General features: G+C 46.7%; 5 protein-coding genes, 1 long non-coding RNA gene and 1 other non-coding gene across 8 annotated transcripts; 5 read left to right on the forward strand and 2 right to left on the reverse strand.

Moving 5' to 3' along the window:
- Positions 1-25,151: 25,151 nt before the first annotated feature.
- Positions 25,152-27,202, forward strand: LOC104033108 (growth-regulated alpha protein). The gene is made up of 4 exons (XM_075709659.1): positions 25,152-25,239; positions 25,600-25,729; positions 26,472-26,555; positions 27,093-27,202. The coding sequence occupies exons 1-4, from the start codon at positions 25,152-25,154 to the stop codon at positions 27,103-27,105; spliced, it is 315 nt and encodes a 104-aa protein (XP_075565774.1). The 3' UTR covers positions 27,106-27,202.
- A 1,366-nt stretch (positions 27,203-28,568) lies between these two features.
- On the forward strand, positions 28,569-29,380 carry LOC142593468 (C-X-C motif chemokine 13-like). The gene is made up of 4 exons (XM_075709727.1): positions 28,569-28,632; positions 28,857-28,986; positions 29,170-29,253; positions 29,356-29,380. The coding sequence occupies exons 1-4, from the start codon at positions 28,569-28,571 to the stop codon at positions 29,378-29,380; spliced, it is 303 nt and encodes a 100-aa protein (XP_075565842.1).
- Positions 29,381-29,946: 566 nt separating this feature from the next.
- LOC142593424 (C-X-C motif chemokine 2-like) lies at positions 29,947-35,613 on the forward strand. Its single transcript, XM_075709388.1, has 5 exons — positions 29,947-30,010; positions 30,640-30,775; positions 31,127-31,210; positions 31,325-31,375; positions 35,499-35,613. Exons 1-5 carry the CDS (start codon positions 29,947-29,949, stop codon positions 35,611-35,613), a joined length of 450 nt encoding a protein of 149 aa, XP_075565503.1.
- A 1,370-nt stretch (positions 35,614-36,983) lies between these two features.
- CNOT6L (CCR4-NOT transcription complex subunit 6 like) lies at positions 36,984-67,899 on the reverse strand. 2 transcript variants are annotated; one of them, XM_009490969.2, is made up of 12 exons: positions 67,865-67,899; positions 49,957-50,078; positions 49,302-49,488; positions 48,739-48,824; positions 48,193-48,282; positions 47,309-47,377; positions 45,132-45,289; positions 43,937-44,091; positions 42,320-42,471; positions 40,933-41,157; positions 40,028-40,230; positions 36,984-39,670 (listed from the first exon to the last, which is right to left on the reverse strand). In XM_009490969.2, the coding sequence occupies exons 2-12, from the start codon at positions 50,066-50,068 to the stop codon at positions 39,458-39,460; spliced, it is 1,650 nt and encodes a 549-aa protein (XP_009489244.1). In that variant the 5' UTR covers positions 50,069-50,078; positions 67,865-67,899; the 3' UTR covers positions 36,984-39,457. The 2 variants fall into 2 exon arrangements, with proteins under 2 accessions (XP_009489244.1, XP_075565603.1); XM_075709488.1 differs by lacking the exon at positions 67,865-67,899 and adding an exon at positions 51,917-52,053.
- LOC142593505 (small Cajal body-specific RNA ncR26) lies at positions 63,754-63,817 on the reverse strand. Its single transcript, XR_012831034.1, has one exon.
- Positions 66,435-67,238, forward strand: LOC142593437 (uncharacterized). The gene is made up of 2 exons (XR_012831017.1): positions 66,435-66,774; positions 67,166-67,238. It is a non-coding gene; the product is annotated as an uncharacterized LOC142593437 (long non-coding RNA).
- A 5,649-nt stretch (positions 67,900-73,548) lies between the features above and the next one.
- On the forward strand, positions 73,549-89,176 carry MRPL1 (mitochondrial ribosomal protein L1). Its single transcript, XM_075709159.1, has 9 exons — positions 73,549-73,582; positions 73,801-73,912; positions 75,033-75,276; positions 76,375-76,458; positions 78,044-78,115; positions 78,337-78,448; positions 79,891-79,991; positions 87,424-87,505; positions 88,875-89,176. The coding sequence occupies exons 1-9, from the start codon at positions 73,549-73,551 to the stop codon at positions 89,024-89,026; spliced, it is 993 nt and encodes a 330-aa protein (XP_075565274.1). The 3' UTR covers positions 89,027-89,176.
- The last annotated feature ends 50,365 nt before the right edge of the window (positions 89,177-139,541 follow it).

Below are 139,541 nucleotides of genomic sequence, written 5' to 3' on the forward strand. Positions count from 1 at the left end.
TTCCACGTTTACATCCACAACCCACCCAAACCTCTCTTGGGCTTTTATAGCTGGCTTGACTCCTTCACTTGTACCTCCTCCCTTGCCAGTTGTGTTGTGGGCTGGCCTGTCTTCGCAGGAGCGGGTGCCAATGCAACCACCAAACGCTCCTTAGGGGATGTCGTATTGGCTTTGCACGTCTGTTGCTCAGCGCCATCGACACCAGCAAAATCGCATCAGCTCATAAACCTGAGCGAAGAGCGCGGGGTCCGTCCCTCTCAGAGGACAGGCGTTCCGGTGTCATCTCACGCGGATACTCAGCCAAATCACTCCTGATTTTGAAATGGCATAGATAGGCCGGTTTTCTGCAAGCTAAGAGCTGGCCAAAGGATGCCCACGACGTTCTCTTCGTGTTCACAAGGTGCTCAAGCCAAGACGCAAACGTTCTCCATTTGCTTATGCTTCTTGCTAGACTGACAAGTGTAATAAAGCCACTTCTGCAGGGAGATGGAGAGACAAACCTGCAAGGCCGATGGTTATACAGGGAAGAAGTGCTGAGTGACAGTCTATCAAACAGCCTGTTTGGGGAGGAAGGGGCAAGGAGAAGTCGCTCAGTCATCCCATTTGTTTAAATTTAGAAGAGGGAGCTGCAGATTGCTCTATAAAAAGGGGGCTGGGGCCGTCTGTAGTTTTTAAATGGCAGGGCTGATTTGAGGGAAGGCTGGGTGGAAATGCAGAGAGGCACGATGGATTGGGGAAATGGTAGTCTTTTCTTCCATGTGCAGTTGGTGGGAAATGGCAGGGAAATGCTTTCATGTAGAGAAGCATGTTAGAGAAGAAGTTGTAGGAAGATAATATATGTTGAGGGAAATGATTTTTTAGCTGACTTCACATGGGTCTCTAGGGAGTTGGAAATCAGGCTCTTCTCCTAGGGTTCAGCTTCGTTAGCATCAGCAGAAATGAAACTTCCACAGACAAAAACAACCTGCAAATAGTGAGAGCCGGGGAGCGGGGGGGAAAGGACCTACCTGACAGATAAATCATCTGGGACAGAGGTTTTGAAAGTACAGCCTGCAGGGCACTTGAGGCTTGACAAGCCTCTACATGGAGCCTAGAAGGGGATTTTTTTTTTTTTTCAAACCGAGACATTGCATTTATCTGGGGTATTGCACTGAGAACGAATGTTACGTGATCCAAGCCTAGCAGCCCACTGATGGAGCGGGTGACTATGAACATGACTAATCCTATGGTAGGGCTTTCCTATCAAGAACTTCCTAAAGTTTTCTTTAGGCGTGAGTGGTATCTGTACTAAGAAAAACAAAGCCTTTTGAGGCTAGGAAAGAAAAAAAATCTCCTGGAAGTTATATGTTTTATCCTGCAGTTTCATTAGCTTTCTCAGGGAATTAGGCTTTAAGAAAAAAAAAAAGGAAGTAACAAGGGCAGTTTGAATTTTTTTCAGTACTTAATGTCAGTCTTAATCAGTTATCTGAACTCTATCTCTGTTTCTTACTGCATTATTGCAGCGCTGTTCTGGGGAGCCTGCCACAAAGGGGCTGGAATAGTGAGAAACTACCTCTTTTGCAATCCGCATCCTCTTTACCATGGCCAGGGAAAAACAAGCTCGGGGCTGCGTATGTGTTGAAATGCCAACAACTGGGAGGAATCTGGCTGCAGAGTCCCTTCAGCCCTCAAGGCTGTGTAAATGGGTCACTGGAAACATGTAAGCAGAATGAAAGGAGAGAAGAGAACCTGTTAATCTCGGATTTTTTGGTTCCTTGAGCACGTATTTAATGCTTAACTACTTTCTGACTTGAGGGATTGACACGGGCTAAAAAGCTTTGCTACAAAGAGGGGAGAGGGCAGCAGAACGTAAATGAAAGGAAAATCCCGTCCCTCAGAAAGCAGCAGTGATTTACTAAGACATTTGGGGATTTCTGGAAATGTGTTCCCACTTCAGTACCGCTTTATGGAAGCGACTTTCCACATGATGAAAAAAACTCATCGTGCACTTGTAGAATTCCCCTAGCATCCTCTCCTTGCGATTCCAAGGAAACGCCCAGCATTACCCTGCTCTTGGCAGGGAGGCTGCGGTACAACTCCCCTGTCCCAGCGTTCGGGATGATGTGGTGGATTCTCCAGTAGAGAAAAACCACATGCTCCCCTCACGGGTCGTGCACGTTTGCAATCTAACACACCTCTCGGAGCTTGTAAAATTTAAGCTTGGAAATTACTGCAGAGAGGGGATGACAGAAGCCTGTAGGGAAGTAGTTGGGGGGGAAAATGTCATTAACTTCCTTGTGTCTTCCTCTAATTAGCTCGACTCATCCTCTTCTCTTGCTGCCAGTCACCAGAGAGCTGAGGAATGCAGGGAAGCAAGCACCCCTCTCCCTCACCTTCCCTGGCTCCCAGGTGGGAATGCTTTACACGGAATTGGGCAGCACACCAATTCCTAGCTGAGCCCAGGTGCAGAGACTGCCCTCGCAAGCGAGCTTCCTGCTGCTTGTAGGAGAGCTCTGGCCACGTTTCTTAGCAGAGAGGCCTTTGGGAGCAGAGCTGTGAAGCACAGCTTGGCTGCAGAGTTGACAGAACTCTACCTTCGTTGCACCTCTTACAGCTACTGACAGCGCTGGACTTCGATATGTGAGTACGCGCAGTTTTGCCAATTGTTTTACTAGTAGTTTGTGCTGGTGGCTGCTATTTAACTCGAATAGGAGCTTGTTTATTCATGGAAACACACCTTGACCTGAACTTTCAGAGGCGAGTAGAAGTCTCTATTTGACTGCACAGTGGGGAGCCTTTCTTTCAGCTCGCTGTTATCGGCGTGAGGGTAAGGCAGCACATAAGGTCCTTTGAAGAACACGGGCTTGTTGGTGTCAATACAACTTGTTTTGGAAGAAGCTGAGTAGAAATTTGCCCTCTGTTGGAAAGTTCTGTGCCAACGTAGCAGTTCTCTAAATGGTTGAAAAGCTGGTCTTGGGGGAACAAGGAAAGAGTCTGTTTTCTCTAATTAAGTATAAGCAAACAAAGCGTGCGCTGGGGAGAGCTGCTGTTACCCTGTCGTGAACCCACAGCCGTAGCCTTTTGGGTTGCTTCTGGCTTGTTTCTTCTTTCTGGGGAGGGATGTGTTATTTTGCCTGCCAAACCAGGATTGTCTTGTAGATGGAAGTAGAGGAACAAGAAGAGAATGAATGCAGGAAGGAGCAGAGCCAGTATACACCCGAGGAAGTGGATGGACAGACAGCACTGAGGTTCGTGTAGAAGTGTAGTCCTCGGGTCTCACTACATGTGATCCCGAAAGACTTGCTGAAGTTCTGGCTCCAAGGTCCTAATGAGTTGTAGGGGACATCTTTACCCTCACATTTTAAAAGCTTCCTAGAGGAAACGTGACCGTTTCAAGGGCTAGAAACTTTGTCTCAATAAAATAACAACCCAGGAACTCAACATGGTACTTTGAGAAGTCCTAAACTTTCTAGAGTTGGGTAGTTGCTCTCCATTCACTGAGAGCCGGTGAGTAACGTGCTATCGGCGGAGGTGTGGACCATCTGCAGGTAGGAGCTGGGAAATAGTAGGGGTAGAGTCAGGCTTTTAAGACTGAGCAACAGATGAACCAATGGACTCGTGCTAGTTTTTGTTCACCCGGAGTGTAGAAACCCAACCAAACCAGTCATGGGAGCGTGGGCTCCTCTGTTCGGCTCTCAAGTTAGATTGCGGGCAAATTACATCCCCATCTTGCAGGACAGAATGGTCCAGGTAGCAGCAGCGCGGTGCGCTGCCACGCCGCTGCCATCAGGTCACAAACAACCCCCTTCTGCCCCAGGGAGCACAAAATCGGCTGGGAGCGCTGCCGGAGAAACTGGTTTCATCCTCGTGTCAGCTGTGGGGAAGAGAAATGAGTCTGAAACGCTCTGTAGCTTTCCCAACCGAATATTGGGAGCTGAGGAGCTCGGGGACAGGAAGGGAGGGGGGAAAGCAGCGTTCCTCCCTCCGAGTCATTTCAAGGGCTTGCGGTGTCGGCTTCAGAGGACCGTGACTATTTAAATAGAGCAGCAAGCGAGAAAAAGACTTAGTGCCCTACAGCAGGGTCTTCTGGCTTTTGGGGACAGGCCAGGGCTGTTTGGATTTTGGAGGAGGAAAGAAGTTTTGTGCTTGGGAAACCCATGTTCTGTTGTTACTGCCCCAGGATCCTACTTTTTGCACATAAAACTTTCCTGCCGCGTCTTTGAACCAACCTGTCTTTCTCGGGGAAAATGATGTTTACAGAACCGAGGTTTTGGGTTAGGACAGTGACTGTTTTTACTTCCATTTTCAGTACTTGTACTTTGAAGGAACTTTGCAAATGTGCTAATGTTGCTGGTGAATGCATACAGTCTGGAAACGGAGCGATGCGTACAAAGCTGCTGACAGGTCCCAGGCTCCTTCCAGAGGGAAAAGGCGGAAGGAGATTTGGCTCCTCTTTGCTACTAATTCTAGAAGGAACCGCAACTTCCTCTGTGCGCTTCTAAGCGCAAACGAACCGCAAGGATCCCGTTTCCTTTAGAGTACGGCGAGGTAGCCAGCCTCTCGGGGAAAAGCTGCCATACCTCAGGAGTGGAAATAATCTGAGGCTCTGCTGAGGATTTTGCTGATGGCAAATGAACTCGCTCAGGCTCAAATAAAGACTTAAAAGGGTCCGTCGCTTCCCGTGAACTGCCGCAAGTTATTGCGGAGAAGGTGGAAATTTCCGTAGCGTGTTTGCAACGCGAGGTAGGGAAGAGGCTTTTGGCAGCTTTGCGATACGTTTGGGGTAAAAACGGTACATGGCTGACGCTTTGCTTAAACCAGCGCAAGCTGGAGGCGAATTGCTGCGTAGATCTTTGTGAACTGAGCATCCCAAGTCTGGTGTTGCTGCCCAAATGGGGTGGGAGATGGGGCAAAGCTTGAATCTAAACCAGGGAAGGGGTCGCATCCCGAAGCGGCGTGCTGAGCCAGGTAGCTGTGCCTCCACCACTGACCAGTGACTCTGCTCAGCATCCGTACGGGTGGGGTTCAGGCAGCACCAGCCGGTGACCGAAACGTCTCCTTTGCCTGTTAAAATAACGCTGTCTGGCCCGATGCTGATGGCCGTGCGACTCGTGTCTCTCTAAACACAGCTTTGAAGGGTCTGTGTTGTCGCATCCCCGGTTATGGAGGTGCGGGGCACTCGCTGTGTGTCCTGTGACTGCCTACCGCTGCTCGGGATGTATTGCACAGGAAAGAATAACGAGCTGGAATCGTGTTCTCCATCTTTCAGACCTTGTGTGTTGGCAAAGGGTCCCCTGATGTCTCCCCGGCTTGATTCAACAGCAGCGGGCGTGCGGTGGGCTTCTGTCGTGACCCTGCAATGCAAGCGCTTACTCTGGTTACGAGTCGCCCAGAGTAACTGCGCCTCAAAAGAAGGGTTTTTCCATAGGCGTGGTAGAAATGTGGGCTCTCTGCTCGTAGGTTAGCGTGAGGTTAGGCAGAATGGTGACTAACCTTAGGAGAGGCTGGGGGCGGAAGGTGTGAGCGTGCTGCTATTTATGCAAACACCCCGATAGCTCAAGCAATTCAGAAAATACCTCAGGACCTCAGAAACTTGAGGAAATATCACAGGAGAATATCAGCTGGGTAGGGCAGATAGCTGTGGCGTTACTTGTGAGGAGGTGGAACTGGTGACAGCTTGGGAGCGTGACACAGATGTGTAATCGGGCTCACCCCTTTGCCTCGATTTGCTCCGGTCCAAAGGAGAGGAAGAAGGAAGGGAGGCGGGCAGGGTTTGTAGCTGAGAGGACGTCTCGGGGGAGGCTGACAAGAAAGCAATGCAGAGCCATGATGGGGACAAAACACGGCTAGCTCACCTTGGAGCTGTGCAAGAGCCGGGGTAGGGACCCTGACCTTGTGCACGCCATAAAATACCCAGCGGCAGTGTAGGCAGGATCATTGAATTGTTTAGGGTGGAAAAGACCTTTAAGATCATCCAGTCCAACCATCAACCTAACACTACCAAGTCCACCACTAAACCAGTTAAGGGGAGAGGAATAAGTTCATGTTTCCTGGCTTGGTGTCTGGATTGTTTTTTAATGAAAGTAAAAACTGGGAATTATTAAGGTTGGAAAGGATCTCTAAGATCATAGGATGCAGCAGCCTTTCTCTCCTTACCTGGAGCAGTGGAAGCACAATCCTGGGGCTGATACAGGAAGGAGTCCTTTGAGTGGCAAAAATATTCCAATGGCATTTAGCACCGTGACCTTTAAACATTTCCACAGGCTGATGCAACTCAAGTATAGAAAACACTTTGGGTGAGGCAGGGCTCAGTGTAAATCTGCTGTGAATCACACTGTTGTGATGCTGTCCACTGCATTACGTGGTCTCCCGGTCCCATGCGTTTGAGCTGCAGGCAGATAAACATCATTTGCTTTAGCATGACAAATTAAACAGTTGGGAGGGTCCGCTGCAGTTGCCTACAAACGCTGGATGAGCTTTGAAGCAGATAAGGCTTGCAGTGCGGTAGACTTAAAGCCTCGTTTAACTATTAGTTTGTGTTGGCTGTTATTTCCAAAGTATTAAAAATCCCAGCTTTTGAAGCCGTTCCGTGCGGAAATGCGTTTCGCCCGCCCTCCCTGCCGAGTTGTGTCGCTCTCCAGGAAGCAGCTGAATGCCCTACAGCCCCGTGGCTTTCCCGGTATCACTCCCCTCCAGCTGGAATGATAACCAGTTGTACGGTCAAACGGGAAAAACCAGGCTCAAGGGAGGCTCAGGCAAATAACTGTAAGACAGGCTGCTTATAGCAACCGGTACCTGGGATGGAAAGCTTCCTGGGTGGCAGTTTGCAGAAACCCTGGGGAAAACGCTACCCCGGCTCCTGTGTTGCCCTCCCGTGGCTGTCCGGAAAGAACCGGCTATTACGTCTACATATACTTCATTATTCTAGGGGGATTTTGCGTTTCTACTGAACTGTGTCGTTTACTCAGTCAAGTGACACCTATATCACTTACTTGGAAGTACTGGCTGTCACAAAACCAAGAAATACTGTAGAAAAGTGAATAGATCGTGATGCGTCATGTTCACTGGCTGTGTCTTGCACTTGATGAGCAAATCTCGCTAACTCTTGAAATGGAGGACTTTGGAGTAACTTAGTAGTTTCTTCTAAGGTTCACAGGCTTAGCAAGGTGTTATGGTAACAGTAGCATTCAGCAGTCTCTCCTTCCTTTATCTTTCATCTCTGGAAGTCCTACACCGTGGGCTTGCCCCTGTGCTACTTTTTTAGCAAATTTTTATTTTTAGCAAATAAGCATCCAATATCGTCTTGGGGGAAGCGTGTCTATGGGATGCAAGACTCCCTTGCAAGCAAAAATGCAGGAGAAATGAGGAAAGTTGTTCACCTTGAGCTCCCCTAAACTTCAGTCCCACCATTGCTCCTCTTTGGGATTCAAGGAAACGGAGATTCCAGATGTGTGCTCTCCCGGCACTTAAACACAAACGCGGTGAGATCACGTACCGAAGCGATCAAAGCGGGCAGCCTGAGCTCTGCTCCCGATGGGAAGCCTCAGCCGTTGGAGTATTTCTTGACTTTTATATGCGGCACACTGGCTTCCTGTGACACTAACACATTCCAGCTGTTTCCAGGTGTGCAGCTGAGCAGTAACGCTCATGTCTCAACTCAAGACGACTTAACCTACAAGCTTTCTAGCTAGGAATATAGCCAGTATACACATACTAAAAAGGCATTGCACGTAGACTTGCCACCTTCATGCTTCTAGCAAAACTCTGCGTATATTAATAATAAGTCTCTCTGCACTTGGAAAAACAGGAGTGATACTTTCCTAGCTGGCTGTGCTTTTAATGCTGGCATGCTTTTAGTGTCAAATATTGCAGCGTAGTTCAGCAGTGGGAGTCCTTCACAGTATCTATTCCTCAGCTGTGCTGGCTTTGGTTAGGACGTGTAGCTACGTTAATATTCTTTCAGGCCATAAGCACAAGAAACGTGTGTTTTGGTTACCTCGGAAATAACTCTGGTATTGTAGGCTGCTTGTAAAGTCAGGCAGATGTGCTGTAGCAGCTCTACCCGCTAAGCTTTCCAGGTGTATTTGCAAAGAAGGGTCCTGTAGTCTCTCTGAAGGAAAGTCCGGTGTCGTGGTTGAGCCCCAGGCAGCAGCTCAGCACCACGCAGCTGCTCGCTCACTGCCCCTGCCCCGGTGGGATGGGGGAGAGAATCGGAGCAGTGAGAGCGAGAAACACTCCTGGGCTGAGATAAGAACAGTTTAATAATGGAAATAAAATAAGGTAAAATAATAACAATATAATAATAACAGTAATAATAATATCCAAAGCAAGTGATGCCCAATGCAATTGCTCACCACCCGCCGACCGATGCCCAGCCAGTCCCCGAGCAGCGATCGCTGCTCCCCGGCCAACCCCCCCAGTTTCTATACTGCCCATGACGCCGTATGGTATGGAATGGCCCTTGGGGCAGTTGGGATCAACTCTCCTGGCTGTGCCCCCTCCCAGCTTCTTGTGCCCCTGGCAGAGCATGGGAAGCTGAAAAGTCCTTGCCTGGCATAAGCAGTGCTGAGCAACAACTAAACCATCAGCGTGTTATCAGCATTCTTCTCCTACTAAATCCAAAACACAGCACTGTGCCTGCTGCTAGGAAGAAAATTAACTCTATCCCAGCCGAAACCAGGATACCCGGGCTTTAGAGCCCAAAGCAGGGCAGCGTAAAAACATGGGCAGCTTGTCAGACGAACAAATGGCAGCTTCTGCCTGGTTCTGCTCGGAGGGATGCCTTTTGTAAGACAGGATCAGACAGCGTGTGATGCGCGAGCCTGCTGTGCTCCATACGCAGAGCAACGGTTTGTCAGGGGGATGATGTGAGCTTTTGAAGAGCAGCGCAAAAGCTTCTGGCCTGCGCGTTGCCCCCGTGCCCTCCTGCCTCCGTGTTTTCAGTCACGGAAGGGCTTTGCCTGTGCGGCAACGTGCATCTTGAGTCTGCTCATCAGAGCTTGCTTCCGTTCTCTGGAACTGGGGGGCACCTCTAAATGCCTTGGGGATGCGATGGTGATGGTGGAGCTGTGTAGGAGAGTCCCTTTCCTTCTGCCGTCCCCAGGACAGCGCAAGCTCTCCCTGACCGGGCATGGGAGGCATTTTCTGGCTGCCTGCGGTGGCTCTGCAGCAGGCACAACGCTGGGTGATTACTCCGTGTCTGGCGGCTTGCTCTCCAGCCTCCTCTTTCCATCCTCGCACGGTCCGATGCGCTTTGCTCCATCTCTCCGGGGCGATCTGTGGGCTGCAGGCTGTTTTCTTTTCCCACGCTGTAGACTTCTGCCAGTCCCCCAGCAGTGCAGGAGAAAGGAGGCTTTTTGTCTACATCTCCTCCTCCTCACCTTTCAGGGTGATGGCTGTCCCGCGCAGCAGTCTTCCTCCATCCTCCCTTAAGGTCCCTTAACATTGCTGCAGGGTCTGTAGGGTCTAACCTGCATTTCTAGATTTCCAGGATGCCTCCGTGCCTCTCCCCACCCAAAAACCTACCTTAAACTCTGCTTTGCTGCAGAACATCAAGACAAGCCAGTTCCACAGGTTGCTACTGCTCTCGCCTGGGAATTGAGCAAAGAGCCCTAACCTGTGTGTTTATGTGAGAGGAGGAAGCCCTCCTTTTATCTCATCTCTTTCCTTCTCTTTTTCCTTCCCCAGGCCCGCGTTTCCTCTGTTCATTCCCACCCTGACACCAGGTCACTTGGTCCTTCTCAGCGGCATCCCATCTCCATGCCGGTTCCTTGGGGCACCCGGGTCTTTGTGCAGCATCCACCTGTGCTCGGGTCTGACGACACCGGGCAACGCCGTGGCACCGGCCAGCTCCAGTTGTATTGCACCGAAATGACAAACTATTGCTAACAGAAATGACAAACTAGGGGAAAAAAACCAAATTAAAGCTGGTGGTTCAGAAATACTTCTGAAAATTGTCTTAAGGGGGGCAGTGGAAAAAAGCCTCCACGATGAGAGCAGGCACTTGTGAGATGTTATAACTTTTCCTGTACAGTTGGTCAGCTTTGATTGTGATCTTCCGCCTACGACCCGGACGCTTGGGTGGATGCCGGGCTGTATGAAAGTCTCCTCACCCTCTCCATTTTTCCTTGCTCGGCTGCTATCCGCGGCGCTGGTGTCTGCCGCTCTCTAGTGGTGCTGAGCCCGGAGCCTCCCTGCTGTGCACCAGCTTTTCACGTAACTGCGGAGCACGGACACGCGTGCAGGCGCTGCAAAGGGCTCGGCGGATGTTTCGGGGTGTGTTTGTCTGTACATCCATTCCTCGCCGCGCATCTGCCACTGGACCCTGCCCACAATGAGTTACTGGGCTCCCTACCTCGCCCGGGACAGCCATTCTCCGGTTCTTTCCTCATACCAGATTAAATGTCATCTTATAAGAAAGGGGGAGAAAAAAAAAAAAAAGAAAAAACATCTGGATATCGGTATGCGTGTTGCACAAACCACTTGGCTACAACAGCTGTGCCTTAAGATGGGTGACGTGAAATAAAACAGCAAATATGGCTCTGAAACGAAAGGAGAAGGCTTTTTTTCCCTGACGTGCTGTACAGGAATTCTGTGGTGTCACTGCAAAGTGAGAACCTAGCTGGTGCTTTTTTTTTTTTTAATTTTTTTTTTTTTTAGAACTTGCTTCTTCCGTGGTAAGTCTAAATTCTGTGTCTGCACGATGCGGGCATTTAAGCTGCCCATGTTCCCCAGTCCCATGCTCAGAGGTAGAAGGAAAGTCCCTGGTTTTTTTATGCTAAGGTGATCTGTCCTGCGGACGTGTTATGTTGAGGAAACATCTTTCCAAGCACCTCCCTTCTACACCACCTCACCTTCCACACAGCCAGAGCTGCCAGGTGAAATATCCACTGCTACTGCCACTGAGACTATTGATATCCAGCCAAATGTCCTCAGCAGATACTGCAGGAAAGGAAAAAAAAAACTTGCCCAGGAGAGGAAAAACCCTTTCTAGCCTTCGTGTCCTTCTGCTCCGGCTCACCGTTTCCAGTTACTGCAGCTTGGATGCTTGTTCTGCTGCGCTGCGGTCCCCGCCAGTGAAGGGGAAGGCTTTGGGGACACCTAGTTGCCCAGGGCGAGCAGAAGAAGGGGTTTCGCTCTGTCCGGTAGCCTGTTCATCAAAGAGGAGATTAGATTTTGTCACCTGAAATTCAGAGCCTTAAATCCCCAAGCCATCTTAGTGGCCCCTGGCTGTCTCCCAGAGGAGGGAGATATATGTACATCAAGGAGAAAGGGCGTAACGCCGAGATCTGAGTTACCGTTTCGTGATTTATTTTGCCATTTAACGGTAAAGTCGCGACTTCGGAGGTGAAAACAGAGTACAAGCAGCCGCTCATCGGAATAAAGTGTATAAAGACAACCAAGCAGTCCTCGGAGAGGGGAAATAAAAACCAGATTCAAACCAACCTGCCCACAAACAGTAATTCTAAGTACAAATCTAACATACAGATCTGGAACGCAATGCTAAAGTCCATCCAAGTACCCATCCCATTGGTCTGATGCCAGAACAACGTGCAACAGGTGACCTCGTTTTATGGGAAAACGCACTTTAATACAGGACCCTCATCAGATGAAGTTGGGGAGGGTCAGCTTGGATCTGGGCACGGTCCTCCTCATGTGCGGTATTTCTGTAATGTGAAGCACAAATGTTACAGCCCTTTGGCTGTTTTCCTTCTTATGTTGTTGTTCGAGCAAGGAAAAAAAGATCCTAGAAATTTAAAAAAAAAAAAAAAATTTCTGTGTTTGTCGAAGTAGTTGATGTGTTAAAAGAATCGAGGTTTTCTGCAGGATATTGTTTGTAGTTTTCTTCTAAGCCATCTGTGCATCTCCAGTAGGGACCAGCAAACTAAGGAAGGGAAAAGGCTGGTTTTTGACAAATCCCGGTGCAGGGGAAGGTGGGCATTTATCTCGTGTATGATCTACAGAGCATATTTGGCAGGAAAGAAAAAGATAAAATATTTATTGAAACAGATGAAAGCAAGTTTCCCTCGGATATCAATTATGTCAGGCTTTCACTGATGTCCCCTCAATTAGGATGCCCATGCGATTTAATAATTTCCATTTTTTGCTTCAAGAAAGGGTTTTCCCCCGGTTGGGAACCTCTCTGCAAAGCCCGTGCCAGCGTCTCCGTTATGCCCCGAGGCACCAGGAGGTGTCGGGGTGCGCACGCTCGCCCGCTGCCTGCGGCTCAGCACCCTCTGGCCCTGGGTGCTCCCACCCTGCACCCAGCTCAGCCCATCACGTCTCCAATAAATTTTTTTTTTTTTTTTTTGGGTCCAATCCAGCCTGCAGTAGGAGGTTTGCCAACATCCTGGCTTGCTGTTTGCTTTGGACAAAAAATGAACAGGTTAAAGTGACTGAATAGCAGGGTCGCTTGTTTAATAAAGGGATTTCAAGATGTCTTTTTTTTTTTTCCTTTTTTTTCCTTTTTTGTTCCTTTCCCCCCCCCCCCCCCTCTCTTTTTTTTTTTTTTTTTTTTCCCCCCTCCTTTTCTGGGCCCTGGAAAATAACCTGAGCAAGTATGCACTTAGTCGGAAGAAGTATTTCAGACTGCGTCATGTTCGGTGTTGGCCTTTGCCTTTAGACCTTTACGAGTGTGCCTTTTGACTGTTTTGTATGGGTGGTTTTATGAGATGGGAGACGCACAACGTGTCTAAATGCCTTGTTAATCCTCCAAGTAGGCAGCAGGGCTATAATTGTGTAAAGGACATAACAAAACTAAAGGGTTCCATCTGCGGTGCTCAGCAGACACTGCGCTTCTTTCTGCTTTCTCTCCCTGAACCTCAAGATAAACCTTTAACTTTGCATTGACCCTATTAGCATCTCCGTTTTGCAACGCCACGCGTGTTCAGCCGTAAATGCATGCCTCGTCAGAAAACACGTAGTATCGTGTCCGCACCAGCCACGCGTGTGTTTCGGGCTGCAAAGTGCTGGCGTGGCTGCTGAGAAGCACGCGCTTGCGAAGGGCGCGTCTTTTACTCCGACTGCAATCCGGTGCAGCCTGGTGCCCCTTTGGTTTTGAAGGTCTGACTGGTTTCTCCGGCTCTTTCCGATATTTTGACTTCTCAGCGCAGCTGCCTTCTTTCTTTTTCTTGGCTAGGGGTTGGAAGTAGGAGATATTCCTGTTGGGCGTTGGTTTTAGGTCAAATATAGTGATTGTATGCCCCAAAATGCAAAGACATTGCGTTTCCATGTAGGTTTTGGAAATCACTCTCGGATAGTTTTGGAGCTGTTACGAAGGTCCCTTCCAACCCTATGAAAATGGAAATCTATGGATGCAAATTCTATGATTCTATGATCGCGGACCCTTCGTAGCCTTAGGGTCTCCGGTGCTGCGCAAGACACAATCGTCTCATACACGCAGACAGCTGTGCTGACTCAAAGTAAACCTCTCAATTCACGATGGATTGCGTCTTGCAGAAGTTTAGGGCAAAGGCGCATGATGAGACATCGGGTTCTCCTTTATTTGCATGCATTTCTAAGCTGGGAACGAACCTCAAAAACCCCAGAACCTGCCGTACGTAATGCTCTTCGTTGAGCAGCCTGTAAAGCTGCTCTGCTGTAGGGACAAAATTGGTGGTGTGGGTCTATTGCCGCAAGCTGCGGGATCTTCCTCCACGCGGCCAGGGCGTGCGTGGACTTGCTGCCAGGTAGTTCACCACGGGTCGCTTTGCCTTTCCCCAGCAGCTAATCCGGTCCTTTGTACGTTGGGGGTTTTTCGTACTCTGAAGAGTAATGCCTCTTTTTTTTTTTTTTTTTTTTTTTCCTGCTGTAAAAATATAGTCATGTTCAAACGTGGGATGAAAGTGGCAATTGTAAAGAGGGATAGCTGGATTCGCCTGCAAGGTTGTGGCAAATAGCTGTATTGCTTCTTGTAGTACTTGAGCTATTATTTAGCTTTATAGCCCGTCCCCCTCAACTCTTCCACCATATCCACAGGACAGAGAAAATGTGCTCCCCCTCCCCACGGCTGCCCCTCTGTCCCTTTTTGCTGGTGCAATACGCTCCTGAATGAAGAAACAGTCTGGGGCTTGCTATGATGAGGCAATTTGGGCTGAGCCAATCTTACGGTGCATTTACATGAGTGTTTCAGTTTGGATCACTAGGGTTGGGTGGGTGGGTTTTTTTTTTTGTGTGTGGGTGTTGAAGTTTTGAACCAAACATCCCCAGCATCCCCGCTTACAGTGCTGTGCTCCATCCTACGGGGTGGTCCTCAAAAGCATGGACTTGGTTCCCTTCCGGTGAATCTGAAGAGGACGACGAAGGACAGAAGGTGTGGGTGGACAGCCTCCAGTGGGTGTGCGGTCCACGGGACCGGACTACGCTGAGTCAGGGATGAAAATGAAAAAGCCCCTGATGTGTGCATAGAGTCTGGATGCCTGGTCTTGGGACCGGTCAGTGCTTTGCAGGTGTTGTGCTGGTCTAGGCTCCCTGCCAATGCAGACGGGACTGTAATGGTCCTTTCTGACCTTAAGGGAATAAATCACCGTGCTGAGAGGAGCGTGGAAGGAGGAGGAGAGCAGTAATGAGTCCTTTCTGGAGCCCTAGGAAATGATCCGGGGGAGAAAAAGTTAAGTGCCTCTGTTCCACAGGCTGAGATCAAGCGGGGAGCTTTCCCCCCCCCTCCGAGATCAGCTTCCTCGGCGCGTACCCCTGCAAAATCATTCTGGTTGGGTAAAAACTGCTTTTCCCCTGTTTCCCATTTGCGCGTCGCTGGCAGGGGCGGGAAGCTTCAGGTTTGGGATGGAAAATTGTTCTCGCACAGCAAGAACTTCAAGCCAGGAGATGCTCTAGTGTGTGCTTGCGAGAGGGTCACCCGAGCTGCGGGAAGGTGGGGTATGAAGGGGAGGGGAGATGCACGAACGGCTTTGGAGACATCCTGGGTCCGATCCCAGGGCTACGCCCCGCGACGGATGCGACTTTTTAGGCCTTACTAGTTTTCAGGGTGCGTTTCGTAAGCGACAACCTAGATAAACGCTGAGGAAAGATCAAAGCAAATTTCATGGTTTTTATGGGTTTATGCTTCTTGGTTTCACTTTCCCTAAGCCTTTCTTCTCTCCCTGCGCGCTGCCCTTTCATCCGCCTCCCTGTTTGCACCCAGTGGGCGAGAGCTTGCTGACCTTCCAGCCTCGAGCATGACTTGTGAGCATGACCAGCCTTTGTTTCATCCCCCCAAACCTGAAGCAATGTTGGATAATTTTAGCTGTGAGACAACGCCTTTCAGTATCGGTTCTCTTGGCTGCTAGATTTATCTCCTTTGGAGAAGCTGGGCTCAAGTTTCTCCTCCTCCGTTGAGAGCAGCTCCGGGTAGCTGCGTTGGCTCAGCAGCGTGCGCAAGGCTCCGATGCCCGAAATGCTGAATCAGGGGTGCTGGGTCCAAGGGAAACGGTTGAGAAGGGGCTTTCCAGGGGGTGGGAGGGCTGCTCATCTCCCCTTTTAAAAGACATTCATAGCGACTTGGTTCCTTCTCGGTGGAGACCTGGATTTCCCCTCCTTACCGTGTGCACTTCTACTTGCTGCTAGAGAACCATCACCCTTAGCTTGCTTTTTTTTTTTTTAATATAACTATTCCTATGGTGGCTTGCGGGTGAAATGCGGGGAAAGCGTTTTCCCCGAGGAGAAGAGGTGGGGAGACTCCTGGCAAAAAGAGGGTAAGGAAAGGCCTGGGAATATTAGGTGGACGTTAATGAAAAGAATGATTCTGGGTGTAAGCCCAAGCCTGATGGTCGAGTTTGGTTCCTGGTATGTTAGGGTACGAAGTGCCTCATTGAATCACAGAATGCTTTGGGTTGGAAGGGACCTTTAGAGGTCATCGAACCCAACCCCCTGCAGTGAGCAGGGACAACTCCAACCAGACCAGGGTGCTCAGAGCCCCGTCCAACCTGGCCTGGGATGTCTCCAGGAATGGGGCCTCCACCGCCTCTCTGGGCAACCCCTTCCAGTGCTTGACCACCCTCAGTGTGAAAAATTTCTTTCTTATATCTAGTCTAAATCTATTCTTCTTCAGTTTAAATCCATTATTCCTTGTCCTGTCACAACAGGCCTTGCTGAAAAGATCATCCCCATCCTTCCTGTAGGCCCCCTTTCAGCACTGCAAGGCCGCACTCAGGTCTCCTCGCAGCCTTCTCCTCTCCAGGCTGAACACCCCCAGCTCCCCCAGCCTGGCCTCGTAGCAGAGGGGCTCCAGCCCTCGCATCATTTTGGTGGCCTCCTCTGGACCTGCTCCAACAGGTCCATGTCCTTCTTGTGCTGAGGGCCCCGGAGCTGGGCGCAGGGCTCCAGGTGAGGTCTCAAAAATGGCAGAAGCAATACGCCCGAGTGTGTTGTGCTGCGCTGGGGTTGGGACCCCATGTTCCTACATGGTCCCCCAGGAGCTGGGTGTGATGTGTTGCTGCCCGCCAGGGAGGGGAGGGTGGATGGGGCTGGCACAGGGCGGTCCCTCCAGCAGCCATGGCTGGATGTGACCGAAATTTCTCCAGAGGTGGGATGTCCCCACTGCACCATCCCATCCATTTCCCATGCATCTCATCCTTCTCCTTCCCAATGAACTTTGAATAGCTGGGTAGCCTCCCACCCCACGCAGACCCCCGTGACCCTCAGCAGCGAGTAACCCTGACAGGATGGCAAGCATTCGTCCATGCCTGTCTGCAGCTGGGACCATTGCTCCATCTCCTGCCCCACCACGTGGTTCTTCCAAAAGTAGCACGTTTTGGTGCTCCAGACTGTGCTTACAGGTACTTTGCCATGCTGCCAGCAGACCTAGGACTTGGAGTGGCATCGGTAGGTGCGGCAGACAGAAATGCCCGCCGCACGGGTCTAGCGAGGCTCTCAAAGGTAGCTGGGCACGTCCTTCTCCCTTGACCACATCACTTAGTGCCAGCTCTGGAGAGCAGATCTTGGTGTGGGCAGCTGTGCATCGCAAGGACTAGTGCCCTGATGGCTTCTCTGCATCTCTTCACTCCAGAGTGGGACTGTGGCTCATCTCATGGTCCATTTAGCTGGTCATCCTGCCTTGCTGGCTTCCCATCCTCTAGGGAGCTCATCCCAGGCTGTGAATGTGCCAGGCTGTGGTCTCTGTGCATGATTCCCACTTGGAGAAGTGGGTCCTGTGGCAACGGGGATTTGCAAACCCTTCAACTAGCTTCTGTCACCTTCGGGTTACTTAATCAGACTGGACCTCATCAGGCGAGACCCTGCCTTGAGGTGGGGAGCTGGACCTCATGCATGGTTGGCGAGTTTTGCAAGTAGAGTGGATAAACTTAACGTTACTCGATCAGACGGGAAATGTCAAGTTACTGCAAGCACAAGATCTGTAAATACTGCTTTGAACAGGTGAAAAACAGCAGAAGCAAGTGTCATGTATGCTGTGGTAACCAAGCCCAGATAGTCTGGGAAGAGATCACATTTGTTGGGAAATGAGTCACTAACATACGTGTGAAGCAGAGATGTGCCACTAGACATTGGGGAGGTTGGTTGTGGTTGAGGAAGCTTGTGTCAAGCTAGAAAGCAAGCAGCACTACTTTTCTAAAGACGAGCTGCTGCCTTCTGGCTTAACCAATAGGAAATGGGTCGAGACGATGTTTAGCTCTACCAGAAATAATAGTCATGGGTTATTCTGCAAGCCAAATAATGTGGAGACAGAGAATTACTGACTCAACTAAAATGGAAACCGCTAACATTTGGAAAAATAAAAAAGTACCGCTTTAACCAAGCCTGCCAGCTTCTAGCTGCATTTATCGAGATGTCAAACTCTGAGAAGAAGGGAAGGAGACCTTGCTATAAGGATCCTTGGCAGGTTGGTGGTAGGACTGTTGCTAAGCAATTAAAACGTGCCTTCAGGAGGCTGCTCCCTCAGGTACGGAGGGGAAATGTGCTTGCATACCAGCATCTTTGTTGTATTTCTGGCCTTCGTGGCATTTTTGGCACCTCTTTCCTCCTTGTCATGTGCAGAAAGGTCCAACTGTGAAAGCTGGTGCGACTCCTTCCGTATCTTGGCAGTCCCCTGGGTCTGATTCCGTTGTCCAGTCACCCAGCTAGCGGTGCAATTGCTGACATAGATGCAGAGGACAGCTAAAACCTTGAGCTGGCACACTGACGTGCTCGATACCCAGCCTCCCACTGGGGGCTCGGCTGGATCATTGGCGCTGAGGGACAAGCTGGCGATGTAATCCTGCCGCTCTGATTTAGCTTCTTGTCTTTAGCACCCATTGCATAATTCTCCTGAAGCGCTGGAGTATCCTCACTGGCGTTGCAGCATCGTCTTTCTATTCCAGGGAAAGGCGCGGCGGGTTGTGAGGGCCACCTTCGAGTTTGGTGGAAACTTCCCGTCTTGTGAAGCGCAGGCTAGATCTAGCTGGGGGAGTTTCCAGGAGCATGTTTTGGTCTAGCCGTTGTAATTAGACCTGGACCGCTTCTTCGCTAGCCCAGGAATGAAGTGCTAAAAGCAAAAGACCTTCCTCCCAGACAGCGGAGATGCGGAGGACACGGGGTTGAGGTTGCACCAACTGCGCAACGAGAGCAGCAAGGCCATGTCAACAGTGTCTCGCTTATAATGCGCCGGCTTGCAATTTATTGGCTCCCTCCCTGTCGCAGCCCGACTTCGTTTCAACTCATCATCGATTTGCTCCTATGCCGGGGGGTCGAGCCATCGCCATCGCATGAAGCCCCTATGCAAATCGCTAACGGCGCTCGCTCGGCGGCACCTGCAGCGTCTAGACCGGTTCCTGCACCCACATGCAAATGTGCGGAGAGGGAGCCGGGGCCCACGGCCGAGCCACCGATGCCACTTTCTGGTAAAGCCCTTGGGTTTCATTCCCTCTTCGTGTCTTTCATGCCAGCCGGCATTGCCAGCATGCCTTTGAGGAATAACGCTGCTTCTCTGCTTCACGTTAGGTTCATTTTGGATCAACTCATATTCAAAACAAATTGAGAGCTTCAAAAGTGCGGTGGTGCCAGGGTATTTCTCCAGCGTACTTTTCTAGCAGCAAGTGCAAATTAGCACAGCGGTCCGGGGATTTTCTCCTGCGCTTGCTTGGTGCCATTTGCATCTCTGGGGTGGACGGGATGTCCCAGAAACTGTCCCTGCTCTGGGGTCGGGTGGTGTGGTCTGACATGCTGCTGAACGTGTACTATTGCTTTCCCTTCAGTAGCCATCACCCGGTCGCTGCTCCGTAGAGGTCCTATGGCTTGGGGTTGACTGAGGAGGCAGAAATATCGAATTGACATTTCTTGAAAGTTTCCCTTAATTTCTCTCACCCTGCTCGAGTTTTGTTCTTGCTCTGAGCCTTTCTCCTTCCTCCTCATCCGTTCTCTTTCAAAGCTCCCTCTTACTGTATTCCCTTTCTTTAGCCCTCAAGCAGACCAAATACTCGAGCCCTACTTTTAAAGATGCCCATAGTAGATCTTTCACTTGCTCGCAGATATGCGGAGCAGAGGTGTCATCGCACCACTCTGGTATTTCCAAAAAAGAGATCTCATCCCACGTCACCAGCAAGTGAAGTCTGTGCACCTTCGCCCAAAGACAGTAAGCGACAGTGAGCTCGATGGGTGGTTTTAACAACCTAATTTTGGACTGATTTCGTTAAGCTTTGGCTAATTCCGGTGCTCTCGTGTTGAAATGTCACTTCTATACCTGGTGTCTGCCACGGTAAGCACCGTCTGTTTTGCATCCGAGTCCAAATAAAACTCTGCCGGGTTGCGTCTGAGGTGGTGACCACCAGCACATGGCCTTGGAGACCCAGGTGTCCTGGTCAGTCGTTCCCTTCCCCTGGGCTGTATCCTTGCGTCGGTGTTATTTTTTGCATATTTGGGCTAGTAATTTTTTGGAAGAAAGGAAGACCGGTTGTATAAAGGGAACGATTCTTCTTAAAATGCAACCAGGAGAAGGGACATCGGGGGGAAAAAGGGGCTAAAGAAGCTATTTACGTACGTGGATAAATGAACACAGGCTGTTTGGGAACGTGTTTTTGAGGTGTAGGAGGCACAAGGGGATGGAGAACATCCCGTTTGGGCTGGAAGAAGCCCTCGGCTGGAAACCGGGCACTGCATGAAGCAACTGAGATGCACTTTTGTGGGATAAGGGAGAAACCAATGCTGCGCTCGGGTCCTGGGTGCCTCTGCTCGAGTTTTCATGCAGTGCTGAACTGGTTGGCTCTGAAATAGGTGTGGGTGCTGCTCTCCCTCAGGTTTCGGCAGGAGGCACCTTTATCTTTGAAGCGGGTGATGGACCACAAACCACAGTGGTGACAGTTCACTGCAGTTGGGGGTTTTGGGGGGTAATTTACACCAAACAGTCTTTATGTCTCCCGCAAGGAGTGCTGGGTGAATTGTGGAGAAAGGAGGGGTGTGCTGAAAGTTCACTTTCTCTCAAAACAAATCTAGTGGTTTCAGCGTGGCTGGGAGGTTTGCTTGCTGCAGATTCTCCGCCGCAGCCTCTTGCGAATCCTTACGTGCTTGCTTGTGGAGCATGAAGGTCCTCGCTGAAGGGCAGGAGAGCCGGCACCTCCGCTGCATTTACATCACGGTTGGGTTTCTGCCCACCCTGGTCAAACACGGACCAGGTTTTTTTGGTTTTGTTTTTTGTTTTTTTTCCTCCTGCTCCACTTAGGTCATTTTCTATTCATCTCTGAAGCCGCCTTGTTGTTACAGACCAAGTTCTCGCTCCATCCCTGGCTCATGTCTTTTGGAGAAGCTGTGACAGGTTTTCCCTCCTTGTCTTTTAGAGGGGACTCAGGCATGTAAAACCTCCATTTTCCCTCTGCCAAAAAGCCTGAGCTCTCTTCTTCTTTCCACGCGTGGCTCACCTACCTCCCCTCTCATTTCTCATCACCCGTTTTTCAGCGTCTTTAAGGACATCTTTGACCTTGCTGAACTAGCCTGAGGCTTTCTATGGCTCGATGCCACTAAATTACATGGTTTTAAGCGGTTTAATGGCTGCAGAAGCGCAGCAAAGCTGCACAGCAGAGTGATTCTTTCCTGCCCCAGTCGTGGCCTTTGGGAGGTATTTGCACTGCGTTTTTGGAGACCTCTGATTTAGGTACCGTGGGAAGGATGTCTGGAGGATCCAGTGGGTATACAAAATTTTTAAAGATCTAATAAAAATAACAGAAATAAAAACCAAATCAAACTCTTGCCTGCAAAGGTACAGCTGCTGCAGAAAATACAGAAGCTGTTAGGTTATTTCTAACATGTTTGAGTTGATGCTGGCCTGGATAAGTCCAGAGATCAATGTGAGGGCTGCTCTTCCGAATTACTGGCATTCAGGAAGCGGTTAGCTTAAATATAGTCACAGGCTAGATCCTCACCCTCCTTCTCCCTTTTCAGAATTACCACTCAGCACGCACAAATATTAGCCGCCTGCGGTGTGACTGCAAGCTTTTCCTTCCTGAGAAAACACCACAATGTTTATCAATATACACATTAGTCATACATCAAAACCACTGTGACTACTATCAAGACGATTCAGAAACCCTGGGATTACAGTATCTCTGTCAAGTTCTCCTTTCTCGCCATGCCCACATTTATTTCGCCTTTCCTACCCAAAGCAGAAACTTGTAGCAGCTTGAGGACCAGCTAGGCAAATGCACGTCTTCTGGGGCGGTGCGGCGGGGATTCACCAAACTACCCCGGTGTCCTGGGGGAAACCCAAGTGCATCGCTTCAGAGATGGAGCCAGAGCTGGGCTTCACTATGAAAATCTGCGTCTAGGTATGAATCAAGAGGGCGCGTCTGAAAGGGAACCGCTGGTTATGCTCCGTTCCTCTTTGTAGCCGGGTAGGCCATGACTGCCGTGCCCCCCCAACCCCCTGAAATCGCAGAGCTGTGCCTGCGCTTTGGGCTGTCTTTCCAGAAGCATCCCCGGGCCAGGCCAGGGACACTGTTGGGCAGCACTGCCTGCCCAAAGGATGCCATGACGGCTGTTGCTTCCCCACAGCTCCAGGGTGAGCGCATTATTTTGTCCCGGCAGCGTTGACTTCTCCTACTTGGAGGGGAACTGCTGCCAAGGCCACCTCTGCAGAGGGGACAACTTCCTCGGTGCTTGTGATGAAGAGGAGGCCCTCCTGCCCTTCCCTTGAGGAACGTGTGGGTTTCGTCCTGGGTACAAAGTGAGCTAATGAGAACCATGACTGCCATGGAAGAAGTGTTGTGATGATGGGCATAGAGCAGCACGTCAACACGAAGCAGCACATCCCTAGAGGAGACAACTTCAGTGAAAGCATCTGGGGTCTCATGTAGGTCTGGGGGCAAACACGTGCCCCAGGCTAAAACTGAGGTTGCTGAGGATGAACTGGTTGCCCAGGACCCCTCTAAAGCCAACTCTCTAAATCCATCCAGCCAAAACATGGTTCTGTAGCTCTAGCTTCTCTGCAGGGTAGACAGGAGATGGACACCTGCCCTGTAGCCACAAATCTGGGACAGGATCTCGCTCATGACTTACCTCGGTCTGTCCATTGCAGGTATCCCAGGGGTAGCTTCTTCCTGTACCAGTTTCCTCAAGCACTTCCAGCACAGGTGTTGGTTTCTTCTTGGTTTCCTTGGAGCGCTGGCTGCGTGCCCTGACTCTGTCCTCTCTGCTGAGCAGCTCTGGGGAAAGTTGCTTTCATTTCTCTTGGTTTTCCCCAGCTATCAAAGCAGGATCATTTTGAAGTCATGAAATTCAGAAAAAAATTAGAAACTTCTTTGGTGCCTCCGTAGCACTTTGAGTAGGTGACCGGTCATCTCTCCCGGTAAGTCACTGCTTTCCCCACTGTTTTGCAGACTTTTCTTTGAAGAGACCCCTGCCATGACCCAGCAAAACCACTTAAATCAGTCCTAGGTTGGGGACCTTCTAATAACTCTCTGCAAGGAAATGGAAAACTCTGAAAGTATTGAACAAAACCCAGTTTTAAAGCCATCTCCTTTTCCACTGCCATAGCAGCAAGGCTCTTGTTCCCTCCACAGGACTTGGGGAATAGCTCATGGAAATTGTCCTTGGCCTCTCTGCAACCCTGATGTACAGGGACTTAAACTCCTCGCTCGTCTGTTGTTGACCTTGATCTCTTGAACAAGGTCCTTAGAAGACTTTTGGACCCATCTGAGAGGAAAAGCAAGTTTTTAAGGGAAAGATGAGTAGCTTACAGCTTGAGTGGAAGACTTTTTTTTTTTTAATTTACCATTTTGTTACCCTACAAAACGCTGACGTGATTTGAAAGCTCCAAATTAGAACATTATCACACAACCACATCATTTTTCTTCTGCCCTCTTCCTTCCTCCTCACCTCGCTATCATGGCCTCATGTCCCCTTCCCCTTCTGCTTCCCGGCTGGTGACTTTGCCTATTCAGGACAGCCCCCGTCCCGCCAAAATCCGAGAGCGCGGGGTGCTGCTGTGGCCATCGCTTTGCAGCGGTGGCCCTTGAATATCCCGTGTGAGAGCCGAAGGTGTTGGCATTGCAGGACCGACCCCTCGCGTGCCAGAGGGCGTTGCTTTAGTCCTTCAATGGCTTATTTTGGGAGAAACCCGTAAGGTGCTGTGAAATGTGCGGAGGAGCAAGCGCCAGCTGACCGTCCCCCAAAACGGGCAGGCGTATTTCCTCGTGCCTTAGGCCTGGAGGACTCCGTGTTGCCAAAATTAAGCCTTGTGGACACGTGGCTTTGCAGCACTGTCAGGATGTGCATGGTCTGACCTGGTCTGCGCCAGGGGAGGTTTAGGTTGGATATTAGGAAAAATTTCTTTACGGAAAGGGTGGTCAAGCATTGGAACAGGCTGCCCCGAGAGGTGGTGGAGTCACCATCCCTGGCAGTGTTCAAAAAACGGGCAGAGGTGGCACTTTGGGACATGGTTTAGTCTGGTCTACCCTTGATTGGTTTAGTGTGGACGTGGTAATGTAGGTTAATGGTTGGACTGGATGATCTTAAAGGGCTTTTCCAACCTAAACGATTCTATGATTCTATGACCTCCCTTTCTGTACGCTCTTCCGGTTTCTCACTGCCACATCTATGCCTACTTTGGTGCCAACAGTTTTCCCACTACCATTTGATTATCCCTGCCATGAATGATGGAGAACTGGCTCGCTGACTGCATAGCGCACGGCATCTCTGAGCTGATAACGTAATAAAAGCTGCTTTTCCCAAAATGGTAGGCAGGCAGGGCGCCTCTAACTAAGCCGGGGCTATTTCAGGTCCTAAGTTCTGTAATGGGCTGTTAAATGCAGCCAAATAGGAAGACCCCGAAGCCCCGTGGCTCCTTGCGCGTCCAAACGGGGATCCGATCCCGATGTTATCCAAGGGCGCTCTGGATGTAACACAGAGAGATGTTCCCAAGGGAGAGAGCGGGGCTGCAGCCCCTCTGCCTCCAGTCCCAGCACCGCAAGGGCAGAGCTCAGCTCTCCCCCTCACAAATCCCTGAGCCCACCCCAGCCCCGTTGCTTTTCCTCCTGCCGCTCCCTGGCACCCAGCTGTGTTTCGCTCCCAGGCCCGTCGGTGCCGAGAAAGTCGCTGCTGCCAAATGTGCAGGTCAGCACTCGGCCACGAACGCGCAGAGCTGTGGGAATGGTTTGCTTTTTGCTGGTGCTGCTGTACTGGTCATCTCTTGCATTTCCTGGGTGTTTTACTCGCACAGCAAAGTGCCAGATTTGAAGATTTCTGAGTGGAAACGTATAGCAGAGAGCTTTATTATTTTTCCACGCTACAGTGCTAGGCATTTTTGCTGATGTAAGAGCAAAAATAGCAGTGGGGGAGTTATAGCCCTAAGAAAGAAATATGTAAATATGCGAGTGCATTAAAAAAACCCTGCTTACGCGGGGTTTGTGCTTCGATTTTATTCTGGGCTCTTTTTGCGGTTGAGGGGTAAATGCTAAAGGGAACGAAGGGTGATGTTCGTACAGAGCCAGCTAATCGCAAACAGGGTGCGGGGAATCCAAGTAAGCACTTTGTCCCAATGGCTGATTTTAATCAATAATATTGTAAATTCAGCTTCTGACCTGGCTGCGGGGAACATCCGAGAAATTACGTCACCTGCCTTCACGGTCCGCTGGCTAGACGTGACAGCTGAAGTTTGAATCTGGCTGCTTGTGTCGGAGCGTGACCTTCCTAAATAAATAGGGGTGTTTCTTCGCCCGGTGCCACAGACGGTCTCTGGGGCTGAGCCTGCTGCGAGGATGCGAGTGCCGGCTGGGGTGGGGACGGGAGCCCCCGTGCTCCTGTGGCTGCTGCTGCTGCTGCTGCTGTCCCACTCGGCCCGCGCAGGTGAGCTTCTGCTGTCTCCGCACAGCCTGCCGCGGTCCTCGCCCTGGGCGGGCATCGCCTGCATCCTGCGCCGAAAGGGACCGGAGCAGAAAGGGGACTTTGGGCTGTTTAGCCCAGGGTTTTTCTTGTAGCCGAGGAAAGAGCGCGACCGTCCGCCTTTGCTGGGAGCCGGGGCAGCTTTCAGGAGCTGTAGAGCAGGGTAGCGAGGTAGAGGCACAGATAACAGTTTCTTACCGCGGTCCCTAAATGTTGTCAGCGAAAGCATGGAAAGGGACAATTTCGTTGGCTCTCTAAGAGGTTTGGAGTTGCTACATCTCTAAATAACGCTGTTTGTACGTTGCTGCCTTCTCTCTTTCTCAGCCATTCTGGAGGTGAACGGAAACCTGAACTGTAGGTGCGTAAAAACAACTTCGGGCTACCTCAGTCCAAAGAGATACGAAAGCATTGAGATAAGACCTGTGGGAAGCACCTGCAGACGTACAGAGATCATGTAAGTGCCGCGGGTGGCTCGTGGGGCAGAAAGCTGCTTTCTCCTCCGGCTCGCCGCCGAGCAGCGGGGCCAGCGCTCCACCTTTTCCTCTGCAACCACCTTGCTTCTCCGCTCCCTTTCTGAAAACTAAAGCCTTTCCAAAATGCCGCCAAGCTCACTCACGCTTCGGGGTTGAGAACCGTCGGAGCCGAGCTGACGTGCCAGAGCTCCCCAGGACCTAACCGAGCCGTTTTAGCAGGGGAAAGCATGATTTCCTCACGCTGGTGCTTAGTGGGGAGCGTGCGGGGGGGGGATGCTTGCAGTTTGGAGGAAGCACATCCTCGGACGCCGCGGCAGGATGAGCCGTACCCGGTTTTTCTACTACCAATGTGCAACGCTCCTGAGAGCAAACAGCATCTTGCGTCCAGCCCTTATCTCTTTACTCCTGTCCTGACTAAAGCGGTGCGTTAAGCAGGAGCGTAGGATTTCTCTAATTGCTCAGCACTGATACATTTGTAAATCTACAGAGAAAACTCTCTTGGAACGGTCACCTCTGGGCGTCAAGCACGGTCTCCGTTCCGCACGGGAACGTGTCGCGTCTTGCTTTTTCCCGACCGTCCCGTGGCTTCCCTCTGTCGCGAGCAGCTTTCTGCAATCTGCTGGCGCTGTAAATGAAAGCTGAGTCTTGCAGGTCGGCTCCGGCTGCTCGACTCCCTGCCTTTGCAGCGGAGGGTAATGCTCAGAAACTCTCCTTGTGTTTCAGAATTAAATTAAAAGTCTCAGGGAAGGTGTGCGTGAATCCCGACGCCCCTTGGGTAAAGAAACTGCTGAAGCGTATTGCTAGCACGTAAGTTGCTTTGATGAAAACCCTTTTGGCTCAGCTGGCCCTGGATAGCGTCCCATGGCGTTTTGGGGAGCGCTTGCAGGACCGAGGGCTTTTGGGGGGCTGCTGGGGGCCAAGGCACCCACGGCCAAGGCGATGAGGGGTGAGATTTCACTGCGCAAAGCGGGACTCGGTCGTTCAGCACGTCGATGCCGCCATCCGTGGGTCGTGCTCTCCCCGGCTTGCGCGCAGTGCCATCCCTCTGCAAACGTTTTGGAAAAAAAACCAACTAGTAATTTGGTTTGGGGTGGGGGGGGAATGGCAGGAGCAGGGTTTGCTCAGGGTGGGTGCAATACTGCGTCGACGCTCGGCAGGGAAAGCCGCCCTCCTCCGTCATGCCCGGGTTTCTGGCATAGCGCAGGGGTGGCCGGGAGACGTCCCCGCGAGTGACGCCCACCCCGGGAAACGGCGGCGACTTCCTTCACTTGGGGCAAGAGCTTCCTCCCCCAGGACCCGCTTTTCTCTGCGTTCACGCATTTCTCCTCCTTCTGCTTTTTGCAGGAAGAAAAAATAAGTTTCCTGCTAAGGAAGTTGACGCTCGGAGCCCCGAGACAGGCTGGCGGACGATGCACAGGCGTGCAAACCTGGCCGCTCCTCACTTTGCCCTCGCTTCCCACCTTCCCGAAAGCCCCGTGTCCGGCCCCGGCGGCGGCCGCAGCAGGGCGGGCGGCTCACTGCTGACCCCGGCCCCGCGGCAGGTTCGCGGGGTGTTTCCCCCCGCGTTCCGTCTCTGGATCAGCGTGGATACGAACCCTTCATTTATTTACTTGCCCGTAGACTGTGAAGCCTTTCTCTGTCAGGGGCTGCTCCCGTCTCTGTAGTGCGACTCTTTCCGTGCAAAGCACTCGTCGACAGAGTGCATGTCGAGGGTTTTGGGTTTGGTTTGTTTTGTTTTTTTTTTATTACGCAGTGTGGCATGTCTTGTCCTGAGAGCTCAAGTCCAATAAAGTTCAGGGGTTTTTTATTCTTCTGTTGTATTTTCCCTGGATCTCCTAGCTTCGAAGAAACTCGGCAGAGCTTTGATACGCCCCGCTGTCGTAGCCTTCCTGGAGCTGAATTTACAGTCCTTTGCATCCGGTGCTCTCGTCTTGACGCTCTTTCGCAGATGTGCCGCCGGCATTAAAGTGTGCATTTGAATATACCTCAGGTGAGGTATTTCTGCTATAGGTAGGGGAACGAGAGCAGCGCCCAGGCGCCTGTCAGGCACGATGAAAACTCCTTTTACGCAGAGGGATGAGACGGGGCTGGGAAAAGGTTTGTCCAAGGCAGTGACGGTAGCTGGGAAGGGTGTCCCAGCCCTGAACTGCCAGTAAGGGTCCGGCGGCCCCGGCACAGCCGGTGGGAAGCAAAGTTCCTTCCCGGCATAACCTATTGTCTCCCTGGGAGCTGATTTGAGGGCAGGGAGCCGGGTGCTACAGCCAATGCACCCCGCATCCAAGCGCCGGTATTTGTGATGGGGAAGGGGTTTGCAGGCAGCTGTAAGGCTTTTGAAAGCAGTAAAGGCCAACAAGGAAAGACAGGGGATGGGTGCGAGGTCACTCAGCAGAGTTTTGGGACCATCAGCTATGGCGGGTGAAGGAGCAAAAGCAAATGCCGCCAAAGCTCACGCTGGGGTGCGTCTTGCAGGGGGGGGATCGTGCAAAAGGCGATGGTGCAAAAAAAGAAAGGCACCCCCAAAACCCTCCAGGCTCGTGCAGCTGCGTGGGCTAAGATTAAATATATCGGAATGGGAAATGAGCGCTATCTTTGCAAGACCCGGCTTTGTAGGAAGGGGTGAACGGAGCCGGTTTCAGGAAGCCGGGGCCCCCGCCAAGCCCGGAGCTTCTCAGCGGCGCTGCAAGCTCAGCGAGCGCCGTCAGCAGGGAACGGAGACGGGCAAAACCCACCCAACCCCAGGGCCTCCCCCCTGCGCCGCCTCACTTCTCCTATTTTCCGGCTCAAATAGGGGGATGCTGCAGGGCCGGGGATGGGGCCGGCATGGCTGCGTGGGTGGCCCTGCTGCTGGGGGTGCTGCTGGCGACCCACCGCCCCGGGGATGCAGGTGAGGGTCCCCGCGCCCCCACGCGCGGGGCTGGAGGGTGCTGGGGTGCGTGCGCGGGGCGAGATTTTCGGAGGTGGCATCCCACCGCCGTCTCCGGGGCTTAAACACCGCCGAGGCTCTTTTGGAAGCGGGCGCGGTGAGCCTGGTGGGACGCCAGAAAGGGTTTTGGGGATGGCGGCGGGTTTTGGGGCGGTGCGTCAGCCGCGTGCCCCGCGCCCCGCCAGGTCTCCTGGAAGCCAACGGCAACCTGCGCTGCCGCTGTGCCAAGACCACCAAAGCTTTCATTCCGCCGCGGAAATACAGCAGCATCGAGGTTCGGCCGGTGGGGAGCAGCTGCCGGCGCTCCGAGGTGGTGTAAGTGGCTCCCGGGGCGGGGGCTACGAGCCCTCTGCTCCCCCCCCCCCCCCGGTATCTTCCCCAAATTATTTCGGTTCCGTGCTCTTTTTCTTTATAAGCAGCTCAAGGGGGCTCGCCTGCTCGAGCCCCCGCGCTGGAGGAAGGGGAAGCGGCGGTGCTGAAGCCCCGTGTGTTTTCTAGGATTAAGCTGAAAAGCCTGGAGAGGGTCTGCGTGGATCCTGACGCCCCTTGGGTGAAGAAACTCCTGCAGGACCTCTCTAACCTGTAAGCCCCCTCCTCTCTGAGCGACAGGGGCTGCCGGCGGGACCAGGGGCGGCCCGTGAGGACCCAGCTTCACACGTTTCTCCCGCCTTCTGCTTTTGGCAGGAGGAAGAAAGAGGCTCCCCGCTGAGGAAGCTGCCACCAGCGGGATGGCCAGATGTGCCGGCTCTGAAACTGGACCCCCACCCCCCCCCCACCCCATCCCGCTGGCGCCTTGCCCCGGCGCGCAGGGGAGCGTGCCGCCGCCTGATGCCCCCAGCCCCTTTTTCCTTGGCGTTTTGTCCACGTGAGCCCGGGAAAACGTCAGTCTCCGCTTCTCCTTCCTCCCAGCCCGTGGCCGCGCGCTGGCTGTCCCCGTGGGGCGCATCCGAACGGGTCCAATAAAGGCGGCAGCCCTCGGTCACCGTCGCCCGTGGCCATTCCAGCGGCGTGCTGCCGGCTCGGGGATGCTCGGGTGGGATGGGGAGCGGGGCGGGCGTCAAGGGACGCGGGCCAAGCGGGAGGTTTTAGGAGGTGGCCGCGGCGGTTTCTGCCTTTTTTTCGGCGGGTGGGTGGCGCGGGCCACGTGCTACGGCGGGGGGGAAGCGGCGGCAGGGAAGTTGAAGGCTGGGGGCAGCTCTTTTCCCAGCCCGCAAAATCCCCGGCGGGGCTGGCTATAAAGCAGCCCTGCGTGGTGGCTCGGGGTGGGCGGCGAGGATGCGGCTGCTGCCGGCAGCGCTGGCCCTGGCCCTGCTCCTCAGCAACTCGGTGCCGGGGGGCGGTGAGTGACCTGGGGGTGTCTGTCTGTCCGTCTCCCCCGCCGAATCCCTAGGCGGAGGCATTGGGTGCCCAGGATGGGGCTGAGCGTGGGCTCCTCTAAGCGTGCACCTTTTCTTTGAGTTTATCTTTTAAAGCTGGAGGGGGATGCTTGGGAGCGGGGCGGGGGGGATTTGCCCGATTTAAGCTGCTCCTCTTCAAGACCCCCGCAAAACCTGAGCGCGTGGCGGGCGATGGGTTTGACTCATCCAGCGCTGGTTAAGTTTTCAAACCTTGACGCTCAACCTTCTCCGCTGGTTAAGTTTTCAAACCTTGACGCTCAACCTTCTCCGCTGGTTAAGTTTTCAAACCTTGACGCTCAACCTTCTCCGCTGGTTGAGTTTTCAAACCTTGACGCTCAACCTTCTCCGCTGGTTGAGTTTTCAAACCGTGAAGCTCAACCTTCTCCGTATGCATGAAAAGATAAGCGTGGAGCTGTGCCGGGAGGGATTAACCCTGCGTCAGCCTCGCTGCTCTCGCCGCTGCAAACCCCGTTAACGCGAACCCGCGTCCGCCGGCAGCCCCGCGGGCGCCGGGGAGGGGACGGGGATGGTGGGGGGCTGAGACCTGGGTGCGGGCTGCTTTCGGGTGCAGGTCTGTCGCTGGAGAGCCTGCTGACCAACATGAGGTGCAAGTGCATCAAATCGACCGCCCAGGTCATCAACTTGGGGCTGATCCTTGCCATCGACGTTACGCCGCCGGGTATTCACTGCAGGAGGAAGGAGATCATGTAAGTGGAAAAGCTGCAAACCGAGCCCCGCAAATCGCTCGCTCGTGTGCCGGCGCAAAACCACGCGGGCGCTCGCACCCCCTCCGAAGCGCCCGGAATCGTGCGGTCGCTCTTGCGAGGCATGGGCTGTTGCGTGGGACGCCGCTGCCCGTTTTAATTTGGGGTCACCCCTGGCGTGGCTCATGGGGTCGAGGCCCCAAAAATCCCATCTGGCTGCCAGCAAGGGTGGCAGGGGTGCGCTCGCGGCCGTGCCGGGGAGCGAGGGGGTTTTTCTCCGCGGACAGCGGCGCGGTTGGAAAAATTTTGGGGAAGGGGCGTGCGCGGGGCTGAGAGGGTCTCGTCGCCTTGCAGACTCACCCTGAAGAAGAACAAGAAGGTGTGCGTGGCCCCCGAGGCGCCCTGGATCCAGCTGCTCATCCGCAAGCTGATGCAGAGGTACGCGACGCCCGGCGACCGAAAAACACGCGGGGTGTATCGGACGGGTCGGCAGGAGCATCCCCTCCTCTTGACTGCTTGCTTTCCCTTTCTTTTCTCCCCCAAAATCTGCAGGAACGTCACCAAAAAAGAAGTGGTGGCCCGGCCGCGGCGGGAAGCGGAGCGGTGGGCTTGGGGAGCGGAGCGGTGGCGTCGGCCCCCCCGCAAACCCCCTGCCTCCTTTCTCCCTCTCTCCGGATACGATGAGAAATAAATAATCGGCCGTGGTTATTTATTTATTCCTCTGCGGCAACAGCAGGAATATAACCCTTCCGCGCCGAGATACGCCGGGTTTCGTGGCGTAACGCCGGCGCTTGCTCTGCTCCCGGGGTTTTGGCAGGGGGCAGGAGCCTTCCCCTGCTCCCCCCAAAAAAAGGCTTGCCCGCCGTCGCCCTCCATTTCGGGTGCCCGCGCTGTTCCTGCACGCGACGGCAGCCCGTCCCGGGCGCCATCAATAAAAGCATGAACGTGCTTCCTCGCTCGGCTGCGGCGGCTCTTTCTGCATGGATTTGGGTAAAAATTGGGATTTTGGGGGCGGGGGTGTTAGACCAGACCGCGGCAGCACGAAGCCCTCGGCCGCTTTGCCGCGGGGCGCTTCCTAACGCGCCGCTTTTCCTCTGCCCCGAGTTTTCCTGCCTTTTTCCGACAGCTCCTGGGAGGAGCGGGTCGTGCCATGGGATGCTGGCGGGAGTTGGACGGGGTCCGACTTCTGCAGCCCCGTGGCTCCCAGTTGTCCAAGCGCAGGCGAAACGGGAGATACTGGGAAATTTCCCGGTGAGTGGCTGAGGCTCTCTCCATGGCCCCCCATTTTCGTGGGACGCGCACGTCCCGCGGGGACCCCGGCACGGCACGGGCACGTCCCTTGGCCGCACGGACCGAGGCGACGCAGGTGTGACTTGCCACGTTGTGCTGAATTATCACCGTTTAAAAAAATCTGGCTTGGCCGTGCTGGTCGGAGGCGTCTGAGGTTTTGGGGACCTCCCCAAATGGGTAGGAAGCAAATTTTGCGTCACCCAGCCCACCACCCCGGGTGCCAAAAGCGCGTCCCGGGGCAGCGGCAAGCTGTGAAACACCCGGCTGGTCCCCGTGTCCCTCTTCTTCCCACCCTGGGCTTCTCAGGAACCACAGCAGGGGCCAAAGAGCGTTTGCAAAAGGGCTGTTTATTGCCTACAGAAGGAAATAAAAGTACACAGGCGGGAAGAAACATTTATTTAGCCCTATCCAGCACGTGTGAGCAGTACCGCATCTCCGCGGTGCGGGGGGGAGGGGGGGGGAGGTGTTTAAAATAATTAAAAAAAAAAAAAATTAAAAAGGGAAGAAAAAAGTAACAGGTCAGGGTTTTGAGGACCTCCCTTTCCCGAGCTGCCCTAAGGTTAAAGAAAGGCAGGGCTGCTTAGCTCGGTCGCTGTTGGTATTTTGTCCGGGCTGGGTATATGCAGGGGAGCAGGTCTTGTCCCTGCTGTCCTGCTCCATGGGAATTCGCTTTCTCAGTGAGTTTTTTATTGCAAAGTATAGTTACAGGGGGAATTGCACTGTGGCATGGCACTTTCGGCAAAACACGAGTTCTTTCAGAAAGAGAGAAAAAAAGGATCCGTTTGTAGAAGCAAAGGAGAGAGCTGGAGAGAAGGTTTCTTACTATTTATGCTCGCGGGAAACATGGAATAAGTGAGTTAATTTTTTTTTTTTTTTTTTTTTTCTCAGTTCTCAGTTGAAGGCTGCCGCTTTTGCCAGCGTGCTGCCTAGGGCTGGTGTCAAACTTTGCAAAGTTTTTTGCCGGGCAGACGTACCCCGTCCCCGCGTCAGGGCTGGCGGGGAAGGCAGCCCCCCAGGGCTCCCCGGGAGGTGACGGTGCTGCCGAGCTGCCCCGGGGCAGGCGACGCAAAACCGGGGCCGGGGGGGTCTCCGCAAGCAGCAGTTTCCCCATCCGAGAGCTCGGCACGTTCTCGATCTAAAGCGAAGCTACCCGTTTCCATAAAACGAGACGTAAACCCCCCTAAAATGTTAGCGTAAGCATGCCCGGGAGTGACACTGCAGCTTCTCCACGTGTACTTCCATCTTTTGAGGGACAGGACCTTGCGGTTGCGAAGATAACACACAAGAAAGAAATCCAATTAAAAAAAAAAAAAACCCAACCCCCAAAAAACCCCCAACCTCCCAAAATAACCACTGTGAAATGGGGCGGGAGGGGGAGCTCCCATCACCGCTGCTCAGTGAGTTTATGAATTAAGGGCATACTTAGCTAACGGGGTGCACACAAACACTTTAATTGCTCGGAAAGCAAACACACGATGCGATAATTAAAAAAGGAAAACAAAGGCAAAGTCATGTAACACGTCACTTGTAAAGAAAGCCACCGTGAGGCTTTTTTTTCTTTTTGGTTGGGTTTTTTTTTTTTTTTTTTTTTTTGCTTTGGAACAAAGACAAATACAGACAAATGCAAACTCAGTAAATGCCTACATTGTAGGAACTGTTTGACAGAGAGGACGAGACCACGTACCACGATCGCTCCAACCTTCACCGCTCAAACGGTGAGAGATCTTGCAAGCTAAACGCACCGTACGACTGCAGGGCGGGAGGGAAAAAGGAGAAAGAGTCATATCACTTGGCGTGCTTTGCCATCAACGCTGTTTAAAACACCCTAAAGTACCTGAGCGTTTCTCTATCGGCACGCTTATTTTCAGATATACTCCAAAAAACTGCGCTCCTGAAGTCCGTCATCCTTCAACATAGCCAAACCGGCGAACTTTATCATCTCTTAATACCTTTTATAGAGTCAAATAATTTTTCTTAGGATGAAGGAGTTCTTTCAAGGTGTTAATTTTGTCCCTTTTCTCATCGTGCAGTACCTGCGCCTGCCTCATCCGCTCTGTTTTTTGTCCCTGCTCTCATTCCCTGGAGGAAAAGCAAACCCGTGGTCGGTGTCAGTGCAAAGAGTGGTCGCTACAGGAGATGCTGTATCGCTTAGGGCTGCGCCTGGATCTAGGGCATTATAATCTCTTTCTAAAATCGTTTTTAGTCTTAAAGTGAGTTCTTGGCTGACGCTTGGCATAGAGACTTGAGACATGAACGGTTTCCACCAGGTTCTCTTGGGGTTTGTGTCGCCTTTGAACGTGGAAGGGTGAGAAAGGGAGGGTACGTGACTATATTTCTGTAATCTTACACAAGCTGCGTATCGCAAGATGCTTTTCCTTACTGCGAGATGGAGAGACTCGGCTAATAAAAGTGTCTGTCAGGAAAACCCAAACCTCTCTGAATCTAGGGCTCATTTCTTTTTCGGTCTCTAACAAATCAGGTTCTCTGCCCCCCTGGGTAAAATCCCTCCAAGACCAAGCCCTTCAGCTCCTTTTGGGATACTGAAATTAGGCAGGCAAAGTTTTTCAAGGCGTGTGCTTGGTGCCGAAATGAGACCGCTTCCGAAGCCAACGCGAACGTCAGCGAGTCTTGTACGCTGCTTTGCTTCCTACCAGGCAGCGTGGGTTGCGAAGACCGCCCAGAAGAACATCACACCTCTGTGGTGACCAAGTAGGACGACGACCCGCTGCTTTTTTATGTTGACAGCCTGATTTTAGCTGAACTACCTCCTGCTGCTGCCTAGTTTACCAGCGTGCCGGATAAGGATGTGCTTAGATCGGTCGTCTCCCCATACAAGAGGGAGAGGGTCCGTCCTTTGGTTTAAATCGGGCCTTAAATCTTCGCTACCGCTACAAGAAAAATATCTGTGCAGGAGCCGAGAACAGAGGAATCGTAATTGCGTGCAAAGCGGAGGTCGCTGCGGGGAGGACAACTGCTATCTGCGATCCAACTCCCTTTTAAACCAGTACGAGGGTGCGTACCACATTTGTGCGATTATTTCTAATACAGGCTATTGATTCGCTTTGGCGAGGGCTAAAAGGCCTTCCGCTCCACCCCGCTATGCCAAGTTTCGCGCCAAAGGAAGGTTGTGGTGCTACAAGCTGAAAACGCATCGTGCAGATGAAGTAACTGCTGCTGTGTTGCTGGGTTTAAATCTGGTCTGCAGACAGTAAGGACCGGCAGCCGCCTCTAGCTCCTGCTCCCTACCGCGAAGGCGTGAATACTGTGCTCCTGGTCTAGGAATCCCTAAAGTGTTTCCCCAACCTGCCTTCAAAATAAACACAAGAAACTCTAATTTCAACAAGCCCTTTCGGCTTCCCTCCCCGCCACCTCACCAAAACCAACCCCCAGAGAAACAAGTGATATGAACCTTTGAGGTCTCAAATTCTCGCTCAAGATTCGGACCCGACGTCTCACGAGCCGGGTGCGGAAAGCCGGTCTCCAAGATATTCGGGATTAAGCAGGAGCTGCAGATGCTCAGCATCTTTGTAAAGTGGGCTTCGGCAGTTTGAGAGCGTGAACGTGGATTTAGGAGTCTCCGCAGCAAAGGTGGGAGACCGTCAGCCATCCGCAGCGTTACCCGAACGCTGAAGATCACGGTACGGTTTTGAAAGCTGCGTTAGGTCAGTGGCAAGTGCTTCTGAAAAGGTTAAGAGTCAAAGATTTTGGCTTTCTAGTCTGTAAAACACAGAACAGTGAGGACTTGCGACTAATGAGACCTTTTCTGGATGTGTCTGCAGACTAAAGAGGAGTGGCTTCCAACAGACAGAGAAAGCTTAGTGATAAAATGAAATATTTTCTCGAGAAATGCTAGAAAGAGACGGCAAAAGCTTTTAACGAGGCAAATGGGAAGGAAAGCTGGTCTCAGACCCCATTGTGCCATACCTGACTTCAGCGTGCGGTACGCAAATGTTCACGCTCCTTACATTGAAATGAGGAAACAAAAATATTCAGCTACGTTGTACAAAATTCTTTTTTTTTTTTTTTTATATATACATACACACACAAAACCCCGTATCTAACAGATTTACCATACTGAATTTTAAAAAGTTGCTTGTAGAAGGGTGTTGGATTTTTTTTTTTTTTTCTCTGCTTGCTTTAGGCAGTGCTGTTGCTTAGAAGTTGACACCAGGCACCGTATTTTTTGAAAGCAAACCAAGACAGCGAGGAGCAGTAAAGGACTTAAGAGCTTTTTTTCCAGGCGTCGGCTGCGAGGCCGCTGCGACGTGCTGGGAACCGAGGGTCAGGGATGGAGGGAACCGATGGTTTCCCATCCGTCTCTGCTTAGGGTTTAGGGATATTCCGCTTTGTATTCCTCCCTCTCCCCTAGAAAACGCCCTACCGTCAGCTTCCATCTGGGTCAAAAGAAAATTAGCGTCGCTATCTGGACGATGCATCTGTTTAGCGAAAGGGATCTCATCCTGTGCACGAGGCGGACGGCTGCCTGCTCTCCGCTCCCTCTCTTCTTAGAGCAGACAGTCGCTACGGAGAGCGGCGTTTCTGCTCGGCTGGGAAAAAAGTGCAATCCCCTTACTGCTCCTGCCGGGAAGGGAAAAAAACAGAAGGAAAACGGGGAGGGAGCCAGACAAGTGAAAGGTGGGTAAACACGTTCCCCGGTTATGTGCATCGAGTGAACATAAACAAGACTTTTTTTTTTTTTTTTTTAAAAAATCCAGAGGTTTTGTGCAACGTCGGTTAAAATAACTTTTTTTTTCTTAAAAAAATTGCACAGCGTAATGGAAGTTCGGAAGTGCGTTTCGCAGCAGAGAAAATCCAATTAAACACCTTCCCGCAACAGAACACTTCAATTGGTTAGAAACCAACGGGAACTCAAACTTAAGCAGTTTACAATGTTTGCCAGGGTGGTTTGTTTTTTGTTTTTTTTTTTTTTTTTTATCCCCATCCTCTCCCACCCCGATATTACAAAAGATTGTTGTTGGTTTTTATTTTTATTAATAAACGGGCTCCTCTGCAGTTCATATACAATCGTAGGTGAATTTCAAATTCCATTTTATACAAACATCTCAAAAAATATTGGGAGTGAAGTATGGTAGGAAATATTGCTCACGTTGCTAGTTAACATGCGTGTAGGAAAAGGAGGAGAAGGGTTTGTTAGTGCACACCTCCAGAGCAGAGCACCCCCCCCTCCAAAAAAGATACAGTAGCTGATTACAGAAAGGTAATGTCCACAAAATTAAGTTTTTCATGCTATTCTACTTTCCAGTACTATACTCTCAAATCGCTTTCGCAATTGATCTGCAATGGCTAGGTGTCGAACGCTGAGGTATATTAAAAAAGAGATACCTGCACCTAGAGGAAAATCCGTCTTTAGAAAGGGCTTTTTTTTTTTTTGGTGCTGCGCAAAGCAATTGCTGTACAGGAATTCCCCCCAGCTACGATCGCTTCCAATTTATAGTAGACAATAGGTGACGCCTCCGTTTTTTAGGCACTTCTTTTAAAAGGGAGTTGTCGTTTCCTTGAACCGATTTTTGCGTTCTGTCCCACACCACCCCCTCCCCGGCCCCCAACAAGAGTCAGGGAATAGTTTCTACTCTAGGTCCAATTGATTTTTTTTCCCCCCCCCCCAATGGATAATTTCCTATGTATAAAACGACAAAGGAAATATTTAATTAAAGAGTAGAGGAACAGCCTGACTTAGCAGTTTTGCAAGACAGAAGATGGCTCCTTAGTATTTAAAACTAATTTCACAATTTAAATTTGACTTTTTTAAGTATACGAATGAGACATAAATATAGGCTATCAATCTGTTTAAAAATTTCATTCACATAATGGAAAATTTTTTCATTTATTAAAAATATCACATTTTGAGACTAGAAACAGTAAAGTGCATGAAAAGTTTAAAATATAAATTCAAGAAAATCTTATAGCAGCAAAAAAGCAGAATAAAGAAAAACTTAAAAACACAGACACAACCTTTTCCTATCACTGTGCCATTGGTTTTTTTAAACATTAAGCAGCCAACCAATTTTGCAGAAAATTGCATTATGTTTAATGCCTCTTGAGGCACAAGGTTTTGAACTGGCCACCTAGAGCATAAAAAGAAAAAAAAAAAAAAAAAGATTTCCAACACATCCAAAGAGCATTAACAGTTGGGAATGAACCAGCAGCTTTTTAATTCAACCCTGACCGACAACAGAAAAGAAAGATTATTAAAAAAGTGTGATGGTTATTTGGCAACTAGGGTCAGGAAAAATAATCCAAGGAATGATTACAGCTACCGCTCGCTCCCCCAATGAAAAAAGCATGCCGACAGCTACTCCGCGTGCCCTTCGGAGACAGAAGTCAGATCATTTCCAGCGGCTTTTTCCTGTACCCTGCGCTTAAGCGTTTAATCCCAAGTTTCCCATCTTTGCAACTGAACTTTGGAGAAGGGAACCTAGGACGGATTTGCAACTTCTTTGTTCACCCGGAACCCAAACGTTTGCAACGGCTCGCCCCGACTGCAAGTTCTTACCATTTCTAAGTCCTGCTCCCAAACTGTGCTGCCGAACAGCGCGTCGCCCTGGCTCGCCGAAGCGGAGGGGCAGCTCTGTTTCACAGAGGTCCTTTGGATCCCTGAGCGTCTCGCCCGGAACGGACCGAGTTCTTCAGAGCGCCCCAAAAAAAGTCACCGCGGCGTCTGCCGAGCAAGCGATCTGTACGCAGCATTACACGCTCACCTGCAACGTCTCGCGAGACATAGCTTCGCTGGGAATTTCGTTGTAAAGGAAATCGCATCAGGAGAATTTAGACCTCAAATTTTATCACAGATATTGAGCCATCTTTGGTTTTCTAATATTCGTTAGACAAGGGGCGGGGCCACGCTGCTAATCATTTATAGTCAGGTATTAAGTGCTTCGCTAATGTGCAAAATTTATTTCGGACGCAGAGTTCAGTCTCCGTTTCGGGTTCAAACAAACAGCATTTCTAATATTCTTCCTATAAAACAAGCATTTCTATTTTTGTTTTTCTTTCTCCTAAAAGGTTGGCTCCCTTTGCCACGTTCTGGAAAAAAAGCATTATCTTGAAATATGTTAATAAGCAAGTTTTTAATCTGATTTGTCCATGTATAAGTGCAGCTTCCTACCAAAAAAAAAAAAAAAAAAAAAAGCTTGCCATTTAAAAAAAAAAAAATTAAATTAAAAACCTGGAAAGGGAATAATACTTTGGTTCCAGCCCTAGTGCCAAATGATACCAATATGCACCAAAATGTGCAAAAATCTCATATCAAACACATAAGGAAAGGAGCTTGAAGAAGCAGCTTAAGGTTGGCCATACTTCACTCCTATATACTTTGATTTACAACTGTACAGGTCCGTAACAACAGGTCCTTGCCCTCAAAGGGGCAGAGCTCCACTACCTCCTGTTAGGCAAGTGCACACCGTTGACAAGAGGCAGGAGCGGAGGATGGAGTTCGAGTTGTGTTAACAGTGAGAAGTGGTCTGAAGGGATGTGAGGGTGTGGACACCCAGTGATGTTGTTGTCAACCAGCCACTGAGGGTCCAAAGGCCCCAGGACACCAAGCACGTTCATGTGAGTGTTGGAATAGAAAATGTAGTCAATCACACCCTAGGGAGAAAGAGAAACACGACAGTGAGAACAGACCTCGCTTCTGGCAACCTGAACTCGACCGGCTTCTGGCTGCAGCTCACAGCGCTGGAATTAGGGTAAGAAACGCGCGTGGCGTTTTGCGTTCAAAGCGCTGCATCCGTTCTCATTAAGTCACTGGCCAGAGCCAGGTCGGAAGCTTAAAACCACCAGCAAATCAAGGATTTGTGTGCGGTAGGAAAGTGTCCAGCGAGCGTAGGAACCAGTCATGAAGCGCTTACAGGAACAAAGAGAAAGACAGCCAGCGGTCAGAAAATTAAGACAGCGTCCTGGGGAGACCAGGGCAACGTCTGCCATTTCAGAAAAATCGCTGCTTACTTTGAAATCAAAAGTGTAATTGGTGTAAGGCATCAAGTTGTTTTCATAGGCGCTCTTGAGTTGGAAGCCATGCGTAATTCTTCCTTCAGAAGCCCCGTTTTTTCCATTGCCGCTGAAGTTCATGAGACACTCGTTATAACGCAACTCCTTGAAGTCCTTGTGGTTGTCAGCTACTATGCCATTGCTTAAGTACTCCACTACACCTGTTTGCAAAGGAAAGGATTCAGGGAGTTGCTTTAAAATACAACACTCAGGGAATGTTGGCCTCGGAGTTAAAAACCAAAACACCCACAAGACGCTCCGTGAAATTAAGAAAAGAGTTTTCCATCTACGGGGAAATCTACACAGCAGCTGTCTTGTCCGCGTCTGAGCCGTACACACCTTTCTGACGCGCAGCCAGGGAACTGAGGCTCTCCGGCGCTTTTGACACCATTTTTTGAGGATTACAGTAAACCCACAGTGCCTGTACTGTAGTACGTTGTGCTAGAGAGGCAGCTTTCGTACGTATACCTGATATTACGGGATCGAACGTCGTAATTGCTAATGCAAACCCGTCTCCTTAGAAAGTTTTCACGGTCCGTCACGAACTCACGTCTTTCCTACTTATTATCGCTGCTCAAGGCATGGGTATTTATGTAAGGATTTATTTAAGATCTCTTTGTGCTTTTCTGTATCTTTGCAGGCGCAACCGACTTTTCTGGAGCGTACAACTGATCCCGAAAAGCAGTCTACTCAACCGGAGGACTTGCATTCTCTTCAGCCAGATTTCGAAAGGCAGCTGTTACTAAAAAGGTTTCATCCATACCTACCCGGGGAAGTGCAAACCGCCCCATCGCCCTCAGAGGAAAAGAGGATTCAAACGTTCTAAAAAGGTAAGTTAAAAATTAAGCCAAAAGCAGTCTTACCTGAATCAGGCAATGAGTTGAGATCCGCACACAGCACCAGAGGGATAGAGTTAGGATCTGCTGTTGGGCTACCGGGCCTGCTTGAGGCTTTCTCGAGGATATTTTTTAGTTCCGAGACAAACATCATAGTCTGAACGAGTTTCACATCCGAGTATTCGGGGTCCCAGTGCATGTGGGCATTGGCCACAATAAGCAGCTGTTTGTCCACATGAAGCGATTTCACACCTAGATCAACAAATACATTTTTTATCAGTGAAAGGCTGATTGTGTGAATACAGCAGATTCCCCCCTGCTGACATTCAGGGTCTAGCTACTACGGATGCCAAGGCAGACACAGCAGCAGGTGGATGTACTTTCGTTGCTGGAAAAAAGGCATTACCTGAACCACTGCTCCTTCCTAAATCAGCAGCATTTACATAATATTACGTGACTAAATCTCTCCGATATAGGAAAGAAATAGCCAGCATAATCTGATGCCCTTACAACTGCATTTACTGCTCAAGCGGTCGTCACTTGACCGTGCACCGCTATTCAATATTTAAGGCACGAGGGAGTTTCCTGACTCTAAACTGCCACGGTATGGCAAATTGTTCCCTTGGGAAAAACCTCAGACCTGCTTAAATGAATGCAGTATGAACCTGGCTGCTGCAAAACCCCATAGCTGTTTTTACTATTTATCTGAGAAATGGTACTCTGAAACATGGGGCATAAAGTCACGGGCAGCTCCTTCCAGTCCTGCAATTTAGACATTCTGCTCCTTTGAAGGGTACACTGGAACCAAGCGATCAAAAAACCGGACACGCAGACAGAGCAGGGTGGCAATTTTAAGGATGTTGAAATTGTCTGCTGCATCTGACCAAACTTGATGAAAACGTGCCAGCCAGTCAATCAAGTGGCATGCAAAGACACCTGATAATCTCGTTCTTCCACATCACTACATTAGCACTGTCATACAATCACTGGGGGAGGATAGAAGGATTCAATCAAGGGGAAAAAAAGAGAGTTGAAAATAGAAGTTGAACATTACAGACAACTTCCGGTAAGGGCACATGCGTGTAAACACGCCGACCTTGGAAACGCTGAATTCTTCAAGTAGAATTTAACAGAATAAGTAAGCAGGGACAAAAGCTTGTAAGGAGTAAGCTAAATGCTGGGCTTCTGGCTGCAAGTGCAACCAGACCAGGAAATCATGTCATCTGTGTCTGTCTTAGCCACCGATGGGCTGTCATTTCTCAAATTAGCACAGTGAACAGCGTTTGCTCATCTGCAAGTATTTGGTAACCACCACCAATGGCAATAATATTCTAGAGAGCCGTATTAGCTAAAGAATAACTCGTGCCTTTACGTGGAACTGAATAATCAACGAGAGAACCACGGTCATACTCACTTGCTCCAAATAGTTCTTTGTGCACCTCTAACACCACGGCAACTCCAATGTTGTCCTTCGTCATCACTCTGTTCAACATAGCTTCTGAACCTTCAGAGTTAGCCATTGCCACCTGGTTGAACTCCACTGTGTGCTTCTGCACCAGCGTAAATCTGATTAAACAAAGCGAACCGCGTGTGAACGCGTGTGACGTACAGCTACGTGAAAAGACATGGTTTCTGTCTGCGCTCCAGTCTACCACGTCCAGGGAGGGAGCCTGCAGGACAGGGTGAGGCGCAGTTCTTTTGTCCTCTCGTTTTATAAAAATAAAAATAGTTTGAAGAAATACTCCCCCAGTCAGGATAGAGCTCTCGGTCTGGCAAGCGAGATACTCTCAGGGCAGACGGAGATACCCGGGGTTTAGGAAGCGTTAGCTTGTTTTGGCGTAGCACTCCGAGAGGACTGTTCAGAGCAAAGCTCAGAGGTTATCGCACCTCCTCAGGAGTGTTCCAGGCAAAAAATTAAGATGAGATGGTAATTAAAGGTTTGTCTTTTACTTTGGGCAAATGCGTTATTAAAAACCAGCTTCTTTCAAACCACTAGCTACCACCATTAATTTTGTGAAATTGTTTTTTCATTCCTTTCCAGCCTTAGGATGCCAGAAAACACCGTGCTTCAGGACAAACTGAAGGCTACCTATTGAAAGGGGTTTTTTTTTTTTTGTTTTGTCCCCTTAGAATTTTTTTTTTTAAAAGTATTAATAGCCAAAAAGAAGAATTTTTCCTGTTTTTTAACTGAGAGCGCCCCAGCATAATTACCAGTTCTGTACATATCCTTTTTAGTATCAAGGTTTGAAGGTTTGAAAAACATCAGTTGTTTGTTTTCACAGACTTCCTCTATTCAAAACCAATCCACTTGTTTTTATACGCAATCTGAAAGGCATATTTTTGTTTCTGGAAACAAGGAAAACTCCGAAAGGGAGCTAAGCTTTGCGAAACTTCCATTCCAATTACTGTAAAGTGTTCCGAGGGTATATTCAGAGGGATACTCGGTGTGGCACAACCCGTGAGCAGTTCACACAAATGAGAAGTGCAAATGCCAGCACCTCTCCTCCCTTCCCAATAGTTTGATGCTTTTAGTGTAGCAGAACTTTTTGGATCAGGTATTCAATATTGTATTCAATTTTCGATTCATAAAAGCAGAGAATATGCTGTGATCCTTTGGCAGTAATACCTCTTTTAATACCTGAAGATTTAATACCTGAAGCTCAGCTTATAGATCTTTACAGATTAATCTAAGAGGGGTGGAACTTCTGTCAAGCAAGGCAAAAGTTTGTAGAGAAGGTGAGGTATTTATTAGAACTGCCGAAAATGCACACACGAAGCGCGTTAAGTTTTTACTCATAGTAGCTCTCCTGCAACTTCCATGTTTCTGAAGAGCTATCTTTGCTCGTAGCCTGAAAGGAATGGAAGGGCTTTGTTGCAAATAGAGGAGCAAAAGGGAAGGGAGGCTCATTCTTTGTAGTGAACTTTATCTTTTGTTTTATAGCACAGCACTTTGGTTACCAGGCACCCTGAGAGAGGAAGGCTTTCAGACCTACATCAAGAGGGTTTTTAAAAAGCTGCTTCTGCCCCTTACTTTTCAGTTTTGAAGAATATTGCACAGCCATCCACATGCTTTTTCTCCTGCTCAGACATGATTTTGGCACGTGACTTTGGAGAAAAGAATCCATCGTATCCTCGTTCTTTCAAGGCTGGCAGAAAAAGGGTGAAGTATTGCTCTGTTTCCACTTCCTGGAATTGAAGACAAATATCTTAGGCTAACAAAGTCAAGTAAACCCTTCCTGTCGCTGGACGGCAACTTGGGCCTGCCTTGGCTTGCGGTCAGCAGCTCTCACCAAAGCGAAAAGCTTCTGTTTGCACAAATCATGTCACTTGCTAGATTAATGGCCTGCTAGAAACAGATTTGCATTCCTGGATATCCTGGAATCCCCCCCCAAAAGGGGAAGTGACAGGTGTATTTTGAATAGCGACGGATTACACCTGGTATTTTTGACATCTGAATGCGGATGCCGTCCTAGGTTAAAACTTCTGAGAGGTGGGCAGATATCCAGCAGCAATTAATGTTTAATCTGGAGAGCTCTTTCGCACAAGGGTCTCTCGCTTTTCTGTAACAATACATTTTCTTTGTAGTGACATTTGGTCTCCAAGAGGATTTCTGAGGTTGATCTATTGAGGTTTTCAGACCGAGGTAACTACTCTCTTCTTGTGCAAGATTTTTGTCTACCAGAACTCACTTAAAAAACGAGAGATCGGTTTAAAGGCAGAAGCATTCAACTGTTCTAAACATCAGCAGTAAATTTCTAATAGCATAGCAGGATAGACGTACCAATGACAATCGATATTTAACTTTGACCATGAGAGTCCCCTTGTTTGTCAATGAGAGTATTTTTGAGACTTTAACTTCTGTACCGAGCAGGGATGGACTAGGAACAGTGGCATTTGGGGTTACAGCGTTCTACGTTCTCCCCTTCTGCAGTAAACCCCGTACAGCCAGAGGGAGAATATTTAGGATGCTTATCTGAGGGGGAAAAGACCTAGATCTTCCAATGCAAATTACCTACTAATTTAGCTAATTTTATCTCACTTACTTTGTCTCATTTCAGAAAACACAAGCCACTGCGTAAACGAGGAGCCGTGCACGCAGCTTGCATTGGTAAGCCCCAGAATTTGTTAGCGAGCAGGCGAATATGGTGTTTTCAAGGGAGCATTTCATTCAGCTGGAAGTTAATGTTTTCTGTTTCTGATGAAAAATACGGTTATTTGCCAATTACCTGAAGACTAATGATATCTGCATCACAGTTGACGATTTCTTCCATGATTCCCTTTTTTCTGTACTCCCAATTGAGAGCCCAAGATGGGCAGTAGCCATAGAGCTGCCGGGTGGCGTATTTATCACACAACACATTGTAACACATGACTGTGAATGAAGCTGGAAGGAAGGAAAGAAAGGGAAAGGTTATCAGCCTCTGAAGATTACAAATGCTGTATTTATTCAAGCCAAAATACTGAATCTTACATGGTCTATTCTGGAGGGCCTCCTGAACACAAGTCAGCGGGCTTAGCCCACTGAGTGTTTCAGGAGCAGGAGTAAAAAAGGCCGTGCCGAGCCAGCAGTGACCACATAAGGCCAAACTCTTCCTGAAAAAAAAATCAGCGCTACTACCAAAACGAGACGGCGTCACGTGCGTAACAAAGCAATGCAATCCCGTTTTGCAGTCAAGTCTTTATTACCTTTGAGGATGGGGGAGATCTAGGGGTCAGCAAGAATTAGGAACCGTCTCGCTCTGGATTTGGGGGTAAGGAAAGTAGCAGCCATTTCGGTGATGGAAACAAAACTTAGTATTTATTGCGTGAGGTGCCTTGATACAGCAACTTCAGGCTTAAGTGACCTGTAGGGTTCTGAAGCAAAAGCAAAACCAAGCTGCTAAAGAAGCTGTTACTATGTCACGATACCACAGCATCAGAGAGAAATGCTGCTTTAGAACGTCTCATTTTTAGGTAGTCTCCAAACCATTTGTACAATTTTCCTAGCACCTGTACAGCATTTCTAAGTTGTATCAAGTTGTATCTGTGTCTGTCAAGTCTAAGGGGGACAGAGAGGTCTGGGTGAGGGCAGGGAAGAGAAGGAGAAATGAAGGCATAAATTAGCAAGCACCTAATACGTTATTTGGTTGCACTTTTTTTAAAAAAAGAGATTAGTCAGCATGCAGCTCATCAGGTCATTCAACTTGAAACACACTTCTTTCACGCACAAACTTCTCAACTCCCTTAGATTTTACACCAGTTCAAAAAGGCGGGTAAATGCAACATCCTAGCACCATGCCACTGGGAAGAGAACGATCGTATTTGCAGGGAAAGAAGTGAGGTTTTACTACGAGGCTACCCCACAGCTGTATTTTTTTATACTTGTAGTCAGAGAAGATTTCCGCTGTTGTTTCAATTTTATAATATCAACCAATTGGCTTGTTACAGTTTCTACCACGAAATACTCCATAGTTAACTCGCCTAACACTATGCTTTCTAAGGACTTCTGAATTCTGTTTCTGCTCAGGAAGTTTGGTTTAAAAAACCCATAAAACCGAAGTCCATAAAACTCCACCGAGATACTGATTTGTAAGGGAATTTGAAACAGAAATGCAGAACTTAATGCTGCGGTGGCTTACAGGACTTTTGTCATTTCCCGTTTCCTCCTATTTTTTTTCTGGTTTGTTGTTCTTTAATATAAAAAAAAGTGACAGATGACCTTAACTGCAACATTAGCCTGCCTGACAGACAACCCAGTTAAGTTTTGAAGACCTGCCGTCTTTACACTTCTAAAAAGGAGTAGTGTAGAGGACTGCCACGTTATTCTTTCTGGTTAATAATCTGATTTTCTGCAATAACAATATTAGCATTTCTCTTCTTCATACAAGCTCACGGATGCTTTTTGAGGCCTCTATTCAGGACGCGCAGGGGAGGAAGATTTGGCCACTGGATTTGGACAGCCTCAAGAAATGCTGCCTCTTGCACTTTACCAAAAGCAACAACAGAGGGCATTAAACTAACTTCAGTACCAGGCACTCCACGGGTTTACTCACAGATAGGGACTTCTCAAAGTCTCTCTTTAGTCAGCCGGTGCACGGACACGGCATTTGTATACAGTTATTTTACAGCTCTTATTATTTCTGAGAAATGAATTTTTTAAAAAAAGCTCTTTTCCTTGGGCATCAGTGGCTGGAACAGCTACGAAAAAGCCTAACGTGGGAAAAGAAATGACTGGCATCCCCTTCAAATTATAAAAATGATATTTATAGCATAGCCCTATGTTAATTGTTTTAGTACAAATGAACACAAATTGCTATTTTCAATCTGATCCATGTAAGGCAGAAGACCTCTCTGAAAATAAAGCCACAGAAAAGTTTTTCAGCGTGCCATTGTGTGAACATAGGGAAAAGAACCACAGATTTACCTGAGGGCAGAATTTGGTCTCGTTCTTTTAAAGTAATCCATGGCCTTGGAGGCAGCTGCTCTGGATGAACTACAAAAAATTTAAAACAGTGATTAATTCAGGGTGTGTGTTTGTAAGTTACAATTTCTAAGTCAAAAAGATGACTGAACAATAATGTTCCATATTGTGCTTCGCAACCCCAACTCCCCAAGTCTTTTTACGCTCAGGGGAGGCAAAAGCCATTTAAATAGTAAGAGCAAATTTGCCAGTTGTGATTCACGGCTATTTTTGTCTCTTGCTTTCAAATCTAGAAGCACCACCGAAATACTCCTGCGCCTTGAATATACTGCTAAAGAGGGAGGGGTGAATCCCATAGTGGTTCAGACATCCTATACTCCCCTTCTCTAAGAATCCCACCCTATATCCATCGCTCCTGCAATGTTTTAACTTAGTAGATATCAAGTGGCAAAACAGAAAGCTCGGTTACAGAACCACGAAGCAGGATTTAACTCAGGTACTGGATATTGTTAATCACTTCGGTATTTCCGGATCTAAATTTCACGTTCTGCTTGCATTTGAATTAGAATTTCTAGCGGAAAGCATCAAAATGACTTCAGCAAGGAGGGCTTTGCACTTCATTGGTAACTGAAGGGTTTCAAACAGAACAGCGGGAACAACCGGCTGTAACATGGTAAAAGGGGAAAAGCTTAGACGGTACGTGTCAACGTCTTCCACTGTGTGCGAGCGTGTGCTTGTGTGTAAGACTGGAACCACTTGACAAAAACACAAAGGCAGTTAGAAAATACTCTCCCTTCGGTGGTTCAGATTCTTGTTTTAGCAGCAAATACTGTCAGAGATGCATGCTTTTAAACCACTTCTGTCAATCAGATTTGTAGGGCTGTCACCTGCTAGATTGTCAAGCATGTAGTTCAGTAGCTTTCGAGTTCCGTCTGGATCTTGGTAGAGGCTGAGAATATCTTGTGATAAAGGATTGCCTGCCAACAGCATAAAACAACAACCGGGTCATTAGCTGCCTGACTTTCTTGAGGCTTTCCAACCAATGAAAATCTCCCATAACGAGAACAGACAAATTGACTCAGATGATATTTAGGTTGCTTAACTTGGAACTGTAGAATACCACAGTAACAGATGCTATAGAAATAGCTAGCATGCATAGACTTTCTTCCTTCGACTCACCTCAATCAATAATACAGGAGGTTAAAGGGTTTATTTACCTATCTACAGATTTGAAATAAGCTCATAAGGAAGCTTAATAGCATTAAAAAAGAAAAGCGTTGTTTTCCAAACTGGCTGGTCATTTTTGCTACAAGCTTAGTATCTCAAACAAACTGTAAGAAAATGTTGAGGTAATACACAAAGTTTTTGAGCCCAGCCCCCTCAGTAATTCAAGAGCACTCCCAGGAATATTTAACTGTAAAGAACTCACTCACCTTTCAAACCTAGGGTTTGTAGCTGGAAGAGCCGTCCAAGTTCATAAGGCAAAACCCGTAACAGATTGTTATTTAAAAGCAATTCCCTGCAGCAAATGCAAAAACACTTTTGATGAGTATCACTTCAGAAGAAAACTCTTAAAGCGCTATACGCCGCTCAACTTCAAAGACGACACTTTTCACCCCGAATTTTTTTGTATTATGGAAAGATATGCCAATCTTCCCATTTCAAAGCATGACCGAAATACTTTCATTAGGAAGAAAAAAGCCACAAAAAACCCCAAAACACAAAATTAAATCAGGGAGAATTTAAACAGCAGGCAATCACCAAGTCTCAAAGAACGTTTCAGGGCAGAAGACTACACAGCTTAACAAACACGTACCTGTAGAGATCAGAAAAGAAGGGTAATGAACCCAAAAGTAATTATTAAAACTGAAGGTTTACACCAGACTTGAATTTTTCAGAATTATTTTGCATACAAGAATGGAAAGCAAAAGAAAATTCTCGGTCCCAATCCCAGAACGTAGATTTTTGAAAAGTCAACCAAAATAATTTCTCTCACCTGAGAGATACCATATTTCCTAGTTCTGCTGGTAAACTTCTGAGTTTGTTGGATGACAGATCCAGGTAAACCAGATTATGAAGCTTGGCAATATCAGGTGGAATGCGAGTAAGATTATTGTCATTGAGGTGCAGAGCAGTCAAGTGCGTCAGCGACCAAAGCGACGTACTCAAGCTCCGCACTCTACCTAAAAAAGAAAAGCGAAGAACCACCTCTTCAGTCAAGTTTGCACTCTCAAACCATCAGATACAAACTACAGGGAATGTCAGAATATGGGATTTCCAGTGTGGAAACCCTACCGCTTCACTGGAATGTTCAGTGACGCTTGCAGAAGATACCTTTGTCTGTCTTTTCTGTGAGTAGACTTTAAGTAATTATCTAACCCCCCAGTTAAAAGGATAGAGACAGAGGTACACTTCTAGGGAAGCAAACGTGCTACACAAAAACTGGCGTCCAGTCTGAGTTGGTGTTTTAAACCAACTGGGCCGAATGGGAGCCAGCCAAGCTCGAAGACAATCTGGTAAGTCACTTACTCCTCCTCCCCAGCTCAGAAAAAAATGTTTTCACAACAGGATCCCCTATCTGAAAGCGGCTGGTGCGATTCTGGGGCACCAACAACTCCACCGAGCCAAAATTCAAAACCAAATCAACTCACCCGAGATCTCTAACTCAGCCCAGTGCGACTTCTTCCCGTTGGCTACCTCTTCTGCTGACATGATGGTGTAAATCCTGCGAGGATCTGGAGGATCATATTTTTCCTTTGGCATCCCTGTTAGTCTGAAAGACCATCACAAGCGTTACCGTCTGCCGCTCGACAACATTTCTTCATTTCTAGCCCGCCAGGAGATTACCTTCCCCAGTGACACCCTGCAAAAACACATGCCCTGGAGTTTATGCACAATAAATATTATGCTAAAGTCAGCCCAATTGCTCCCAGCGCATGGAGTTAAGCAGGTGCCCAGACCCTTGCAGTAATCGGGCCCGTAACGCAAAAGGGCATTTCTCCCTACAAAGTTTGGTTTTCTGCAGTCATCCGCAGTGTTACCTTCTACTGCCCTGGACACAGGCTTGCTGGGTTTCCTAGTTTATCCCCCAGACCAAAGCGTAACCTACGTCACCGCTGAGCTATTTGCCGCGTGCAGAACCTGCAGACAAGATGACAGCGTTTCGCGATTCACGCCGAAAGCACACGGATTGCTCCCTCCTGTCGTTTTCGCAGGGAACCAACGATTGAAGGGAAGGCTCTTCTCTTTGCTTTTACAGCAATTATTTTCAACATACAAAGTCCTACTTTTGCACTCCACTTATACAAGACTTGAAATTGGAGTCTGAAGGGGAATTAGCTCAATTTTTCCATTAACTACCTAGCTTTTCTGTTTTGTGCTTTTTCATGCTCAGTATCAGTAAGACATTTTTACTCCTAATGGCCTAGGAGACACAAAACGAACTCAGGTAAAATTCTCATTAGCTGTTCTTATGCATACAGGGCTTCAGCCCCGTCCAAAACTTGAATATCAGATGCACTTATGTCTTAAGGGTGAGCATGCGCACACGCAAATCCAACCGATATCATTTTCCAAACGTTTTCCAGATTCTTGTCAGAAGAGACCTCCGAAGTCCCATTCAAAAAACATACACTTCCCATATGGCACAGGGAGAAGTTTCCCTCCATACCTCCCCAGACCGTCGTGCTGAGAAGGACTGGGAGGGGAGAGGGGTTGCTTGGTTAGAAACGTGAGGTTAGATGAATTTGCTGTTCACTGGTCTTTTCCTCCCCAGACACCCAAAATACACAAACCTCGATGCGATACACATCCAAAGCAGCTGGTCTGCAGGATGCTTTTTTCCCCTCATGCATACGTCTCTACTACAACTGGCTGCAATAGCTGTGAAGCTCTTAAAACAACTGTAACTCCTTCGGTTTGCTGAACTGACAAGTCAGAAAACTATGAAGAATTTGAGGAAACTAGTTCAGGGTTTTTTTCCCAGCTAGTCCACCTAAACAAAGACCACACGCCTCCTTTACGAGCTTGAAGTATTAGAGTTTTTTTTCCAACTGATGCAGATAGCCAAAAGAGCATTCTGGCATTGCACAGGAGCAGGAGCTGTCAGGGCTGTCCCCTGCGAAGGGTCTCAGTTACAGGTCCGGTGGTTCCTTCCCTGATGAACGCCGAAGGAAATTCCATTCACGCTGAATTCAGGCTCCCTGTTGCAAGCGCAGGGCAGATGCGAGCCCCACATCTAATTATAGCTGACTTCTATTTACAGGTGAAGTCATACGGCGAGGAAAGCTACGGGGTAAGAGGATTCTGCACTCACCCTGCTCGGCTGCAGCAATTCAGTTGGAGGCAATGAATGAAACATTACTTAAGGACACGGGATTAGACCTGAAGTCTTTCGATCCTCATTTCAGAACCCCAAAATCAGGAACAGTACTTCCTGACACAGTCAGACTTAAAGGCTGTGCTTTGGGAGTGCTAGATCTCCGGTGCTTAGGGTTTGCTGGATTTCTCTTCACAGTTAAATACGTGCACGTGCAGAAGCAGGGAGCAGCCCCGGCCCCAAGAACAGATTCCTCACAGCTCCTGCCGAGAGCCACAGGAGCCCTATTTCACCTTTTCTCCCGGGCATCCTTGCCCTTAGACAGGGATGAAAGTAATCCACATTCCAGCGAGTCTCGACACGGCTCTTCCTGGATTTTGCTAGACCCCTGGAACCGAGCAGAGACACCCAGCAGAGCCGTGAATCGCTGCCGAGAGCGGGGCCAGGACCCGAGCGCTGGGAGAGCCTGCAGTCCCTGGCAGCTGCGGAGAGCACGGCGGCCCGGTCCCAGCGCCTGCGAGGAAGCACATGGCAACGCTACCGCACTTTGTATTAAAGCCCAATTGCCTCGAGTTGCGCCGAGTGAAATAGCAAGCATGCTACTCGATACAAATTTTATGTGATATATATATGCACTCGAATCGAGACCACAGTCCTAGCGTTTCAGACACAGCATAAACGGAGCGAGTCTGTCCGTGTCAAAAAGCAGCAAGCTAGTTTTGCAGCAAGTAAAGCTGACACGTCACTGTCACAGAGTTACCTGCGATGATCCTTTAATAGAAAATGAGATTTCATTACCTGGCCGTATTTATTTCATCCACAAGGCATACTGCAGATTAAAAGGGGGAAGCCTAAAAGCTGGGTGGTGAAAATCAAGCAGAACACCAACAAAGGATTAAGCATTTATGGCAGAAGGGAGTTTTTTGGATCCTTAAGTCTTATTCATCAAACATTTGAACTGACTCAGGATGGGTCTTTGTTTTGCTTTTTCATCTGTCGTATCTTAAAACAACCTGTACTTCTACCACATCCAGACCTAGGACATGGCAAACTTTGCTGTCCAGTACTCGGCATCAGCATTTGCGTGAGCGCTCTGTGAAACACGCTGTGCTTGCCGGGTCTTTGCATTCTTGTTTTCTACAGCACAATATTATAGTAATATCAGACCCAGGCCGATTTAATTTTCAGTTTCTGCAAACCGAAATTCCTCCCTGCCCTGCATACTGCTGGCAAAAGCTTTGGCCCCGGTTGCTTCTTCTGGGCTTCTCAAGGTGCATTTCCAGCTAAAAAAAAGCACGCGGGAAATTATTTGTTTTTCTGCTCGCCTTTTCATCGCAAGCCAGGCACAGATGGCTAACAGCTCAGGAAGGCTCAGTCCAGCCAGGGCTCCTTGCTGTCACACACACACACGCGTTGCTTCAAAGTCTTGAAGCGGCAGCGGTCTCCTCCAGCTGCTGAGCAGCCTCGCTGGAAACCGGAGCGGGGCTTGCCGTTCCCACTGCCAGACCCCAGCAGCTCCTCGCAACGGGGGAGAAGTCGGACAAATATCCCAGGGGCTGGTGACGAAGTCTTTAAACCCGTAATGGTTAGACCGTCTGAGTCGCCCCGTACTCATCCATACCTTCCCGCAGGCCAAGAGGTGACCACTGACTGGGCGACACCATCAAAAAGCTCCAGGATCACAGTTTCCTCCTTTGGCAGGGAACCCAATTAAATTATGTTGAAATATCGCTCGTTATGAGAAGTGCTCCGCCAATTTAAAGCAATTTGCAGCAGTCAGAGGCCCTCCAATAAAATGAGCCCTGAACTGCGAGTCAAACGACACGCACATTTTTCAGATATGAATCACTTTATTTTGAAATAGTAGTGAGTCAAACGAGCATCAGCGTAATTTCCACAGTTACAGAAAAGGGAAAACAAACCTAAATCAAATATACTATTTTTTTCTTCTGCGTAACAGCAACATTGAGCAAGACTTGAAAGCCACCACATGTATTTTCTTGCAGCAAAAATGAATTCTGCCTGGCTTCCCAACTCCTATCATTCCCATCTCCCCCTCTGCTTGTCCTGGAACTAAACCAATATCCAAAAATCCCAATCTATTTTTGCTCGGTCTTCAGGGAGCTACACCGAGTTCCCTGAATCAGTTTACCCCCAAATCGGACGTGCATTAGTGCTGTTACAAGGAACGAAGCAGGAAGACCCAGCCGGGGACGTGGGAACTGAAGTAGCACTTATTTAGGTCAGCTTGAGCTGTTGCGGAGCTGCACCCTGCGGGTTCCAGCACCGCCTTTGCTAAAATTCAGCTGACCCAGGTGCGACATGAGCAGAATATGTGCACTCAGTTTCTTTGCTTTTCAAGCGGGACCAAAAAAAAGTTCTTGCCGGCTTTTTTTCTGAAGAGTTCTCGCGGAAAACTTTTGAAGCTACTAAAACTTGCTCTCCAGTACAAATCTAACCATGTAAACTTAAATACTGTGACCCCGATATTGTGTAAATTAAAGAAAACCTGAATATGAGAACATCAAGGCATTCGTAAGAACAATATTTAAGCAACCTTCAAAATCTGGGGGTTCCTAACAATGTCATGCTTATGCAGTAGCTCTTTGGCTACAAGTGCACCCTCACAAGCCTAGAGATGACTGGCACAGCAGAGTTACTCAGCTGAACGCACCTAAGTATGGTCCCAGGTGAACTTAAGCAGCTCTAGCTCAGGTGTATATAAAAAGGGCCAGGGGAAGTTATTTGGTTTGGGAAGTGTTGCAAGTGGTAGGTTTATGGCTGCCTTTTTTGTGCTCTTGTTTTTTATATGTTGTTGTATTTGCTGGCTTTTGTGTATGGGGCACGCAGACTAGCACTTAAAGCCAAAAAAAAAGGAATAATGTAACAGTACTGGAGGTGTGAAGAGTGTCAAAGAAGAGTTTTGAGCTATCAGGCTGTGCCACAGGCTTTTACTCTGAAGACAGAATTTTTGGGGCAATGAACAACAGGAGCTTCTCCACACTTGGAGTTTCAGACAACCAGGTAATAACAGAAAAAAGCACTGCTCTTCTGTACTTAACTATTCAAGACCTTTTCAAGTTACACAGGTGTGGAGAATAGGAGATAGGGAGGATATAGTTAGCAGTATGAAACATAAACTGGGATTTTTCTTAGGGAGAAGCAGAAGGTAGCCCTACAAATTGCATCAGCACAACAAGAAAAAAAAATGATGTTATGCTAGGGATTAAGAAGTTTCTTAACTCATAGTATTTTTTTTTTTTTTGTATGGGTGGGGGAAATCAACAGCAGCTGTGAACATAGAAAGTCTCTTCCATTACACAGCCCATCCAAACACACCAAAGTCACTATCTTAGGGTTGCTATGAGATGAACTGCATCACTATCATTTTTAATAAATTCACATCCCTTCTTCCGAAGGCAAATATCCCCCATCAAGCAGAAGGATTAACGTATGTTCAGCGCAAAGAGGAAGCCTGCTCAAAGCTGTCCAGATCATTTGGCATCGATGTTGCAGGAGGATTTTGAAGCCAGATAGGTCAAAGTCCCTTAGAGCTATGCGCTCCTGCAAAGTAATGACCAGTCCCTTCCCCAGAGAGGTTAGAAGATGCACTTCTTAAATTACAGGGACTATAATGTGTTGTTCCATTTAAGTTCTTTCATACCTCAATGCCTAAATGAATTGTCTGTCTCTGACGAGGAAGTAAATCAAAAAGAGCTGCAACTTCATCTCGCTTCAGCCCTGTGTTTATGGATGTGCTGGCACAACTCAAAATCCTTGCCTCCAGCAGAGTGACGTTCTTTGTGATTTTGTGTTTTTTCAGTCTCTGTATATAGATGAGTCAAACTGCCAAAGCATTTTGAAAACTATCCAGCAGACAGCCCTGAATCATTCCTCCTTCCTCTGTGCAGTAACAGCTTACTGTCCGTCCACTTCCATATGGTGATCCCTCCCAGGAATTAAAAATCCTGCTGGCTGACGAGGCCAGAGCGTGTGCGTGCGCGTGTATACGTACAGGCACGTGTTATTTAATGTCAGCAAGTTGGAGCGCAAGCTGGAAAACAGAGCCGGTTTTACTTTGTATTTTGTAAACAGGACTGAATGGTGGCAAAGGGAGGAGAGGAAGGCTGCTCGTCTGTAATGGGAGTGCTCTGTTTTTGGATGAGCATATGAGAAAAGTCTCCCCATTTCGGTCTCCCGAAGGGGAAGTACAGCCAAGACCCACAAATACAAAAACTGATTTAGAGTACTTTGGGGGGGGATGAAGATCAAGAAAATAAGGTGATTGTTTAAGGGTACGTTAAGGGGATTCAAAACAAAACTGCTAGAACTAGGATATGTATATATGTGTTAGCTTCAGGTAAACTATTTAGTATATATAGTATCTAGTGTATCTATGCTAGCAAGAAAATACGTATTGGGAATTTCGATAGTCTTTTGCTTGGATCTAAATTTTCTTCATTGTGCTCTCCTGCAGGAACGTGTTCAACTACCTCTGCATACGCTGCCTCTAGCAAGAGTTCAACGAGCACCGTGAGTCTGCCAACAAAGGTACCGTCTCTCTTCAGTTTCTGATTCCAACTATCCTGATTGGGAATAGAGAATATCAGTGAACCAAATAAAAATGCCTCATCACGGGTTTTTTTTATTAAAAAGAGAAAATAAGCATTTTTGTTACTGTCATTTCCCAATACTGAGATTTCAAACAACCTTTGACGGAAGTGTAATCGAAGTACACAGAGACTATTTGGACACAAGTAAGTATCCTACCAACAGGAGGACAGTTAAACAGTGAGTGGAAACAAATCGCAAGGCAAAAGATAAAATTTGAAGTGAATATTAAATCTAAGGAATAACAACTAAAACTTGAAGCTTAGCACCATGGAGCTAGCAACAAATGATGAAGTCCACAAGTCCAACTGAAAAAAAATAGTTTGTTTTATAAATCTGTAAAAAGATGTATTTATTTTTGTATCATCCATCCAAGAAAATTGTTTCTCACAAGAAGGCACACTGACTGCTGTGCAGCTGCTCTACATGAACTCAGGAGGACTACTGGCCTCTACTCACTAGCAATCTCTTCTTTAGCAGACAGAGCCCAAAAACATATAGTTAGGAGAACTGTGGAAATCGAGAGCATTGAAGGTCGTTTACTTCTATCTCCTTTCAAGTCTGTAGCAACAGTAACTCTGCCTCTATAGTACCCTGGAGACAGGGCCCCAGCCCAGTTTGCCTTTTTTAAATAACCTGGGCTCCAAGTGGGAAAGAGACAGCACGCTACTTCTGTAACGCTGTTAGAAAATTACATCGGCTTCTACTCTTTTCATCTGCTAACGCATTTAAAAATACAGCAAGGTAATACGGGGGGTTTCTCGAACCACATCAGTCATGCATCTAAAACCAAACTTGCTTCAGTAAGACATCTTTGTTGCTCTTAGGTTCGGTATTTAAATTCCTTAACTTGAAACTTAACTTAGGGAGTCTTCACACTTATTGCAAGCTAAATGTTTTAATAAAGTGCCACCTCTTCTGCATGATCGAGATAAATATTAGATGTAGAAAATATTCAAACAAAATAAGCTGCAGAACTAATTTTCATAGTCCTTCCTCATACCTATCACAAGGCAGATCTCCTTCAAGGACTATAGCTTTGTACTGCAGCTGATGTAGGCAAAATAAGCAGAAGCAGGAAGACCTAAGTAGTTGGATCTCTGTACTGATGCTGAGAGGATGAAAAGCTGTTCCTCTAAGCTACAGCTGGGCAGGATGCACGTTTGTGCTGAGAAGCAGAAGGGAACAGGCTCTTACTATGGTGCTGCCCCTGCTTGGCAATTTGATCTTTGCCATAGCCAAGGGAAACTCGCAGCTACCCACCAGGTTTTGGAACAAGGCTGCACGGGCAGGAGGCATCTTCACGGAGCAACTTCAGGGTTGGGAAGACAACGCTACTGCTTGATAAACTTGGTTGATAACTCGGAAAGTGGTGCAGGCTTACCAGAGTGGCGGCAACCCTGCGAAAACTTGCATGTAGGATTTTGGACTTGCGCTCGCCCGCTCCAGCTACCGAACCCAGAAGCGTGGTGAAAAGGACATGTCAACAAGGACAGCAACAATACAATGGAAGTTGTCCAAACCTTCCTCTAGCTTTAATTCCATGTGGTACTTAGATTAGGCTCAGCAAGAGGAGGCTATTTAAGTTTCGCGTGTTCGGTTTCACAGAAAATCCTCTCTTTGCTCATTAGCGAGTTCTTCGTTGTGCGAGAGGTGCAGCAGCTGGTAGGGATCTGCTGGAGGCTGTCGTACAAAGGGACTGAAAACACAGTTACTGCTACCTTAACTACACAGCTTTCTGCCTTTCCATAAGGAGTTGCCCGTGCCCAGCACGCCGGTGAGGGTACTGGCTCGGCTGACGCGGAGCTGCTCGTGTGCTGTCGAGCCCCTGTAAGGCAAGCAAAACGAGACGTGCCACCAGCAGCAGCGACGTTCAGCAACCACATCCTGCCAGGCTTCTCGCCTCCTCTGCCTGTCTTGACACACGGCACGAGCCCGAGCGCAAGGAAATTCAAGTTTTGGGGGTGGGAATAGTGAAAGGCAAGAGGTAACCAAGAAGCTGCAGTTGATGGTAAATTCAGTGGAGGTGGGAGCTGCTTCGCCTTGTCACTTCAACAAAGACTGTAAAAGCCCGGAGAAGCGTAGAAAAGTTATAAAAGCAAACCCTGGAGAAAAAAAGCAGCAAAAGCCAAGGGGAGGATTGGGAAGGGAGGGAATGAGCTGTATTTGATTAATTGTGGAGCCAGCTGGCACTCACTTGATGGAAATGCTCATTGTCCTACTAACATTCACCCACTAGTTATTTCCCCCTGTTCCCTCATCTCCTCTAAATGAAGTATAGAGTCTTAAATCACAGGTAACACAAGAATATCCAGGTTTCCACCCTTCCTTTTCCTCTATGTCACACCCCCACTTACAAGAACAGCTGAACTATTTACTGCACGGAAATAATATTACATAGTTATTCTTAATTTCTGTACTTAGTTAACATTTCAGTCCTGACTCCAAAAGAACAGTTTCTGCTGTGTTTGAAATAGTCCGTCACCTCTCGTTGTGCACACGGCAACTCTTGAATAGCTGCATCAAGTCATAGAGTAATATCTGCATCAAGTCATAGAGTAATATCTGCATCAAGTCATAGAGTAATATCTGCATCAAGTCATAGAGTAATATCTGCATCAAGTCATAGAGTAATACCTGCCTTTGCAGATGCCTTTTATACTTATTGCTCTCAAAGGAGCTCTTGGGGGCTAGTTTACATGCAAACACAGGGTAGGTAACTCCTCAGAAGCAAAGCCCTGATGAACAGAAATGCATACAAGAGGTCTATTATAGGGCAAGAAGAGTTTCAACAGCCAGCCTGTAAATAATCAGAAGCCCCCAGAGGGTTGGTTTAAATAGTACGTTTATTTACACGAGTATCCCACACTAGTTCAAAGGAACGACCCATTTGCAATGCTGCCCCCTCCCCTGGAGAGTGCTGGTCTTTTAATGAGATACAGGACAGAGTGGCTTAAAGGATTAAGAACTGAAGTCACCGGGAGTCTGGGGAAGGAAGCAGCCAGTGCCAGATCGGTAGCAAGCATCAAGACAAAACGCTGTCCCGGGCTGTGAGCACAGAAGAAAAGCAGCCGTGCACGGCTGCAACTTAAAGCAGGAGGTTTTCCTAGTGCCGCTTTGACAGCGACAGGACCGAGGAGACGGAAAACTCTCAACACCAAGAACTGAGTAAGTTTAAAGCGTCGTCGTATGCGAGCATCCCCCCGAGCCTCTAGGGAACGAGCTGTTTTATTGACAAGCCTAATCCGACACCTAAGCTTACCCAGTCACTCGCTTAGAAATGATAAAGACCCTGTTCGGGTTGCCCCGAGCCAACACCTTGTCTCATTCAACTCCTCAGGATCAATAATTGGAGAGAAGTCAGCTATCGACCTGGTTTTTGAGCAAAACTACAGCAGAATTATTAATTCACGCACACCACTGCAGCAACTTGAGAGCTGTCTTCTCAATGAACATTTCTTCCTTTCTTTAAAATACAGTTCGAATCATCAATAACCTTTCATCCTTCAAAGAAGAGTTTGTGCTAGGGGAAAAGAACAAATGAGATTATTTCCGCGGCTACGATGTTATCTTACCCTTTAAGTGGTAGGCTGCCAACACTTTAACAAAATAAGCAAAGCCCAGCAGCACTTCAGCTACTCTCCCTATATGATGCAAAGATAACGGCCAGCTTATCGCTTGCAATCTGTTCTTTGCAGCAATAATTAACAAAAGGGAAATCTGCCACTGTAAAACTTACTTCAGATAGCCTTAAAGTTACAAGGCCTGCCCTGTTCCACTACAGGTAGATTTGGATGAGTCAAAAGTCAAGATTTTAAAAGAAAGGAGGCGGCGGGGCCGGGGGGCGGGGGGGAAGCCAGAGGAAAAAGCACACAGCAATAGTGGAAACTGTTTTGCAATCGCTGGCACAGTAAATCAGCCTTTTCATATTACAGCCCGGTTTCAACAGGCCACAGGATGCTGTGCTAGCGCTCAGAGTAGCTAGGCTTGTATGCTCAGAAGAGGAGGGGAAAGAAAACGGATCTCTTTAAAATAAAGCAGTTTAGAGGCATAACCCCCCTTCTCGGTAGGGTATATTTAAGTTATTCTTTAATCAAAGAAGTAAAAAAGCTTGCCTGATAGCCTGAGAAAAGCATATTACTTGGATATCAAAACATAGTTAGTTCAGCTGCTTCTGTATCTGATTATCCAAATCTTTCCCCTGTGGATTCACACCATACTTAAACATCCAAATCCTAGATTTAGTTTTAAAATCAATGTTGATGAGTAACATATACTCTTCTAGCTACGTTCCAGCAAGGTGGAAAAAGAGAAACTGCAGCAACATTAGTGCAAGCCGGTCTCTGCGGGGACCAGGAAATTGAGCTCAAACAGAAAAGTGAGATGTGGATACCTGGAGATTAAACTATGAGCATCTGTGAAACCTGACCGCAACAGGACACACAAGAGCTGCCATCTCCAGTGGGGCAAGACGCTAGCCAGTGCAGGAGGTACCCTGCTCTCTAAACCAAAATTAGCAGGTGGCTAATTCCGTTGCCTAGAACGATCACTGTAGTATTGAATTTGTCAGAGGGAAGCGGGCCATATGGGAAGAAACCCTGAGGTATATGCTAGCTGGCAGGGGGCACGACCGAGAGCTGCCACGAGACAGGTTGAACTTGGGTGGGTTCCTCTGATCCGCCACTTCAAGGGATTTCATGTAAAGTGCGTGCATTACCTAACCAGGGGAATAACTTTGGCAATCTTTGCTGAAGTTTTCCAAACAGGTCGGTTTTCTGTTTTTTTTCTTAATATGCTAGCACGTGAGAAGTTAATTCAAGAGTTCCCTAATGTTTGCGTTTGCAAAGGCTCCCTCGGGGTCCCCGCTCCTTCCCTATCACGCTGAGTTTTGGTCGCAGTCCTTCGCCGCGGATTCAGAGTCACGCAAGGCATCGGGCACCGTCGGAAGAGCTGCGGCACCAACGCTCGCCTTCAAGGCACTGAGGTGCTAGGAGGTCCGAGTACTCTCGACACTAAGGGCTGTATTTACTTGCAAAGAAGATAATGATCTCTGAAAGGAAGTTAAAGAAGAGAAATATAGTCCGAAGCCCCGGTCCTACCAAGCGTCGCTCAGCGCTGGGTTGCACGCGCCCCGCTGCTTTACAGAAACGGAGCCTAAAGCGAGAGCACAGACACAGCGGGTATGCGGAAGAGGCAGGTACGGATTCAGGAATGCTGTAGCGTTGTTGACAGCTTGAGGTTTTAAAACACATAATTTTCCAAGTAGAAAATAGTTCTGAGTTATACTCATCTCCTCACACACATGTCCAGGGTTGTTTTGTCCATACCTGCAGCTGCCGTGAAATAAAAGGCCATCAATTTAAAATTGAACGGTACCACCTTAACACTTGTGGGGAGCTTTGTTTGACAGCACCTACGGGTTATTACAGCAGGCAGAAAAACATCTTGCAGTTCATCACAGGACTAGTCACTGTGCAGTCTTCAAGTCAAATCATACACCAAAAAATACATCAAAGGCTGAAACAGATATCCTAAGGCCACAGCCTCACTCAAACTTTGCTAAATAAGCCTGCAAAAAGGCTATATAACCTCGTAATCCGAGACACTTCAAAGAGATTCTAGTACTGTAAAAAACAAAACAACACAACAAACCTCCTCTTCTATCCACAGGTCTCAAATACTTTATGTATGTGCTTTGCTCATCCACCCGAAATATTCCTAATTTATCTGACGGCCTCCACTCCTTCACAATCTTTTGCTCCATTGTACAGGTACAAAGATGTGCCTGGAGATTGAACCATTCCCAATGGTAAGACGTGATTTGGCTGGAGGGAAAAAATGCAAGCCAAGGGCCACCTGACAGTCTGAACCCGACTCTTCCTGGCACCTGTGTCTATATTCTGGTATGTGAGAAGTCGTCTGGCCCCGTTTTCCTTTTGCCTTCTTAACTTTCCCAAATGAAAAGGGATTAGAGGAAAGGCGTTCACAAGTGGAAATTTCTGCTAGGTGGATAATTCATGCTGTGCTAGCTCTCTCCCACTTCCAGGACAGTAGTAAATTCATGTAACAGAATAAATATAAATTGAATTTTAAGATAATAGAGGAAGCACTAACCAGTTGCCTGGAACTACGTTCAGCACTGCCTCAGTTGGCCTTTTCCTGCCAGGAGCTGCAAGTTCCACGAGTCTAAGGAAATGCAAAGAAGAGTGTTTTTTTTTTTTTACCTGGAGAGCAGCGTTTCTGACAACTATTCTGCTTTTATGTCCCCTGCAAATCACTTCGAAGCTTCCTATCTGTATCAGCAGGAAGCTCTATCTTGCAGCAGCCTGTGTCATGTGTGCAGGGGCTGAGCAGCGCATACCGATACGTGCTCCGACAAGAAGCGAGCGAACCAACCCTTTCCGAAAGGCCAGGAAACGCTGGCAATTTCACAGAGCTGGTAGCGGTTCCCACCTGTGTTTCGCCCCGTGGATGATGGGGTGACAACTCTACGCTTTCCTCCGAGCGTTTTAATTCTGCTCCAGCTCTCGGCCTGAAACGACGAGAAGAGCAAAGGATACTCTCCGTGCGTCAAGGCTGACTCAAGATAAAAGACTTTTATTTGAGGGAGATACGCACCTCTCGGGAAGCTTATTGACTTCACATAAGTACATACGGCAAGCAAGTCTCAGGTATGCATTCACCTCCACCCCCCAAGAGCAAACTCCGTAGCTTAGATGGAAGAGATAAATTAATTCCGAGTGCTTGAATGGGACTTTTCCACGGGAAGCTCTCAAATACCTTGTTAGGCCATGAAATCTTAGCGTTAAGCACCAGGAGCAGGAACAGCTGCAGGCCACAGAGCTGAAAATTTAAAAAAGTGCAGGACCTTTCCACTCCACTGTCTGCAAAACACAGGAGGGTAATATCCAGCAGAGCATACAAAGTACGTTTTCTGCTTTCCCCCTTTCTCAATTTTCCTGCAAGTATGAAGTCGGGGAAAAAGCCAGCTAAAAACCTGCAGAGGGAAGTCTTCCTCAAGATGCTTCTCTCTACATACTTAAAGCCAAGCCAGAACCTTGAGAGCTTTAGATTGATTTCTTAGGAAGGCAAAAAAAAAAAAAAGCAAAATTAATTTGTGATTAGAAGGCACAAAGATGTTCTGTCAGATGGAAGCATTCCTGAAAAGCGAGGGGAAAACTACCCCAACAACTCATTCAGCTGCCCTTAAAGGGTAAACAGCAAACTTGAGCACAGTCTACGAATCCTGACTCTTATTAACAGCTTGACCAAAAGCGGATGCTTTTTTCTAGTCATCTTGATGATACTTGTGAAATCTGATGAACTAAAACAATACGTTGGACGGACCCTGACACCAAAGCAAAGAGGACAAAAAGAAGAGGGGGTCACTTTGCACTATTGCTCCCAATGTGAGGCTCAGAAAAGAAACTCGCAAAAAACCCAAAAGGTTGTCTCAGCTGTTAGTGGACACTCGAAGAAATGAAAACAAAAGAGGCTTTCTGGGTTTCAAATTTACCCCAAAGGCATACATCTTAGCATTCACAAAATTTTGCTTTGCAGTCCATAAAAACCTGGTTTTCAAAATGATCTGTCAGTGAAGCAGGCTTCTGGAGTTGTCAAAATGACTTAAGAAGAAAAGCACAGAAATTTTTTAGGTGGGGAGAGCTCCCTTTTCAATATTGGGGCCCCGTAAGGTGAAGGCTACGCACCCCTTCCGCCTGTAGCTGCGAGCCGTGGCGTGTATGTTGCTAAGCAGAAGGCAATTCCCTTTCCCCCAGCTTTTTCCTTGCTCCCCCTGCCCCAAAAGCGGACAAGAAAACCTCCCTCCGCAGCAACGCAAGGCTAAACGTTCCCCTCTCTTCTGCAACTTGCAGAGCTGCCTCAGCCCACGAATATTTTTTTGCCTTTAAAAAGCATTTTAAGATAGCTGAATTGGGTTGTTTTTTAGTTTCAGGTGGTTGTAAGTAGGAGACTGGAGGGCTCTGGACTCGCAGCAGTAGTTGTGTAAGGACTGGTGGCCAGGATAAAGGAGCCTTAGTCGGGAGCTTTGGTTTGCGTTCACTTTTCCAACACGGGCTTCCGGACACCGCAGGTGGGTGCGTAACTCGGGAAGGGCAAAGGCCCTTTTTGGAGGAGCGCTGCCTCCGGTACTTTCCTAGCCATAAAAATTCCTGCTGCTTCTATCCAAGGGCACAATAGGTTTGCCTTTACGCTTGGTTTAGGGTAACAAATAATCCTGATTCACAGCAGCGGGGATGATGGCAGGGTGCTCCGAAGGATCAGTCGGTTCGTGTCTGTAAACAAAGATTTACCAATCCTCAAGCTGCAGGGGGGGGAAAAACCCTGAAACGAAAACCCCTTCTGAAGATCCATCACCCTGGGGACACGGAAAGTATATGCTCCCTCCTCAGGGTTGTCATCTTGATTCCTAGACTTCTCCCTCGGTAACACGTACTGATTTTTGTCGCCGGCAAGGCGGGCGCTTTGGTGGGACAAGTAAAATAGTACAAGAGTTCCCGCGGACCTGCTTGAGTTGGAGGCAGAGAGCAGCGCTGCTGTTTCGATCCCAAAATGGCTATTTTTGACACTGCCACTCTTAACCATCAGTGTCACGAGCAAGCCTCAACTCGCTTTTGGCAGGGAGGCGATGAGCGAAAACCCCTCCTCTTCCTCTCTCCTCTGGCCCTACTCTCACTGTTTTGCTCAAAGTGGAAGTTTCAAAAGGGAAAAGTATTTCATTTTGCTGCTGGCAGCGGAGACGGTCCGAGCGCCTTTATTAACAGGGCTGTGAAATCTGCCCGCAGACAACGTGCGTGCAGTGTTGACTTTACCTAAAATACGCACCTATACCACAGACTTCGTATCCTAGGGAATCTGCAGATAGAGTCCCACAGCCCTTTTAATCTCATTTTATATACCTTTCTCAGAAAAAACAAAGCTCCTTTACAGGCAAGCAGAATGTGAAAGACAATAAACCATTTAGCTGAACGCGAAGCATAAACAACTACAGTGCCGTGCAATCATAGAACACCATTAATCATTTACATCAGGAAATGCCAAAGTAAGGGTGAACGCACACAGCCTTATCTGTTCCTTGTGTACACACGCAGGTTACGAGCTTCAGTTAAATTACTTGTGTGCGTGACACGCAATGGCTAAACGGGGTTCTCTTCCTGGGCCCTAGGTGTTGGCTTCGTACGACTTAAAAAAAAAAATCTGTGTTCACTGACTGCGAGTTGTAGCTAAAATTGTTTGTAGCTGCTTTTTCTTCATCTTGGAGCGTTTTTATCAGTGCTGCTTTAACATCTCCCCTTGAAAGGAATAAAATTTGTTTCTTGTAGAACATCATATAAGGCATTTCTGCCTACCTTTAATCGTATTTTCAACGACCACCTCTCAAGCCCTGGAGGGAAAGCTCTCTGGTAGTGTCTGAACACTGTTAAATCACTTCTTGATCCTTTGTAGGGAAATGTGCAGGCAGCTGCAAAAGTTGTTCTTTTAAACAGGATTCCAGAGCAACTTCTCTGGAGAGATTTTCATCCAGTGCTGCTCTTTTTTTTTTTTTTTTTTTTTAAATTCAGAGTAATTTCAGTTTGTTGGGGTGTTTTTGTGGATTTCTTTTTTTAAATTGTTTAGAACTCTAAGAGAGGAGTTTTCTGCCAAATAGCAGAAACCAAGTCACGTCCAGTACCTGGCCATTACAGGTAGCTGTCACGTAGCCCTTGTGTGAATTTACCAAGCTTCAAAGCAAGCCAGCTGGCTTGTTGTCCTCTCTGCATTTTACTCTTTGAGATCTACTCCAAGACGCTCCGCAAAGAGGCACAAATGGATCCAGTAAATCCCGTGCATATAAAGTCTCTTTGCCATCTCCTGCGGGGTACTTCAGAGTTTGCTTTGTCCCCTCTGAGCTGTCTGGGTTTTTTTGGGGTTTTTTTTTTTCTTTTCTGGGGGTGGGGTGTCTTGCAGTGGGAGGCACACATGTGAAGTTTGCCAACACAGACCTGAGATGCACGAGCCTTTTAAGATTGTGAAGGAGAGCAAGAGAATTCCAGAAACGTTGTCACCAGCTAAAGATACCGATAAAGAAACGTCCTTAGAAAGTCTCTGCTTTTATCTTTACAGGTGAGATGGAGAAGCTGTACAGAGAAATCGCTGAAACCCAAAGAATTAATCTAAAGGTGAAGTTACACGGTACTGTCACTGCCGATCTAAGAGTCAACGCTTTTAAAAAACATGAATGCTTTGCAGGCTCCATCTCCTGGTTTTTTGGTTGATTTACTGTCAGGTTAGTGAGCGAAACTGGCTCAGCACAGGGTCCGACGAGTGGCAGGGCTGGGAGCAAAGCAGCACTTCCCCTTCCGGCACCAGCAAAGTTCAGTCAGCTCAGCTGGGACAGCTGCACCATCAAAATAGCTTGCCGCGTGTTTTGACTGATAACCTGATAAATGGAGGAGAAGGCACAGCTCTTGGATTTACTCACAATTTCTACGCAGCTTTCTGGAGCGATGGAAGAGCCTGCCAGCTGGGCGTCCTGAGCAAGGTAAGCGCAGCATTTAAAGGCAGCTTGCTCCCCTAGCCTGAGTCGCCGGTAGCGTGCAGGGGACGCAGACAAATGCAGGGGAGAGCTCTCTATATCTTTAGGGCGCTAGCAAATCTGCTCGAGACAGGAGAAACGCTCTGTTAAGCTGAAGAAAGCAAGTAGCAAGCACCCAAGCCTTGATTACAGGCTATCATCAAAAGAACCACAGAATTTGGGGGGGGGGGAATTACAAGAGGGTTAGCACTTAACGCTCTAAAGTAGTAAATCCACAGCAAATCCTGCTAAATCGAAATATGCCTAAGACATATTTTAACTTATTTTTTAAAGTTTTCTCAAATGCCATCTTATGTTCCCAAACAACTAAGCTCCACCATTATATTTGCTTTCTCAGTATTCTGCAAATCAGGTTACATCCGGTGCCTGGAGTGCTCTTTTGGCATCCCAAAAGCTCTTTCCAATAAATAGTAAGCAAGCCATTTATTCGTATTTATTTCCCCCTTTAAACCCAAGTAACCCAAAAGTGTCCAGCAGATTAAAGCTGATCTAAGCAATATTTTTTTTTTTTTTCACAGATAGAAAGTTTGCTCTGAAATTATGCACGTTATTGATGCCTAATTTTATCACTTAAAAACAGCACAGCCTTGGAAAGGTTTTAATAAGAACAAAGAAATACACATCCCCGTTTGTGCACATTGACTCTGAACAAAAAAGGCAGCGGCTGCTGTGATCTCACTAAAAGTAAGTCTTTCTTCTGAGTGTTTTAGATTTAAATTAAGGAAAGACTTACCCCACTGTGGAAATTAATTAATTTTTCTCCAGTGGTGCCTTTTCATTTTGCTACCAGAGTCCGCACACACCTTGGGAACACTTTCTGGCTTATTTCTTGTAAGACTGGTGTGAAAGCTAAATATTATCGTGCCTGGCAAACTTGGTCAAAAGCCTGCCTTGCTCTTTGCAAAAACAAGACTGTTAATGAAAAATAAACACAGTCCACATGGGGAAAAAAAATCCCAGCTTATCACATGAAATGCAAGTTTTATAAACACCTTTGGAAGGAAAGAAAACAAGCAGCAGCCATAACACCACTTACTTCCACCAGAGAATTCCCACTGCAAACGTGACGGAGCTTCTACAGACCGTGGATGGGAAGAGGAGAGCCGCACGCGGAAAATACACCCTGACCAGTCGTCCCTTCCAAGCCAGGCAAATAAATGTTTAAATTACACTACGTCCCTGGGAGCACGGTACTTTACCGGCAGCAGCACCGCTACCGGGACAGGGAAAACACCCTTTAAAAATGAAAACAAGCTATATCAGTAAAAGTGCACTTTTGCAGATAACTGCTTCTACAAGCTGGGGCTTCTGCTGGCACAGCTATGTCAGTCACGGGTCACACCTCGTCACGGCGCTCGCAGACAGAGCTGTGCCAGCAGAAGTTTGCCATATAGACCTGGTGGGAAACTCAACGGCGACTGAAATGAATCCGCAAGGTTTTGCGTTTTTCGTGCCGCTGCCAAACTAAGTTCTTCTGACAGTCTGATGATGGGGAGCCTTATTCCTGTGCTGCTGACACGTTAGGATCTCAGCTTCCAAGGAGAGAAGAAACATAAACTTAGCTCAGGAACGTGGCAATACCCATCAGCCATTTACATTGTACTTTATCCTTCAATTAAATACACAAACTAAATTAGAAGGAGCCCCTGTAGGAAGAAAAGATAAAAACGGAATAAATTAAATTCTGCTGTCCTTTAGCACTCGGAGCAGACCGCCCTCACTTTTAATAGTAAGAGAAGAACAAAACTGAAAGTGTTCAACAGGATTTGTTTAGCGGACAGCGAAGCGCTGCAAAATTCCCACCCTTCAGTTAAACCGAGCAGTCAAACGGGGCTTTTGCCAGCTTCAGTCGTCTTTGAAGACGGCAGGCAAGGGGATTTAACGCGCGAGCTGACAAACGTTAAGTTCTATTCGGACGCATCGACGCGATACTGCGGGTCGTGCGTACGGCGGTGCCTATCGTTATTCCAGAGCACGGAGCAGCAAGGTGTCAGAAGCGTGCGCTGCCCATCTGCTCTGGAGCAAAATTACAAAATCAAGCTGTAAATAAACTCCCACCACCCTCCGTGGGGGAAAAGAAAGCTACAGGCAAGCCCTTTGGTGCCTCTGAACCTGCCTGCGTTCAATAATGCATAAAGCCGTCCGAAGCGCAGGGCTGTGCAAAGGAGAAGGGCTACATACAGGAAGCGCGGCGCAAAATAAACCTCCAACGTAAAGCCTGCCTTGATCTTTTGTGAGGTATCGCCAGCACGTGGCCGTACCTGAAGCGGGCTGCGTCTCGGGAGCGCGACATTTGGCAGCACGAATTTCACCATCGCTTCCTATTTTGATAGGGACGACACAGAAATAAAATCGCTGGCTGTGCCGTGTTCGTAAAGGCCATGCTCCACCTTCGTCAGAGCTTTCTGGCCCTCCAAATTGGGATGGAGCTTCTAGGAATTCCTCGGGCTGTGTCACAGGGAAGTCTTTGTCGTTAGAAATAATGCACTTTTTTTAAATTTTTTTTTTTGGGGGGGGGGAAGCACTGGGGCAAAAACATCTCAAAGGAATGGCAGAGGATAAAAATAGACACATGACCATCACTTTCATTATCAGCCATGTCTAGACACACGAGAAGTATAACCGTGAGCGACTTCAGGATGAGGTGTTTTCCCCTCCAGCTTAGCTTTAGGTCGCGGGGGAGCGCGTTTGTGCTCGGCTGAGCAGCTGAACGTCACAGAGAGGGGATGGCACAGGTATGAATTTAATGGCAGCAAACCCCCCTGCTTAAACAAGGCCGTCTAAAATCCTTATCAGCAGGCCGGCTCACGAGAAGTTGTAACTCCCCAAAGCAAATACTTAGCCTAGTCAAAGTTTCAAAAAGGGCCTGATAAAGGCGACTTGTCCAAAGATTTCAGAAGGTCAGATAAAACTTCGTGTGGCCGTGAAACAGCCGAAAGCAACCCAGCCCTCCGACATATTTACCAAGAGTACTTAAGTTTAAAAAGCAAGCTCCAAACTGCTACAAAACCTCCGCGTTTAGGCGCGTTATTTTATTCGCAAGCACCACCGCCCGCGCTTGAAGCCCAGCTTTTATTGCAGGTGACGTTCCCGCCATCTTCCCCGTACGGGACTGCTGCGGACCAGGGGGAAAAAGCGGCGAGACCCACGCCTTCCCGAAAACACCCTCGCCAGCCCCGCTGCCCGGTCACCCGCGGTGCCAGGTGAAGGTCCCGCCATGGGATGCTGGCCGGCCCGGAGGGGATTGGGGCCAAGCGCTCGTGTTCGCTCCACGGCTGCGGTTCGCCCCACAGCCAGAGTTTGCCCCACGGCCGGGGTTCACCCCACGGCCGGGGTTTGCTCCATGGCCAGGGTTTGTCCCACAGCCAGAGTTTGCCCTACAGCCGGGGTTCACCCCACGGCCGGGGTTTGCTCCATGGCCAGGGTTTGTCCCACAGCCGGGGTTTGCCCCACGGCCGGGGTTCACCCCGCTGCCAGGGTTCGCCCCACAGCTGCTGCCCTCAGCCAGGGCTACGGGGTGAGCCCGGCAACCCCAAAACCAGCTCCGGGGGCGGCTGCCAACGCTGCGGCCCAGCCTCCGGGGATCCCCCACCGCCGGGCCCGGCGCCGGGACCCCCGCTCCCTCCTCACCCCCCCCGGCCCCTCGGGGGGACCCTGCCCCCCCCCCCCCCCTCGCCGGGGATACACCCGCGGCTCCCGCTCCGCACACCCCGATCCGTGAGGGCGCGGAGCGGCGGGCTGCGAGGCGGCCCAGGCCGCGGCGGCCGCCCCAGCTGCTGGCCCCGGTGCTGGCGGGGCGGCGGCGGCGGGGCCCGACATGGCGGCGCAGGCCCGTTCCACCCCCCCCCCCCCCCCGCCCCGCCAGGCCCCGTCGAGGCCGCGGCGCTCACCTGCATCCGGCGCGGCGGGGCGGCGGGGCCGGCGGCGGCAGGGCGGCGGGGCGGCGGCGGCGGGCAGCAACGACATGCAGGCGGCGGCCCGCCGGGGAGGCCGGGGACGGAGCCGCGGAGGCCGGGGCGGCGGCGGGGAGGAGCGGGTGCTCGGGCGGCGCGGAGGGCGGAGGAGCCGGGGAGGCGGGGGCGGGAGGCGGGCGGTGGCGGCGGGGCCGGCGGCGGGGACCTCGGGGCCGTGGCCCCAGCTCGCCGGGCCCTCGCACCTCCGGCAGCCGCTGTCAGCACCTGCCCGCGGCGGGGAACGACGCACAGCCGGCCCGGGGGACCCCGGCAGGTCCCCGAAACGCCGCAGGGCGCCAAGACACCCCATTTTTACCTCATGATTTTCTGGGCGGCAGCCAGGAACCCTCAACCGGAGCGGGAGCCGAGGAGGCGGTTGTCATCGGGAGAGCCGGCGGCCTGCGGCACGCCGGGGGACGTGGCTCGGGTTTGGGGGAAGAGTTCTGGGGTGCCGCCAGCCCCCCAAATTATGGAGGCGAGGGGGTGAGTAAGGGGCCGCTCAGCCCCCGGGGTTGGGAGAGCGGGAGAGGGGAAATGGCGGCCGGCGAAGGCGGGGGCCCGCGGGGTCCGACCTCCGTCTTCAGCGCGGGATTTGGGGGTGCGGACGTCTCCTCTTCGGCGTCGGTCACCTTCGTTTCTCCGCAGGCAGCAGCTCCTTTTCGGCGGAATCATTTTCGGCGCCCAAATTCCCGTTGTACGGGCCCGTCTGAGACGGGGGATGCTCTTCTGGGGCGGCTGAAGCGAAGAGGCGCAGGTAAACGTCGCTCCAGCGTTGAAGCCCATCTTCTCTCAGACGCGCCAGAGTCCTCTTGGTGGCTGTTTCCGTGCTGAACGAGGTGGAACTTGGGCTTACCGTGAGGGAAAGATGGTTAGAAAAATAAAATAAAAGCAGCAGCCAGGGGCGGGGAGGGATGCGGGTCTTTGCGTGCTGACCTGTGGGACAGCCAAGGTGGGAAAATGGTGCTGGAAGGGGGAAAAAAAATCTTTGGAGAGGTGCAGGGAGGTGTCTGAGGGAGCAGCAGGCGGCTGGGGGGGCACAGGGAGGGAGGAGAGATCAGGCCCAAGAGCCTTTTATTCCAACTTGGTTTCTACCGCAGCTGCCTGGACTCGTGCTGGACCGAAAAAGCTCATTTATGCTCAGAGAGCGGGAAGTGCAGAAGGAGCCTCTGCGACAGAGCAAGGGATTTTGATAGGGAATGGGCTTCGGAGCGAGCGAGTAATGGGGAATGGGTGCACGCTAACCGTGAGCCCGTATTTCCCTCCCGGGGCCAAAATCCACGACCCACAGCAGCGACCTTATGTCGAACAAGTTAAGAGGCTCATGAGGGGATTGAGGAGTCATGGAGGAAGACCGTAAAGGACGCAGGTCGTTACCTGATCACAAGTGCTTATTAAACAGAGTGATGTGGTGAGTCTTCTATTACAGCTGCCACCACGATAGGAAACATCCGTGCCTAACACCCATCCGAAAAGAGCCCTTTCCCCCAAACCCGCTCTGCCTCTGTGTTTTAAATTCACGCTTTTTCACTCCTCACTGAGCCTTTTTAACGGCGGAGGTTTTATTTTTCCTCCTGCCACACTCACACCTTCCCGTCTCGATCCATTTCCGGGACACGGATTCATCGGATGAACGCTTCTGGGTTTTGTTTTACATACGCACGTGTATCCGATTTAAAAATAACAATTCTAGTTCAAGAGGCTCCCTGCCGTATCGGGGAATGCCGGGTACAGCTGCCGGGCCTTCGCAGCGCCCGTGGGGGCAAATGCTGCCGTTTGTACGGAAAGTTTGAATTATCTCTCGCTGCAGGAAAACACGTGGCGTCAGTGCTAGTCGGGTATTTTACAAATATTTCCGACCAAACCCAACAGGCGAGATGAGCCTGAGCTCAAGAGTTTTGAGCAGGAAGGACTTGATTGAATTGAGAGAATGTTTTTTTGGAGACGGATTTGTCAGGGAGGGGGATGAAACTGCCAGAGTTGGGATGCCGTTTCCACGTTCGATGAGGAGGAACGTGGGCCTACCGTGAGGAAAGGTGGCTGGAGAACAAAATAGAAGCACGTCAGCGTGGAATAAACGGGTCGCCTTTCACAAGCGTGCTTATAGCGAGAGACGGGATTATAGTTTATGGCAGATATCTGAACAGTTTAGGACCCCGTTAAACAAAGTCCCGATGGATGGACGCTGCTCCCCGAGGTTTGTGGACCAGGTGGAGCTTTTCCAAAATCATTTGCAAGGGAAGAGTGACGGCAGGCAGAAAAATCACTTTCTTCAATTACTTGGGACTCGCAGCAAAAGACCTTAAGAGTGAAGCGGCCAAGTTTCGCCCACGCAGATGTTTCTTTCAGGCAGAAACACGCCGCTTTCCGAGGGAAGCGGCTCTGGCCGCCCTCGAGAGACGCCAGCCGCCATGTCGGCGCTCTCCCATGCAGGCCCAGCCCGCTGAACGCCATCCCGGGCGGGCTGTGTCTCAGTTTTATTCACGGGGCTGCGGGCACAGCCGCGGTTTTGTACCGACGCCGCCTTTCAGGCCGGTTAAGAACCGAGCTGGAGGGTTGTAATCAGGCCCCGGCAATGCCCGCCTCAGCGGGCAGCGGACCCAAGCCGGGCAAGGGGGACCGGCGCAGCCCCGGAACGGCGGGCCCCGGCAGCGGTGGGCGGGGGGACGGCGATGCGGGGAACACCGGGTGGCGCTTCCGGTCACCGCCGGAACATTTCTTCGCCGCCGCGGGGGCCGCTTTTGGCGCTGCACCGCGGCGGCTCTGCAAGATGGCGGCGCCCGCTGGCCGCTGCCTGTGGAGAGGTGAGGGGGTTTCGCCGTCTCTCTCACCGCCGGGAAACCCCGGCGTTGGCTACCGGCTCTTCTTTGTCTCCCGCCGGCGGCTTTTCCCTTGCTCACAGGGCTAAGCGGCGACCCTGAGCGGCGGTGGGGCCTGCGGGGGTGGCGAGGCCCCTCGCCCGCGGGGAGGTGAGGGAGGCCGGGGCGCCTGTCTGAGGCGATGTTTGTTTTTTCCCTCGCAGTTCTGGCCCCGCGTCGTGGGTGGATTTTCCCCGGGCTCGACCAGCGCCTCGCCGCCGCCCCCGCCTCGGTGAGCGCCGCGCCGCCCGGCCGGCTCTACGCTGCGGCAGCGAAGTGAGTGCGTCTCCTTCTATCCGAAGCGGCTCTCTGGGCCGTCGGGTGTCCTGGTGGGGGGGGGTAGCGGGGGAGCGTGTGTTGTTTTCGGTGTCTGCAGCGTTGCTCTAACAGCCGAGCTGGCCGTGGTGGCATCCCGCAAGCTGCTAGCTCCTAGAGACAGAGCCCGCAGAGACAACAGCTAAGCTGGACTTGTGTTACCCTTGTAATCATCAGTGGTACAATTACGGGGAAAGATTTAATCGATATTTTTGCAGTGTGCTTTTGGATTGTGTGGCTGGGTTACAGCTTAAGGAGTACTGTCAGCATGAAAGCTGGTAAACTTACGGAATTAGTCGCAAACAGTTCCTCTTCTTGCTTCAGGTTGCTCTTTATTGTTTAATTTGTTGTCTCCTTAAGTCTAGTATTACAGCATAAGTGGGAGAAGTAAAAATGACCTCAGTGAAGTACACCAAGTGTTCTGAAGTGCTGCAGGCTCTTTCACCGTAGTTAACAGAGGAATGGAGTATTTAGTTAGTACTTGAATACTTTTTATTTCCTTGATTTGAGAGCCTTTGAAAATAGGTAGGAGAATAAGGATTGGGGCTAGTGTTTAACTGCATGCAAAATAATACAGGAAAGGGAGGAGAAACCTTTTTTGCAAGGTGGGACTACCATGATCCACAATAATAATAAGAAAAACCCTGGAGATGGGGCTCCTTCTGATTACCAGGAAGGTGCGTGGGATTTGCTCGATTTAGAAGCAGCTCGGGCATGGTGCCTGCTACCAGCCCATGTGGAGGCAAGACCTGTAAAAGTTGGTGTGTTATCTTAAACCGGTTTTGTTTTGATACAGTAGGAAGTTGTTAACTTGGTTCTATGCTGTACAAAGGTGGCTATGTTGTTTAAGGAGCTTAACTGCCTTCAGAACTTTTGATGTGTGAACGTTTTAATTTTGTCTTGGCCATCTGGGACAAGTAACTGGGATGAATTTAGGCATACTGTTCATCTTTGTGTAGAACCTTCCTTGATAACTAATTGCTACTTAATAAATGTTGCGTGACAGTATCTGCTTTTGTCCTTTGGAACATGTGCCAAACTTTTCAGTTGATGATCTAACAATATTTTTTGTTTGTCTTAGAACTGCAAGAAAAGGTTCACAAAAGAACAAGCAGGAAGAGACAAAAAAGAAACCAGTAACTAGGAGGCGGCCGCTGATGAGCAAGCCCGTGGATGATGTGTACTTGACGTGGTATTATGAGCGGCCATCCTACGATGTGGAAGAGGCTGTGGGTATGCTAAAGAAATTTCAGGAACTGGACTTCACTCACCCCAAACAGTATGTCTATATTAACGTATTCCTAGATATGGCTCTACAGAAGAAGGTAGGTTGGAAGCGTATACAAATTTTGGTACTTTTTTTTCTTTTTAACATGGGAAGGCTGTATTTAAGTGCAGAGCAGATGCTGCTGTTGGCCTTGTCGGCTGCCTCTTGCAGCTTCTCTTATTGTCAGAATAATCTGTGCTTTTGCAGGTGGCTTTGTGCCTTTGTACATGTACAGTTATTAAACATCCCTCATACTCCTGAGGTGAAGATAGCATCATGGAGGACTTTGAAAACAGGCTGTTATGGGACTAAAATTCATGTCTGGACAGAAGTGATCAAACTGAAGTTTTACATCTGTTCAGGCTTTCCACTTAAAGATGTGTTAGAAAAATCATGTGTGTGTTTTGTTCTGGAATGGTTGTTACTGGGAGAAGTGTAAAGACAAGCTTCTTCCTGCCTCTGTCCTTCACCTTCTTTTGATATTTTTTTTTTTTTAACAATGTTCTGTGAAAGTATGCTATTGCTTATTTGCCTATGACCTTTTTGATTTAAAGGTGTCTAGCCCAGTTTAGTCTTTCCCTAAAATTTCTTCTGGTTCTTCCATAAGTAGAAAACAGTTAGGCCACTTTAGGGTTGGTTTCTTTGCATGTGTAATTAAATATCCTTTTGGTATACCTGGGGTCCCTTAGAACTAGAAAATGAGTTCATGCTTAAGGAAAAGCAGAGCTGTTGCTCCTGCTGTCAGAGGCTGTGTGATATTCTTAAGGCTTGGTGAGAGACACATTCCTTGCTGATGGTTTGCACTGGCTGTTGCATCAGAAACATCATTTAGATAAGCTGCAACTCCAGCACCTCAGTGTTTGTTACTGACTGCACCTGAGCCTGGTAGCAACCCTACACTGGAGCTGCTGATCCCAGCCCCTTTCTCTTGGGCAAACTGCAGGATAATTAATTCATGTCTCCTAAGTTTAGATTTGAGTATACACCGGACATTAAAAAGTAATTAAAACTTACGCATTATGCTTTCTGTTATGACCTCTGTGTGAGGAAATTGTGGGTAAGATGGCTATTTAGGGGACCAACTCCACATGACTGGGGAACTTGCCCTTAAGTCATGATTTCTTTGTTTTAATGTTTTTCTTTCTTTCCTTATTAGAAAAAAGTGGATCCATTTGCAAGCACTGTTCTTCTTCCATATCGCTTTACAGATGAAGTGAATAAGGTCTTGGTTTTCACAGAGGTGGGTAAGCCTGAATTACTTGCTTTATACATTTTATGTATCTAGCATGCGCTTAAAACACAACTAGTTCCCATGCAAGTACTATACCTTTTATTGAGAAGACTCTATGAATGCCTTACAGAACTCTTAAGTCTGTCTAGGATTCGTCTGCAGCAGTGTCTTAATGTATTAACAAGCATCTTACAGTATTTCCTTCATCTTGATAGGTTTTACCTATATGTAGATAATTCTAGCAGTGCACTTGGGGAGTAAACATCTGCACAGATGTGACTAAGGAATAGATGATTAAAGATCATTTATAGAGTAAAACCTTTGTCACCTTGTTGTAATACAGGCAGGTGGTTTAGTTTAGCAACCATGGCCAACCCTGCTGTCTTAAGCCTTAGCAGGCAGTGCAGAACAGAAGTGGGTGTTATTCACAGTAATTTCTGCTGTAACAGGATACCTTTGGGGAAGGAGGGGAAAGTAAGTCTCCTGAAAAACCCTAAACAGCTGAACAGCCCTCTGTCCCAACCCCCCCTTTTTTTTTTTGATCTCCCAGGAGTTCACTAATGTGAAATGGTGTGTAGAGCAGTTGTGGCATCTGTAAGAGCCTAGTTTCAGCCTCTGCTGCTGTCCTTTGCCAGTTAACCATTCTAACAGAACAGACCTACATATATCTGTATGAGATTATCCTGGAGAACTATCACAGACTTAGTTGCCTACCCTTTGGGCTTAATTTTTGTCAAATTCTCTACCTGAGCTACAAGGTGAGAATCCTGCAGAATGCAGGGCTGACAAAAGACCTGAGCATGCTGGGTTCTTTGGTGCTGTATCTCAGAACCTTCTCTCTTCGCTCAAATTCACGTGGGATAAGAGATCCTGTGCCTTGTGCAGGCGTATATGTGGAAAAAGGTTGAGCGACTGAAACGCTTGCTAGTGCTTTTGGATGTAGGTGTGGAGCTATTTAGTTTCTTCTTGAGAGGAAAAGTTGATGCTGGCTTTGAGTCACGAGTATCTGCTTGTATCAAAAGCTTGAGCCAAAGATTTTACGGAACTGATGCCTTTTACCTTTCCATATTTCAGACTACTGAAAGCGAAACCTTGCAGCAGTCAGAGGAGGTTAACTTCTAAATGCTCTTCGGAGCCAAACTTTAATAGCACCTTCAGAAGTTGAATTGCCTTACTTTACAGTGGGCTTTAGTAGCGTGTTCTGGGCTTTTCTTTAAGCTTAGAGTAAGATGTTGGCTTCATCTAGTGAATGGTTTGTTGCCGTTTCCAGGGGATGGAGGTGGGGAGAGAAGGGGCTTTTGACAGAGCTGCTCAGCAAATGGGCTGGGCTTTTCTCCTTCTCCAGTAGAAGTCGGCTAAAGACTTGACTGCTTCTTATTGGGACCTGGAGTGAAGTGGAGTTGCTGCTTTTATATTGAATCACCAGTATTAGATATTTTTGGCCTTGGATTGCCGTAAAGCATTCTTTCCTTCTTAACCTGTAGATAGTCTGGTTTTATACCCAGTTGTCCGAGATAAATCACCTATGCAGTGCTGTTGATATAGACTAATTGGTAGTACAGATGTTACTAAACACTTTTTTTTCTCTCAACAGAATGAGCAAGAAGCTGAAATAGCTCGAGAGAATGGAGCTGCTGTTGTGGGAGGACTTGAATTAATCAAATGGGTATTTATTTTTTTTTTTAAGACTTATATCAATATCCTAACTTAAACAGTGGCTGAGGCAGAGGGAGCAAGAAACCTTATGTCAAGTAAACTCTAGCTTGAAGTTCACAGCCTGCATAAAGAGTGAGAGATGGGTTTCTGTCCTCGGACATGCTTGTAGGTCAGCTTGCGTACTGAGGTCATTTATTGTATTCCTAAATAGATTTAATTTTTTTATTGTAGATCTTGGAAGATGAAATCCAAGTGGACTTCTATGTAGCTGTTCCTGCAATAATGCCTAAGCTAATACCATTAAGGAACAAACTAAAACGAAAATATCCAAGCACAAAGAGAAGTAAGATGCAATTCTTTCTAACAAATCTCAAGTAGTGAACAAGATTGAACTCTAGAAGTGACACTGAAACTTTTTTTTGTTGAGCATGTATAATTAAATTGCATGTTAGACTGTATGTGACTGAACCACTTTTTTGTCTTAGATAAGAGTAGTTTTAGGAACCTAGCACTGTGCTTTTCTCCTACAATAGGCAAATGTGGGTTTAGAATCAAGGTGAGTTTGCCTACTAGTGGCCCCTATGCTTGTTAGTCCTGATGAACCATAATAGTATTGTGAAGTTACCTGGGAAAACAGAAACAACTGGGGGAAAAAAAAAACATATTCACCGAGACAGTTGCGTTGTCTACCTGTTGTGCAATTGTTTGGATCCCAGCTTTGTGACTGCTACTGCTCCTTCTACCTGTTCATTACTACTGAACAATGGAGGTATTTATGCTTTTCCTTAGTACAGCCTGCTCCCTTATCTGTGTGGTCTCTCTTTCTTCATAATGCTCAAGACATTTCCTCTTCAGGTCAGGTTTTCACATCAGTCTCTCAATACTTTTGGTTCTCTCTTGCTGACTTACTTCATTTTAGCTATGTGTCAAGGGGTCTGTTTCAAGTATGGGAGGCAAAAAAAAAGTTGTTATTCAAACATAGAGCCTGTGCCAGCTGTGTGAAGCACTGAGTCTTGAACCATATCTCTTATTTCCCTGCCCCAGCTGTCTTAATGTTTTACAAGCGGCATGCAGTGTTTTTAGGCTACTAAACATTTGAGACAAACCTATTAACCTCTCCAAAACATTGCAACAGAGAATACTGCAAATACTTTTTGGAACAAATGAAAGCCATATTATGCCATTATGAACTTACTTGGTTTGTAGCTTATCCAGGGCTGATTTCTCTTGGAGCCATCAAAAGATGTGTGGGAGGAGTAATGCTTGTATTTGAAGCAACTGAGTGATGGTGTAAATCTGTCAAACGAGCCCTTGCAGCTGAGATAAGAAACAGCTGTCTTGACCTGTGGGAAGGGCTGGATTGGGCCAGCATGTTACACGCTATGTGGAACCTTGCTATTACTTGCTGTAGTTGTAGACTTCGTTTCCAAGGAAGACTTGGGGCTTGTTCTAAACCTAACTCAGGTTTCGGTCTTTCAAGCTGCTTTAATTGCATTAGGTAATAAGGCTTTGTTTTGTATATGCATAAACAGGTTCTTTATTTGAAGTGAAGCCTTTGTTATGTTTCCTACTGTATTTTCTCTTCATCTGCTGATTAGTGAGGAAGGAGGGAAGATAGAAATGATTCATAGTATGTGTGAGGACACTGTTGTCCATGAAACTGCTTTTTTGATGGGAGTTTAACTGCCTTAATTGAAAGATTGAATTATCTCGTTACAAATATCACACTTAGCCATGCTAATAAGCATTACTCTGACAACTTTTTTGCCTTTTTTTTTTAAATAGATTCCCTGGGCCATGATATTCCCAAAATGCTGCAACTCTTCCGAGAAGGTCTTGACTACATGGTAGAAGATGAGCGTGTAATCAAGACAAGAATAGCAAGAGTAAGTTTTTCTATAGAGTTCTTAAGTTTTCTCTGCTGACCAGAACTGAAGTTAGTATTAAAAGAGGGAGAAAAACATGTTTCTAATACGTGTGTTGCCAACATTTTTAACCATGTTCTTTAACTGACCTGTGAGGTAAATGGAACTCTTACTCTTTATTGTGTGACATCTTCAGCTGATGTGAGCCCTGTATGCTGTTAATGTGTGGTCATGGAAGATGGTTCTCCTAAAACTGAGAGCAAGGCATACCCAATGCTGAGTTAAGGATGTCAAGAATGGGATCTGTATTTGCTGCTAGATTGGCAAGGAGTTGTAATAATGAACAAAATAGGATGAGAAAGGTACTATTCCTAGTAATCTCCTTCCGAGCTGACATCTTAACGTAGGCTTCCCCTTCCTCTTGCCTTCCCCAGCACTCTTCTGTGAGTAAAATAAAGCTTATTTGATTTTTTTTTTTTTAAGCAAATAAACTGTGGGTTGTAAGTCCATGGTCAGTATGCAGAGGTGGATCAAAAAGTGTTTGCTTTAACATAATAATTAAAGACTCATTTAATTTTGATAACTTTAGTCCTGGAGTGGAGCAAAAAGCAAGAACTGTTTGCATTACACCTGAAACAGAAAATTAATTTGTGCTTTGCTGTCATATAAGAAGTTGGGTTATATAAGAATGTATTTTCTCTCTTTTTTTTTTTTAGGGTCTTAATATGTTTTCCTTAATGTGGCTTTTTAAATTTATTTTCCTTGCTTGTTTTTTGTTTTTATGCTGTTGTGTCTATTTGTAATCCTGCCTGATTTTTTGTTTTCCTTTAACTGATGCTGTTACAGAAAGGAAGTGTACAAGGTATCTAAGCCTGAAGCTTTGGTGGTGTTAGAGATAAGCAAGTTTATCAATTTTGGCTAGGTGCTCTGAGTTGTGCATGTGAATGTCAAGGGCTTGCTTGTCTGTATGATACTCAAAACTAAGGTTCTTGGGACTATTCTGCTCAAGTGTGTTATATGTTGCACTGTGATACAGGCAGGAAGTATCTTTAGCTGTTGGTAAGTTCAGTGGAATGTGTGAAATGCCTCAAATCCATAGACAGCTCTTGCTTTCAAGTATTGTGACTGTATTCTTTACTCTCTGCTTTGGGCTGCTTAAACCTTAATCATTCTGTACTGTAGATCGGTCTGAAAAATACCTGCAAATTAAACTTATTGTAGAGTTTCTTCTTGTATAGTAAAGAAGAAAAAGGAGGTTTTTAATAAAGGTGAATGAAGAACTCTGGTATCAGTCTTGACAGTATTCAGTGCAATTGCAGCTGGTTCTGCTTTGTGTGGTGTCCTGCAGCTGTGGCTAGAGTTTCTGCAGTAAAAATTGCGTCCTGCTACTGATGTAAGATGTTGGTGTTAGAGAGAACCTTAGGTTCTGTGTCTAGGCAGCTTAGCCCTGCAGTTCCATGGCATTTCAGAAGATGTAGTGCAGCCAGAGATGTCACTCCGGACAAGGAAATGATAACTTCTCGTGAATGAACTCTTACGCTTGGATCAGAAAGAGTATGATGAGGGTTCACTGACAGACAGAGTTCCTTTGTGCTAAGTTAATGTCAGCTACGTGGCAGAGGTGACTGACACCGCACACACAGTGCGACGTGCTCTGTCACACTTGTGTATTGAGTTGTGCGCAGAGGGATGACTCGGTGGTTATGGCTTGTGTAAAACGTCTCGAGCTACTATCTTTTCCCTGACCTAGTTTTCCTACTGTTGGCACAGCAGTGCTGGAATGAAATCGAGTGCAGGCAAGGCTCTGGGAGGCTGTGAGAGCCTTGAGTGGCTGTACATATCTGCTCACCATGAAATCAAGAGCTTTTTAAATTGCAGTCTTGTCAGTGAGGAAAATAATAATTTATGAATTACACAGAAGCATGAAGATCTATTGCTGTATTCCAAAGAGTAGCGTAGATGTTTCTGGGAGCCTGCCAAGCTGGCGTTTCTCAAAGATACGTTTTCCTTCTAGCGCTGCTGTCTCATGTTGCCTGTTACTTCAATTATGGACAGTGGCTTGATGTAATGCTGCGCTCCCACGTCACTCTGCAGCCTCAGTGGTGTTCTCTTGTTGTAGTAATTGAGATGTCTTTGAGAAGCGCGGAAGTTGACAGCAGTTAATTTTAATTAGTAGATCTGGAGCTGTGAAACTGCGAATGTAAAAATCTTCTTTTAAGACACCGAAGGGAGACAAATGAGGGCACTCAGCTTGATTCTGAAAGAGATATCCCATCGGCAGAGGGTAGCTTAAAGTCTTTTTTTGAGGGTTTTGTCATAAGTCTTGAGTCCAGACAGGGTGCTGTTGATCACTACGAAACTTTCTTTTTCCCAAGTTGGAGTTTTCTTTTAGAAAAATCGGAGTCCAAATGCGACACCAGGAAGGAATTTCTAGTGTATCTTCCTACCTGTGCAGAGAGGTGCCTGCAAAATGGTTCCTCTGTGGAAAGAAGTAGGATAGTTTCAGGAGGTGAGACTTTAAGGTTTGTTCGGAAGGACGTGTTTTCTGGGAAGTGACATGTTTACAGGAGCATTGTTTTATTCACAGGGTTGGAAGTATGGAGATGTGTACTGAACTAGAGATCTCTCAGACTTGGTACGCAGAAGGTACATGAAAATTAGAGTTAAGGCAGGAAATAGAAATGCCAGTTAGTGCTAGAAGTAGCATCTACCTTCCTTGGCTGTTAATAGGATTGAAGGCCTGAAGTGTCTGTGTCCCTTGAAAAAGGGGAAAACCCCCCCCTCCCCGACTTAATGGATCCTTAGCTTTGAACCCCTTAAAGATCGGGGGGGAAGTTCCACAGTTGAGGAAGAACTGTTAACTTTTGCCATTTTGAATGCTTCAGCGTTGAAATACATTTATTGGGGGATGAAGGGAATAATGCAGAAAGCATAGGTTGGAACAATTGTCTCATGTTACCTGTTTGAGCTGTTCTCTATATGAGGTATCACATGGAAAGGCTGGCCTGTCTGCCATGCTATTTCTAAATGATTCTGACTGACAGATCCAGGACTAGATAGAGATTCAGCTTTAAATTATATACCTTGGTGTTGAAGGTGTTGCGTAGGTCCTGAGGGTGTGTGCTGGACTGTAGCTGAATAATGTCTTCCTAGTAGTCTCGTGCTGGCAAAAGGCTTGAGTTTGGAACAAAATGGGACCAAAGATGTAGAAAAACTTGTAGCAAGTTAAACTAGGAGTAGGAAACCCTTTATAACAGCCTCAGTAAGGGTATTTCTATGCCTAGGTTCTTTTTTTCTTTCCTGCAGATTGCATGGGGCCACTACCTCAGAAATGCGTCTACCTTGAGTGCCAGGATGCAAAAATGCTATCTGCGTGGTCGGTGTTACTATAGGATCCTACGCAGAACTGTTTTTTCCTTTATCCTGACCTTCTCGGGGAGATTCATAGCTGACCAGAAACCTGTGAAAGCAATGCAACACAAAATGCATCAGCGCTCTTCTCTTACTGGTACTGTCAGTCCTCCACATGTCTCTGTCAGTGGTGCAGAAATGGTTTTCTGCTGTGTTTGGCAACACTTACCTGTTGGTTCAGAGGCTTTCTTCTTGTTCCTGAAAGCAGAGATGTGAGTTTCTGCCTTCACGGTGTAATGAAAGATGCTTGATGTCCCAGAATACTGGCCAAGTGGAGTTGTTGCGTTCTGCTGCTGCAAAGCAAAATAAGACTTGTTAGGAGTAGCTCTAAACCTGATTTTTAAAATAGGTGTAGTTAACATTTCGTGTGGAGGCATTTGAAGGCAAGTTCTTGGAGTTCGGTGGAGTCAAGTGTTTTGGGTTAAAAATGAAGAGAAAATGTGGTTATATTATAATGATGTGGAGGTCGCATATTGTTATGGGATGCTGGCCAAATTGCCATTTGTTAATTGCTTGACAGCTGATTGTGCTCCAGGAATGTCTTGCCATTGCAAAAAGGGTAAATCTCTTAACAGACAGCTTGAGGAGACAAAAGGTACCTGCTTGGAAAACAGAGCTATGAACTCATGTCTACTTTCATGAGCTTATTTCTTGTTTTGCGTTTGACTGCAATGTTGTTGTTGTGGATAGTTGGAATTCTAGATCTTGCTGTTGAGGGAGCCAAACCTGAAATTCTGGGCCGCTCTGGGTTTTCTCTTCTCGGTTTGTCTCTCAACAGCTGTAGTAGGGGACTTGGAGTAGATTTCTGCCTGCCCCACCCCGATACCGCAATTGTAAGCCCAATTAAGGTGCTCTTGGAACTGATTTTGCTTTCTGGTTGAATGGTCAGCAGGCAGCCTAGGTCTATTAAATGCTATGAGATAAAGCCATAAAAACTCTAGTTCTGTTTTGGGAATGGATAGTTTTTAATGACTGCCTTGTCCTCGAGCTCTTCAGAAAAGCTGGTACCCGAGTTCTGAGTGAAGATGTTAAAACTCTTAATTTGCTAATGATTGCAGCCTTTATTATAGGAGTTTGAAGTCCTCATGACTTGATGTGGAAGCCCTCAGTTAAAGAAAAGGCTGGAAGAAACATGGGTGGATCAGTGCTAGTATATATATTGGTTCTGGCAACGCCAGAAAGGGGTAGGAGGGAAGAGTAGAAAACTGGTTCAGGGAGTAGAGCGTGGACTGACCTGCCTTGCTGTACTAGGCATTATTTTGGGAGTATATGTTATAGCATACGTTCTTAATACTGCTTGCTGGAAGAACAGATCGTGTGAGTGAGATAGAGGCTCAAGCTGTACACCTGTCCTAAATTTCTGGAGTGTGGTGCAAAGTGACATCTTTAGCCAGCAAATAGCTGAGTGGCTCTTCTGTGTGTTCAGTTGCAGTATTCTAAAGATCCTCTGGAAGTATTCTAAAGATCCTCTGCCTCATTGAGAATTCATGAATCGAGTTTTAAACACGCTCTGTTTTGGTGCAACTTGTGCAATGCTGCATATTAATAGGCAATTTCCCACTAGGCAGCAGAGTTAGTGGGAGGCCCTTTTAAAGACAAAGATAACATATGTTTCTTATCTTAAAAAAAACCCCACAAACAAATAACTTCCCTGAACCTTTTCACGGCACCTTGTGCTGCTGTAGAGAGAAGGGTCCTAAACTTTAAACAGTAAGATAGGTAATAATTAATTTCTGTGTTCTGATAGTAGTACATACTGTCATTTTCTAAGGTACTTTGTGGTTAGGTTGTATTTATGCAAAGTGGACTAGACATTGATTTGTAGTTGCTCCCTCTGCGGACACGGTTAGTCTTCAGGAAGGCTCAGGACTTAAATCATATTTAGCCCTCACTGCAGTCAGCCTGAACAGAATAGCTTGCACAGCCTTGAAGATCTGGTCCAGAGTACTCCTGTCAGTTTGGCGAAGGTTTGAATTAAACTAAATATGTAAGTGCTGATACACAGTGACTGTGTACACATGAGAATTTATTGTGGAATACTTGTTTGGAAGCTGGAATGTTTATATGGATGTGGAAGCTATTTTGAAATAGCTGGAACCCTCCGAGCGTTACCCATCTTCATTATGGAGCTGTCGACATCTCGAGTAAATTTATGGTATGTTATCTCTTGGGATGTGTCACGTTGTCTGACAGAATGCAAGTCGCTCTCTGCTATTTTCCCGTCTTAACAAATACAGAATATTAACTCATGTCTTCATATGTTGAGATGGGTCTTGTCTCATAACATGTTGTACTTTTAAATCTTTATAAGAAGTTGTAACTTGTTTAGAGCAACTTGCAAATTCTGTCTCTTGCGAATGCTTCTAGACTTTGTTACGGATGATGAATGCCAAGTAGCTCACTGAAGGCTTGCTTGAGACCTGAATTTAGTGTAAGGTTTGGAAGCAAACGCTATTCAAACCTTCCTTTGAAGTATAGCTTGTAATTGGTTATTACTAATGAAATGGTTTTTTTTAAACGGTTCTGAGTATTCCTGTATTTGGAATTCGGTACAGCATGGTGAGTCTACCAGTGAAGTGAAATGCTCAGCCTTAACAAACAGATTTTTACATCTGTTAATTTATGAATGATTAAGCATGTTGCAGTCAGCATAACAATGATACAGACAAATGTCTTCTGGCCTGTGTAACAGAGGAACTGCGTTTGGATTGTAAGTCTGCCAGAAGAGCGTAAAGAGAGATTAATAGACCAGATCTGGGAGGAGAGTAGTCAAGTATAACAGTATTTCTCTTGCGAAGTAATGCATACGTTTACAGCTAAGTGAGATATTAATAAAATCTGTTCATGCTACATTGGGAGGTGGCGGAGAGGCAGAGGAGACCCCAGTGATGCCTGTACGCTTCCCTGAAAGGGAGTTAATTCTGTGAGAACGAGTGCTATTTTTTTCTTAATTCCATAGCTGAAACCTCTAGAAGAAGAACTTGATTCTTTTATCTGAATAAAGATATGTGAATGATACGGGTGAGACCAGATAGCAAATTAAATAAAGCATAGCAGAGCGTTATAGCAGCCGAACATTAAGTCTGAGAAAAGCACGTTAAGCTCTCCTGGAGCCGAGAGAGAGGTCAGTCCTGGCTTTGACCTGAAGGTGTTCAGGTTGGCGTGTCTCTTGATCATGAGTTGCACGTTCTTGAAGAGAGTCCAGGTGAGACGAATAGCAGTCATGGGTTAAGGTGATTGGTATATGAGGGAAGACGGAAGAATTAATTCTTTGGCAACAGTGTTGGTTTACCTCCAAGTACCTGTGTTTGGTACAGTGAGGATCACGAAGGTGTCTGAAGTGAGGTGTGCTTAAGCGCTCCGTTAGATGAGGGCATTGGGCAGAACAAGGAGCCGTCAGTCCACAGTTTTGGCTGGAAGGTCAAAAATGCCATGGACGGGAACCGGGGTGTGTAAAAAGGGTAGATGCTGAACTGGTGTATGTTTAGAGCTCAATGCTTTCACGTGCTTTATGTAAAAAGTAGAAATGCCATGTAATGTGTTAAAATCGGAAAGAAAAGGGGAAGAAACTTGGTAATTTTGAAATGACTCATTTGGTTCTCTTAAAGTTCTTAATGCCTTGAATTTTAGATACTTGGTTTTTCTGAGTTGATCTGTTTAGTGGTCTTGGACAGCTATTTCTTGAAGCTTCTTTCCTCAAATACTTTAATATGATTTTTGTGGGGAAAAAAAACTAGTACATCAGTTGTTTTTTAAGACTTTTGAGCTTTTTAAGGCTATGTGTTGTTACAGAGCCATGGGAATTTAATGTCATGAGTAGAAATATGGCGAAACGTGATGAATGTATAACTGCGTATAAAATAGTTTTTTCTATGAGCCATTTGGGTAAGGCTCTTAATGAGATTTGTAACTTCTTAACAGGGGACACAGAGAAACAAAATCTATCCAAATAAAGTAGAATAAATATGTGTCCGGTGCTTTCAGGTATATTATTCCAGGCTTTAAGTATCACCATGGCTAACTTTGCATTATCCTTTTTCAGCTGGATATGCCTACTGAGCAGATAGTTGCCAATCTAAAAACAGTTATCCATGATATCTCCACATTCAAGCCATCGAGTTATGGTAAGTAGCTGTTCTTCTAATGTGGTAGTTGAAGCTACAGCCAACAAAATGAAGAAATGACTGTTCTTTACCGGGTTGTCATTACGTGACCTTGCTGCTTTGTCTGCCTTGGGACAGGAGGGAACGAGCTGTTGGGCAACTCGGTAAATCGAGAGCTAAGAACTTGAACAGCCTCTAAGGGCATGAATAGCGTCTGCTCTTATTGATGTGAACTCTAATTGCAGCACAGCACTATGTAAGTGTCCGTGTGAGGAAAGGAGTGAGATGTTGGACAAAACTTAAGTTTGCAGGCTTGACGCTTAAACAGATGAAAGCCATGCAAGGAGATCCTTATGAGACGTGGACGCCTTGAGCATCCGTGTGCATTGGTTTTACCCGGCTGACGTGAGCCACAACAGGCTCACGTCAGCCGGGTAATGCAAAAAAAAAATGCAAAGAATCTGAACCCGGAATCCACCTGTAGTTGCCTTACTTAAAACCTGTGCTTCAGTTAACATCTAGTCTGGTTAGCTGCCCTGTTTGAAGGTATGCCACCGCTTTTGCTATTACCAAGACATTTTTAAAACTTGTGCTGCTCCAGGGGAAAAGCTGTTCATCTCTTCTTTTCAATTCCTTAGCAAAATGATCAGGTTACCAAGGAGTAAAGGTGTGAATTCTGTGTGTTGTTCCTGTGGGTTCTGCTCGCTGTTCTGAGCAAAGAATGTGAACAACTAATACGCTGTCTGCTCTTTGTCATAATGAAGTAAATCTAAACAGATGTCATCTGCTCAGCTGGAGTGGAAATAGTGATTTATGAACCTAATTTTATGGAAGAATAGCCTTGTTTAAGCTAAGAAAAAAACTTTTTATATTAATACTGGCTTTAAGTCTGCAAAAAGAATCATCTTCCATAGCTTCCAGTGATGCTGTTAACAGTAACTACTGTACAGGGAACAGACCACGAAAAGCCAAGTACGCATGCCTTCAGAAGCATTTCAGCCCAAATAACAAGTATAAGGGGTTGCTTGACTTGAAATGTAAGTACATAGAAGCAGAAAGCAGTGGGTTTTTTGTCTTTGAGTTCATATGCGAACTACACCAACCTAGTTAAGTGAGGGTAAGCTCTTCTGGTCTTAGTAGCATTGCTACTGATTTTTGCGGTATCAGGCTTGATCAAGTGAGTACCTTTTATGGCACCTGAGTGTGAACTGCATTTTGAACCCAATCTGCCAGGGTGGATGTTCAACTCTGTACCGAAGGGATGTGTCTACATCTATAGTTCTGATTCTGGTCATGTGCGGGATGCAGTATGATTAGTACTAAGACAAATCCGCCTGGAGACGTGAATAGTGGTGGAGTGACCAAATTGGTGGTGCTCTTTGTTTTCTAGGTCCTCTTGTGCAGAAGTTGGTTATTAGATCTTCAACCAGTGAAGGTTTGCTGTTGAACCTTGATGGACTTCTACCTCGGGTGGAGGAAGTAGAAGAAGAAAAAAATGCAGATGATGAAGAAAAACATGTCCAAGACTCTGTTAGTACCTGACGACTTTCCTTGTAGATCTGATGATGAAGCTTGGAAAGCAAATGGTGTAATTTCGTACTTTTTGAAAAGAAAAAATAAATCAAAGTCGTAAATTTCACTTGTAAATTCTGTGTAACAAGAAACATTATCACAAACAGGACTCTGTCAAAACCGAAGACGTTTTAAATTCCTTTTGTTGGTAGCTGAAAGCTCCCTAGTTAGTGTATTTTTTTTTTTTGCTTTGCACTTAATAGTTCTTACTTTAATAAAAATATTTCTGTGATTTCTGAAGTATTGCCATCCAGTTTCCGCAGTTGCAGCCGAAAGGCCAGCACGTGTTGTGTCTGTAAAGCTGGGCTTTTTACTCTGAAATTGCAGAATGTTCAGTGCTTATCTTTGTCGTGATTCGGTCCCCCATAGAGCAACTAATGCAGTTAATTGTGGAAAGCTGCTGTGTATCTTGCTAATGAAGGAAACTAATTTTTATTTACCATTCCATTTTTCTGCGAAGTCAGACTTGGTGTTCCTTTTGAGTTGGTGGGAGTAATGTCTGCATGATAGTGATAGCTCGCTTGGGTTTCATGTAATCTGCATACATAGATACTGGAGGGGTATACAGAGGGTTAGTGCTCTGCTGTTTTGAGCCTTTGAATGCAGGTTGTTTGTTGTGAGAGACTGTAATAAGTGAGGTTTTTGTAAGGAAAAACTGGGTGTATTCTGTGGGAAGAGCAATCGTGCACCTTATCTTTCAAATAATGCTGATACATCTATGCATAACTGATACGGTGCCCCTCAGAGAATCCAGTCGGTTTGTGGTTTGTTTGCACTGTCCTGGAAAGAATTAAGCTTAAAATGTTTTGGCATGAAACCTGAGTGAAGCTACAAAGCTTAAGTGTCACTTTCTTGTCTGTTTTCTGTCATAGAGGTTCTTCTTGATGGGCTTGTGAATAATCACTTGGGATAAGTGGATGGGTTTGGGGGAGCGGGGACGGCTTCACAACAAGCAGCAGCAGATCTCTTCTCCATACAGGTGACTCTCAGGAAGACTCCTGTGCTATGCTTCCTGATGAGGTCTTGTTTTGGGTTTTTTTTCTTCTTTTTTCTCCCAAAAATGCTGACTGGTGCCTTACGTGGATTTCATGTGTTATTGTCTGGAGATGAAGAGCGTGTACATAACGGGAGCAGTGAGTAGCTAGGAGCTGTAGGGCTGTGGGCCTGTGTAGGTTAGTCATCTTGGAGGTGCACTAGGCTCTGCAGACCTGGCTAGAAAACCCTGATTTTCTAGTGGCTGGATGGAGGCTCCCCGTCCCCTCTGCCAGTGTATGGGGAAGAAAAAAAGGCTGTGGGAGTCACCTTTGGTTATCTGTCTGTTTAACTTTGTTCCTCTGATTACCAAGAAGGTAAGCTAGGCATACCACTTAGATTTGGTGGAAAATCTTGAAAATGAAAACTCTTGCATTGAAGTGGAGCGTCTCTCTTACCAATATTGATGATTCCTAGTTTTTACTTCCATTAAAAAATAATCCAGCCACCAAACCAGGAAACATGAAATGATGATTCTCCCCTTAATTGGTTTAGTGGCGGACTTGGTAATGTTAGGTTAATGGTTGGACTGGATGATCTTAAAGGTCTTTTCCAACCTAAAAGATTCTGTGGTTCTATGATTCTATATGCACACGTTTGAGTGTGATTACTGTGATTACTTGGACAAGTTTTACCTAGATTTTTTTTTTCTAATTAAAAAAAAAAATCATGTTGCATACGCTCCTTGTCTGCAATATGTCTAGCTTCATTAGCTCAAGTGCAGCATCCTCTGCAAGTACATTGCTTATGCTGTAACCTTTTTCTACCTGGGAGTTTGCGCTGAGGACGCATGCTTGTGTGAACGGAAAAGATCAAGCCATGGGCGTGTGCTTTGTTTTGAGGACCTGGCTCTTAACTTAGGTGCATCTTGAATGGATCGGGAGCAGTTGATCAAATACTGAATTTTAGCACAAGGCAGGGTATTGTTTTACAGGAACGCTGTTTCACCCTGCAAATAATGTTTTGTGCCTGTGTGTAAGCATAGTGTGGTTTTATTACTAATGAACTACATGTAAAAGGAAAGCAGAGTGGTTTTATTACTAATGAACTACACATACAAGGAATATTATGAGATATTATAATAGTTATCTGCTGTTTGTGACCCAGAAGGAATAATGTGAAGGTAACTTACCTGTTGCTATAGAAAAGCAAGGCTTGTGATATCACTTCCATAGGTTTCTTTAGTCTCTTCTCTTTTTTTTTTTTTTTTTTTTTCTTGGTGTATTTCAAAGACTTTACTATCTGTTATGGAAAATGGTGGATCTGCCCTTTTGAAGATGGGTGGCTTAAAAAAAAAAGTAATGCTTAAGCATAAATATACAGGTGAACTTAAATCATAAGCTCTCAGACTGCTGAGTGTACTTCAAAAGAATAAAAGTGTGGAATAATAAACATTCCTACAGAAATCCATACTTTGAGAATTTGAATGCTATCGGAGTACCATAAATCTGCACTTCCAGAAGTCGGGTGAGCAAAAGAAGTAGCTTGTGAACTTAGGTGCATTTGCAGACTTTCAGCTGCGTTTGCTTGGGTGTAATCCTGCAGTTCTGAATACACGTAACTATGCTACTAACTGACAAAGTAATAATGCCCCTGGTCTGTGTAATACTGACATAGCATTATACGAGCTGGTGAGTATATTGGGATTTTCATCCTGAAATGCTTGATTGGCACAGAGGAGAGGTGACAGGGAGGAGGAGAAGTTGAGATTACTCCCCTTTAATAAGCTTAGTCCCAAAACATGCAGAGTGGGGGTTGCTGTATGTGTGGTTCTTGTGCCAATATGCCTTGGAAACCAGTTGAATGGGTACAGTAAGCATAACTAAAACAGCATTGCTAGCTTCTAGAAATTAATACTAGGGTACTCGTTGCAAAGCGTGGGGTCGTAATGCTTTAGTGTTTTTTTTTTGATTAGTTAGAGCAGTATATAAATAGGCTATTTGTCCTGAATGTTAAGTTGTTGTTAAGTCCTGGATAATAAGAGGCACCTTTTTTACCAGAGTTTCTGTTAATGAGTGCTTAATACTCTTTTGGTAGGTAAATAGAGCACAGATCTTCTATCAAAAGCAAAATGGCAGTAACTCAGGACCTGGTTACCCAAATATGTGGTGAAGTGAGAAAGGACGTGTTAGAAGGCATTAACCTTTCCATGCTAGCTGCTTTTGTGTGATGTTACATGCAGTAAGCGGAAACTTATTTCACGTAAGTTACTCCATAGCGAAAGGTACTCTAGGCCAACTCTTTACACATCCTTGGGCATGAGAGCACGTACTCTTGGTTCCTGCAGAGCAGCTGACAAGTTACAAAATGTTATCTCCTGTTAACAAACTGTACCTTGCTGGGCACGCTTGGCACTCGGCAAGAAGGGGGAGATGTCTGGGAGGCTGGCTGGAAGGACGAGACCATCTTCCCATATGCCCCAGAAATTAGGAAGGCCAATGGCTGTGCCCTTGTTCTCTCCCAAAGGGCTTTGTGTTTTTCTGTGCGTTTACCCTTCATTCTCTCCTGTCGAATTTTTAGCAGCACGATCCAAGCTACGCTGAATGTGCTTGGCAGCTTCATTTCAACCAAAAACATTTCTCGGAAGTATTGGGTTACGGCATTTGAGGCCGCAGCCTCTTTGCTTCTAAAAGTGTGCTCTTACTGAGGGGGAGAAAGCAGGAGTTGATGTATGGGGCTTGGAATCCCCACTGTTTATGAGTATTGAAAAAGTTTACTGATGTTCCTTGTGGAAAAAAGGAAGTGCCGCAATACATTTAGTAATGCAGATGATGTATGATTGCTTTTAAAATCATCTTATATGAAACTGCTGTTAGTTTAACTAAGGAGAAGCGGGCAATGAACTTGGATTCACAGTTAGTGCATACAGAAACGTTTGCCCAAACAAGGAAGAAATTGCCATGGAGGCATGCATGCAGTTGTGGGGAATGAAGGGTTTAGGCTGACACTCAACCTAAACCTGGACTTGTATGGGAATTAGTTGCACTGCAAAAAAAAAAAAAAAAAAAAAATTTGGATTCTGTATGGGTCGAACTGAGTTCATGGGGCTTTTGCTGTAAACTGTGGCGTGGAGGTGAAGTTAAAAGAGCAGGACGGGGATGTTAGAAATGCCCCGTTCAAAACTGACGCAAGAACGGCTCGCCTCCCCATACCCACTGGGGGCTTTCCACGGGGCTAGCGGTTAGAATTAGCACTAGTCCCACAGCTGCCGTTCTGCTGTGCTGTAGCTGAGCATAGCCTTGGAAATGTCAAGTGAGATCAGCCTGGTATGCCTCCTGAATTTAACTTGTCAGGTAGAGACACCGATTTTAATTTTTCCAGGGACAGAGCTGCCAAGTTCTGCTGTCTGTCTACCTCTGCTCTGAAAGTTAGGCTGGTCTAAGATGTGAGGCTCAGTGCTTCATTTGAAGCATCTGAAACAGCTCGGAAAGACCTGGGCTAAGCACAAAGCCCATCCAGATAATGTCACTGATGAGGTCTGTTGAAAAATGTAATTGTGCCTACAAGGGATAAGATGTTTCTAAATGCTGAGACAGGCATTAGGAATGATTGCATCCATATTCTGCAGTACCATGGGTATGGGCAGCCTCCACACTTTGGGTGAAGCTGATACCTCAGCCTAAATCCTGTCTGTATGGTAAAACTTGCAGTGACTTAAATAGGATGGAGGGTAAAAAAAAAAAAAAAAAAAAAAAAAAAGCTGTTAAGACTGACTGAAAATAACTGTTAGGGATAAACATGGTTATTTTACAAGTAGTCATTTCTGTCAGTACCTCAGCTTGCAGGTGACAGGAAGCTTCATCCTGCAACTAACATGAAGGGGGAGTTGTCAGCGGGAATTCCTGACGGTTGTACCTTGCAGGGCTAGCGCTCGGTGCGTGTGTGTGTTAATGTTGGGGGGGAGCGTTACATCATTCAGGTGGAAAGCTGCTTTGGGAGGAGAACGGTGTCCTTCCTTCCTATCACTGTTCTTATAAAATAAGCTTTTTATGCCATGAGGATAAGCAGCATGGGAATCGGTCCATGAGGGATTTGTATTGGCATCCTACTGAGAGGAGGGGGCTTCCTGGGAGACTTTGATTTGGGTACGCTTGCTGACTTTTAAGGTTCAGTACTGTCTTTCACCAGTGGCCTTCAATACAAGGAGCTTGGTTTTAGGGTTACCTTTACCCCTAGTGGGTAGCGTTCTACCATTTAGCAAAGGCAAGTGCTCATTTGTGAAGGCTTGGAGAACAAAGATTAGGCTTTCTGCTAAAACTGCCTGTGAAAAATGTGAAAGTAATTGGAAGAGTATTGAATTTCTGAGAGTCAAATCCTGTTAAGCATTACGATCTCTAGCTCTGAAAGTACTTGGAAAACAAGGGGAAAAAACACCAGTTTTCCTAAATTGCTAGGTGCTGGGAAATGCTTGGGGGGCTGTTCTCTCAGCCTGAAGAAGGCTTTAATAAAAAAAAAAAAAAAAAAAAAAAAAAAAAAAAAACCAAAAAACCAAAACAAAACCCAAACCCTAAGGTGTAAATATTTTCTGTAAAAAGGGTAGTGATTAAAATACTTTGTTCTTTCCTGACAGCTTCATCTTGCCAGCAGGAGGAGCCCAGCGATTACATTGCTAGCAGCATGGACTGAGTTCACTAGGAGGAAAAGTGAGACTGGGGTGGAGATAAGAGAAGTAAGGCAAAACATCTTTCTTTAAGATGCCCCTTGTACAAAGTCAGGTAAAATTAATTTCCCAGCATTAGTACAATTGGTTAAGAGAAGACAAATTTGGAAGCAGCCTCTACATGGGCTAGCTACTATTCAAAGCTTTTAGAAAAGATGTCATGCTAACAAGGTAGACAGTGACCTTATGCTAGAGGTGCCCTGTGAAAAATAAAGCTTTATTTCGGGGACTTTGAACCATTGTAAGCATGGTTCCTGTAACAGGGCTTTCCCAAGCATGCCTGCTTTCAGCTCCCAGGGTTTGTTTGGGATGGGGGGTGGATTTTGGGAATGTGGACAAGTAAGATGTAAGAACATCACCCTAGCTGAAGCTAAGTATACATGTGTGCTGTGTAGTAGAAAGACATTTACTATTTCTGAGGTTTCTGGCAAGTGCCTGCTGGATTTACTACCACTGTGCTGCCTGGTGGTCTCTGTACTTTGACTGCAGTTCTGCTGGAAAGCTGTGCCGCATGAGTGCGGTCAGTCACATGCTTCCGCAAAACTAAAGACCGGGACTGTGTGCGCTGCGTAGCACAGGTAAGTGGATGTCTGCATTGGCTACACCAAGCTGAAATGCAGGTACCCCTGCGTAAAGGAAAGTGATTTTGTGCTGGACTCTGTTTGGGGAAGGGTAATTTTTCTGCTTCGCAAGGGCTTTCCAACAGGCTTGTGAGTAGATGAGATGGCAGTGAAAGGTTGAGTTGTCCATATTTCAAGAAAACTAGTTTTAATATGCTTGTTCAAAATCCTTAGGAGCATCTATTATCAATGGATAGTTGCTTGAAAGAGATGATTAATGGCCTAATCTCATTGTGTTTTAAAAATGCCTATTGATAAAATCTGTAGTACTATATGTAGCGCACAGAGGCGGTGTCTTACTCCTTGTCTGTGTGCAGAGGCTTTGGGAAAAGATTGCGTTTTCTTTATTTCAGTAGTGATTTCTCGTCTTGGATGTTATGTGAAGGGGTGAAATGTGGACTAGATGTAGAGCTTCCAGACTGTGAAGTGCAGACTCTTCTTAAAGTATGTCAGAGTGGCCTTCAAATTGTCACTTCCTTTCCACAGGCTTTGTCAAAAAGGTGTTGTAAAGGCTACCTAGCAAGTTGGAGAACTTGGAACTAAAATCGAGGACGGGCATTGTATCCTAGTGTGTGTATTGAGCTACAGACACCTAAGTATTTTTAAAGTACATTTTAATGTTTGAGGGAGATCAGCCAAGTGGGGAGAAGGTCAGATTAATAATCTTGGAAGAGTAACTTAAAGGCATCATGTTAAAAACACGTCTGTCCTCTCCAAATACATGTGTTGGTAAATAAAGCAGTCTGCTTACCTCTGACAAAAGAATGACTGGAATACAATACATAGTAGTCAAAGATGGCTTAGGGTGTATCAGGCTTCATGTGGCATGAGAGAGAATTTAATCTCCTAGCCTTATCACAGCATCAGAATACTATGAAAGGAAGTTGTTTTCTCTTTGGCCAGATAAAACCCATTCAGTGCTTGGTCTCACACTTAGATTAGAAAAAAAATCCTTTCTTTTCTTAAATTATAGAAGTAAATCCTTCATCCTTCCGGGTCATACAATACCATCTTTGAATAAGCATGAACACATTAAAGTCAAGCCAAGCTTCTAGTCAATGACAGTGTCTTGACACGTTAGGGAATGAGTGTTACATCCTCTCCCAAAAAGCTTGTGCCGCTTCATGTGGCGTTTGTTTACTTTCCATATCAGAACTGTGAATTACTTACGGCACGGTTACAGCCTCCGGCACGTTATTGTTCTGTGCCAAGCAAAACATCCACCGGCAGAGGTTTTCATTCAACTTTGACAGGGTTTGCTGCTTGGAATTCATCAAAGCACTGTTATCAAAGATGAATTGCTTTTGCTATTTAATATTGATCAGGAGACTTGCATCTATCTGGTGTGCACTTTTTAACTCTGGGGAAGGGAAGAAGGTACAGTGTACCTATTTGTACCTATAGCCATTGCTTCCTTTACCCTCAGTTTTCTCTACGGAGAAAGTCATCTATGGTTTTGGTGGTTTGTTGTTTTTTTTTTTTTTTTTTTTTTTTTCCTTCCCTGCCAGAGATGCTAAAAGCTGTGGTCAGTGCAAGCGCAGCACTGATACTGTTACTCAGTGAAGAAGGTCGGTTTGTTATACCGCTCTCTGGACTTGAACAGATCAGCTTATTGTTAAAGAAGACAGAGCAGAAATAGACCAAGATGCCAAAAGAAAATTCAGCTACGGCAGAGTTCTGCTCACAGGACATGCTGGAAACGTTAACAAGAGAAGAAGGAAGAGCTGTGCGGAGCGTAGGTTCTGGCCTCCTGTTCACATTTTTCCACAGAAGAGCAATGACCAGTTTGTCCCGAAGTTAGACGTTCAAAGTGATTAAATGTAATTAATACATATAAAAATAATTTACATAACTCATTTTTGTAATTTAGCAGCCTTGAAGAAGGGAGTGCATATTTGGATCGGGTAAAACTTGGAATAATTTTTCACTGTGAGAACTGAAGTGTCAGGGATTCTGCAAGTGGGGAGTTCACAGAAAAATACGTTTTGTAATTGCACTACCTAAAAAAAGGTGTTTTAATTGTCCCAGAAAGCAGCTGGCTTGATACAGGCATAGGACTACATCTGAGTCTACTTCTGTCTGACAAGTTCCTATATGATGGTCGCAATCTTCTTTGGAGGGCTTAACCCACAGATTTCCGTATATGGACCCTGTAGGCTAAATTCCAAGAAATTCAAAAGATCCTGAGAAGGGACCTCAGCCAGCAGAGCTGGAATGAGACGGATCCTTTTCAGAAACGTGTTTCTTCAGGTATTTTGTGTAAGTCTGTGCCAGCACATGCCCAGCTTTCAATGAACCAAAGTTACGTCTGGCTCAAATCACTCAAACCAGGGATTTGCATGCCAAACTGAGAAACAGATCCTTAACACCAAAGTGCAGAAAATTGACCTCTGCCTAGATATTTGATAAAAGGATGGTTAAAAATGGTTTATTCCTATGACCTCAGTGGCTTTTTGTGCTGCTAGTCGCAAGATACGCGGCTGCAGTTGACGGTTGGGTCATTGCTTTGCAAGATGTACCCTTCAAGCTTTCAGTCTTGGAACGATCTCATATTTCCCTAGACAGTCTGAAGCTTATTTTGTCATTTTGTTTGCTGTTACCTTGTAAATAGACTCAAAAGAGAAATGTTGCTTTTGTATTGAATTTGGAGTTTTAAAAAAAAAAAGAATGTAAAGGACAAGACTTTACAAAACTTTGAATTTCTGAAACAGTGTGGGAGGCCTTGGTGCAAAACTTGAGAAATATTTTCTTTTAAATGTATGTTTTTCTTTTCCAGAGGGAAAAGCTGCTCTTATGTTGTGGAATGGGTAAATTTCCAAAATTATGTAAATTACAGATCTTGAGTTCTTCTGACTTTAACAGCTTCTTTAGAACAGTGTTAGTATTAATATAAGTTGCTTTTACGGTTATCTCAAATGATTTAAAACCTGTAACACCCATCTGCCTTGACAGATAGTGGCAAAATACCTGTTCTCTCCATGGGAGAGAGAAATCTACTTTTTCAGGTCTGGTGAGACCAGAATGGTGTGAATTCTGACAAAGGAGCGTTTTGCTTCTCTGTGTGGGTACGTTGGTGAGGCAGGAGGGAACTGATTTCAACCTCTGCTGTTCTCCTGTGTCGAACCAGGACTTGTGTTACGGTGTGAAATAGCTTTGTGTAGGAATGCGTTCCCTCAGGGATCACATATCTTCCGTTGCTCAGCTTGGATCTTTTTTTTTCTTGCCTGCTGGCTATTAACATGCACCTTAAGGAGCTGCCTTGGTTGACTTTGAGGTCTCCTAAACTTCCTGCTTAAATCCCTTGTTATTTTCAAGGGCTTTAGGACTAGTAGCATGTAGTACTTGGGTCCAGCAGGCCACAGCATGGAGGGAAATGCATGACAGCAGGAGGGCTGGAGCTGGCAGGCATAGGTGAGAGCTGGAATATAGAGTGTTAATGAGGGGGTGACTCTGGGAGCAGAGGGACCCTGCTGAATGTGTATGAATGCCGATATGACTAGGAAAAAATTCATGGATTGCGAGAAAGCGTAGCTGGTCTGACCTTCCTAAACCTGATTTCATTTGTTAAGACAGTTTGAGCCCGGAAAACGGCATTCTCACTGAAGGAGTTGGATGCTGTGGCAGTATGGTTGTTCTCCACTCCCAGAAAGCAAAACCTTGTTGCTTTATGGCTGTACAGGGTGTCAGCAGTTGTGAACTGTGCAGCAGGACCTGTTGGAAGAAAGCTGGAGAGATGACAAGAGCCAAGGTAGTGGCATGGGAATGATGAGCAGGTCGGTACTCCGGAGATGGGGAGAAAAGGAAGAGGGAAGGAGACTCAAGCTCAGAACAGCAGGAAGGAAATAGGGAGGGGGAGGCTGCAGCTGAAGAAGGGAAGCAAATTGTGAGAGCATAGAGAACAGTAGCGGAAAGGTGGACAGCAACTTAAATAAGTCAAAAAATGTGCAGGTAAGCAGTTTGCTTCGCTCTGTATGTGCATCCTCCCCCTGAAGAAAAGGGTGGAGGAAGAAGGAAATGGATTAGTGTGCAACTGAGCACAGCAAGGAAAAATACATGTGAAAGGGAAAGATAAACCAAACTGACTGCCCCAGTACAGTTGCCGTTCCTTAATAATGGCTTATTTCTGTCTCTATCTTATGTAGTAGGGCAGGACCTATCTTCCTTCTCTTAAAGCATTGGTAAGAAACACAGTCTCACCGAGAGCATGAGCAGGTGATAAATTTTTGTTTAAACTCTTATGCGGAGTGGCATCAAGCAAAACCACCTTATCTTACTAGATTATGTTGTCTCTTGGAGCTTTTCTCCTGTGCTGCCCGAGACGCTCCGATGTCAGAGGCGGCGTTTCTGCGTGTCTTCAGACGATCCGAAGCTAAGAGCCAGACCGCTCTGCAGCGCTAATTTGAAAGGAGCTGTGCGTTTTGGCAAGTTGGTTATGTGGCAAGAAAATATTGGCAGCGTTGTCTTCGTTTGCCTTGGTTTTACCAGTAGGTAACAGAAAGTGAGGAGAGGAAGCAACCAGAAACGTTCCGCTGACTTGCTGCTTTGCTGAACATGCCTGCCACGTAGGCACACTCTTATCCCAGCTGCATCCCTTGGACTTGACACATCTATTAAGTTAAACCCTGCATATGCCTGGCTCTTCTTACTATTTCTGCCTGTTTTTCCTTGCTAGTGCTGCTTTGAGTTTGGTCAAGTTGTCCTGAACTTAATTTGAGTAATGAGAAGGGAATTAGGGCCTGGGGGTATTTACCCCTTTCGTCATTTCTACTGTATTAGAAATGAAGGTGAAATATTTGCGTGGTTAGTGTTTGTGCGTGCAGGGGTAGTTTATGTCTCTCTGCTCCTATTTTTATAACAAGTACCTCCTGCTAATAGCTAATGCGTATTAACTCGGGAAAGCACTGAGAAACTCATCATGCAAATTGCTGTTTGGATCTTGGATCGGTGCCACGCTGTACATTTCCCTTCTCCCATTTGTTGCTGGAATTAAGGTACAGTAATTAATGGCATACAGACCTGAACAAAAAATTGACCTCCGACTCGGAGTTCAAGACGGTAGCGTTCATTAGAAAGTGAATCAAAATTGAACAGCTTGAATTACCATGAGGAATTACTATTCAATTTAGCTGGCATAGTTGCATTTAATCAGGCAGGCCTTGTTTAAAGCAAGCGGGAGAAGGCGGCTGCAGCAGTCCAGCCTTGTACAACTGACTGACTGCTACACGATAATTGGGATACTGCTATGAAGCAGGTACATTGGAATTAGCTGGGGGGGAAAAAAAAAAAAGATATTTCATTCATAGACTGGTGAAACTCAGATCACTTTTCTAGTTCAGTTTTAGGCTTTTGCATGTAGCAGTTAAATGGCTGTGACTTGAAAACTTGTGGCTGGTTTTCTTTATCCTGAGACTTAAAGGAACCCGAGTTATCTATTGCAGCAGGACCTGCAAAAGCTGGCTCGGATATATTCTGTTGAGCGTGCAGTGCTGGAGGTGTGAAATAGAAAGTTTTTCACGGCTGGCCGGAAGCTGGGAAGTACCTAAGGGAAAAAAATGTTGTAACGAGAAGAGTGGAACTCGGGCTTTTTGGAGTGCTTAGGTAGTTTTTCTTGGTTTGAGTGCTTGATTTGTGATTGCTAATGTTTGAGTCTTCCTTTAGAGAGGAAATCTGTGTAAGGGGTGAAGAGCAGAGGAGCTGAAATGGAAGGAAGAAATAGAAAGATTTTTTTCAGTCTGGATCTATGTGAGAGGAAAACAGTCCTTTTTGTAAACAAACCATGCCCTTGTTGATTTGTTTGCTTTCTTTGTTTAATCCTGCAAACAAAGTGAGATCCAAACATAACTAATGACGAGGTTGGACACCCCTAGAGACTGTGATTTCCCCATTCCAGCCCATCGATTTAGGACCAGGATACAGCCCCCCGCAGCTCCCTCTGCTCGGAAAGGCTCTCGGGGTCAATTCCTCCAACGCTTGCCAACACCAACGCGTTCGCTTTGCCTTATCGTAGGCCAGAAGCCGCCCTTGTTGCTGCAGCCAGGACAGGTTGCACATTTACCGGGGGCTGCTACTTCGCCAGGTGGAGGAGGAGGAGGAGGAGGAGGAGGAGAGGCTGGGCTGCCCTCGCACCCACCTGAGGGGCACGGCCGTGGCCGGGCGCTGCCAGCCCCGGGCTTCGCCCCCGCTGTGCAAGGTGCCGGGGAGGAGGAGGAAGAGGAGGAGGAGGAGGGGGAAAGCGGCTGCCCGGGGCGGGGCCGGGCGGGGCGGAGGGCGGGCGGGCTACGGCGCATTTCTTGCGGGGCCGCCGCCGCTTTGTCTTGCGGGGAAAGTTTGGCGGCGGGGCGGGGGCCGAGGCGCTGCCCCGGCACCTGCCGAGGAGGCGGCGGCGGAGCCACCTCCCCGCTCCCCCCACCTCTTCTTCCCCGTCCCCCCCCGCAGCCGCCCGCCCTCAGCCGCGTCTCTCGGCCCGCAGCCGCCGGAGGGGCAGCGCGGCGGGGCCATGGGCGCCTGGGCGAAGCTCTGCATCCTCAGCGCCGCGCTGGCCGCCGCCGCCTCAGGTGAGTGGTCGCGCCGGGGCTCCGCGGGTGGTTGGTGCCCTGAGGAGAAGCTGCGCTCCCCCGCCCCGCGCTGAGGAGAAGCCCCCTTCTCCGGGGGGATTTGGGGCATCTTCCCCTCCCTCCTCCATCTCCCCAGGCGGGGGATCGCCCCGCGCTGAGGAGAAGCCCCCTTCTCCGGGGGGATTTGGGGCATCTTCCCCTCCTTCCTCCATCTCCCCAGGCGGGGGATCGCCCCGCGCTGAGGAGAAGCCCCCTTCTCCGGGGGGATTTGGGGCATCTTCCCCTCCTTCCTCCATCTCCCCAGGCGGGGGATCGCCCCGCGCTGAGGAGAAGCCCCCTTCTCCTGGGGGATTTGGGGCATCTTCCCCTCCCTCCTCCATCTCCCCAGGCGGGGGATCGCCCCGCGCTGAGGAGAAGCCCCCTTCTCCTGGGGGATTTGGGGCATCTTCCCCTCCCTCCTCCATCTCCCCAGGCGGGGGATCGCCCCGCGCTGAGGAGAAGCCCCCTTCTCCTGGGGGATTTGGGGCATCTTCCCCTCCTTCCTCCATCTCCCCAGGCGGGGGATCGCCCCGCGCTGAGGAGAAGCCCCCTTCTCCGGGGGGATTTGGGGCATCTTCCCCTCCTTCCTCCATCTCCCCAGGCGGGGGATCGCCCCGCGCTGAGAAGCCCCCTTCTCCTGGGGGATTTGGGGCATCTTCCCCTCCCTCCTCCATCTCCCCAGGCGGGGGATCGCCCCCCGCCATTTTGGTGGTCTCTCTCCACAGGCGAAGCGGGGCGAAGCCGTCCCCGGCCCTTCCCGCCGCTGCCCCCGGCCCGTTCCCCGCTCGGTGGTGGCGGCTGAGGGCTGCCGGGGATGGCGGAGGGTGTCCAGCTGCGAGCGACCGGGGAGGGCGGCCCGGGGGTGCCGCCGGTCAGGGCTTTCCCTCAGCCCCGGCCCCCTCCCCTGAGGGTGGAAGGGGGTAGGCGGCAGCCCGGGACGGCGGTAAACCCGCTGCCGAGCTGAGGGTGGGGGTTGCCCGGGAAGGTTTTCGTGGGTTTTCGTCTTGGCACGCTCTCCACGGGTGTCCGTGGCGGTGGTGAGGGCGAAGCCCCTTGCCCACGGGACTCGGGTGCGCGTTGGGGTCTGCCGGCCCGGGCGGCCGTGACAGGAGCTGCGGGGAGTAGGAGCAGGCGTCCACCTTTCCTTGGCTTTAGGAGAAGAGGGTTCGACTTGGTGCCTGTGGATGTTGCTGTAAGAGCGCTCGGAGACTGCCTGAGCAGGCACGGAGCGTTGGTTTCTTCTCTCATTAACAAAAGTGTTCTGGACAGACTTGTAGGAAGTGCGAGGTGATGATCTTACGATGCTGTCGAATAGTAAAATCACTGACGTTTCAAGTTTTGGAGGGCAGCGTGGCCGCACTTCGGCGCTTTGGTTGTTTTCCAGCTTTTCCTTTGACCGTGCGGCTGTGTGTCGGTTTCCAAAGTGGCAGGCTCCCCAAATGCGGCTCCCGCCGTAACACTGCGATTCCCATTTGATATAGTTGTCCTAGTGAATAACAGTAGTTAAAAATAGCTATGTGTATATGAGTTGAGGAATTGTTAGATATTAATTTGGGGATATTAACTTGTTAGGCAGCACTCTGAGAGACTTAATTTCTAAAAAAAAAAAAAAACACACCAACAAAAAACCCCCCAAACCAACCCCCCAAAAAAACAAAGCAAAAATCCCCTAAACCACAAAACTCCCCTACCAACCTCCTGCATCCAAGATGCCCAATGTAAAAAATACCTAGGCAAAAAGTTTCTTCATAACCTTCTTCTATATGTGAAAGGCAGTGTGGTCGTTTGAGGAAACCCTTTCAGGTGAGCTTTGCAAACTGTTGTTAATCACGCTGGTGACTCGGAGTTGCATGCAGAGCCAGGGCACTGTAATGAAAAGCGGTGTTGCGTAACGTGCATCGTGCCGTGTCTTGGGCTCACTCAGCACTGGGAGTCAAAAATAGCTAGAAGATACTTGTAACTAAGGATTTTCCAAGTCCTGTAAAGATGGGTTATATCCCACCTATCCCCCTTGTTAACTTCTGAGGGGGTGAAATAAGTCTCTGCTTTAATGGAGAGGAAGAATCTGACTTCCTGCGTGGGCATCCTAGTCCCACATGGGCTGGGGTGAGCCTGTCTCTAGAGAGCGTAGCGGAGGCAGTAGGCTGTAGAGCTGAGAGGTGTTTTTGAAGCTGTCTTATTCCTGCTGTTGCCTGCCTGGGTTATTTGAGGCAGCTGCTCTCGCCCTGCTGCCTTGGTCCTTGCTCTGTGCTCCGGCCCCGTGGTGATGAGCTCTTTGGCACACGACGGCGTTTTCACGATGTGTTTATAGCGCCTGGCACAGCCGGCCCTGGATGTAATCGCAGCCTCTTGAAGCGAAAGTAGGAAATGCTGATATCTTTTGTTGTTGTTGATAGTTTTCCCCTGTCTCTTTAAGGTTTTCAAATCCTGAATGGGGGCTCTGGTAGCCTATTTTATATTTTAGAGCATCAAACCATTGTTACTTGGTTACATTGGTACTTTTAAGGAATTATAGCTGTTAATGAGCAAAAAAGCAAGGGCAGCCAGCCCTTTTTTAGGACTAAACCAGATGAGTTGTCCTGGTCTTAACTAACTGGTATTAATTTTTTTTTTTACCACATGTCTTCCAACAGTATGTGACCTTGTGTTTTGCACTGAGTTTTGAGGTGCAGCTGGATGATGAGCCTTGAAATTATCTGCTCTTGCCAAAAGAAGAGCGTGGGGGTGGAGAGATATATGGGGGGCAGGAAGGAAATTGGTATTTGAAAAATCAGTGCAGTAACATGAAGTCAAGGTATGGTCAAGTGTGGCGGTGAGTAGGTTTTTTTTCTGTAAACACAAATTGCTATGAGAGTCAAGTAAATAAACGAACAGGTAATTGCTGAGAGTCTGTGTCTTAGTTGCATTTGGGTAACTTGGCACCACTGCGAATGTGCAGAGCTCGCGTGTCAAATATGAGGTGGTTTAGCGTACGGTTTGTGGGGGACCGTGCGGGTGTGCGAGCGAAACCCAGTGTTTCAGCGTGTTAGTCCTCTTTGGTGCTCAGTCTGTGCATGCGATGGGTAGGGCTCGATTTGTTTCCTGTCAATATGAGTAGAAAGGTGTCTGCTGGATTTGAGAGATACACAATTGGGCCCTTGTGGCTCATGTTCCTGGCAAGGGAAAATAATTCCTCATGGTGCCTCTGCAGTCTCTTGTAGCAGAGCTGAAGACCGGCTCGAAGGAGGAGCTTTTGATTCGAAGCAGTGTCACTCCAAGGTTTTCTGTACAAATTTGTCTAATCTGCATTTTATGGTAAACAGCACTCTTTGACAAGGAAACTCTTAGTTCCCTGGGTGGCCCCTTGAGGCAGCTTTTTCCCGCGTTCTCTTTTCTTTTCATCCTTGAGTTTCTTGGGTTGCTTTTGATTTCACATTCTTGTCACATTTTCAGCAGACAGGTATGTGAGTTGTTCGAGAACGGCTGTTGCCCAGAAAATCAATGAAAGAACTGTTGTTCAACTTATTCACGGTTTCGTTTCTAACCTCTTATTTGATTTATTGAAGTAGAATATATAAAGTATGCTTGAACGGGTGTATATCTTTATCACTTGCTTGGAGAACCTTTCATTCAGCCGGCAGTGTCGGGGGTGAGGACTAGGAAGACCGAAGCAGGAGTCCCGTGAGCCTGTCATTAGGTGAAATGTGACCTGTTGCCGACGGAGGAGTGATTTAAGAGCGGGAATTCATGCCGGCTCTTCTCGCCGTGATTGCGTTTTTATGTGTATATTCATGTGCTTTATTTGTTTCTTCTGTAAATGCTAAAAGGATTTATAGGAGTACAGAGAAGAGACTGCTCTTTAGCATGCCATTTAAATGCTGTGTAACCTTGCATTTTTAAGGGCCGTATTTTGCCCTTGAACAGCTGTGGCTTCCCTTTCTTTCAGTGAGAGCTCGGGCAGTTATTCAAAGTTATAATTCTGAGCTTCATCTTCTGTGTATGTTGTGAGAATTACCATCTTATCAGGGTCAGCCTTTCAGACAGTGGAGGAAGAGAACGTAAGCCCCTCGCACGAGTGGCACCAAATGTATGAATTTGTCACCCGTCTGAGAGTGCGTGAGGTGATTATGGAAATGGGTTATGATACCAGCCCTCTTCAGAAGTGGCTGATTATCGGTGATGGTGCAGTCAGGTCCTTCCGAGGTTAGCCTCCATGCCTGTTGTACTGCATTACGTTCCCCCGCTTTCTTTGATTGTTGGCTGTGTCTCTGACTTCTGAGAAAGACCGGGCAACTTCTCGCGATGATAATGCTGTGATGCTTCATCAGTGGTCTGGTGAGGCGCTGCAGAGGCATGTGCTGACCCCTTCTTGAAGATCAGCTGCGTTATTTTGGCGAGTCTCCCTTTTTCTTTCTGCCTTGTTTGTGCCACTCTCCAAGTTCTCGAGTCCATCTTGGCCAGAGTCCCTGACACTGCAGGCTGAAGCTTACCCAGAGGTTGCCCTCCTGCACCAAAACCGCGTTTCTGTTGTCGCTAGCAAGTACGTGGCCAGAGGTGGCTGCTCGTGCTCTAATACAGAATCATAGCATGCTTTGGGTTGGAAGGGACCTTTAGAGATCATCCAGCCCAACCCCTGCAGCGAGCAGGGACAGCTTTAACCAGAGCAGGGTGCTCAGAGCCCCGTCCAACCTGACCTGGAATGTTTCTAGGGATGGGGGATATAATGGGTTCACTGGAGAGTGGACTGGTGTTACTTGCTTCTAACCTGTTGGTTTTTTTTTTTTTGGTCCGCAGGTACCTGTGTCTACCAAGGCTTGTTGTTTGAGGTAGGTAAGCTTGAATGTGTTACGCTGGGGAAGTGTTTGAGAAGGTGCTGTTGAACTTGACTCTAGTTCCTGATTTTTGTCACACTTCTAACTGGGATGGCTGACCTTGCAGCAGGTTACAGAGCTGTGAGCCTTCAGCCTGCTGGAAAACAGCAGCAAAATGAATATTGCCCTCAGAGAGGTTAGAAATTCTTCATGGGCCTTTGAACCCAACTACTCTCCTTCTCGGCACAGCTCTGCCTGCTTCTAATTGGGGCTCCTTTGTCCGGTGTGTTAAAAGACGTGAGAGATTTCAAGGTTCTTGGAAGCCATATGAATCTCAAATGTGCAATTCGCAGGATAGAGGTTATGTTTTGTCAAATGTCACTGTAATGCCAGGATATGCTCTGTGTTTTTCCCCTGAATTAATAAGGTATTAGTGACAACAATTTAACACCTTTTCCTCTCAGCTCCTTATGGTGAGTACTGTGTGCCCTGACTCTTCTTTATAAACCCCAAGTATTTTCTTTTACAGCCGCCTTCTTTGCATGTACATAATCCATGAGTAACTTTGTACAAGAATTGCAGTTCTTCAAGAATTTATGAACAGCGTTTTGCTCTGTAACGCTTGTCTGCCTTGCTTCGGTACGCTGGGCTAAAAGGAAATGGCTGAGCAACTTCATGTTTCAGGAGTGCTTCTGTACCTGCCTCCAATCCCATGTCAGACTTGCTCAGGGATTTGTTACTGTAGGCTGGGAAGCAGCAAGCAGCAGTTGTCGGGGAAAAAGCCTGGGTTTTTATGTCCTTTGGAGCTCTCCAGCAAAGCTGGATACGTGCTCTGTATGTGTGACACAGAACCACTGGGTATCTTGAAAGTACCTGGTGGTGGGTGGTTCCTTTGGCCTTCCAGCCTAGACTCAGGGTCTTGGAAGTTTTTCTGCCCCAAGAAGGGAATGTAGGTGGAATTGCTGGAGGCAAATATTTTCAGAGGGTGGCTTAGGAGGAAGCTGAAGCAGGCTAAATGTGTTGGCTCCTCTTAATAACTCACTGTGGAGCATCAGGGTCTTAACAGCAGTTGGAAAAGTTTGTCTAGGTTGCAACTTCAGTGAACTGAATGGCAGGTCGCTTTCCGCTGAGCACTCTGCAGCTCAGAAAGGGCAGTGTCGGAGCTGAAGGGTTAGCAAGTGAGGGGCTTCATCTGCCACTGATCACTGCTGGCATGTCAGTCAAAAAATTCTTGTGCCTTTTGTGGTTTCTTGGTGTTATGCTGTTTTTCTGCTCTTTCTTTCACTATCGCTGTGCGTTTGAAATGCTAGGGAGGGTCTCGATAACACCTTGCCGTAGCATTTGTACATAAAGGCTATGGGGTATTCTAGGTTAGAGGCTTCCTGTTTAAACAACTTGTTCCCAGTATCCTTCATTTTTGTCTTTCCTCTGTACTGAATAAGATTATTGTGTTGTTATTAGTAAATTACTTCTGAACTGTAGTAGTTTTGATTAGCTGTACAAGAAGATTGCTCTGCAGTAAAACTCGGAGCAGACACAAAACTCATGCAGGTATACAGCTGGCGTTTATAATCAAGTAAAACTTGAACAACTCAAGCTTGTCATTCTTGGAATGAGGACGTATCCTGTCTCTACTTCATTGTCGTGTCTGAAGATGAGCCTGCTTTCCTGTCTGAGTGACATTTGCTGTGGGAACAGGCATTTGCTTGCTTTTCCATGACTATTTTGGTATTTCTTCTATTACATAGGCATTAATGTGACAACTTTTTATTATTTTCTGGATTTGAATATAGATCAAAGGACAGGCTCTGTGGCTTCAGGTAGCAATCTTGGAACTGGTACTAATAAAGCCACACGGTTTCTGACTCAGATGGGGAAAATACCGCATGCAATACACCTGACCTGTGGGCTAAGTGCATCTTCCTCTCTAATGCTGCTTCACGAGTGTCTTTGGGTGACTGTTTTCTCTGAGAAAGCAGGAGCTACACAGGCAACCATGGAAATTACAGATTGAAAAGAACATCGAGTAGGACTTGTTTCATTCTCCAGCTTGTGCCATTCCTGATAGCAGTATTGGAGTTGGCTCAGTTAAGTGTGATGGAAATCAAACACAAGAGGTAGTGTACGAGTGATTTCAAGGCAGTTAGTACTTGTGGGGTGGTGTACCAGGTAGCTGGGATAGAGCTGCAGAGCTCGTGTTACCTTTGCAGAAGGCTGCTGTCTCAGAACGGTCAGTTTTGAAGTGGAAGCTGACAAGAACAGCAGTCTGGCCGCTGCTATTGTTCCGGTTCCTGCAGTTTCCCTGGTGTCAGAATGAATGCTGTATTCAAAAAACTTGAAATCTGAAGACTCATGTGTGAGATGCTTGCTCTGTTGGTTAAACTTGGTGCTTGTAAAGCATTGAGGCAGCTGTCTGACAAATGAAGTTTGGGAGCTATTGCTTCATGGCTTTGCTAGTCCACTTGTGTTGTTTGGAGCTGGGGAGGAGGATCTTTCTGAATCATGGGTTTGGGATTCTGGAGGTGCAAGTTGAAATTTCTTATCTCTTACACTGTTGTCTTGATCAATGCAATTTTTTTCTTCTCCTTTATCCCAGATCATGAGGGAAAGCAAAAGCCTATTCTGCCTGTAATCTGTGTCGTGCTGTTTAATTTTTCCAGAAAAACTGGTGGGAGCTGTGTTGGCTGGCCTTTTTGCATTGCCTCTGTAAACAAGGGCTGGTGCATATTTTGCAGGGTCGGTGGTGTGCTCAGAAGGGTGGCAGTACAGGGTGGTTCTGCTGCCATTTGCAGCTGGCCTGGTGGGAAGCTCTGTGTGGGTCGCTCGTAATGTAAATCCCTTGGGTGTGTGCGTTGAGTTGGTGGGTTTGTGTTCTGCTGCATGCTTTTCTCTCTGTCTTTCCAAAACAGATACGCTTGCGCTAACACGGGCAGAATAATCTATGGAATGGGACAGAAATGGCGCTCCTCTGACCAGTTCAGTGCCTTTCAGTTGGGCTTGTGTACCTGTTTGGTAGCATGAATGAAGCCTTCTTGACTAGAGCCGGGAACAGCTTTGGTCTCTTCCCCAGACCATTACCCAGCCTCCAAGCGTAGCTGGTCTTGGACTGGAGCGTTTTCGTGTTGCTGTTATTTTATTGACCTTGTTCCTTTTAAGTCTGTAGACAAGGTGAGAGGCAAGAAGCTGGGCAGGGGAAACAAAGAGGAACAGATGGACAATTATTTCTTCAGAAGATACTGAAGCCTCTTGTGCGTGCAGCAGCTGCAAAAGGTGCCTTAATAGCTTGAGTATAGTACCAGGAGGAGGAAGCTGGTGGTCACATGGAACAGCCCCAGATTTTATAGGCGAGTGTGAGTAGTGCTGTTATCGGCTAAATGAAGAATGTGAGCACAGCTTCAAGCTGTGGCTTGACAAAATTGGATTGCTAAGATGGTATTGGGAAGGGATTTTATTTGGATATTTTTCTAGCAGTCTTTCCCTTAGCATTGTGCCAGAGCATACATGATTGATTTGCCTTGTGTGGCTGAGTTGGATGTGGGTGACAGGAGTAGACCCGAGTGACTACGTCCATACTTGAGGTGCTCCCCACGCTGGCTTTGTGAGTTGGGTTGTGCCCTGAAAAGCCAGCGTGTAAGGGGAGGCAGCCCTGATGTGTGCCTGCTCGCAGCTGTTTCAGCACAGCTGAAGGGAATCGGAGCTGGGCTCTGCACTGCTGTGTGCAGTGGTGTTGGAGCTCTGACTTCAGCTCTTTGCTGGTCTTCTCTGCCGTCAGCTGCATCGAGAGTTAAACTGAGTTTTACGAGTCTGGGGCCCTGGCATAAGAGAGCACGGATGGACGTGACAGCGGAATTTGTCTGTGGGATTCCTCATTAGTGGTGCTGTGATGTGCCCAGAGGGGAGCAGAGAAGCAGACGGGGGGGATAATTTTGTGGGTTTAGCATTTGTATATAACTTTGGAAAGTTGCACGTGAAAGACGTGTTCAGTGAAGAAATCCCAGTGACAGGACAAACGTGCAAGCTAAAGAAGTCATCTCTATTAGAATCTGTTCCGGAGGTGGATTGTGCCTTCTGGGTGTGTTTTGCTTACAAACCATTTACTTGCTGAAAAGAAAGCTTTTCTGAATGACAGGAAGGCATGGGGCCAAACCCTGCAACCTCACCTGATGGCTCTCACCTGGAGTGGCAGCATCACAGTATGCCTGTGGCACTAATAGAGCTGTTGACAACCTCCAAGAGAAATCCGTAGAAACTCTTTTTGTGTTTTAAACTACGGTTAGAGACACTGTCTCCTTTCAGCGCCTCCTGTTATTTAGGGTTTTTATCAATGTTTGATGTGCAAATAGTTGTAGGTGAGCTGTTACTGGGTTACTGTAGGAATGCCTTTTGCTGCAAGTCTTGCTTTATGGCGTTTGGCTGTCTTGCTTCTGCTGCAAACCCAAACTCTGAAGTTACTTGAAAAAAACATGGACCTGTTGGGAGCGGGTCCAGAGGAGGCCACAAAAGTGGTCAGGGGGCTGGAGCACCTCTCCAGTGAGGACAGTCTGGGAGAGTTGGGGTTGTTCAGCCCAGAGCAGAGAAGGCTCTGAGGAGACCTTATTGTGGCCTTCCAGTACTTAAAGGGGGCTTATAAGAAGGATGGGGGCAAACTTTTTAGCAGGGCCTGTTGCAATAGGAGAAGGGGTACTGGCTTTAAAATAAAAGAGGAGAGATTTAGACTAGATAGAAGGAAAAAAATATTTATGCTGAGGGTGGTTTGACAGTGGCACAGCTTGCCCTGGGAGGTGGTAGATGCCCCATCCCTGGAAATGTTCGAGGTCAGGTTGGATGGGGCTCTGAGCACCCCGATGTAGCGGAAGATGTCCCTGCTCACTGCAGGGGGGTTGGACTGGATGATCTTCAAAGGTCCCTTCCAACCCAAACTGTTCTATGATTCCGTGAAAAATCCTTGGTGCATAAATCGAATGTAGTGAATGCAAGCACCGCAGAGTTGCTTGAACTGTTCATACTGCCAAAGCTCTGCATCTTGCTTGATTGACTTAGCTGCTTGTATATCAAGGGTCAGCTTGTGTTCATGTGTTTCCTCTGAGGAAAAACACATCTTTCTGTTCGATTTCCAACTGTGCTGAGGAGGTTTGCCTTCCTCCCTCTGTCTTCCCCTTTGAGGGAGTTTTCAGATCCACGCAACCAGTGCAGCCGCTTCCTTTACTTAGCGAAGAATAACATGCACGTTACTATTTTCTCTTAGCTGGAGGGTAGCGTAGGTGGGGATGAGGAGATATTCATACCACAATGAAAGTAAATGTGTGTGGGAGGCATTGATCAAGTCCACGTCCGCATCTTTCTGCCAGCGGGTTTGTGCCGAGAAGATTTTCAGCCCTGGGAGAAGGAGAGGGGAAGCAGGGGGCTGTGAATGAAGGTGGGAGTTGGTTTAAATGCAAAGTGTGACTTGATAAATGACTCCTCATGTCTGGTAGGCACTGCAGTAAGGAAAGACAAGTCCACCTGAGTAATCTCCAGTAAATTTTCATTTTGTCTGGGTTCAAACATAGATGTCTGTTGCAACAGCTGCTGGTAACGTATGTAAGGATGAGTTTCTGGACTGGCAGATTCCTTAGGAAGTTTCACGAGACACACATGGGGCTTTTTTAACACTATGAAGTACCAAACAAGCCAAGCAGCTTTTCTTGAAAAGAAATATACTTTTAATCTTGGAGTTTGAATGAAACTTATGAACAGAATAAAAGCCCTAACTTAATCCGCAGTGAATGGTACTGCACTTGTGCTTCTACCAAAATTTTTGCTTCCCTTTTTCCTTTCTAAACTGCCTGAAAAAGGTTTCAAGTGAATTGTAATGCTTAGTTGACTTGAACATCTTAAAAGAAGAGACTTTGGGTTTAGCAGTCAGTCAAAAGAGCAACTTGCCTTTTCCAGAAAAGGGGAGAGAAAAAAAAAAAAAAAGAATTGTTGTAGTTCTTCAGGTAGTTCAGCTTTCCATCTTTTTAATTCTGCTCTGCAGTCAGTCATGGTGGAGGTCACAAAATAATAATAAAGAATAAAGAAAAATCATATGTGGATAGATACCTATTGTATAAATACAACTTTCATCAGGTCTCTTACAAATCAGATCATCAACTTTAATGTATGCATTAACTGTAATTTTTTTTATAAACCCTTGCAAGGAGCTGGACTGATAGGGGAGAACACCAGCAAAAGATGAGGAGATGAAATGGTGGAGGCATGGAGCTGTGTTATGCTGGAGGTAGCTGCTTGGTCAGCCTTGGAGATGTTTTTTTACACAATTGCATTTGGCTTGTTTAGCTCATTTCAGTGGCAGGTGTAATCAGAGTGGAGAAACAGAGTGCTAGTTTCAAGTTCTGTGTCTGAAGAAAAAAAGTACACGGGAATGTTGATGATAAATGTTTGAAGTTTGTGACAATAAAACAATTTGAAGTATCTGACGTGACTGACTGCATATAACATGTTCAAGAAAAAAGTATCCCTTTAAATCTTCTGATAAACTTGATAACATCTTGCAGTTACATGTGTACATTTTGTTGTCAGAAGTTTAAAGAAAGCCTGATTTGATGCTATTTAAATCAGATTTATGTTTCCATCTGTAGTTTGTGCTGAGTCAGAAATGAAAAGGGAAATAAAATAAATAGAAAATGCTTTTTTTTCTTCAAAATTTTAAACCTCCCACTCTAGATAGTTACTAGATTTATTCAGAACAGAAGCTATTTAAATTAAAAGTTAGCAGGTGCAAAGCACTTCTGGTTAGAGAATGTTTCAAAATAGCAATGGAAAATGAGCCTTTGTTCTAATTTCTTTAGAAGGATAACAAGTTACTACTGAAAAATGAGATCGGAGTTGAAGATTTCGGCTGAAGGTTTTGCTTGCTAACTTCTACAATGGTCAAAAGGTTTTTGGTTTTGTGTTTTATAAATCATGTGATATAAATGCCACTACTTAGCCTGGGGGTAGCTGCTCAGCTCCACCGGGGAACAAAGCTATAAATTTCTGGTTATAACATGCATATAATGCTTTGTAGCCATAAACTCTAGTTTACAGCAGCATGAATCTCCCTTCTGTGTAATGTTCAAATGAACGCTTTGCAGAACACTGCGGTATTAATCCAGTTTGCTGTGGGGGTTCCTCTTGGAGCAGCCTGCAGTCTGCACTCTTGATTCGCTCTTCTGTAGTCTCCCGCGTTGCCGTGAGTCGTAGGGAGGTCATGAGGTATTTGTGTTGGAGGCTTGCAGGATCGAGGTCGCTTTTTCCTCCTATTGCAGGTGGATGTATCCTTGTAGACGTGAGTTGACTAACATCCTATATATGATGCTTTTTATTTATTGAACAGGTACAATTAGATGCCGTGACTCTCCCAGGACTCCAGAGAGTAGTGATGGAAAAACTGGGGGCGTTTGGTGCAGCGGGGGCCTGATTCTGCAGTGCTGTTGTGCAGTCTTTTAAGCATGTTGAGAACCAGTGCCTAACACTGAATAATTGTCTTGTGCGGTGTGTAGGGCTCTAATATCCAACCTATCCTTGCTTTGTGTGGCGGTGAATAGAAGTGCAAGGTGATGGAAAACAGACCTCTCCCTTTACGTGAATGGTATGCAGTTAAGGTTTATTAATATAATAATGAGATGCTTCTCATGTAGGAAATCTCTTCCGCTTGTGGGTTTCAGAAAGCTGAGATCAACTGAAGATGGAAAAATAAAGACACAAGTGTTTTTCGACTAAAGCATGTGCTGCATGTGCGTTCCTTCTTTGTGTTCCTTGAAAATAACAGTACAACATAGCGGAATGGGGGTAGGCGCTTTATTTCATGGTACCAGGTAAAAGAAGCTTAGATGTAAGAGTAAGATTATTCTCCTGAGGATGTAGTGAATTCTTGCCTTTTCATCAGTAAAGAGGGGTTTTTTTTTGTGGACGGAGGCACACATTTTAATACGTAATAATAATTCTTTTATATGTCAGTCGTTCTCATACAGAAGATTTCTAACTCATTTTTTGGTCTGAGGAAATGAACTCTCATTCTAGAAGGAAACACAACATTCTTAGCATAGCTGAGAGCTGGTATGTACTAGAATTATCACCTTTATTTTTGTTTTGTAGCAACTTGAAACTTGATCTGAATACCAAATAACACCTAGGGAAAACTTGAGGACTTATCCATGTTAGCTGTATATCCCAATAGAAAGGGTTTGACATAGTGCGTAGAATCAGTACAGTTTGCATATTTGTGGGTTTTCTTTAGTTCCTTTTTCACTTTTACCTCTGAAAAGAAGTCCTGTGGAGCTCTAACATCCTTACACAACTCTCAGCTCTATTAAAAACTGCTGTAAGGAGGACATGTGTGAGTTGGGTGTTAAAATCTCTTAAAAACCCAGAAGGATCTGCTTAAACTATACCCCTATGCTACTGTAAGCAGAGGTGAATTACACCTCAGTTGGAAAACTATGGCCCTGCTCCAGAGCTCTTTGCCCCCTTTGTAAGCTGTTGCCTTTCACTGGTTTTCACGCATCAGGAGTGCTGTGAGGGTATTCACACGTCAGAAATGAACTGGGGCTGTGCCTGGGGAAGGGTAAATGCTGCTCTTCCTACTTGCTACTTCTGCGTTTCAAGGGAGAAAGCAGGAACCGACACAAGTCGCTGTTGAAGGGCTGTTCATAATAGGAAAGATAAATTCATACAACACCGAGTTTGCTCAACAGCTGCCTGTACGTTGCCCTGTAATGGATGCAGGAGGAGCCAAAGACAGAGATGGAGTGGAGGGTGGCTGGGCTGGCGCTGTCCCTGGGGCCAGACGCTTTTCTCCTACAGCTTGGACCTGTTGTTGGTCTCGCAGAAGCAGCACCTTTCAGTTTTCCCTGTGCTTGGAGCTGGGCAGGAGTCTAGATCCCCACAGCCCCCGTGTCTGGGAGCAGCAAGTTGTATCTGTAGGGCACCCTCGGGATTTCTCCAGGCGCTGCTTTCTGAGAGCAGCCGTGTCCTACCTTCATGAAATACCGAAGCAGTGGTGAGGCAGAGTTTTCTACATCAAGGACTGTGCCTTAATATTTAACCTGATGCAACTGAAGCATGAAGCTGGTGTCTTTGCTTACCCCGAGATGATTTATCTGCTTGAGATGGGTATTTCACAGCTTGCTCTGCAGTGGGCTGCAGGTACACTAAATTTGTCATTCAGTTCTCTTCAACTCTTCCATGCATATGTATGTGTCTGTGTTTTTTCATGGTACACTTGCTGGTCAGAAATTGTTCTTTTCCCCTCTGTGTAGATGGGATCTCATATTCTAGCAGTCCAGGGCCCAGCGGTGAAGTCCCAGTCCTCCTCAGTTGTCTGTACGTATTTAAGAACAGCCTTTGGCCCTGGGTTTGAGCCTGTGGGGTGCTCTTTCTAAACATTCAGGCACATGTGGTGTTTGTGGCAAAAAGAGATTTTGAAGCAACACGTCTTTAGATAGTACAAAAGAAACACGGACCAATGAATAATGTAAGAGAGACAGTTCTATGGGTTGTGGGGCTTTTGAGTTTTCATCAGAGACTCTGGGCTGTCCACAATGACTTCCTGCGGCCTGTGGGTTTTTTTTTTTCCTTGAAGGTATGAGTGTCTGCTGGCTGTTGTACTCTGCTTCAGGGGTCTTTCCTCTCCATCCTCTGACCCGGCTGGTGAAAGACTCGTGCTTTAATCTTCACTGTGTCGTGGGAGGGGATCTGGCATCTGCCGTATTTGGAGATCAGGGTCTTTACAAGAGCTGCCCTGTTCCACATTTTCCATTTCAGTGATCTTCCCGGATGGTAGCTGTTCATCCGCGAACACTGCCTTAAGTAGATGATTAACATTTAATAATGCAGTTATAGGAGCTATATGCCAGAGTCTTGGCAGGAGGTGTTGGATTTCTCATGGATTCATTCACCAGGACAACAATTTAACAATTACCCAATATTTATAAATTTCACAAGTCATTGTGCCTTCCATCTTTCTGGATGCATTTGAAGAGCCTTGTTTAGGAAATAATGTCTTGTAATTTATCATTTATTTTTCCTTTTTAAATTCCCAGCATCAAAAATTGCTTTGTCCTTTGCTAGGTCACTTCCTCATTCCTTCTCTCTCCTCAACCCTAGCAAAAACTTGGTCAGGTTTCCCATTTGCATTTTCTCCTTAGAGTAGGGGTTGCGATATCTGGTTAACTGGTAAGAGGAACGATAGAAATCGAGTGTTGCCAGTGGAAAAAGCCTATAATGTATTAAAAGTTGAGACCTGTGGACAGTGCAAAGTAATGTAGCGATGGAAAGGTGCCAGCTTACATCACCTGGGGACCTGCTTCAGCTGTAGCTTCTCACTGGGCTGAAATGGGCAACAAACCATCGTCATACTGGTGTGTGTGTGTCTAACCTGGGGCTTGCATTGAGAACTTCCCCCTTCTTGGCTCGGGAGTGCAAGTGCCAGCTTTGGAGTTGGAAGCAGTGTCCCACAGCTGATGAAAAAGTTGGGAGAAAATGAAATAGCTATGTCCGTAGTGGGTTGTATGATAAAAGCAGAAATGGAAAACGGCACTCATCAAATCAAAGATTCATTATATTCTGCTGGCGCTTACGAAAGCGTAAGCCAATGCTGGTTTTTGTCGAGCAGTGACGGATGACTGCAGGTGAGAAGCAGTTTTGTTCAGTAGGGTTAGTAGGGGCAGGTTTATGTGCACATGCACGTACGTGAGACTTGGCCCCTTTATCTCCGAGGGGCTTTCGGCTGTGCCGGGCAGCAGCAGGTCTGCGTGCCACGAGCAGGAGAGGCAAGAGGGTGTTCGGGTTGGTAGTCACAGCCTGCTTTTCCAGAAGGGACTTGATTGTATCTTTCTGTGTCAAATGTGACTTTGGTTTTGAACTGCCAGCCCTTGCTTTGCTTTTTTTCTTTCTTGCATGAGTTGTGAATGACAGTTCCCTTGAAAACTGATTTTCCCTCTCTTCAGCACAGTAATTCAGAGCTGCAGAAATCACCCAGTGGGGCACAGTTCTGGAGACGGTCATCCTGCCGTTTTTATGGGCTACTCAAAAATCTGTAATCGTATTCCAGGAACGTAACGTTAATGTTCATCAGATGATTTTTAAAGGTCTTTGAACTGATCAAGAAAGTCAGTATCGTTTTAATTATCCCCAGATGCTGTTTTGCAGAAGCGGTGTTTACACTCTGAATATACGTGTACATCAGTAGCTTTAGGAGAGCGAAAACAAAGACAAGAAGCTGGAGCAAAAAGGTCAGGAGAATTTGTGGTTCCTATTTTGTGGTAGAAAAGAAACAAAAAGACTGAGTACTGGAAAGAAATTTGAAAGTGCGCTGTCATGAAAGGAGCCCGCTGAAGGTGATTTAAGCTCACTTGCTTGTAGCTGAAAGAGGGAGAGGGATGGAACCTCCAGCTAGAGGTGTAAGACCAAGTCTGTTTTCAGTCTCACTTTTCTGCTAACACCCACCCACCCGTGTCCGCTTGCCAGTCCCCGTGGGGCAGCAGTTTCTTTGCGGACGTCTTTCTCCTTGGCACGTGGGGTCCAGGACTGTTGCGTTACTGTGACCGCAGCATACGCCGCGATCACACGTGGGTACGTCCCGCACCCAGCAGATGGTAGGGAGAGGTTTACTGCTCCCTGGGGGGAAAAAGGACTTTTGTCTGGCAGCTTCTGTGCTTTGAGAACAGATCACTTCAGCAAAAGAACTTGAGGTGTTTGCTTGCTTTATTTGGTGTGGCTCACTGGAGCAAGCACTTGCCCTGATGTGCGTGTCTGAGATGTTCTTTCAACTTCCTAAATACACATAGATTCTCTCTCTGTGTCGCTCGGTACAGGTGTGGGCAAGTGTCATTGAAGGCTATTTACTGTGGTCTGGGAGCTTGAGCTGTTTTCTTCTAATGTTTGTTTTTTCTTGGAGGGGGGTGCTAGATACCGAATCTGAAAAAGGTACTGTAAACACTAATGTGGTTTTCGGGGGGGTTTTTTTTGCCACCTGGTATCTCCTAGTGGAGAAGCAAACTTGGTTTTGACTGGGTTTTGATCTAATTTGATCTAATAGGTAAAACCAGAAATGGTGCAAAGAGGGAAATAACCCTAACACCCTTTCTGTGGGAGACAAGGCTGATTTCTGATGCGATAACAGTAATGTCACGTCTCCCGCTGCTGTCACCTGAGCGCTCGGTGGAGCTGAGCAAGTGTGTTATTTACCTTCTGCGGGCAATTGAAATGCCACCCTAACGTTGCTTGCTGCAGGGCACCTTAGAAGATAAACGGGGAATTTTTTTGCATCGTAAGAGTACATCTTTTTCTGGCAGCTCTGGATTCTGTCAGTGCTTTTAATTTCTATTGTAATACTAGTTATCAGAGGTTTTTATTACAGCGTTGGAAGTTTTCTTTGCGTTGACACTGGGCGTCTTCCCGAGGAATTGTGTGCTAGGATTTTTTTGGTAGTTTGAAATGGATGTGACTGCCAAGAACTAACAGAAGTTTGTTGTGCATTTTTGGTGACCCCCAAAGAACTTTTGGATTAAATGTGTGAGATAAACTGAGGAAAGTGGATCCCCAGCTCTTGCTGGCATTGACTGGAAATTGAGCACTTTAAAGTCCTAGTCTTAATTTTTAGATAGAAACATTGAAGCTGCTAGCATGTAACAGCAAGAAACTTTCTCCCTCTATAAAGAACAATAAACCTAAGCCAAGCTGGTTTTGTTTAGAAATGGAAAAGAAACTGTTTGTTAGTACAGACTGAATTTCTTCTGACCTTCCTATATAAACAGCTTTGTGTCTCATTGCGGTACGGTATCAGCTGACACAAAAATGAGTCAGGACAAATAAAACAGCCTGGTCTAGATTGAGCTGTATATGACACAGAATGCCACCGAATATGTAAAAGATAGTTTGGATGTGATCTTCTCAACTGACTCTCAAATTACCGGACCAGTCTATTAAGGTTGAGCTTTGCATCTGGGTAGCTGAAGTCATGTAGGCAGCAAAAAAGGGCCTTTGGTACTGAAAAGCAGGACTTGGCGCTCTCTGGTTCAGGGCGAGTTCAGAGCAGAACTACCTGGACTGGCAAAGCCTAGAAATGTTTCTCCTACGTCCTGTTCCTTTAGCTGTGCTTCCAGGGAGACAGCGGGGAGAAACAGCAAAAGCTACGGAGAAAGGCTGCCGATAGGGGAATTTGTGGGAGTTCTGTCTGCTCCTAGTGCCAGAGAGCTCACTGGAGAGGCAGCTTTGCTCTACACTAGGACCAGGCAACATTTGCACATTGGCCAGCAAAGGATGTGCTTGAGACCACCTTCTTCGTCCTCAAAATGTCTTGGGTGAAGAAAGTACAAAGAACTGATGAAGTCTTTTGAAATAGATTACTAGTGTTTTAATCAATCATAAACCTTAGGCAAAATTGGACTCCTGTGTCTGGACAGTGGTCCCATGTGGAATTTCTTATCTTCCAGGTTGGTTTCATGTGGGTTTTTTTTCCCCCTTTTCTTTCTTTTTTTCCTTGCATAACTCATGCCCCAATCAGAAATGCCAGTATGAAAGCCCCTCACCTTTATAGTTGTTGCACAGGCTTGTTAAATTAATTGGTTCAAAGTTGTCCGGGATAAATTGTTATCCGAGCCTTTTCAGGAAACATTAGCTCTCCAGTTGTTGCTATTGTAACTGCTGGATTTCACAAGGAGCCTAAGATATTCCTTGGTGCTTTCAGGAGGACATATAATAGATGGAAAAAAATCCCAAACATGAAGCTCTTCCAGATGGGTGCATTGATTTTTATATCGCTGCTCAGATCTGTCGGCCTTGAAAGTGGCTGTAGAGCGCCACGTGATGCTGTGACGCTCTGAAGTTTATGATGCTAGGATGTCTGTATTTCTGCCGTGCATATTAAATAGCTTCTAGTGGGAATCCGTACAACAGCCTTCCATTGGAAGGCCACTGTAATTCTCCTAGTGCTGTGATTTATTGCTGAGCTGTAGATTAAGGAGACCCGTTAGGATAAAATACCCGGTGCTGAGGCGATTTTGTAATCATTAGAGCTACTTGAGAATCATTCAGTAATGAATCCTCTAAGTAACCCTGTGAGCTCAGCGTCGGAAGTGTCCTTATATTACCAGCTGGAATACTATGGCTAAGGGAGAGTCCTAGGCATTTGCAGACACCCTTAACTGTGTTTCTGAGCATCAGTGAGGGGAAAAAAGCTCTCCCTCCTCCCCCAAATGATAAATCCTGAGCATGTGACTTCTTCCTGTATTAATTTGGAGAATTTTAAGCCAGATGTTTCATTACTCAAAATGTTAAGAAGTTTCATAAACTGCTTTCTGTGGGTTTTATGGAGATCAAGTTTGATACTGAGCACAAATTTTCAGTGACACGAACGGGAGCTGAAAGTTAGGGTCTTGCGGCGAGATGACAAAGGTGAGAAATTTTGGACCTTGCAGCTGTATACGTATGCTTTTATTTATCTCGGTTATCAAACTAGACATCTTCTTTTTAATGGGAATGTAGTCTCCCTGAAAATTTTAAGCTTTTCCTTTCCTGGGAACTTATGTGCGGTCCTACATTAATAAATTTGGTCATAGTTACGTGGAAGTAATTACTTTTGGCTGCTTAGCCAGCACAAGACCAATATGCTCTAAGTCAAGTGTCCTTTTGTGGTTCACAGATATTCATATTTTCAGAGGAAATACAGGGTCAGTTGTTTAGTTGTGAACTTGAAAACCTATGCTGATTTAGACAGAGTTGTCATTACTGACACACTAACAGCTACTTCTGAGTTAGTGGATGCAGTAAATCCTTTTATGCATTGAGCCTGGTAGCGTGGTTTCAGGTGAAAACATGAGCAAACTTGTTAGCAATCTCTTTCTCACATTTTTTGCAGTTTTACAGATTCTTCTATATATGTAAAAAGCCTGATTTTCTTGAGTGTTTAAGGAGTTAATTTACAGTTAAATTCTCAATATTACAGAGTAAAGGTAACCTGCTACATTTTTATTCCAGTGGATTTTCTTGTTGTTGTTTTAAAGAATCAGAATTTTTCAAGTGTTCCATTTTGAAAATCTAGGTTTGATTTCACATTGGAGGCACTTAAAAATTGCACCTACTCCTTTCTATCTCAGTTTCTCAGTGAAACTCTGGGGTCATCATGCTTATGGAAGGGGAACCTAAAAGTGCCTCAATCTACTGTTGTGGGGAAACCTTCCAAAACAAAAGTGAATTATGTGCTTCCGTTGAGTGACCTAAGGCGTGATTGTCGAGCCTCTCTTCCATGTTTTATTTAAAACAAAGATTCCCAGAATGAAACGATAAACTTAATGAAAATCTGTTGAAAATTTAGTGAAATCCTTAGGACAAACCCAAGCCTAGTATGTTACTTTCAAAAACATCTGGAGACATCATAGTAGATAAAATGGAACTAATTGAGATCCAGTCAAATATAAATTGAGCAGAACTTGTCCCAGAATTTAACTTTGCATTACCTTGGCAAATAAAGCGAAATTTCTTTACGTGCTTATTACAGACAAAGCTTGGTGACAGCCCAAAGGAAAACTGAGGTGCAGTGTTACAGGGCAAGAGAGACTTAAATAGTCCGTAACGTGCTCCCTCTGCCCGTGAGCGCTTTGTATGTGTATTCCGTGCGCGCGACTCATCTGTCATCACAAATGGACTGTGCTTGCGTTGGGGAAGGGCAGCGCTGTCGGGCTGATTTAGTGCGGAATCTTACATTACAGACTTTCTTTGGAGAAAGTAAACATTATCAGGAACATCTTGGCTTTTCTGCTAGAAATGACAGGCAAAGCATTGAAAGGAATAGTACGGCATTGTGCTGGAAGCACGGTTAAATCGTGCTGGAGCACAAGGAGCTGTGTTTTGCCTTGACAGGTTTTTAAATGGGAAGGCGCTCGCGCTTCCTGTAAGAGGGAAAATGCAAGTGCGGTATGTTGGAGAGCTGCAGACCTTTGTCTCTGCTATGTTTGTGCTATATTTCATCAATGGCACGTTCCGTGCTTGAATGCCGTGTCCTGGCACAGGTCTGTGCCTTTTCTGGTTTAAGCAGAATGCTATCGTCGTAGTCCTGTTAATACCGGGTAAGTTGAAGGTGACGCTGTGGTACGTAACATATCGTAGAGGTTTCCTGTCAAGACCCTATGTTTGTGGCTGTAAGCCCTGTTATCTGACAGTAGTAAGTACATCGTGCAACTGCAGAAGTTTGGGCATGACTGCACTATAGTGTTCTGCCATATTTTTTTTTTTAAAATGCTGTAATTATACTTCCTAAGAGGTTTTTGGATGCTTGAGTGTAATCCAGTGAGTGTTCCTATGTATTTGATGTATGATTGACAAGGTAAAACGAGGGCATATCCCTGATGACACGGGATAGCTGAGACACATTGGCATGGTAAAAGGTAGAACCGAGTTTAAAATCATTTGCCTCTGTAACGTGCTTTTTTTTTTTTTTTCCTGTCTGGTCCATTAATACTTTGATTTTTCTGAGCAGGCTTAATGAAGACACCACTGATTCTACTGCTTCTTTTGGAAGATAATATGGCTTAACAACCCTGTGTTTCTTCTGCTTTGGTGTTGTGCAACACAGGGTTTCTCTTAGTCATTTTAGCAACAACCTGGCCCCATAAGGTCACGGGATCCTTTCCAGTGAGTTTCAGGATTTGCTGGCTGTAGAAGAGTGGTGAGACCTCTGGATGTGCTCATGCTTTGGAGAGGAGTGTGCTGGAGTCACCACAGATACTTCCATCCCCTCTGACCTGCCCTTACTGCAGTGCATAAATATTTTTTTGTAGGGGAAGATCTAAGCTCACAAGATACGAGTGTCAATTCTCCTTCTTGCTTCTGGCAGAGAAGTATCTGCAAGACCAGAGGCAAGCTTCTTGAAACCCCTAGGAAAAGGGGTCATCCATGATATTTTGCATCCTAGGAGTGGGCTGTGCAGTTAAGCTACTTCTCCTGCTATGATTAGCAACCTATGTGTTGTCCAGTTATCCACCTGGCATGACATTTCTGTCATGGGATGTGGGTACCTGGTGTGTCGTGCTGTACACACCTGTCCGGGCTGTCAGAAACATTGATTTCTAATACGAAGCCCTCTGATCAACATTTGTTTTTTTTTATTATTATTGTGATCTTGATATCCCTAATAAAAATAAGAAGTATTAGTATCAAAAATAAATTGGCAACGATGCTTTCTAAGCAGAGTATTTTTGCTAGGCTTCCACTGCTTATCAGCAAGCAGTGCTTGATGCTTTTGGGCACGTGGCTTTGTGAAGAACATGCAAGATGCAGGCAGCTCTGATTTAGAAAGTGGACTCAGCCTATCTGTTGTTAGGCTTGTTTCAAATTAGAAGCTTAACAATTCTTTGAGAGGTGAAGTGTGGTTTATTAGGCCCTTTTCTAATATTGAACCCTAGCACAGTTGTCCACAGCAGTTTGTTAATATGTGACCATTATCATTTCCCTCCTTCTAGTCTTGCACGTATTTTGTTTTGCAGGTACCAGCAAGGGGGCTGATCTGAGCTTCAAGGTCATATCTTTTACTCAGGGTCCTGTTTACATAGATACCTTCTTTAGCCCCTACAAATAGCTGATAAATCCACATGTTCAGCCTGAGGAGATGGTAATTTCTCATAGGGCAGCTTCAATAAGTAACCTCCTTGTTAAAATCAGCAGTAGTGCTGTCTATGCAAAAGCTGCGATGAGGTCTCTATACTTAATATTTTCAGTGCATTCTGTATGATGCCAGCTTGTTTTTAACCTTACCGAAGTCATTTCATGCTTCTGTAATTCATTGGCTTTTTAGCGTATTTATAGAAGCTATTTTTTCAAGCACTGCAGTAGAAATGATGAGAGCATCTGGTTAAATCCATCACATCTTGTAGAACAACCTCCTAACGGTTATTCTCAGTTAGATGAAATAGGAAAAAATAACCTTGGTAATTGAGCCTTTCCCCCTTTAGATGGTTACACCCATATTTTAAAGGCTTTAGATATTTAATATCATTAGAGTGCCATAAGTGTCAACACTGTGCTTTTCTGCGATGGAAACCGCCTAAGTTAGCTGTGAGAGCTGTAAAAAGAGACACGTTTCAGCTTACGCTTAGTTCCAGGGAGCTCTGCTTATAACCTCTTGTTTTACTCTAACGTAATACAGAATGCATCTGGGAGCTTGAATTTTTCTAAAGAAAGTGTTCTTTCTGTTCTAGCGTAGTCTAGTTTCTGTGGTGTTCCAGACCAGTCTGTGCAAGCAAATCCACAAGTGGACCGAATTCAGCACTTCAGTCCAAATGTGTGACAGGATTTTAGGAAGGGGTACCAGGTTCGTATAGAAAAACAGTGACTCACCTGCGTTTAGGTTAAAGCAATCTAAGGGCCCTATACTAAGCTGCGTTGGGTAGGGATTTTGGTCCCTCCTAGCTCCAGTATGTCCCTTCCCTCTCCTGCCGCAGCTAAGAAGGGGTTGATGCAGATGCTGGCTTCACATTGCGGAACTTGCTTCCTCCCAGGGAAATCCCCAAGTTGAGTGGTGGCTGGTTTCCTGTGGCCTTTCCTATTATCCCTGATCGGGAGTTCCCAAAGACTCATGTTGTAGATCAGCTGTTTCTTATGGCCTTTGGAGTAACCAATGCTGGGACTGCATCGTGGACCAGAGAGAGGAGGACATCTGAAGGAGAACAGTCCTTTCCTAATATTGCTACACCTGCGGCAGGAAGCATGTGGTGGGGTAGCGCTACCTTGTAAGGGTGTCATTTGTAAGGATTTGTATAATCCCTGTAAGGATACAACTTGTCTGGTGCAGTTTTGGGTGCCAGACAACTTTGTACTGTTGTGTGCGGGGCATGCTTTCTGGTATTTGCTCTACCAGCAGTAAGGAAGTGGAGTATTTTTGTTACAGGCTTACCCTGACCCTTGGCTGCGAGGTAGTGTGGAAGCAGGAAAGCTGTGATTTGTTGACAGTCATATTTGGAAACCTCCGTAGGACGGTGTTGACAGCAGCATCCATCTGGAGTGACGGAGTAGGTTTGTGCGAGGATTGTTGGGCAGGTCAGAAAAGCGAGAAATATCCGCCCCATGCTGGCATGGAGAGTTGATCTCTCTCTCAATCTTTCAGTCTCTGGAAAGTGATGCCAGAGCGATTTAGCTGGTGATTATAGACTTGCCAGTTTGCAGCGTTGCAGAGAAACTGGCGGTGAGGCCGGAGTCGCTTATGGAAATGTGATTGGTATATCCCAGGCTAATCATAGGGGGGAACTATTTCGTAGAACCACAGAATCGTTTAGGTTGGAAAAGACCTTTAAGATCCTCCAGTCCAACCATTAACCTCACACTACCAAGTCCACCACTAAACCAGTTAAGGGTAGAGTACCAATTTCATGTTTCCTGGCTTGGTGGCTGGATTATTTTAATGAAAGTAAAAACTAGGAATCATTCAGGTTGGAAAGGATCTCTAAGATCATCAGTCCAACCATCAACCCAACACCCCCATGCCCACTAAACCATGTCTCAAAGTGCCACCTCTGCCTGTTTTTTGAACCCCTCCAGGGATGGTGACTCCACCACCTCTCTGGGCAGCCTGTTCCAATGCTTGACCACTCTTTCCATGAAGAAATTTTTCCTAATATCCAATCTAAATCTCCTTAAATATAAGGAAATGATTTAGCATTGGATGCAAGTGAGTGGTTGTGGAGGAAGCTGGCTTTGGGGAATGTGTTAAAGCAGATGTGCTGATGGTGGAATTGAGATTCCTTTCACTTGGCCATCTCCAGACACCCTAACCCTCTGTTACTCCTGCTGGGAATGGCAGTTCCCTGTGTTAGTCTTGTGCTTATTAACCATTTTTTCGGGCAGATTTGAAGTGAGGGATGGTGATAACTGCTTAGGATTCTTAGGGGTTTTGTGGGTGTTTTTTCCCCAAATCAATTACAAGTATTCTTGCAGGATACAATCTTACTTGGAAGCTACCAGACTGACCATTCTGTGAGATCTGCCCTAGCGTGTAGCTGGTGGGAGGGATGAGAGAAGTTACTCATTAATTTGTCCCTTCCCTCTCTGTGCTGTTTGCTGTCCCTGTGCGTATGAAGATATCAGCTCTAAAACTTGAGTGGTAGGTTTGGGCCAACTCGTTATTTTGTTAAACCAGCCAGTGCTGTGTTTCTTCTGTGTGTCACGAAGAAGACCCTCTCTCGGGGTAATGCTTCGTTGTGCCAGCTTCCGAGTACAAAAACAATTGTTATGTGGGTTTTAATAGACTAATGAGCAAAGCATAAAGCTCACATCCTCTGGGCTTTTGTAGGCATTGCACAGCATTCAGGGTATCTGAAAGCTTCAGGTTAAGCCAGGTGCAGCAACGTTGACACTTGTGCTAGAATAGGGGTGTTGGGGATTGAGAGTTGTGGGCTGGACTCCCTCGAGAGATGCTTTTGGTGTTGCTCCTCTGCCGCCCTTAGTATCATCTGTGAGCTACGGGTGCGTGTTGAGATCCAAGTTATTCCATACCCTGCATTAACACTGGAGCTGATGGTGTGTCCAGGCTGGAGTAGGGGAGCCCTTGAAGCAAAGGCGTTGGGTGGTTTGATAGGTCCTCCCTCCACCCGCTCCCATGTCCTCGGCACGGGTACAGTCCGTGTCCCGCTGGGTTTCTTGTGACTGTGAATTTGACAGAAAGGGCTATATTTTGTGCTCTGCGCATGTTTCTGCAGTAGTTGCAGTGGGGTTACTCTTACTCTAATCAAACGTGATGATTCGTGCTTTCCCAGGCACTTTGAGTGTTGGAAATCCATCCGTGCTTTGCCTCTGGCTTCCTTGGGAACAGCTCCTGGCTCTGCTTTGTGTTCGTGTCTCTGGTTCCTGGCAAGGCAGTTGCTGTGACTGCTGAGAAGTCAAATGAGGTCTTATACTGGGGTTTATTTTTTTCACGGCACAGTCAGTTTGGTCGCTAGGAAGGTGATGATCCCCATGTGTCTGAAGGAAATGGAAGACGGTATTTTAAGAATCCAAAGAAAACTGCATTTCTATCTCCCCTTCCCTTCATTTCCCCTTTCTCTTAATCGTCATTTTATAGAGACTTCCAGAGGCTTTTCTAATGAGCTTTTGGCCTCCTTGCGTTCCAATTGCTAGTTTATTGACTCCGTTGTCCGTATGGTGACCTTGAAATGAAAGCAGGGCAGCGTAACTGGTGTGCTGGAGTCTTCTGCTATCCTTAACACAGAAGAGAAATTAAAAATTTATCAGTGACGTTTTTTTTTTTTTATAGGGAAGTTCCTGGGATCCTTCCCTTGTCCCATTGTCTTTCTCATAGTGTTTTCCCTGGCTTTCTAATATGTGCATGGATATGAATAAATAAAAGTTCCTGCAGGCATCGTGCTCTTTTGGATGGTAATTTTAAAGAGCTACACTTATGTGAGCCAGTTTGCAGTTTTATCAGATTTTGTTACAGATTTAGGGAAGGAAAAAGCGTCTCCGCTGTCACCTGTAGACTTTACACACTCGGTGGAGGCCAGAGTTTTTAGTCCTGTAGGAGAAGACGGGTAGACGTGGCACTTTGGGACATGGTTTAGTGGGCATGGTGGTGTTGGGTTGATGGTTGGACTGATGATCTTAGAGGTCCTTTCCAATCTTAACGATTCCTAGTTTTTACTTTCATTATAAATAATCCAGCCACCAAGCCAGGAAACATGAAATTGCTACGCTCCCCTTAATTGGCTTAGTGGTGGACTTGGTAGTTTTAGGTTAATGGTTGGACTGGAGGATCTTAAAAGTCTTTTCCAACCTAAATGATTCGATGATTCTATGATTCCAAGATCAACAAAAGGGCATTGTAGCAGTACTTGTTCTGAATTCCTCGAAGAAGGTACCTGTGTTAGGAGGAGTTTATTTGCAGAGTCACAGGTATTTTCTGTGTATTGATGCTGAAATGCCAGCTCAGTGAGCTGATGTGCAGTTGTCTTTCAAACATCTATTACACGATTGAAAAAAACACCATTAAGCTGAATTGCCCGCCAGCCAAAACTGTGCAGCGTGGTTGTTGTCGGAAGGTGCTAGCACACCTGGGAATTCAGAAGCACCAAAGCTGATTTTTATTCCCAGAACCCTTCGTTGCAGTGCAGAGTTAATAATTCTGAGGTAAGCCCTGTCAGAGGGAAGGAGACGTGATACTCTGCTTCGGGTAAGCTTTTTGACAGGATGTCTTTTGCAAAAACTGCTGCCGTCTCTGGAATCCATCAAATGGTTAGCAGGGGACCCTGAACGTCCTGAAGACCAAATATGTAGGTGCTGTATCTAGTCCAGCTTTTATTTGGTGGTTCTGGGGAGTATTTGGACTGCATAAAGCTGTTCTGCACCACTTCACTGGTGACATTGCCCTCTGTGCAGAAGGTGATCCTGAGGCCTGTGTGTCACTTAGGTCCTGAACCCCATTCCGCAGATGTGAAGGGGACTGAAAGGTTTCTCATCCTCCGGGCTCCCGGTGGGGCTCCCAGCTGAGTGGGTCTGCTGTGAGCAAAAGCCAGGGCTCAGGGATGTCCAGCAGCTGGCTTGCGTAGGGGTAAGCAGGTACCCTGAACCTTTGAAGTGTTAAAAGCAGGTATGCGCATCATGTGCCAGGTTTTTGAGAAAGGTGTGTGTACCCTTTAAAAAAACAGCTTGGAAAGCTTATCAGAAAGGTGGTTGATGATATTTTTGTGCCCTTAGGTTTACTGGGGATTTGTTTTCTGCCAGATGTTTTACTGAGCTTTTTTGTGTGCGCAAAATCTGAAATGTGATTGTTGGTAAATGCGGTATGTTTGGGTAGTTCCTTGGAATAACATTGAAAAAAAACCCCAAACCAAACCCTACAGAATTCATCAGTCCAAACAAAAGAGGTTGTGCCTAAAGGTTTTTGTTTGTTTTCAAAATGTTTTTTGTTTGAAAGGTTTTGGTTCAGTATTTAGACCAGCTCTGGTAAACATGTCACTTTTGCTGAGGGATGAAGGTACCCCAGAGAGAAGCAAACGTGTCTGCTGTCGCCTTGGCTCTGTCCCTGACTCTTCCCCAGTAGCCGAGCAAAGTCTCCGCTCCTCTCCGGGCTGAACTGGCCGCCTTTCTCTCAGCTTTAGGTTATCTCTGCGGCGATCACGTGAACTGGCGTTTGCTGTTTGTGCAGAGCACTTAGGCTGAGGGGGCCCTGAGCCCGTTTGGGTCTCCCAAACTCTGTAACGCACGTAAGAGTTACTACTGAAAGTTGCCGAGGGCATCCTTGGGGAGCAGAGATGCTTAATTTTGTTATTCTCACCTTGAAAGTTTTATCAGAGCTGAGGTTGTCTTGCACATTTCTTTTTACCTCTGTCTTAGTTTCCTCAGACTGGGAAACATGGGTTTTTTTCCCCCCTTGGAATCTTTTTTTTTTTTTTTTTGCTCCTGTCCCTCTGTGACAGGAAGGACCAAGGTACTGATCTGGCAAAGCCCTTCACTCGGATGTTTGTCGGTGTTTCAGCATCTTGCAGTGGTTTCAGAGGGCAGCAACTGTCCCTTTCAAATGGGTGTGGAGGGCTTGCTCCTCTGTGTAGAAATGACTGTGTAAATGAAAGCAGCTTGTCTGCCAGCCTTCACGTGTCATTCGCATTAAGCATTTATCCGGCGTGGGATCATTTGCCAGCCCCAAGGAGAGGAAATCTAATTTGTTCAAGCGAACAAATTAGGGAGAGGTTCAGAAGCTTAGGGGTTGCTCCTCATTGTCTCAGCCAAATTTGTGAACTAGAAAGGCAAAGCTGGATTTGCTTTGGAAAGCAGTGATTTATTGTGCGGAGTCAATAAACATGTTTGCACGTGATTCCTTTGGGCACGCCTAATAGTTTATCTTGGGATCCCACCACTAAAGCATTCATTTCTTCTTATCTTGCACCAGAGGCCAGGGCCAGTTGCACATTGTTCTGTTGCCAAAGAAGTGGCTGCAGGCAGAGATGAATTAGAGGAGAAATGTTCGGGCTCTTCAGGCATTCGGCATTTGACCTGTTTCCTACCTGGTCACGCTTCCCTTCTCTGAAAGAACAAACTCCTCCAGTTTTTTTCCTTTATTTGTTCCCCAGTGAAAGAAGGTAACACATTCAGGGACACTTTCATTTTTGTTTCTTTTATTGTTTAAAGGGTTCAAGTGTGCTGCAAAAGAAAAGTGTCTGTGAGCGTGGCCTTGATAAATCTGGCCGTAAGATATAGGAGAGGGCAGATTTGAGAAATCGAGTTTTTGTGTGCTTTCTTGTTTAAGGTGTCTTTGGATGACCTGTTTAAGAAACCAGGCTGGCATAAAATTAGCAAGGCTTCTGATGGACGGATTAAAATCTAGTGGGATGATCGAACCGTGGGACCATTCAGTTCGTCTGGCTCGTGAGCCCCGCAGAGCTGAATTGTTTAACTTGTGAGCTTTGAACATTTTGTTGGTAACGTGGAAGAGGCCTGCCTGATAGGTATTTTAGGAGGCACAGCAGGGTGGCTACGCTCAGGCAGAAAGGTGTGCTTCGGCATGGCTGGAGGCAAGGTAATGCATTTAGGAACAGCCACCGGGGACCCTGCTGATGCCGTGGGTGTCCGAGCAGGGCTGGAGCGCCTCTGAAAAACATTTGAGTGCTCCTGGTGCATTAAAACTGGAGCGTTAAGGGGTGATCTAATTCCTCTGTGAATATTAGGGGCTTACAGTTCAGGAGGAATGGTGTTCTATTAACTGGCTGTTGGGCATTGCTGTGACAGCTGTAGGAATACTAGTCTGATTTTTCGCTGTTCAGCGACACCGGTTGGGATGTGGGAGGATGCACAAGGATGGGCAGGATCTGGAAGACAGGCATGGTTCCTCATAACAAAAGACTTGAGCTCAGTCTAAATCGTTTCTCAAAGGGGAGGTTGAGGGGTAATTTGTAGAAGGGTACAGAGGGAACAGAAATCCTTATAAGTAAAACTCTTCTGTCCGTAAGAAAATGGAGTAGCCAGAAAATGAAAGCTAGATAAATTCAGCTTAGGAATTAGGTAGATCTTTACTGTGAAGATATGGAATCATTGAAACAATTTCCTGAGGGGTGTTATGAATTATTCTGTATCACTAGAAATCTTTAAATCATGGTTGGCTTTTTTCCCTGAAAGTTACTCTATGCTTAAATTGCAGCTTTTGGACCAGAATCATTTATTGGACTTTGGACTGGTTCATTTAGTCACCGGAGTCAACTAGCACAGGCCTCCTTGTGTTAAAAAAAAACAGGCAAGCTCCATTTCGGTATGAAATCTGTGAAAGTACAGTAGCATGCAGTGTCATGAAGAAGGTGTAGTATTCCTCTCACCTACTTTTTAATGTCACACTGAAGGGGAGGCTGGAATGCCATAATTTTGTGTCTCTCTTGCACTAACACTCCTGTGCATAAGTTAGTAGAAAGTAAAAGCCACACCTGTTCCAGCATTAAAGGCTGTGTCTTGATCGCACGTAACTCTTGCTGAAGAAGCCATTTGCAAAATACAGAAATGGTCTGCAAACATGGATGGTCAAATCATTTGTGAGTTGCTTTATTTCTTGCTCTGTGAAAAGGGAAAGGAAAGGAAAAGGAAAGGAAAGAGGGGGAACGGACTCCTTCCCGCCTGCCATTCCTGGTAACATCCAGCTTGTTTACCATCTTTTTCTGCGGGTCGCGTTCTCCGCTGGCTGGTGTGACTGGCCAAACGAACGGAGAGAAGTTATGATGGCATAAAACTGATGCGAAATCAGAATTATGGAGGTTATAAGCTTGTACCATATTAGAAACACAGCTTGCAGTAACAAGCTGTGCAGCGTTCTAGCTCCTGAGAGGATTAATTACAGATGGTAGCTGTGACAGCTAAATCAAGTACCTATCATGTTGTGTAAACTTCATTAAACAAACACAGTAGCAGTGCTGTAATCTCTGAGAAATGGGATAGGATGACGAGGGTAGAAAAGGAAAATAGTCTGTAGGAAGTTTTAAAAAAAAAAATCTTCAGTGTCCAAATCCGCTGAAGCAATTTGTTCTACCTCTTACGCTGTAATGGTAGAATTTTAAACCACAAGCTTTTAAACTTCTTATCTGGTAAAGCCGTGGTAGCCTGAATTAATAACAACTTTCTGCTAATGTCTGCCGAGTTCCTCTTGGTCAGCAAGTCCTGTTTTATCTGATATGCTAAATCCGTCCTGATATTCTGCAACCACATGTATTTGATCAATTCTTTCTTGCTTGCGGAAATCTGAGAGGAAAAAGCGGCGAAGATGTTGCTGCTGTGGTTGATGATGGTACAGGGTTTACAGGAGGCTTTGCTTCTAACTTTGGCTGCAGGTTCATGTTTTAATCTAAAAGTTAAGCATTTCTCCATGTTGATATCATAAGTGATATTTTCAAATTTAATGGAAAGTCCAACAAATGGAAATTCACCATGTGCCAGCTGTCGCCGGTAACGTGAGGGTGGCATTTAATTCTGCACCGCATCGTAGGTAACCGTGTGCTGCCGCAGAAAGGGGCGGTCACATTTCCCCCTGCCTCCCTCAGAGGCAGAAGCCTGAATCAGGGAAAAGTGAATAATTCTCCGCTGATTTAGCAAGTTGAATCTGCTCAGCAGAAGGTCCCACGAATGGCAGCGCTGGTGCTGGGAAGCAGGGCATGAAGGAGGACGGGTCAGGGAAGGGAGCTCACGATAGAGGCCACAGTGGGATTAGTTCATCTGTAACTCGTCATTTCGCCCTTAGCAGCTCAGTTATTACAGTAGTGAGGAACTGAAAGGCCAATTAAATTAACTGAGCTTTTACTTTCCAGACAGGGAGAATTAACCGAGGAGGAAAGGCCAAGCTTCTACCTCGAAGCACTTCTGCTTTTAATATGCCATGTCTTGGTGGCCAGTGCAAAAAGTTTGTATACTTGTTTAATTCAGTTGTTTGTTTGGAATTGAAAAGTTGATGCTCTATTAGAGATTTCTGACTATACACTCTCACAGCTGTGTCCCTTTGCCTGGTTGAAGAATAAAGCGGATAGTAGCTTGTCCTTAAAGAAACTACAGTATATCTAATACCCAAGGGAGGGTTGTTTTTTTTTTTTTTTATTTCCCTCAAAATAACCCTACCGTCTCTCCATTCTCTCCCAAATCCTTCTCTATGGACAGTTGCTTTGATGGTGACTTGTGTAGCTCTTTCAAAACCAGGCGGCTAAAGCTAGGCTGTGGATTTAGGGATCCTGATTGTGGTTTGATTCTTTTCTTTGCTATTTTATCTGTGGCTCCCCTTGACTTGCAAACCGTCAGCTGAATACAGTATTTTTGGAGAATAACATGAACCTTTTGATGCATAAATTTAGGCTTGGGAACTTGACTTTACTCACCTGTTTCGGAAAATGTTGACTTTTAAAAATGTAATCCTTCTCTTGTAATTCGGGAGGGCTTAAAAGAGAACCCAGTCTTGCCTGGTGTTTCTTTTTGATGTAGGAAGCGAGTGAAAAAAGTTGTACCATTTAAATAAAGGTAAATTCCGGGCAACAAAATTATTTCAGTTTTCATGTTGGCATTAAGTCAGGGGTTTTTTTTAAATGCATTTTTGTCTTTAAAGTCTTCTTTAAGGAACTCGGGACTAGAAGGCTGACCCTGCACAAGCCTCTAGGTAAGTGCTCATAGGAATTGCTTCTGGTTCCCCATGGCTTAGATACAGCTGAAGAGATATTTTGGCCTTTGGGCCTCTTCAGATAACGTGATATAATCTCCGTGTTTGGCGGGTCAAACACGTGTTTTTAGGGGAAGTGTTGGGATTTTTATAATTTGTCATAAAATGCTGCAAAATTCCTTTTTCTTTTCCTCTCAGCGCTATTCCACTAAAGGGAGTCCTCAGTCCTGCTCCAAAAATGCTTTGTAGCTGGTTATGCATGCTCCTTTCAGTAGGAAACACAACACAACAACCAAACGCTGCCCGGTCCTTCTCTCTCCCTTGCTCTCCGCTCCTCCGGTACGGCCGGGAAGTCCACGTGTGTGTGTGCCCTGCCTATGATTAAACTTGAGTAGTTTTACAAAGCTGATGAGTGGAGGATCAATGGGATCTCTGGTAGCTCATTTTTCAGCAGGGAGGGACACGGCTTTCCTAAGACCGTGAGTTAGGCAAGCAGCCAATCAACTCGAGTACCAAAAATAAGAAAATCATACAAGTCCAAACTCAGCCGAATTGCAAACAACTTTGAACGGTTCTGAGCTTTAGCCAAAGCAAAGATGGATTTTTTGGGTTTTTTTGGTCAGGTTTTTGTCACCTTTTTTTTTTTTTCCCCCATGGCTTACGGCTGTGACACATATTATTGTCTGCAGACCCTGTTTTGGGACAGGTTTTGTGTATGCAAACTTTACAGTAAGAATTTTCTGTTGGGTTCGACAGGCAGACACGTAATGCGTTTTTGCAGATCGGAAGGTAGTGCACGTTTGCCCTTCCTATAAAATCAGGTACCCCTGTGGCCTGTATTCAGTGTGCCACCATGGGAGAAAGGTGGCAGTCATCCTGTTTTACAGATGACACGCCGAGATGCTAAACCATTTGCCCAGAGCCACTTTGCAGTCCGTGACGGAGCTGAGAACCTGTCTCTTCTAACTTGTGGTCCGTGCTGCAGCCTTCACGCCTATTTCCTTCAACTTTTCCACTCAGACTTTTTATGGCTCTGTCATTTCTGTGCACACGTGCATGAAATGATAAACTGCTTTGTGGCTCTTTTCCCAAAGGGATGAGGGATTTTACTTTTCTCCTGGCTCTCTTTCTGTTTCGTAGGTTTACAAAGACTTCTATTTGTTTTTATAGCGCATGGGGCTGTGGTGTTCTGCAGTATTAGCGCGTGGTCTCTAGGTGCAACCGTAGGACAGATCGCTCTTAAACAAGGCTCTTGCCTGGCGGAGATTGTCCCTTTGTAATCATTACTTCTTCCAAAGCTGACATAAAATGATACGTTTCTGAGGTTAACAGACAATAAAATCCTTGTTTGCAAGCGCAGGAGATGATAATGGTTTGAACTGTTGTCTCTTCCCTAAAACCACTAGCTAATACTTGACTTCAATAAGCATCAAGGGCAGAGGCCGTTTTATGTGAGAAAAATAATTTTAAATGGTCCTGAAATCACAAATTAGAGGAGATTGCAAGTTTTCAGAGCAAGACTCCTGCTGCAGTAAATACTTTTTAAACTCTGGCTGTTGTTTCTGCATGGTCTGAGTGTTGGGTGCTTTAACCAACAGCGCTGCTTTCAATTTCTAAGCTGTTTCTACAGAGGCTATAATGATGGAAAAGTCTTTATTCCATCTTTTTTAAAGAAATACAGCTTTCTGTTCACTACAGGGATGGTATGTTATAGAATCATAGAATCGTTTAGGTTGGAAGAGACCTTTAAGATCATCCAGTCCAACCATTAACCTACACTACCAAGTCCACACTAAACCAATCAAGGGTAGACTAGACTGAACCATGTCCCAAAGTGCCACCTCTGCCCGTTTTTTGAACGCTTCCAGGGATGGTGACTCCACCACCTCTCTGGGCAGCCTGTTCCAATGCTTGACTACCCTTTCCGTGCAGAAATTTTTCCTAATATCCAATCTAAACCTCCCCTGACGCAGCTTGAGCCCATTTCCTCTCGTCCTATTGCTAACTACTTGGGAGAAGAGACCAACACCCCCCTCACTACACCCTCCTGTCAGGCAGTTGTAGAGAGCGATAAGGTCTCCCCTCAGCCTCCTCCAGACGGTTGTTTGATGACATTTCAGCACCCCTTTGTTTTGGAGTAGCATGAAACACGATTGCTCAAGAAATATGGGTGCCCAGGCAGGACTCTTTTGGCACGGGGGATGTTAAAAGTGGCTTTGCTAATTCTTTTCTGTTACAGTCTGCAGTTCACGTTGCATCTTGTGGCAGCTGCCTTCTACTCTGGGTCCAACGCGTAGCTAAACTGTTGACCTGAAGTAGGCAGGGGGACGGACACGTGCTACGTAGGTGCTCTCTGTAGGTCTGTAGAACTCGGAATGGTTCCTGAACAAGGAGAAATTCTTGTACAAACTATGGACGTGAATCAGTAGGAGAAAGATGGGAAGTCTGGCTTGCCACACATTATTTACAAATTTGGGGATTGTAAAATGCATCTGTTCGCCACCGCTTTTTCCTTGAGCGTACTGGCAGATACCAGAGATGTAATTGCAAAGCTTAAGTCAATTAAAACACATTTAAGGCCATTGTGAGGGAAAACCACAGCATTTTAAATGCATGTGGGCAACTAAATTGCTCTCCAGGCTTGATTGAGTTATGTGTAATTTTAAGTTTTGTATTAGGAATTTTAGAAACAGATGTGTAAAAAAAAAAAAAACTGAGCTGATGAAAGGTGGAGTGATAAAATAACAGGAAGGATCCAATTCTGACAGTTCCGAAGTCCACAAGGACAGAGAGGAAAGAATGATAGATTACTATGTGCAAACATTTAGTCTCCTGCGTTTCTTTTTTGTGTGCTTTATACCTAAAATTAGAAAAGGACTATTAAGGATTAGGGGGAAATAGGAATTAAAAGCTAGTTTAGACACTGGTAGGAGGTCTGGTGGGAATGGATGGCCAATACCAGAATCTTTCTGGCAAATGTTAGTGGCTGGGCCACAGGGGACCTAGATTCTAATCCTGCTTCTTACTCGGTGTGTTGCATGGCTGGATAATCCCAGCTGGATGAAGTTGTTTTATCGCAGGGAGCGGTGATGCATGGTACATGGGGCTTTGTGACTGACCTGCTTGCTAAACACCATCGCTAAAAGTCCCAGCCCTATTCATAATTGTTGTGTAGCTGATAAATGGTGTTCAGCGAGCCTGGAAATGTTCACTTTGCCTCCTGTCCGGCGTCAGCTCAGCGAATTTTGCATCCGGCGTGCGTTTGCTGAAAGCGTGCTTGCATCTCAGCCCTGGTACATAATTTATTTTGTGACTTGCGAAATTTCTCTCTGTATCTGTGGCTGCTGGAGAAAAAGGCTGCTCGTTTTGGTGGCTGAAAGCATTTGAGCGTTTAGTAGCTGTAACAATTGGCAAAAAGAAGTATAACATTTCACATCTATCAAACGGAGATCAAAAGACATGACCTGTAACAGGCTTAATTGGTATTCAGGACTTCATAGCGCCTTGTCTCCTACCTGATCCAGCAACTAGCTGTGCAGTTGGCCTTTTTTTCTGTTTTCAAACTTCCTGCTGTTAGGAATTGTGAATGTAGGCCAAGAGGAGATTTTCATATTAACTATACTTGCATAAATGGGCATAGTGCAGACTTTTTAATGATATGCAAAGGAACAATTGTACCTACAGCGTTATTGTGTGGAATTACATTAACTTGTGCTAAATGCTGCAAAGATCTAACTTGTATCGTTATTCCTATTCATCTTATCATGCCTCATTCATTAAGGCAAGGAGTGTGTAAGTCTGCAAGATCGAGGACTTATTCTGACCGGAGCTGATCTTGCTTAGGGCTGGCCATCTCGGAGCGAGCGCGTCGTGTCGTAACGCTGGTGCGTTCCTGTTTGCCAAGGCATTTATTTTGCGATGAGGTCTGTGTCAAGCCCAGTAAATACTTTTCTGCAGACGCCCTGAAAAGGAACATTGCTGGAGAAATCTTAGGTTTATGATCATTTATTTAACACCTTTTCCTTCCTGTTACTTGGGGGTTACCTGTGGCATTGCGAATTGTGCTTGCTCAGGAAAGCTATGTTCAAGGAGAGCATTTTCTTGTACTGAAGTTAATTATTCACAAGAATTACGGAGTTTATTCTGTCTTTTTGGTCTCATATCAACTGCCTCATCTCAAGGGTATTCGCGGTAATAGAAAAATCTTGTGTAGACCTCACTTAGTTTTTTGCCAGTTGCTAAATGTGGTCTTTTTCCTCAAAGTGGGAAATAGCTGTGTCTTGTGAAATATGAGCGGACCGTTTGTTGTCTGTTGAGAACTGATTCTTTGATTAGGAAACAGAAACAGCACTAAGTGATTTTTGGAGACTCCTCTTTGTGCAGAGCCATCATGTCTAATAAATTCTGCTTGTTGCTTGCGCTTTGTGAAGGTACTTTGTGTGTAAGATGTCTAGTGCAATTAACAGATGACGGAATAAAATGAAGGGTATAGGGTCAGCTTACAAATACTGGCATCTCTTCAATGGAAAGCTGAGACATAAATCACCATCTGGGTCAGACTGCAGCCTGCCCTTGTAAGAGCCAGGAATGGGATCCCAGGTAAAGCTCTCCCATCCAGGCAAACGTACCAAAAAGGGCAGACCGTCGTGTGTAGCTGATTTCAGTGAGGCATCTAGGGATAGCTGGCCTTATCTTTTTCAACATGACTTACCCCATTTCCCTGTGAAAGATAACCCTGTTAGCCTTAAAAGAAAACATAGCTAAAAGCATGGATTTTTCCTGATTGTGAAGTGCAAAATCTAATGTTCTTCTTTTTATCAAAATGAAAATGTTTATTTTAGGTGATTGAAGAATAGGGCGGACTTAGTGAAATCGGGGTAATCCTTTTGCATTGAATCAAATGGTGCTGTCTTGCGTTTTGAGCGTCCTCCTGGATATGGGTAAGACTCAGAAACTTTCGTCTCCTTTGTAGCTGTTACTGGGCATAAAGCAAGAAAGCATCTGAGAGCGCTTCTGTATTTCATGACCATCATCTCTAGCGATAAGCTGCATAAACTCTAGGAGACCTTGATTCATTCTGCCTACGGGGCGTCCTTTTTGTTCATTTGGGTCCTGCTGTAGACCTTTTTCTTTGGCAAAGCTCGCACTGAAAGATCATCTAGGCAGTAGCAGTTGGT

The sequence above is a fragment of the Pelecanus crispus genome, chromosome 4, assembly GCF_030463565.1.
Source record: "Pelecanus crispus isolate bPelCri1 chromosome 4, bPelCri1.pri, whole genome shotgun sequence".
NCBI lineage: Eukaryota > Metazoa > Chordata > Aves > Pelecaniformes > Pelecanidae > Pelecanus > Pelecanus crispus.

Excerpts from the sequence above, each read along its gene's own strand:
- MRPL1 (XM_075709159.1), top strand. The coding sequence starts at position 73,549 with ATGGCGGCGCCCGCTGGCCGCTGCCTGTGGAGAG. Across the intron at positions 75,277-76,374 it reads ATATGGCTCTACAGAAGAAG|AAAAAAGTGGATCCATTTGC; the intron begins GTAGGTTGGAAG and ends TTTCCTTATTAG. Across the intron at positions 78,116-78,336 it reads GACTTGAATTAATCAAATGG|ATCTTGGAAGATGAAATCCA; the intron begins GTATTTATTTTT and ends TTTTTATTGTAG.
- CNOT6L (XM_009490969.2), bottom strand. The coding sequence starts at position 50,068 with ATGCCAAAGGAAAAATATGATCCTCCAGATCCTCGCAGGATTTACACC. Across the intron at positions 47,378-48,192 it reads CATGCTTGACAATCTAGCAG|TTCATCCAGAGCAGCTGCCT; the intron begins GTGACAGCCCTA and ends AATTTTTTGTAG. Across the intron at positions 40,231-40,932 it reads CAACTCATTGCCTGATTCAG|GTGTAGTGGAGTACTTAAGC; the intron begins GTAAGACTGCTT and ends CTTTGCAAACAG.
- LOC104033108 (XM_075709659.1), top strand. The coding sequence starts at position 25,152 with ATGCGAGTGCCGGCTGGGGTGGGGACGGGAGCCCCCGTGCTCCTGTGG. Across the intron at positions 25,240-25,599 it reads GTCCCACTCGGCCCGCGCAG|CCATTCTGGAGGTGAACGGA; the intron begins GTGAGCTTCTGC and ends TCTCTTTCTCAG. Across the intron at positions 25,730-26,471 it reads TGCAGACGTACAGAGATCAT|AATTAAATTAAAAGTCTCAG; the intron begins GTAAGTGCCGCG and ends CTTGTGTTTCAG.
- LOC142593424 (XM_075709388.1), top strand. The coding sequence starts at position 29,947 with ATGCGGCTGCTGCCGGCAGCGCTGGCCCTGGCCCTGCTCCTCAGCAAC. Across the intron at positions 30,011-30,639 it reads CAACTCGGTGCCGGGGGGCG|GTCTGTCGCTGGAGAGCCTG; the intron begins GTGAGTGACCTG and ends TTTCGGGTGCAG. Across the intron at positions 31,376-35,498 it reads CCGCGGCGGGAAGCGGAGCG|ATTCGGACCCGACGTCTCAC; the intron begins GTGGGCTTGGGG and ends TTCTCGCTCAAG.
- LOC142593468 (XM_075709727.1), top strand. The coding sequence starts at position 28,569 with ATGGCTGCGTGGGTGGCCCTGCTGCTGGGGGTGCTGCTGGCGACCCAC. Across the intron at positions 28,987-29,169 it reads TGCCGGCGCTCCGAGGTGGT|GATTAAGCTGAAAAGCCTGG; the intron begins GTAAGTGGCTCC and ends TGTGTTTTCTAG. Across the intron at positions 29,254-29,355 it reads CTGCAGGACCTCTCTAACCT|GAGGAAGAAAGAGGCTCCCC; the intron begins GTAAGCCCCCTC and ends TGCTTTTGGCAG.